Raw genomic sequence first — 144,179 nt, 5'->3', positions numbered from 1 at the left:
AATATCAAATGACCCCTTAGTCATTTGGAATATATAGTTAAAATATATTGCATTTTACAAAACCTATTCATTTATTTTAGAAAAAACTTTATTATTGTTAATATAGAAAAAATAAATCTAACTAACAAAAATCAAGTTTGATTTTTTTTTTCATGTGTATTTTGGGTTGGTTTTAACAAAAAAAAATCCATTTTTTTATCAAAATTAAACTTCAAACACCAATTGCAATATAAAAACATTGAAAATAAATAAGAGTTTTTACTTTTTAGTTAAGCTTTCCCATGAAAAAACTACTATATCTATCACAGATTTTTCATTTTTGATAATTTCTTTCGTTTGAGAAGTCTCGTGATTCGTGAAAAAAAAAACATATACTCGATTATGGTGGCTAGGTGACAAAGCAAGTGGTATTCTGGAAATTAATCCTGCAAACAAGGGGTAAATTTTATAGGACGAACAACATGCCACATGGGGCATTCCGAAGGAAAAACAGAAAATATCCAAGAATGCACGTGACCAACGGAATGATAGAAAGTAGGAAACCCCCACACGCGTTTCAGACGCAAATGATATATGTTTTATACTATTATTTTTCGGAAAACAATTATCTATTTACAAAATGAATTTTGTAGAATTTCCTGTTTCGACAAAATTAATTTTTAAATCGTCTTCATTAAACTTCTTCGTAGATAATTTATGAATTTTATTTACAAATTATATCATCCTTTTGTGCAAAATAATACTTTTGCTAAAAGACGAAATTCAGACGATATAATTCATAAACAAATTTTACAAAATAAATAATTTTTATATTCGTTGAAAAGATATCCACTTTCATTTTTGTGATTTAGCTCTAGAAAATAGAGCTTGGTCAGCCATGTTCCCTACATATCCTACCGTTATTCCCATGATTCCCCGTTGCACCTATTCTTTGCAACCATTGGTTCACATCTATCTTGGGTATGGTCACTGCATTCCAATCGTTGTATCTTTAATCTCTGCCTCAAGGTTCATTAGTTTCATTTATTAGGGTGTCCGTTTATTTATCTTATCTTAGGGTATTGGATTTTTGAAAAGTTTCGGCTCGGAATTATTAGAAGAATTCTTTACGGAAGAAAAACAAGTTGTGTGTGTGTGTATATATATATATATATATATATATATATATATATATATATATATATATTTATATATATAGGGTTAGGTTATATTGTTTCCAATAATTATTGTGTGCCAGAATGCACAGATCTGGACCATCGGATGAATACAATCAACAATCATGATCTGAAGGTCTATGATATTACAATAGGGTAGCATGTATCATATACCGTTTTATTAATAATATTTTCAATTTCAGTTGCATCTTTTTAACGTGTGTAATTTTTTACGAACTTTATAGACAACGTTTGTAATACTTTCTTAATTTTTTTATTATTTTCTTTTTTAATGTTTTTTAAAATTAGTTTTTTTTAGAATAAAACTATTAGCTTCTTTTACATTTTTTTAAGTTTTATTTTTAAAAAAAGTTTTATATTTTTGTTTTTTTACATGTTCTTTTTATTATTATTTCAATGTTTTAAAACTAGAATTATTAAATTTCGGTGTTGAGAACTATTTTTAGTTTATAAAATTAGTTTATTTAAATTTCAGTTTACTGCAACAATCTGCAGATGTTAAAAAACAAACATGCTTTTTATTATAGGCTGCAGCCGTTTGTTCCACCTCTTCTGCTACAGAGGATTGCAGAGGTGGTCTGCAGACTTAATGAATTTTCGATTCGAAAAAACAAACAGCACCTAATTCTCCTAATTTTAAAAAATATGAATTTTTTAATTAATTCAATTTCAATTTTTACCGAGTTTATTCTATCAGAATATTTTTTGTTAGAATGATACTCTTTCAGAATTTTATTATAACAGAATATTACTGAAGAAAAACAAAATTCATGAATAAGATGTTCAAATAACAAACATTCTAATATATTCTTATACATCCGAACTTAAATACAAATTCATACATATTCTTACAGACTAAAAGTCTTATACATTTTAATATAGTTATAAAAATTCTAAAAGAATATAAGCAAAAATGAATAACATTCTTAAAAAAAATAACAACATTCCGTTAGAATACTATCGTGTGCCATGTTTTCTTCTTGAATTCTTGAATTATGAAAGAATATTGCTGTTTTTGGATGTTGAATCTTGAAATTCTGAAAGAATATTGTTGTTTTTCTTCTTGAATTCTTGAATTCTGAAAGAATATTGCTGTTTATGGATGTTGAATCCTGAAATTCTGAAAGAATATTGTTGTTTTTCTTCATTCTTTAAGAACGACGTATCACATATCTGAATCATGAATATTTGAAAGAAACACATGTTCCTGCTTACATCACCACAAAAAATACACACCAACTTTTAGTTTTTGTTTTCTTCTTATTATCTACAAAACTCAGAAGTTTTTAGTTTTTTTATATAATTTTACTCAATTCAAATGGTTTATAAAAACAAAACAACTAAAGCCAGTATAGTTCAAAGATTACAAAAAAAATTAGCTGAAATATCTGATACAAGCATTTTTAACAAAACATTTGGCGGGCAAAATCAGATGAAAAGAATGACTTCAGATTAAGGAATTGTCAAATAACACCAACCCTATATTTTTATAAATCTTAATTTCCTAATTATTAACTACCAGTTAGGATAGTTCATAAATTGCCACAATAGATTAAATATCAATTTGAAGAATAAAATTAAACTCTATAAACAAAGAGGTAAAACAACAATTAACAAATTTCATGTACGACAACAATAAGTAAATTCCAACTATTAACAATATTTAAGATTTTCATTATCTCTGACATTCTATGGTATTTATATGTTATCTAATTTTATTATGAATGAAAATAAATAATTAAATAAATAAAAAACTAGAAGAACTCAATGGAGTATTATAATTTTAGAAAACTAGCAATGAGCATGTATCATATGTATGAAAACCTACGAGCCTACAAAGAATCAAATAATTTTAAAATAGTAGAAAAACTCAAAGGAAATATTACAGTTTGATTACATTGGTTGAGTCTTCTTTGGCGGCTATGAACATGGAATTGTAATAGGTTCATCAACGGTGTTGTATTTATGTATGTGGTACAGCAGTTATCAGTGAAACAAGATATTGTAGCCATGTAATTAAAAATCGATCGAAAACCTTTTGCCGCCAACGTTCATCGTGATTACATCAACAAATCAAATAATTTTGTAGAAGAGGGGGATGTGAACCTTTAGAATCTTGATGATTGATTGTAGAAGAAGAAGCAGAAGCTGTGGATTAGAAACAATGATGAGTTAGATTTAGAGCTAGGGTTAAGTAGTTGGTCAAAGAGATTTTTAAGGTAATTCCCATTAATTAAGGAATTTTATTTTAATTATCATTCTAAAGTTACATAATTACCCTTATTCAATTTTTTAATTATTTAATTATTCCTCAATTCCTATTGGTGCATTCAGTCACACAATAGTTGTCAAAAACATTTGAACCCAGCTATATATATATATATATATATATATATATATATATATATATATATATATATATATATATGGAAAATGACATAAAAGCCCTTAAGTTTTCACAAAAATGTCGGTTTTACCCTTGGATGTGTTTTATGTCCAGTAAAACCTGAAGTTTTGTTTAATTTGTTCATTTTTACCCTTGTAGTCGGATATGATCTTCAAAGTCACCGGATCCGGCAAAAAAGGAACGAAGTTACCGGTTCCATCGACAAACGAATGCAGCTTCGACGACAAGAGGAATGAGGGAAGCTCCATCGTTGTTCTTCGTTTTCTTTTTTAATAAATATTTAATCTATAAATAAAAAACAATGAAGAAAATAAATGGTAAATAAATAGATAAGGGCATAACGGTCTTTCTAGGTTAAACAGGGACCAAGCGTGTAACAAAACAATATTTTAGGGACCGTCCGAGTTAAAAAAAAACGTTTAGGGACCAAACGTGCAGATTACCCCAAACCATAGGGACCATTCCAGTAATTTACCCTTAAAAATAATTATTTTTTATTTCGACAAAATCACAATGTAAATCTGTGCAAGTTCACATTGGAATCTGAATTGACATTGCGAATCCGAGCAATATATAATTTATTTTTTAGCATTCGCATCGTGAAGTTAAGAATTTAGATATTTTTACTTTTTGTTTTTCACTAAAAAATAAACTCTAAAACGTGAAAAATTAATAGTTCATTGGTTTCTTGTTAAACTTTATATATATATATATATATATATATATATATATATATATATATATATATATATATATATATAACTTTTATTTTATTTACAATTATGCATATTATATATAAAACATCCGTTTAAACTATATCAAAAGATTTTAGGATAAGAGAGTTTCAACGAATATATATATATATATATATATATATATATATATATATATATATATATATATATATATATATATATATATATTACCAACTTTTATTTTATTTACAACGAAGTGTTGTGTACGCAACACTACTTATGCACATTATATATAAAACATCTGTTTCAAACTATATCAACAGATTTTAGGATGAGAGAGTTTCAACGAAGTATTATTAATATTATATTACCTACATCATGTCGTCATTAAAGGTAGCTACGGTAACTTTTGATAGCTTTGACGAAGGCATGTCATTCGTTATACCTTTAAATTTTGTAGTGAAAACAAATATACTATTTAAATCTTAAAAGTTAGACCTTATACCCATATAAAATAATAATGAAATTTATTAAGAATTCCGGAAAACAATAAACATAACAATGTGATTTACAAAGGTAAAAGAATTTATTTATAGGATAATGATTTTAAAGGGTAACGAACTTTAACTTTTGTTCATATTTAATCATTGAATTTATTTCGTGTTTGATTTATCTCTGATTTATTAGAAATAGTTTATATTTTATTCTTATCTTTAGTTGTAATCGGTTTTAAGGATAAAATGTGAATAATTTCTAATAAATTAGGGATAAATCAATCATGAAGAGAAATTATGATACCAAATATAAATAAAATTACAAATTCGTTATCCTTTAGTTTCAATCATTATCCCTTTAATTTATATCACAAATAAGTTTTTGCTCTATTTCTTAAACAATGTCAAGATGCTCACGACTTATAAAATTATATAAATCATACGTTTTTAAGTAATAAAGTTCTTATTTCAACTTATATTGATATAGTAAAAATAATTATCTCCTTTACATTTTCACAAAATCGATTGTTATTTGAAATCGTTCATATTTTATCCTTATGATCACTTGTGACTGTTTTTAAAGGTAAAATGTGAGTAATTTTTAATAATTAATTGATAAATCAAAATAAAAGAAAATTTAGTAACTAAATCTGATTAAATTAAAAATTCCTTATCTTTTAGTTTTAAGTAGGGGTGAGCAGCAGAACATGGTACCCGCTTTCGGAACCGGAACCGTCTCGGAACCGGTGGTTCCAGAATCGGAACCGTTTTCCGGTTTCGATTCCTAAAGTTATTTACTTTAAGACTTAAATAAGCATTGTATTTGAAATGAAGCAACAACTTAATGCATGTTAAGTGTAGATTAGATTAAAGAATGATAGATTAATAGAAATAAAACAAAAAAAAAAAAGATGTTGTACACATTATTATTTGTATATCTTGCAATCCCACATCGGTGGGTAGATACAAAGAGCATAAATATGTCGGGTTGTATAAAATAAGGATCTGTGAATCACTTTTAGTATGAGTTACCACATTTGTGTCGAGTAATACGGTAGATTATTGAGTTTTTTAAAAGGAAATAAAACACTTATTGTTTTGAATAACTAAAAAAAGTTTTATTGAAATCTAGTTTTTTTTATTAAAATATATTTTGAAAGTAGGTACCCAGAATTGGAATCGCCGGTTCCGGTTCCGACTCCAAAATATTAAGCACCGGTATAACCGATTCCAGTTTTGATTGCAACAAAATTAGACAATAATAACAACAACAACAATCAATGTAAGAGTAAATCTGAACATTTTTGAAAAACTTAAGGGTAAATCTGAACATTTTTGAAAATTCAAGGGCTTTACTGGCATTAGGTAACCGGTAGGTTACCTGAAAACCGACTACAAAGTAAAAATAAACAAATTAAACAAAACTTCTTCAGGCTTTACCGGACATAAAACATGTCCAATGGCAAAACCGACATTTTTGTGAAAACTTAAGGGCTATTATGTCATTTTCCCATATATATATATATATATATATATATATATATATATATATATATATATATATATTAAGTTTCGTATTCTATTATTTAAAAATTATTTTTAATTGTTGACTATATGTATCTGTTAACCGTAATATATAACTTACTATAATGTTTTTTAAGGCTTGAAATCTCATGATTTTGGACTTAGATCTCCGATCAGGGATTGCACCTCATCTTTGGCCCTTCTTCTTCGATGGGTACAAATGCGGACAGGGTTGGGGTTCAGTCATCCTTACTTTGTTCCTAATTGCGTGATCTATATTTTAATTTTCTGGAGGATCTTTCTTGTGGCTCGTCACTTCTGAATGATGGGTTTTACATTCCAATGTCTTTTGGGAACTCTCACTGGTCACCAGAGGATGGGTGGAATAAGGAACGACATTCTAAGGTAACGTTTAAACGTATCGGGTCTCAATATAATAGTGATAATCGAGATCATCATTGTAGGGATTATCATCATGTAAGTCCAGACATTTGATCATTTTATGTTATGAACTTCCTGGAATTTGTCTTACCTACTAATTTGTGGCGTATGTTTGCTCGTTTGGGGAAAGTTGTTGATGTATTTATTTATAATAAGAAGCCTCGGTTGGGAAACGATTTGGATTCTTTAGATTTTCGAGAATTTGTAATGTTGATAGCATGATTAAGAAACATTGTGACATTTGGTTTGGTTTTCACAAACTCTTTGCATCGGTCCCACGTTTTGTTAAAAAGGTTACTCTTATTCATAAGTTATCTTCCAATAGTGAAAAACATGATTCCCCCGTTCTTTCTTATGCTAGAGTGGTTAGAGGCCAAGATAAGAGGAGAACAAACATGTGACGTTGCTAGTGTTCTTAATTTTGGAGACTTTATTATTGAAGATAAAAAGCTTGCATTCTCAGCACAGGCTAAAGACTTTCCTACATTGCCCAATCTTGGAATGCTATGTCATGATGAGGGTTTTGATGATTTCCAAATTTAATATGTGAGTGGGTTTTCGGTGATGTTTAAATTCAATAACATGGAAGTGTGTACAAACTTCATGTCATGTGATGCGGTTAACCATTGGATCACAACACAATAGGCTTAGGATATGGATTTTGTTCCATCGGATCGTATTGTATTGGTTGATATTGAAGGTCTTCGTCTGCCAGCTTGGAGTAAATTGGATTTTAGAAAGATCATGGATAAATGGGGAAACATTGTGCATTTAAATGATAATATTGGTGAAGATGTATACAAAAAGATCTTGTTGATATTGGGGTCGGGTTGCGATTTGGTGGGGTATTGAGATTCCTAATCCTCTTACTATTCATAATTTGTTTATGTGGTCGGATTCCTACAGATTGACGTGCAATCAACTTAAGGCCTTATACGTTGTGGTGATGACGATGTTTTGGTGCATTTGGAATTTTAGAAATGCCGTTATTTTTGGGACGGTTATATCTAGGAAATATATTATTTTTTATGATGTGGTTGAGAGATCTTTCTTTTGAATTTTTAATATGTCTAGGAAATTGAGTTTCTTGGTTACAAAACCATTTTATTAAATCTATTTTGTTGTAACGTGTGTTTTCTAGTTTCTTACTAGTTTTTTAATAAAATTTTGTAGTTCCAAAAAAAAGTGTAATTTTAAACAAAATCTGAATTTTAATGATCATATGTACTCCCTCCGTCCCAAAATTATAGTTTATCTTTCCTTTTTGGTTTGTCTCAAAATAATAGTTCACTTCTAAAAATAAATAACATTTTTATCAAAATACCCCTCATTATTACTTAACCAATTAAACATTTTAATTGGACATTAAATGTATTTAATTTTATTATATAAAGTTAGTGGTAATTAATGTTTTTCTTAATATGTTAGTTTTTTTGTCTGTGAACAATAATATTAGGACGGGGGAGTATATAAAAACTATAGTTTGTTGATAATATATATAAAAAATTCAATGATATTTTTTTTTTATAGTTTTAATAGTTTGTTACATTTTACGATACATTTTCCCTATTTGTTGACAACGAAGAAATAAATATTAAAGTGAAGTTATGCAAAAGAATTAAAGAAACATTTAAATCGAAACTTGAAGACCATGTGTTGACTTTGACCAAAAGTGTAAAAGCAATTGAAAGCCTCCATAAAGCTCCGCATCGTACTCTTTGTTTTGTAGTTAGTACGTCGTATTCTGCTTTTTCTGTTTTATCTTTTTCTATTTTATATATAATATAAATATTTATTCATTCTTTTTAAACGATAATAGTTCTTCATTTTGAATTGTACATTTAATCTTTAAGCACTTGCGATTTATAAAGTTACGTTTACACCCATCATTTTGTTTTACACAGAAGTGAATAACTAAAATCTGGCACATCCATCTTTTCCCATGTTCCATTCACTTTGACTATATAATTAATTTCTTTTAAGAATGTTTGGTAAAGAGTCAATAATCAATAGACAGAAGGAGTACTTCCCTATCTAATCTCCCAATGATTGTTACCCTCCAACCAACCCACACCCTACCTTCACTTATTGCCCTTATCATCAACCATTTGTCCCTTTCTGTTCCATTATGGTGCACAAATACCCCTTTAAGCTCAGCTTGTTATACCCAAAGTACCAAATTGGATTGAAAGGTACTTGACATGTTTTGTTGAGTGACTTTTGATAATGAAGATAAAAATGAGTATTCATGTCTTTGGCAAGCAATTGAGAGATTATAAATGAGTTCACGTCCCATTTTGTTTTATCATTTTAGATTAGACACAAAACTAGTTTTTTTTTTTTGTGAGTTAGTTTCGATCATTGTTTAATGCATTTCAAGCATAGTTCAAGTTTGTTATGTACTAGTTAACAAACGAGACTTTTAAATGTTTCAAATATCCTTAGATCATGTTAGGATGAGATGGTCAGAATGACTAAAGGTGGTTGCATCTAGTTTAAAAGGCAATCATATGAAATAACCGACATAGATCAAGAAACTATCAAAACCTCCTTCTTATAGAAACGTAAAAGTTGCAATTATGGTGATTGAAAGGTATCGAGATCATGATATATTTCATAAAATAGTCGTAACAAAAACAAAAAGCAAATAAATTGACATAATTAATTAAACCAGACAACTGGATATTCATTAAATGATGCTAACATAGATGAGATGTTTTCTTAAATTGATTAAATTAGAGTTCTTTATCATTTAGATAAAACAAAATTTTACGAATAGACATTTTGGATCAGATTATATAGTTAACGGAATTATAATATTGATTTTGAATTTGTTTGGTGTACCAAATAGTCTAAAATGAATAACAATATATATATATATATATATATATATATATATATATATATATATATATATATATATATATATATATATATATATATATCATTAAAATTATTTGTTAATTTACTAAATTGTTTTTTAAATATATTAGAAAGTCATCCAATAAAATACATTAATGTTTATTTCATCATTAAAAAAATATATGTAAAATATTAAATTATAATATATTTATTTATTAATTTAATTCACAAATAACTAATTTATTTTTATTTCTTTTATAGAACCAACTAATATTCAAGTTATATGTTTTTTAAATGTTTCGACTCTTGAAAAAATAATTTTCAAATCAATGGAACCGAATTATAATTTTGTTGGTTTTTATCGAATTTGGATTTATTTTTGACTATTTATGTTTTCAAATTAAAATAAATTTAAATTCACTTAATCACATCAAATCAATGACAATCCATTCAAAAAATACCCAACGGTTACAGTTTACTTTGATCTACATCAAATCAATGACAATCCATTCAAAAAATACCCAACGGTTACAATTGACTTTGATATAGTGTAAATATAATATTCTAAAATTGTTATTTATAAAAGACTTCAAATTGCAAATCAACCATTATAGGGAAGCAACTCAAAGTGATGTGTTTACAAAGGTTTGTTTAAGTATCATTCTAAAAATTTTGACAAAGGTTTTTAGGCTAGATGGTGTGGTGTTAACGTGTCATTACCACATTTCATTTTATTTTTGGCACGCTTAAATACCATATTAGGAAAAATATATCATGAGAGAGAGAGAGAGAGGAGCATGGCTATTTTTTGCCGCGTTCATCAAACTGTGCGGTATAAACCATGGAGAATGAGTGTGGCTCATTATAGTAAAATATGTAGATATGCTCCACTTCATTTTCATCACACTCACTCCTTATGGTCTTAAAGAATCCGATAAAATTGGAGATCTAGATTTTATTTCTTGATAGATTTGGTAGTTAAATGAAGATAATTTAATTTTGTCATAATCCTTTAAATTTAATATTTGATAGATTTTATCATTTTTATACAATGATGTTTGGTAAAAAGAATTGGAATCGAAACAGAGAATGAAAATGGAAAGAAATAAAATTAAGATGAAAAAAAATTGATTCTTATGTTTGGTATTTAGAAATTACCATATAAATATGAGATTTTCTAATATGTGCCCTAAGGGCACATATAAGAAGTATTAATTAATCACAATTGTTACCATAATTAAATGTTAAACACATTAATTATAAGAAGTATTACCATAATTAAATATAAATTTCATTAATAATCTCAATAATTAATGCATTTCACATTTAATTATGGTAACAATTGTGATTAATTAATACTTCTTATATGTGCCCTTAGGGCACATATTAGAAAATCCCTATAAATATATAATAAAATCAATTCTTTGTTTGATTATACCTTATGGAATTGGATACACATTTTATTTTTTACAATTCGATCTTTATGAACCAACAATCTTTCGTTATAATGATTTTTGAGTTTTTATTTTTCATTGTCTAATTTTTTTTATCAGTTATTGTCTTTTTTTTAACTGATAGTACGCAAAGTTAAAAAAAAAGTATCTCATAGGTATATTTGAATTTGTAAATTACATAATGGTTTATTTGGGATATTTTTAAACTTATCAACGTGAATGTAATTTTCTTAGATGTGTTGTAAAAAAAAAGTTGATGTCAAAATATTAATCAACTAGCAAAATAATATATAAAAAAACTTACTCCATTTAAAAATGTTTGTCGAAAGTTTTTGAGTCACCGTCAAAGACCGGAGCTATGTCCCATTAGATTTCTTTTTAGTCTTTGAATTCCGATTATGTATAATTTTAGAAAGTAGAAGGCTGCAAACAAGCCGAGCCGAGCTCGAGCCTGATAAAGCTCGGGCTCGACTTGTTTAAATATTTATAGGCTTGAGCTTGAGCTCAGCTCGTTTCGAGCCTTGTGGTACAAAGCTCGAGATCGGCTCATTAAGAATTGTACGGGCTCAACTCGTAGACGGTATACTCTAATTTCCTAAAAAGATATTTATTAAATTATTATTTATTATAATATATAAAAATAAAAATAATTTTTTTATTATATATATGTAGGCTCTTTTAGGCTCGTGAGCCTAATCGAGCCAAGTAACAGAGGCTCGAGCTCGAGCTCGTTTAAGGCTGTGTTTGGCGTGCCATAGCTAGCTGAAAAGCTAGCTTATTTTTCGAGTTTTTTTATGTTGTCGTGTTTGGTAAGCTAAAAAGTAGCTGATAAACTAGCTTTTTGAAAAGCTACTTAGACTAGCTTTTTAGGAGTTTTTTTTTTAAATTTTCCAAATACATCCCTTAATTAATTATAGAAACACATATTCTTACATGTCCTTTTTTATGTAATTTTATATATTTCAGTTAGCTTTTCAGCTAGTTTTACCAAACGTTATTTTTTATCAGCTAGCTTTTCAGCTATCAGCTAGCTTTTTATTTAACAGCTAGCTTTTCAGCTAACAGCTAGCTTTTCAACTAGTCCGCCAAACATAACCTAATAAACAAGCCTAATATTAAGCTCGAGCTCAACTCGGGATCGCTTAAAATCGATCTCGAGTTGAACTTTTAACGATTCGATCTCGAGTAGCTCATAAGTAGCTTGACTCGTTTGCATCCTAATTACATTGATTTTGTTTCCATTTCTCTGCTTTTTTAATCAATTCTCCATAGTATGTAATTTTTGTTTTCTCATATTTTCTTGGTAATTTATAGAGAATTAAAACTATGGAAATAGAACAAAATCAATTCTATTTCTCCCGTCTTATTTCTCAGTGCCAAACATTTTACGGTTGGAAAGAATTCAACTTTATTTTATTAATTAAAAAACAAATATCCTCATTATATATTTAAAAATAAAATTGTTAATTTTAATTATTTTAAACAGACACTAAATATATAAATATAAATAAATATTTTAATTTTATAAATTCTTTGATATTTCTTATTAAGTTTATTCTATTCTCCGCCAAGCAATTTTTCACAATAGAGGAACAGGGAAATTGTCAGAAAAATCACAATATTTTCGGAAAAGTTTCACTTTAATCCCAAAAAAAATTGAACATAAAATTCTCGATTATTTCATTTTGGCTCAAATTAACAAAAAAAATATTTTTTAACATGAAATGACATATTTTCGTGTAAATCCAAATAATCGAGACTTTTCTGTTAGAAAAAAGATTTGGAACTAAAATGAAACTTTTTCGGAAATATTGAAACTTTTTTGACAATTTTCCAAGAGGAACATGTGTTTATATTTCAAACACACTTTACTTATATCTTCTTGGTCCCCTTAGGTAGGCCAATGTGTTCCCAAATCGGTCCTTCGATTGCTTCTATCTCAACATCCGGAACGTTTCTTCATTTGATATCTATGACATCCAAAATAAACTAATAAATAGATCTCGGTAGTATACATGAAAATTATAGTATTATTTATCTTCATATTTAAAACCCCCTCACCATTTACATAGTGTTCTAGACGAGAGAGGGGCATACATTTTCTTCCTCCTTGCATCACGTGTGCATCATGGTGATTGGTCCCACCATCTAACTCATGGGTTGAACTTTATGTGTTAGTGTTGCTGGAACTTTCTATTTTACAATTTGCATCGCCGACTTCGAGATTAGGATCACTATTAGGTTGTCCCGATCAATTATTAAATTCTTGTCTATCACCAAATTCTACTTTTCTTCTTTATCGACATTCATTCCCCAATCCAACCAGAGTTGTTCATCAAATATTGCGTTCACATACTTACCATAGTCTTTTCATTCAATGGATTATACATCGTATTTGCTTTAGACATTTCATTTATGTCAATATATATATGTGTATATGTATTTTATCATCAAGCTTGACCTCTTTTGGTGTAACATCCCAATGATGAGGTACTTCTAATTTTAAGCCATAATTGAATTATCTTGCAGTTTGATCCCTAAGTATAAAAGAGAATGCAAAAAGGGCCTTTAGTGGCATTTTGGTAAAATTAGACTTTGAGGAGTACGCTAAGTGTACGTGTGTACACTAAGCATACGTGTGTATGCTAAGCGTACTAAGGCGCGCCTTAGTACACTGGGCATACACCTCGTACGCAGGGCATACGTGATGATCATGCAAACCCTAATATTTAGGGTTTTGGCCCTATATAAATGTCATTATAACCATATGTCCCCTTCTTTCTTCAGTCACCCTCTGTGAGAACGACCCCCAAGCAAACCCTAACTGAAAAAGTGCCTTTTTGGAGCCATTGGAGTCTTTTGAGGAGTTCTTGAAGGTGAGAAGTGAAGTGTGAAGACCTTGGAGTTGGGAAGCACCTTTGGATATGATATTTCTACCTTGTTTGCAACCTCCAGGAGGTATAAAGTTTGCAACTATACCACTCCATCTTATAGATATACATTTTGTTCCTTTTAAGACACTTTTTGGTCCCAAAATGGTGATTCTTGAGCATGTCATGTTCTTGACCCATTAAGCCGTCCTTTCAGACCTTAAGAAGGGTATTGATTCATAAAAATGGGGTTTTGCTCTATGCATTCTTTAGAAGATCTTAATGTATTAAGAAGTTGAGTTAATCACTTAATGGACATGCAAGGTCATAAAGTTGGAAACTTTATGACTCTTGAGGGTGATTTAGCCTTGGATCTGAAAATCGGATGTAAGAGCTTAATGCATTAAGCTCTTAATGAAGTTTGGAGAGTTTGGGCGTATGTGACATCCCCAAATTCACGGCCGGAAAAGACCGGTTTCATTTATGCTTTTAAAATAGTTTCAGAGTAAATCCATTGATTTAAAAGAGTTGCAGAATTTGTTCCCAAAACAAAATACGATAAAATAAAGTTTATCAAAACATTTCATCAAGAGATGCATTTTCATTATATAACAATATTTGAGATGTCATGTTCCGATAAACAGACCAAAAGCACAAACAACAAAAGATAGACTATACAACAGTTACATATAACAACTGGTCTAATATCAAAAGATCTTGATAAGTCATCCAACTTATGCTCTCGTGTCACTACCTGTAATACAACAAAACTGAATGGGTCAGGCTTGGGAGCCTGGTGAGCATATAGGGTTTTCAACCCACAATAAATAATTATATTTAATTTCACCAACCAACAATAACCCGATTACCCATTCCCGTTATCCTCACTTTACGTCCCTAAAACAACATCTATTATAAGAGACCTAATCTAGGAATTTCATCGGGATGGACTTTACCACGAGGGGTTTCCTCAGCAATAAAAGTCCTAAGGCAACCATGAAGGGATAGAGTACACCGGTGAACACATCGTTCACAACACCTACAGGTTATGAACCTGATAGTGTTCCACATGACTGTCTAGAAAGAGTCTGTGGTCGTTATCCATACTCCGTTGAATAACTAGATCAACAACAACAACATCGAGGCCTCTCATCTGTTTATCACACATCAACTATCTACCCATGTTCTACCCAACATATTAGTAGATAAAAATATAATTTTTTATACATAGTTTAAAACCTGTATAGCATTCTCATTCAATACATATTCCAAACAACAGATGAGACACATACACATAACACGTATTTCATAGAGAATAAATCATATCTATGAGATAGAAGAAAGTGAATATACATTCACACATATAACAACAAAATATACACATAACACGTATTTCATATAAAATACTTCATAATTATGCGTTAGAAGAAAGTAACTACACACTCACTTGATCAGAAGATGATCGAACAACACTACGGCTTGTAGAAGTAGTATTCTTTGGTAGATCTGGAAGATCTTCACAAAAATTGGCTTCTCGCTGGCAGAGCTTCGGCTCGGGAATTGCACTTCTCGGGATCTTTGGGGCTTTGGGACTTGCTTCGGGGCTCGGGATTAATACCGGGGCTTCGAGATATTTCTTGCACGAAAAACGATGCAAAATGAGAGAGAGAGAGAGAAGAGAAAAGGAGCAAGAAGGTCGGTTGCCCTCGCACCCTTTATATAGGGCCTAAACCCTCGCATTACATTGGGTGTAATGCTCAACTACGCGGGGCATAGCTCGAAAAACGTCATCGCTTACGTATGCGATACACTCGAGTCCGAGGGGTTCATGCACCGGGGTATGCTGGGCGTACGCCAGTACGCTGGACGTACTTCGGATAAGATCAATGACTCATTCGGATATCTATCCGATTTAAAGATTAAATAAATAAATATTAATTATTTAAAAACTTCATAGATACATATATTATTCATACGAACTCCTTTTTCGACGTTCTTTATTTCCACGCGTAGGTGAGACTACGCTCTACAACTTTCGTTTAGACTCCGTCGGCTAATTTTGACTTTATTTTTATTATTTATTTTTAGTAAACCGGGACAGGAAAACTCCGTTATAAATTCATAACTTCTTCATCTGACGTCCATTTGCATCTTTCTTTGTATTGTTGTACTACTAATAACGAGATCTTCAATTCTCGTAGATTTCTTCGGCTAGAAATCACTCGTTCTCGTAATCGAACTTCAGGCTGCATACTACTAAGCTGAAACTTAGAAAAATCATAACTTCCTCATATGAAGTCAGATGTGTCCATATGGGCATTCTTTTTATGCATGCTCTCGGTTTAACGAACTCTACGACTTTCGTTTAGATCACTAAGGATAAGTATCGCTCTAACATAAATTCACTGTTTACGTCATTTAGCGTCGTGTCGGTTCTGTCGCGAAATTTCGACAGATCATAACTTCTTCGTTATAACTCGGATTCTGGCATTCTTTATATATTCGGAAACCTCGTTTCAACTACTACAACATTATCCATAGATATCGACTTTATCTTACATTTCATTTTGACGCTTATTTTCATACTTAATTCAATTAAGTCACACAGTTAATTACAAAACACATAATACTCAAATAATACACTTCTGTTATTTCAAAATGAGTTACAAAGGTTAATCTAGACTATCACATCATCATTAATGTCTGGCCCAGAAACGCGGACGTTATAGTGTACGTCCTGCGTAACTTGAGTACGCAACGCGTACGAGGTCAACTCTCCCGTCTGAAGTCAAGGATCGGGCACGCCCTGCGTATGCGTTCTGTGTCGACTCGGCTGAGTTGACTTAGATGGGTTAACTCGACTAGGTTAACTCAGTTGACTTATTGATTTTGACCAATTTGACTTTGACTTTAACTAAGAGGTATTTTGGGTAATTTGAATGGTATTTCATAAATTGGTCTTTTGGATGAATAGGTGACGATTAGAGCTGAGATTCAGAGTCGGTACCTCATCAGCTATTGTTCAGACTCTGAGGTGCGTCTTCCTCACTGTACTCATGAGTCTAAGGCACTAAGTTCGGCCCATTGGATACTATATGTTGATAGATGGTAGTATGTTATTGTGTTGTAGAGATCTGTGACATTGGTATCCTGGTATATATGATGGTAGCATGCGGTAGCAATCTGTAGATCTGTCTATTTGCCTATTGAATGACTATATGTTTATCTGTTATGTATATCTCGACATGTTATGTTGGTTGGGTTGAGGCGGTCCTGCTTTATGTTGAAGGCCAATATACCCTAGGTGGTCTAGATATATTGTAGGCCCTGCGAGGCGGTCCAGTGAGGCCGAAGGCCCAGAGAGCGGTCTGGATGGGTTATAGGCCTTGTGAGGCAGTCTAGTCATGTCGAAGGCTCTCAGAGCGAAATAGATAGGCTGTAGGCCTTGCGAGGCGGTCCAGTCAGGCTGAAGGCTCAGTTATGCATGTTTTGTTTGTTATGTTTATGTGGTGGTACTTTGGGGGAACTCACTAAACTATGGCTTACGGTTTTAGTTTATTGTTTTAGGTAATTCTAATGATCATGGGAAGGTGAAGGCGTGACTGTACACATCCTCTGTTTTATGTACTTAGGATCTAGGGATACTCTGATATTGAACAACACTTTGAAAACAATGATTTTGTAAAAATTCTATGATTTTGGGTTGTTTTAAAAAGTTTAAATTTGTTATGATTTTATGGATGTTACATTTGGTTTGGAATATTTGCATAACCTATACACCTAAGCACCTTAAATTACTACTCCCTCTGTCCCAAAATTATTGTCCACGTTTGAACTTTGAAGTCTTTCCATGTTAACTTTGACCATAAATAACTTTATTTGTGTTATATAATTTTTGATAAAACTTATAACAAAGAAAATACATTTAAAAAACAATATATTTATATGTCTTGCATAAAAAATTATATAACAAAAAATAAATTATTTCAGGTCAAAGTTGAACAAAAGACTTAAAAAGTTAAACGTGGACAATAATTTTGGGACGAAAGAAATATATAATTTATTTTAAAGACTAGAGGAAGTAGTATCATTTTTGTCATATTTTTATCTTGCCTCAACATCACATTAGCTTTGTCTAACTTTTTTTTAATACCATTTGAAGGAAATTGTTTGTCATGTCAAGTTTTTTTTTAGTTTAAACAATTTAATTTAAATAAAACTTAGAAATTCCATTAATTTAAGATAAAACTACATTAAATAAAATTAAAACATAATACTAAAAATAGCATATTGATAAAAAAAAAAAAGATAAAAATTTACATATTATATTTTTTTCTCGGTTTGACTTTCACTGCCAAAACCAACATTCGTTCCTCCGTAGTTTAGTGACTCACATGTTGAAAGTACAAGTTCCCAAGTAAATTTTGAGATTTTTATTCATCGTTCCCATCTCGTTGATCATGTTTTGTATATCATTAGAATTTGGCACGTCACTTTTACCCTTTCTTTTCGCTTTAGGTGGCAGAATCTCGGTTGGGTCGTCATTAATGTTGAGGTCGAACCTGATATAATCATCTGATGATGTGTGGGAGGATTTGGATTTTTAGTTTTTTTTAGAACACCCATATACTATTTTGATGTGTGGACATCATGACGATTTTTGAATTCCTTAAGAATGGTCCAACACTTGACAAATTTGAAACCTTTGGCATGTTCTTTATGGAATTTTTCAAGTGCCTTATTTAATATGGTTGTATCATTTTCACCAATATGTTCAAATTGTTAAACAAAGCATATTTCATAACAACTTTGTTCGCATTCCCCCACTTTTTGTGGAGTTGATCCTTTTCTTGACACTCTCCTTTCTTTATTTCCGATAATAACCGTTTTGCAAATTTTTGCAAATAAGTTGGCCCTTTTAGGTTGTTGTCAACCATTGGGCCTCCGAAACATCGACCCGTATCGAAACCACACTTTCTCTTCTGAAAATGTCTAAGATATATTCGAGGACTTCCCATTTGTCATCTCAAGATCGGGTTTAGATTGAGAGGAAAATTGTGTTTCTTGAATGCCTTCAAATGGGTCAAATTCATGTTGGGATTTTAATAGGAATTGAGAGTCTATTGAGATTGAAATTGGGTGGGATATGTCAGATAATATGGTCCCATAACTTCAGAATGGTAAAGTGGTGGTGAATAAGACCATCCGTTATATCCACCACATATCACATATGTGGTGGGTGCTACATCAACACCATATTCTCCTACCACTATCATCTACCACATATCACATATGTGGTGGGTGCTACATCAACACCACATTCTCCTATCACTATCATGGGATACCTACCACTAACACACCATTCTACCTCATTTTTTTAAAATTTAATTCAAAAATACATTAAAATCAGTTTTTTAATATTAGTTTTCCATTAAATTAAAGACCAAATTACATTAAATAAAAACTACATTAATTGAAATAAAAAAATAAATAAAACTAACAATAAAAATAAAAATTACATTACTTAAAATAAAAAAAACCATTAAAAAAAGTAAAAATTCCAACCATAAATAAAATAAACTACCCTATACGTCTACGTCGGACTCGAACCGACTCTTTCATCGTTTGGAAAAGTTCCAGGTCTTCGCCCTCGAGGTCGTCCGCTTTCATTTTCAAAATTTTCATATCGGTTTTTGTTTGGATCGTCGCTTGTGCCTTTTGAAATGATGTTAGTGCTTCGATCATTTTTTGCTCCATTAGAGTCATCACCTCGGCCTTCGTTTCTTGAAGTTGCACATATCGATCAAATTTATCGCCAAACATATCCATAACACTAGAATTCGAAGATATTGAAGCCGCTTTTTTTGCTTTAATTTCTTCCAACGGGCCGACGAAGAGGTTGGTCGTTTTCAAGATCTAGCGGATCGTCGTTGATGTTGATGTGTGTTCGGTCGTCCAATTGTTGGGAAGTTGCATCGGGATTTCTCGAACGCTTTGAACCGGAAGATTGCGAAGTTCCTTCCGTTTGCTCTTTCCATTTTGGGGCGTCTTTCAATTTTAGGAGGTTGTTGTAGAGTCCTCCAAACTCAGTGCATTTTAGTAACTCGCCATTTCGACGTAATTTGATCGGCGTTTTGAGTTTCACTTTCCATTAACTCGTAGAAAATGGCTCGACCTTTCTCCCAAAACTTCTATAAGGTTGACTATCTCCTATAATTGGATCTTCGGAAGCTGCCACCCATGCCTCCGCTAACTTTTCTTCTTCTTCTTTTTCCTTTTTTTCTTTTTTGGTTGAGGTGGTGGTGAAGGTTGCGTTTCCGCAACAAAATCCGGCAAAAGTGGTGGTTGTGAGCTTGGTGGTTGTGAAATTGGAGGTTGTTGTTGTTGTTGTTGTTGTGACGATTGTTGTTGGAGTTGTTATAGTTGTTGGAATTGTTGAAATTGTTGATATTGTTGTGAAATTTATTGTTGATGGAAAGATGGAAAAAGTTGATATTGTTGTTGGAAAAGTTGTGTTTGTTGGATAGGGAACCGGTTTGAAGTAGATTGATAAAACCGCCTTGAGGTGACTCCATAGTCAGGAATTAGCGAGGTGTTGTATCTAACGCAAAAACGTTATCGGGTTTGCGATTTCTGTAGTTTGGAGGGGTGTTTTGGTTGGGATCCATGGTTTTTGGTTGTGAAGATGTTGTATGTAAATTGTGTATAGAGATAGAAAAAAATGGTGTAAAAAATAAGGAGTAAAAGTGTTGTATTTATATAGATAAATAAATTGATAATTATTATTATTTTTTAACAAACTAGCCGTTCAACGGCCAGTGTAACATTCAAATCGAGTGCTTCAATCCAATTGGTCGTGCGATTCCATTGTCCTGAACACGAGCGAGAACGAACACGAGCCACCACGAAACAACGGGGTAGTGTGCACGCCCGTTGTTCGTGGCCAGCTCTACCATAAACATGTCTGTTGCATGTATACCGTATGACCTAAGTTAAGTGATCCATTTGGGCTATATAGAATTGTGAAGAGTTTTGGTTGTTTCGAGTAGGTTCCTTTTGGTTGTTTGGGGGTATTTGGAGTTTGAAGAAGATAATTTGGAAGAACAATAGAATTGAATGTAGTAAAAAAAATGTGTGGTTATTTGAAAGAAGAGTGGAATTGAGAGCGGTAAAAATGATGTTAGTGGCTTTATTTTATATTGGATAAAAAAAATTGGCAAAGACGATATGGTAATTTTTAAATAATATATTTTTTAGGCTTTTTCAAGTATTATATTAAATTATGTCCAGTCTTGTTCAATTTTATTTTATCTTAGTTAGGGTAAGGCATAATCATCTTTAACATTTACATATACGTTTAAGTGTATTTATTTCATTGCTAGTGATTTTTTTGGTTGCACCATGAGTCCATTTAAAAATCGTTTATATAAGGGATAATGACTTGAAAGGGTAACGAACTTTCGACTTTTGTCACATTTAGTCACTAAACTTTTTTTCGTTATCTATTTGCCATTGAACTATTGAAATTGTTCACATTTTACCCTTATGACCGGCATAAGGGTAAAATGTGAACAGTTTCAATAGTTCAATGGCAAATAGATAACGAAAAAAAGTTTAGTGACTAAATATGAACAAAATCGAAAGTTGTGTCCCTCTAAAAAGTTCAATGACTAAATGTGAACAAACTTTCTCTTGTATTATGTTTTAGCAAATTATTTATTTTTGTTAAATTGTAGCAACATTTGTTGATGAAGAAATCTATGAAAAAAAAAACAGAACCCTGAAAATATATTTTAAAAAAAAAACAAAAAACCAATGGTTTGACATTTTCCAAAATAAAAAATCAAAATTTCCAATCTGATTTTGGTTTTATAAAAAAATGAACCATTCTCACTGATGTGAATTATGACCATTAGTTTGACATGCAGAATTTGTGACATCCCATGAATATGTAGTTACAACATCATCTGAACTCGTAATTCATAGTAAGGGGTTAGAGTATCATCGCATGAATACGTAGTTATAACATCGCCTGAACTCGTAATTCATCACCTACAGGTTATGGCCCTGCTGGTGTTTCCACTGGGTTGTCTAGAATAGTCCATGGTCGCCATCTATACTCTGGTAGATGACTACATCGCCACATTGTCGGTTAGGGTTATGGTATCTCCTTTCATCCTACATCACATATTCATCATCATCGATTTACCTAATTATCATCACCTTTCTATCATCACCTATCTCTCATCATTTTATTTCATCACACACCAACTATTTCATCTACCCATGTTTCATCCGCAACATATTTGTAGATATAAAATAAATATACCGTTTAAATCTTTTAAAACATGCATAAAATCGTTCATCCAGCATAGACAGCAAGTATTCAAATAATATGCACACATAGTACGTAATTTATATAAAATACTTCATATCTATGTGTAAGATGAAAATAACTATATATACCATAAAAATCCCATAAATGCTTCCTAACTTCGAACCCCAAGGTTTATTCTACTAAGCTTCATATTCTTGGTTCTCTGGACCTAGAAGGGTCCAGATCTATCACACCAAAAAGCTCAAGATAGCTCTTCCTTTCACTCTACACACTCAAGCTCGCTAGGGTTCTCACTTATGGGAAATATAGTCGCAATTGAAGGCCATAAGTGCCTTTAAATATGGCTCGGGCCCAAAGATTTAGGGTTTCTGCCAACAACGCGGACTTGTCGAGTCCATTCATTAATCCGCGTCATCAGTCGCGACCTTACTCGACGAGTTAAGGCGTCAACTCGTCGAGTCTCTCTTCTTAACTCAAAAGAAAAATACTTAAATTATGATACCTGGAAATCCGGATGTTACATTTTGTTTTTTTATTTCATAGAATTCTTCATCAACAAATGTTGCTACAATTAAACAAAAATAATTAATTTGCTAAAACATAATACAATAGGAAGTTTGTTCACATTTAGTCATTGAACTTTTTAGAGGGAAACGAACTTTCGATTTTGTTCACATTTAGTCACTAAACTTTTTTTCGTTATCTATTTGCCATTAAACTATTGAAACTGTTCACATTTTACCCTTATGACCGGTAACAGCCAGTCATAAGGGTAAAATATGAACAGTTTCAATAGTTCAATGGCAAATAGATAACGAAAAAAAATTTAGTGACTAAATGTGACAAAAGTCGAAAGTTCGTTACCCTTTCAAGTCATTATCCCTTTATATAATTATATTTAACATTAGGTTATAACCCGAGAAAATAAGGATCGATAAATTTAAAATTATTATATAGATAAAAAATAATAAATGTCAAAAAAACAATTCAATTGGTTGTTAATTAAAATTAATTATGAATTAATTTGTTAACTAAATAAATATAATAGTTTACAATATATTTCGTAAATATTATTAGGATAGGATTTTGTATTTTAAAATTTTGAGTATTTAGCATTTTATAGGGTATTAAGATAAGTACACATTGGTTACGTAATAAATAAATATATTAAAATAAAATATCGATGCAACCCTACTGAGGACTAGGATAGCCTTAAGGTATTGGCCCATTTAAAAAGACGTTGGCCCAATTTTGAGGATTAGGCCATTAAGGTAAAATTAAAACAAACAAACAGCGTTACTTAAGTTCGGTAAATAAACATTAAAATATTTATTACTTTTTTATAATTTGATATCGATTAATATATATATATATATATATATATATATAGAGAGAGAGAGAGAGAGAGAGAGAAAAGTATTTTGAAGAACCAAAAGATTTACGAGAACTTGAAAACTCATAATCAATCAACATTTTTCAAAATAAAAAACATCAATCTTCTCTAAAAAGTACGTCCAAGTCATATTTAGACTAAAAAAAATCAACAATTTTTTTTTTGGTATTTTTTTGAAATGTTGATTTATGCACAATCAATAATCATACGAACTGCTTGATGAGCACAATCAACAGTCCATATAACTGTTAATTATGCATACATGCAATTTTTTAAAATGAACAAAAAAATTGTCAAATCTTCTTTTAAGTCTAGATATGGGCTGTAACATCCTAAAAATCACAATAAAATTTTCATTTTTCGATTTAGGTAAAAATATCATTGTTTTAACCAAAACCCAAGTCATAAGAACCAAATATCCGAGTATAATAGCCCAAAAGTTAGAGTATCATAAAATCTCCAAAACATATCACTGAAAGATGTGTACAATCATGTCTCCGCCTTGCCCTAGACCTTTGAAATACCTGAAACCATAACAATCAACGTGTAAACCAAAGCTTAGTGAGTTCCTCCAAAATACTCCACGCAACAGAACATATAAAGTCATGCATGTTGGGTCCAATTAATCATCGAACTGGAATACCCTGGTATGTTGTCTTACGCACATACCAATAAAGCCTCAACCCGAACCGCACTATGTCGACATATGCAACAGATAAAACATATAATAGCAACAGATAATCATACAGATCTTAACAGATCACTACAACATAGCAACATCATTAACCATGATACATAACCTACTGGGCTGACATTGGTGTCTTCGACCCACAAGTATAGTGAGGAAAACTCACATGAAATGAAACCTTGAAATATTGAGACATGCTTCCCTTTATGCACTGTTTGCTCCCGTGAATCCACTAATCACCAAAAACATGAAAAATCTTAATCAGCAGTCCAAAACCCCCAAGTTTGACACAAAGTCAAACTTGGAAAAAAAGTTAACAGTTAACGGAAGTCAAAGAAATTCAAGGTCCAAGGTAGGCTGAGTACACCCAGCGTACTCCTAAGTACGCCCAACGTACTCAAGCTGGTTCCAACATTTCTATTAAGCACTTTTCCCTTAAGACCTTTCGTCCAGAGCTCAGATCTAGATCCAAATGACATTCTAAATCATAAAGTTTCCAACTTTATGACTTGCATGGCTAGAAAGGGGTCCAAAATCTAAAACCCTAACTTATCATAAGATTCTAAGCTTCATAACTCATGCATGAATGGAAGAACAAGTCCAAGAATGCATTTTTATAACTTAATACTCTCAAATAAAACTAGAAATGCACCTCACAAGCTTTAGAACAACTCATACTCAAATGGACCAACATGTGGGACAAAAATGACATAACATTAACATCTAAGCTCGATCTATCAATGGAGGCACAAAGGTACAAACTTTATACCTTCTAGAGATGAATGAGAGAGGAGATCTTCCAGATCTAAAGTTGTTTCAAGCTTCTAGACACTATCACCACCTTCTTCTTCCTTCAAAGACACCCAAAAACACACTTTTTGGCTCAAAATTCTCAAACTAGGGTTAGGGTTACATGGAGGACGTTGGGGGGAATGGAGTCTGAGAATGGAAAGGGTTTACGGATGTTAAGGTGCTTAAATAGGGCTCAAAACCACAAATTTAGGGTTTACACTCTAGTCTAGTACACCCTACGTAATTTTATTTATACCCAATGTAAATCATTAAATCTCGTTATGCCCTGCGTACGCTTATTTACGCCTCGCGTAATCCAAGGATCAAGAATTCCTACTACAACTTCAAACGACCATAACTTCTTCGCTTCAACTCCGATTTTGGCATTCTTTATATGCACAGAAAGGTACTAAAGATACCCACAATATTATCTAGTTATCTTGGACTAAAATCTTATCAAATTAAAATTCGTAATTCATGCAAGAAACCCAGTCTAAGAATTTTCCATTTCTACCCTTCAGCCCAATACACATATCAAGGGTTAGATCACACAACCATCATTATCACCATCCAAAAGGCCTAAACTCTACGTCCTTAAGCCCCAAAGCCTTCATACAATCGACTTTCAGGCCACGACATTGAATTAAGAAAGGACTAGAAACTGGGTGGTACAATTCTCCCTCATTTAAATTAGATTTCATCCTCGAAATTAGTCTTGGTTAAGATCTCTGAAGAAACGACATATCTTCTACAAGCTCTCTCTAACCATCTTGACACCAAAGAATCTTAAAAGAAACTTGATAGGCCACTCAGAAACCCACAGTTGTCAACCAACAACCCAAAAAATGCTAAACCACAAAATTTTCCTTCTCTTCCTAACTGCATGACCCCACTTCTAGAGAAAGCTACTCCAACTAGGGACTCGCATAAATACAACTACAAACCAAATCCGACAACATACTCCTCGAGATGGAAACCAATCAGTCCAAACTTTAGAAACTATAACCTAGGGTCGATGATCATCCAACCCAGTTCCCTGTATAGGAACACCAACCAACCATGTAGATAAGACACTCAAAACATCCTATTCGTGAATTCCCCAAATTCCAAATTTCAGACATTGTGCCTGAAAACCTTATATATACACTTGGCTTCCCGACATGTCATCACTGACAGGCTACTGTCAAGAGTATAATGATAGTCAATCCAAGAATTCTTACATAGCATCCACTTTCCTTATTAGCTCAGGTGTATCCCCGCCTGACAAAACACTTGAGACATTTATGACGAACTTCATGACTCGAGATTTCAGAACTGATACCCAATATGCCAATATGATTAACGATCTTGAGACCTAAGTGTCTCAACTAAATGATTATTGGGTCCCGCCTACATGAAACATACAACCACTGGTTCACGATACAACATGACACCTTCTAACCATTAAAAGATAGGCTTACGGTACCCACTGATCTCGCCGTCCTTCCATCATTAGCCTGAAAACTCACGACCAAAACCACAGGGGCCTAAAGATACTTAAACATCAATCCATCGCCTGGTTGGAACTCAAATCAACATCCATATCAATGTTAACCAAACACAACACGACCATACCCTTTTACCACGCATGATTCCTTTCACATCACAGACTACTATTAATGTAAAATAAGATGAAAACATGGTTGCACACGACCATAAAATGGGGTAGGCGGCTGCACTCTTATCATCAAAGGTTATAACCAAAATAAGGACCATACATACAATTCGAACCCAGTGCTCCATTGGAATCTTGTCCAACCCTCACGACAATATCTAATGAACTTACTATAATACACACCATTAAGAGAACCCATAACCAACCCTTGATCTATTGCATTCATATTTCCGCACAACCTTACCCAAAAGGGGATGTACCAATAGATCTAACGAGATGACGAACTTCAATCATTAATAAAAACATCCTCATGAACGACTGAAAACAAGATCCCATTCCTTGATTAAGACTAAACAGATCCCATCAATACGTAACTAGCTCACAAAACTTTTTAAAGTTATCCAGAAGTGTTGCTAAAACCCTGGTCAGATCCATCCAATTACCAACCCTGTCGGCACTACATGCCAAAATTAGATTCTACACAAATCTAAATTCATGTTTGAAAAATTAAACAACACTTCCACAACATTTAGACTTCCAATAACCAAGGACATCTTCCAATCTCGAGCTGAACTTGATGATAGGTTGATGCATCCATTGAACTTCAACTGATATAACTCGAAACTTCCGAAGAATCTCCGCTATTGATGATGAACGAAATGACCAATGATCGAGGATGCATTGACAACCAATCCAATGATCCAATACACTATGGAACCAAAACCCACGTGGAGCTAAACATACCCAACTCTGAAACTGATTTACCGATCAACAACAGCCTAGCCGAGATTGTAGATAGAAATCTAAACAACGAGCTGAAAAATCCCTCAACAACCGGTAATTAACCTGAGCGACTCCTAATCTATTCATCAACATCCCTAAAAGGAACCACTAGCTTCAATGAGTTATTTAACCAACAACTTCCTGCCGCGAGATGACTTGTGCATTTCCAAAGCACATACATTTTATAACAACCTTCTCTACACCCCCGACTTGACCCAATCTTGAACCAAAGTCTTGCATGCCTGAATCGTAGATCTCTATGAACCATTCTAATGACACCATAGGCTCGAACGGATCGATGATCCCTCAAGCAGAATACATAGTTCTCCCCTGCTTAGGGTTCGAACTACCACTAACTTGAATTGCAACCAAACCAAATTTCAAACCGACTCAACCAGGTACATATTATCCCTGACTCTTGGAATATATAACACAACGAATGATGATCTCCCAGATAAAGACTAACCAAACTCAAAGAGATTCCAAATCTCAGATGGAGACCTCATAAACTTCCTGTTATAACCACCTTTAATATCCAGAATCTCATGCAAATGCACAAGTAGTAATTATGATAGTAAATTCATAAAAGTGACTCTCTATCTAGAAAAAAATGGATTACCACTTACCTCGTCCACAAATTCCCAACCAAAAATTCATCGCGAGGATCATTCATATATAAGAGGCATCACTCTTATAATCTGATGCATCAGAGACAAAAAAAGTTGTCGTCCGGGATACTTTTCCCCTGATCACTGAAACCATCAACTAGCAAATGACCTGCCTATATCCAAAGAAACCAGACCCTTGACCTCATCTCAACGCAACCATACCATAAGAATCTTTTGGTACATTACCACCTTGCCATACTACCGCCAAAAACGACAACCATCTAGCCCTATGTTAGGTTTATATGCTAACTCTGCAAGTCACATGGTTGCTCTCTCTATCCTCTGAACACGGAAAACTAGAATAACATAACTCCCACCATAGGTAGTGACATTCTACTCCATCTACCAATCACTCAGTCTCCGACTGCAATCCTCAAGCCGATGATAACCATCGCTTCTTTCCTAAGCCTCGTAACTCAACTTGCACTACCTCGAGCAAGGCCTTTGAGATCTCAAAATCAACTAACTCACTTGGGTTTGTACCATTCAAACCCAAATTGACATGGCCACTAAGGACCAGAAAATCACCAGACTCATCCTTATCCTGAACAACCATAACCAAAAGATTAACAGATACAAAAACTTTTCCACGAATCATAGTATCAACCATGCTATCTACCCTCAACCAGTTCTTTAGAATCCTTGTGACTTCCCTCAAGTCGAGTATGGATCATGTGCTTCCAGTAGTACGGTCTCAATACTATTTTCCACATCTATCCATAATTTCCTCAAGAATAATATTGAGTCCTCCAAGTCACCTACTCATAATAATATTCTCATTACCCACTAAACAGCATAGCACCCACACTAAATCACTTCCTAGGTTTTCCTAAGATCCCCAACTCACCCTGCCATCAGTTGTTGAAAACCTCCTATTACAGTCAGCTAAATACTTCTTGAATACAATTACATGCAACAAAACTTAAATAATCCTTCAACTAAAAGACCCAACCCTACAACAATTAGACTCAAACGACAGCTGTGCAATAGGTCCAAATCAATCATTCTCAAATTATTTAATCTTTGCAGTATGTAAATTAACATATCCATTTGATAATTAACTCACTTTAATGTGGGTCCTACAAAGCACAATGTAACGCCCGGGTTTCAGGGCTAAGCATTTTTGTCAATGTAATAGTCTACGTCAACTCTTGTAACTCTTTTTGAAGTAATAAAGATGAAATATTTGAGTATTATGTGAATTATGTGTGTTTATGTGTTTATTATTTAATTATAAATGTATAATTAATAAAAAATAATAATGAACGTCAAAATTAAAGTGTGAGATAATCCCGATATCTCTACATAAAGTTGTAGAATATGTCTCAAGGTTTCCGTGCATATAAGGAACGCCGAAATCCGAGTTATAACGAAGAAGTTATGACCCGTCGAAGTTTCGCGACAGAACCGGCACGATACCGAGAAGCGTAAATAGTGAATTTACGATAGAGCGGGATTTAACCTTAGCGCTCTAAACGAAAGTCGTAGAATATGTTAAACTAAGAACATCGATAAAAAGAACGCCCGAATCTGACTTCGTATGAGGAAGTTATGATTTTTCTAAGATTTAGCATAGCAGTGCACAACCCGAAATCTGAATTTTAGATCGGTCGATTTTTAGCCGACGGGATCTAAATGAAAGTTGTATTACTCTTAAATACCAACGCGTGGATATAAAGAACGTCCATAATAGAGCTTGTATGCGAAAGATATGGACGAAGCTTAGTCCCTACTTTTCGAGCGCGGCGAATTCGATACAGTTTTGTAAATCCGAGATAGAATGAGAATTAGCCAACGAGGTCTAAATGAGAGTTGAAGATCTCATTAATAGGAACTCAACGGTAAAAAGACAGACAAAAACGGAACTCGTATGCGAAAGTTATGGACGAAGCTTAGTCTCTACTTTTCGAGCGCGGCGAATTCGATACAGTTTTGTAAATCCGAGATAGAATGAGAATTAGCTAACGAGGTCTAAATGAAAGTTGAAGATCTCATTAATAGGAACTCAACGGTAAAAAGACAGACAAAAACGGAGCTCGTATGCAAAAGTTACGGATGAAGCTTAGAGACTACTTTACTATAAAACTCCTATAAATACAAGGGTGAACTCCTCATATTTTCTTCACACCATAAGCCTCTCTTTCTCTCTCTAACTTCTCTCTAGCCTCCCTAAACCCCTCCCAAGTCTAGGGAACCTCCCTATCACGAGAAGAAAGCCCCGGAGCGCCCGACGGCTCCGAGAAGAAAAGCTTTCGGCTCGGAAACGCTGCTTCAGCGAAGCCCAGTTTTTAATAAAAACCCATTGTAAGTGAGTTACGCCTATACTATATTTAATATAGCTTTTATTTAATTATAGTAACATTATTAGGACCTTAAAATAATTATTTGGGCTATTATTATGAGTTATATTGAGTGTTATTTAACGCTTATATAATAGTAATAATAGCTAGACTATTAATTAGTCGCGATTAACGTTAAAACTAAACTCTAGTGGTATTAATACAAAGTTTTGGTCAAGGAAAAATTGTTTTAAGAAGTAACGAAGAGCTGTCCGAGTGCAGAGTCACCACCTTACCAAGTGAGTGCATAGTTACTTTCAGCTTATACATAGATATGAAATATTTTATATAAATTACGTGCTATGTGTGCATATTACCTGAATACTTGCTATCTATGCTAGATGAACATTTTTATACATGTTTTCAAAGATTTAAACTGTATATTTATTTTATATCTATGAAAATGTTGGGGTAAAACATGGGTAGATGTATTAGTTGCTGTGTGATAAAATGAAATAATGAGAGGCCTCGTTATAGATGTTATTGATGATCTAGTCATCTAGCGGAGTATAGATGACGACCACGGACTATTCTAGACAGTCCAGTGGAACACTAGCAGGCTCGCAACCTGTAGGTGTTTATTCGAACTGTGTGTTTATTTGAACTGTGTGCTCATCAGATGTACTCCATCCCCCACATGGTTGCCTTAAGGACATTTATTGTTGAGGAATCCCCTTAGCAGTAGTGTCCGTCCCGATGATAATCCTTAGGATAGGTCCCTTATGATAGATGCTTAGGTACATAATGTGAGGATAACGGGAACGGGTAATCGGGTTTGTTTAATTTAATGAAGGTAATAAACTTATGTATTGTGGGTTGAAAACCCTATGTGCTCACCAGGCTCCCAAGCCTGACCCACTCAGTTTTATGTATTACAGGTAGTGGCGCTTGAGCATAGATATGATGTTGGACGAGGGACTACGGATATAGGCCTGTAGATATGAAATAATGTAGTAAGGCTTACATTGTACTGTTTATGCTTTTGATCTGTACGAACATGACATCCCAAGTCTTTTAATGAAATACATTTCTATGGAAATGCTTTTGATAAATCTTTATCATATTTTGTTTTGGGACAAATTCCACAACACTTTCATTTAAAATGTTACTCTGATTTTTAAACAAAGCATAAACAAACCGGTCTTTTCTGGCCGTGATTTTGGAGATGTCACACACAAAGCAAGCAACATTTGTGTAGTGAAATCAACTGGAACTAAGACACCATAGAAAAAATCAGGCAAATCCCTACACGTAATTCCGGACCACTAGGCCCAAGCATTAAGGATGTACATACAACCTATGTCTACTATCTCAAGAGTGACTAATCATTCCTCATGTTGGCCTGCTATAAACCGTACTCACTCATGGAACTTCCACCAACCCTGCAGCCACTCGTGCATGTTAATCATACATAACGCTAGATTCTATAGACAGAAAAATACTTGATTCTAGCCTAAGCCCAAAACCAGACAACGAACATGAAATAAGGCTAAATCTAACATTTCCAGACTATAAAATCTTAGTTATGTACAAACTATGATGCATGTACTAAACAAGTACAATAATGATGTCAATTCCACCTAACATACAAGAAGTTCTCCTAGACTATCAGGCATCATACATCAGACAGTTCTATCATGTAATTCTTGAAGATCCCTAACCTATTACTAGCATGTAATTCTATCATAATCATCATAAGCAAATAACAGTGTGGGTATCTTGGGCATACTTTCCTACTCCGGCTGATCATACACATCTCATCTTTCTTTGGTTACCCTTGAAAACCTTTTTTTTTTTTGAAAACTTTTAACAAGCACGAGAAATCTCGTGCCTCTAGATGCTTTTACCAAAACCCTAGAAATAGAAGACTTGAAAGGATAGAGGAGGGAGGAGGTAATTTTTGGCTATCTTCTCTTGAGAAGAAGAGATCGAATTATAACCCCAATGGTTTATATAGGCGAGTAAGGAGTCTAGGATAAGATAGGTTTCCTTAGATAACCCTTAACCCTTTTCTTTCTCCCTAAGGCTTCTAAGAATCCCTAGGAACCTCCAAAATCGTCCCCCTCATGTGGGAAGGTTTTGGAATCCTTTAATGCACAACTTTTGAACATTATCACATTTAATCCCTATACTTTTAATTAATCGAATTAATTCCAATTAATTTTTGATTAATTATTAATTAAATAATACTATTTCTAATTAATATATTATTCTCATAAATATTAATAAATTATTTATTGCTATTTATTAATCTTATAATAAACCAATAAATCAATCTCTCTCTCTCTAAAAAATCATTATGTTAATTGCTAGGTTTGAGGGCAACCCAAAATGACTCTACATTTAATTCAAGTATATATCAATTTAGTTATTGGCTTAGACACCTAATTCAACAAATCCAACGTATTCATCGTAACAATGAAACATTTACATGTTGCTATGGAAGAGGTAGTTTTGAGGGGTATTTTTCCCGGTGCTTAAATTGTTGAGTCCCATCAAACTTTGTATCATCCGATATTTTCATATGATGCTATTTTTCTGGGCGAATGGTCACAAAATTTCTATACTATTACTGGAATCCTTTTTGCGTTTAACTTATATCAGCCCAGACAACAGTTAATTTAACATAGAGTATTTTAGTGGGGGTTGAAATTCCTTTTGATGAAGTTTTGACTATGGCTTCTATTATGGGTTGGGGAGGTGAGAAATTTTGTTTACTCATATTGATCTTTCAATTTGAAGTGATATATCATGGGTTGATGGATGGATTAGTGTCATTGATAGATTAAAAAATATATATATATATATATATATATATATATATATATATAATTGGAATGTGAAAATTTTATCACTAGAGGCAGAGTGTATAACACTTATAAAGTTGATCTTAGAAAGCTTGTAAGTTTATTTTATGTCACTTTTTATATTCAACTCCTCAATTTCTTGAGTCTTTGCATTGCAATTCACTTTTTGGGGGATGGGTGACATAGGCGAAAGAAAAATAGCTTAGATAAAATAGACTAGTCCTGCCTGCAAAAGAAGAAGGATTATTGGGAATAAGTAGCTTATTCGCACTCAAGTTGTGATGCGCTAGCAAAATAGAGGTGACGATTCTTAAATGCACCAATAGTCTTTTGTTTTGTCCATTTCGAATTTCATGGGAAAGATGGGTGCCATGGTTATGAGTAAGAAGATGCAACTTGTAGGTGCTTGGAGTAACATGATCGGTGCTTTAAAAGTCTTCAATCCAAACAAATATAAGTATGGATGATTATTTACATAAAGAGGCTAGGAAATGAAATTTTAACCATTTTTTGGATAGATAAATGGTGTAATGAATAGTCTTTCAACATACAGACTCAAATGATATTTGAGCTAGAGCGGGATAAAAGTTGTTTGGTTAATTCTTGTTTTAATCAAGGAAATAGGCTTTGGTCGGCGTAACATAAACCGAGGGATGGATTCATGCCTCTTATTTCTTCAAGTTTCAAGCTTTTTTGGCGGATTTCTCTTCTTCGACTATAGATCTTACATGAGAGTGGACTCTTTATGGTTCAGGAATTTTTCATTGGTGGCTATTTGACATTAACATTTCGGTCACAAAATGTACTCACTTGTTAAACTAATCTTAATCCTATAAAAGTTGATGTCCTTGGGTGGCGTATTAGCCTTAACCATCTCCATATGAAAGAAATCTAGATGCAAGAGGAGTAGATGTTGATTCCATTATTTGTCCTCTTTGTGATGAGGAGGTGGAAAATTAATAAGCTACTTGTCTCTTTTATTTGGAGACAGATCGGTAAGTGGTGGAATGTTTTGTTTTCAAGTTTTTATTGGCAAAGAAATGGTTATCACGGGTAGACTCTAAAGGTGATCGAAAGAGCATTTTCAATGAGGCCATTCTTACGAATTTATGGTTGATTAGACGTTTCGAAAATGTTTGAGTGTTTTTACCCTAAAAGCGAGAAATGATACCTTTTTTGATAAGTGTTTCTCATTCTTATTTTGATATCATAATAGATGTCAAAAAGAAAGATTACATGGTTAGATGAGATAAAAAATCCAACATTGGTTATTTGATTTTATATTTTTGTAATTTTTATTTGTCTTTTACTATTTTTTTTATTAAATTTATCATTATAAATCATAGTTTTCATGTCATCCACATTAGGTGTAACATCCCAAAAATCAAGACCAAAAATTTTATTAATAATCCATAATTATCAAAACCCTTTCAACCAAAACACAAGTGATTGTATCAAATCAGAGTATCTTTTCAAAACTCATGTTCATTATATCAGAGTAAAACATTACAGGCTGAAACATCTTGGTGTGTGCGATGCAGTCATCCCGAGCTCTTCCCTCTGCTACCGGAAGTACCTGAAACCAAAACTGAAAACCGTAATCACGAAGCTTAGTGAGTTCCCCAACCTACCACATACCATACACATAACCACGTACTGGGCTCTCGCCCCTACCTCGGGACTTGACCGACATCGGACTTGCTCCGGCATCAGGCCCCGCCTAGCATTGAACCCCGCTCGGTATACAAATTTGTTTCTCATGAGGCCCCGCCTATAACTAGGCCCCGCCCGCTATACATATACAAACAATATCATATAATCGTGCTAACACATAAAGAATCATACACAATACAATATGTTCTAGTCCTTAGGCCTCACCTGTCTTGGGCCCTGCCCATACTCTGCTAAAGAGATATGGAACCCCGTCCAATATTAGCTAGTGATGAGATACGGCCCCTCGCCCATACTCACCTTCTTACCAGGCACATACAAGTATCACACAGACAACTAGTATAACTAAACATGCATAACCTTCCTTGGGTACCACCCGACATCGAACCGTACTCCGGAATCATACATATAACCTTCCTCTGGCTTGCCCTGATATCGGACCGAAGTCCGAAAATATACAAATAGACACATGCATGAATCATAGAGACATCAAGCGTACAAACATTCCTCGTGCTTTCCCCGACATCAGACCGAGGTCCGGAACATATAAACCTACATCGGGCATCGCCCGACATCGGACTCTAGTCCAGAACATACATCCTACATGCATGCATACAGGCCGACATTGGTGCCTTAGACCCGTTCACACAAAGGGAAACTCACCTCGTAAGGCTGAATGCAGACTCCCACCGATAAACCTCTGGCTGCTATCTGGTAGATCTCCGAACTGCTGATCTCTCGACTCCCCGAGCTATTATTACCCAAAATAACAATTAGTCCAAATCAATAATCCTCCTTAGGGTAAAATGACCATTTTACCCCCTAATCCAACTTGGTCCATATTTAAGGCCTAAAACCATAATATAAAAAGGCCCAACACTAGGTAGGCTTCCCAAGCCCACTAGTGGCCCACTAATGGCCTAATTTTCTAAATTAAGCCTAATCCCTCTAATGGGCCTTACCCTAAGCCCAAACATATTTTTGGCCCAAATTATTTGACTTCTGATGGACCATTAAGGGCCAAAGAACAAAAGTCCAATTTATGGCCCAATCCGAGGCCCAAAACATACAAAGCCCATATCTGATGAATATACGCGGGGCGTACTCTTCTGTACGCTAAGCGTACTGGCTGAATGGTGTGTACGTTGTGCGTACCTGCATGTACGCCTAACGTACTTCTCTGTTAAGTCACTTTTCCCATTAAGTGCTTAATACTCTATTCCACTGGCTATAAACATAAATCTAGGTCCTCTTCAACGTCTTAATTAATAAAGTCACTGACTTGGTGACTTTACATGACCCTAATAAGCCCAAACTACAAAATGGCATTCTATTCTCATAAAAATGATCTTAACTCATGCATTTACTCAATAAGACATCCAAGATGGAAACTTTCCGCCTTAGGGACTTATTTAGCACTGAGAGTGACAACTCTAAGCCTAGGAGTCGGATTTGAACCATAAAGCTCTATTCTTGGGACCAAAAAGACTCCAAAACCATACAACACTAGATCTAAGCATACTTGAGGAAAGTTCAAGGCTTTATACCTCAAGGTGTTTTGAAATGGAACCACAATCTCGGATCTACTGCTTCTCCCTTGATTCGCCACCTTGCTATGCTCTTCACTTGCTTGGAAAATGGCTTCACAACACCAAAATGATCTCTAATGGCCTCTAAAACTCCAAAAACACTCAAGGGATGATTAGGGTTTCGTGGTGGCTGTCTAAGGATGAGAGGGAGGCTGATATCAAGCGCATTATGTTCTTTATATAGTGACAAACCCTCAAATTTAGGGTTTAGGGACTCTGAATGTACGCAGGGCGTACGCCTCTCCGCACCCGCTTCCATATATCTTATACGTTGGGCGTAGCCCCCGGACACGTGCATGCCTTCCTTTCATGCGTGGGACTTACTTGCCAAACAATTCCACTAGGCACCAATATTGCCAATAACTTCAAAGTGCTATAACTTCTTCGTTCATAGTCCGTTTCCGACGAACTTTATATCCACGAAAAGGTGACGAGAAGCCCTACGCTTCTAACAACCCCTTATTTCCTAAAAACTTCCCGAACAAGAACCTAAATCCTCAAAAGACTGAGATGCCGCATTGCGAGTATGCCCTTGGCCTCCGAAGCCACAATCAAGCGCTTGGGTCTCGCATACCCTAATACCCACATCCGAAACGGGCCAAATCCTTCCTTTCCCAAGGCCCTAACCGTATGACAACTGATGATTGGGCCGTATCCCCAAGCAGCGAAGCACTTTCAGAACCAGGTGTTACATTAGGGATGAGAAGTTAGTATCAAATCATGATCTTATACTAGTACCAAATTTAAACACAAGAGACGACACTACTCTAAAATCATGAAATTCAGGATTGATATCGTCGGTATCCATGCTATGACAAAAATCAATTTTTTTTTCAAGGAATATTCGGAGATGGCCAAGAACGTAATGCCGTGACCCACATCCCCATCGTGATAATACCATCTACTACCCTTTTTTCCATCTCAATTGTCATTTTCATGCCTTTTACTTTGTGATAAATGGATTTATGCTTTTGTTAATTTTTATATCACGAAATCGACATCTACTAAATAATTTTATTTATATGAAGGAGATAAACGTTGATTCAGAACACCATCCAATTATCTTTTATATAACTAGTGTGTTAGACGTAATTTGTGGTACATAATGCTTTGGTTGATCCGAATATTTTTATCTACTTATTTATATAAATAATAATCATCTTTAATAAATGAAGGTTTTTTTTGCCACATGTCATCTTCTCATTCATTTTGACACTTGTCATTTTGTGAGAATATTAAAAATTTTATTTTCCACTTGTCATTTTTTAGGGATTTCCAATTTCTTAAAATAAAATTCCATAAATTTGTAATGGGTTCTATAAGGAAATAAAATCATCCTATTAATTTGGTAATAAATTCTCATAAATATTTCAAATGATTTAGTTTCTTTTGTAAATTTTCAGAAGATTACATTATGCTATGTAACATAAAGTATTACATTATAAAATATTTCATATTTATGTATTGGTATTAAAATTTTATTTTTAATAAACCCGTGTAATACACCGGTCTTACACCTAGTTATTGTACTATACATAAGTTTATAAAATATATTGTTTTAACAAGGAAAAAGATAAATCAGACTAATTTTATTCATCATTTTCAAAAATTTAATTAAAAAATTAGCAATTTGTACAAAGTAGTTATGATCCGAAAACCTAAAAATGACTCCGTTTTGAATTTTGATACGCAAAAATGTGTTGCCTTTGATTAAAAAAAAAGAAAAAAAAAGAAAGAAACACGCAGATAGCCATGTGCAAAAATTAGGGGTGAGCAAAACCGAACCTGGAAACCGAAAAACCGACAAAAACGAAACCGAAAAACCGAAACCGTAATAGAAACCGATGTTTTGGGTTTGATTTTTTTTTTAAAAACCGAAATATTGGGTCGGTTTCGGTTTTATAAAATACAAAAACCGAGAAAAACCGACCCAAACCGAATTTTATGAAATATATATATTCTGCGATTTATATATGTATATATTTATTTTCGTTGGCTTCTAAGCAAAAAAAACAAACTTGGTGTAGTGGTTAAGGCGCTGCAACGTTCTTTCTACTTGTCCCAAGTTTGAAACTTATTGCCTACATTTCGTTTGTTTTACTTATTTTGGCTGTCCTTTAAAAACTATCCCACATCGTCCAGGTGTTCAAACTAACCTCCGTATCATCTCCTATATAAAACATGTTGATTCTAACTTCATTCCCACATCACCCCTTGTAACAAAAATCGATCATCCTTACTTCTATAAAAGGATTGTCATCTTTCAAAGAATTACTTGAGATTTCTATTGGGTTTGGGTTTAAACCCAAAACCGAACCGAAAAGAACCAAAAAACCGAGAAACCGAACCCGTCGGTTAGGTTCTAAATTTTTGAAAACCGATAAGTCGGTTTTGGGTTCGGTTTTAGGTCAAACCGACCCATGCTCAGCCCTAGCAAAAATCCAGATTTATCTGCAAACTTTTATTTTTAGAAAATCATCATTTTTGAAGTTCTTTTTTTGTTAGAAGGCTCAGACAATTTCCAAAGCACAAAAAACTTAATATCAATCATCCATTTTGATATTTCCGTAGGTTAAACACTTAAAATTAGGGATGAACAAAGGAAGCGATCCGGCTGGAACCGAAACCGGTCCGGGAACCGAACTTGGTAGAAATAGAAACCAAACCGGACCGTCGGTTCTACCGGTTTCTGGTTCCTACCTGTTCTTTCCATGTCTTTAATGTTGAAACTGGTCCTTGAAAAATAACAACATACGATTCTGGTTTTTGCCGGTTCTATCGGTTCCGGTTCCAAAAATCCATAAGAATATCGTCCTAGTCCCGGCCTGACCGGTTCCGGTATTGGTTCCGACCAGTTCTCCGGTCAATATGCTCATCCTACTTAAACTACAACATTTTTTATTGTGTAAATGATTTTTGAAAATTTCTAACACATAATGACACAAAGAAAGTTAAGTGTATATATATATATATATATATATATATATATATACAGAGAGAGAGAGAGAGAGAGAGAGAGATGATCAAATAAAAAATAAAATTTTGGCAGGAAGATAAGAAGTTCTTTTTTCTCATAAGTAAGATGATTCACAAGAAAAAAATTCAAAAATAACGTTTTTATTATTCATTTTTATGTAAATTATGAAAAAATTCACTTTCATGACAATTTTAATGAATAACAACAAAATCATTGTATAAATGAATCATCGAGATGTTTTTTTGGGATTTTTTTTTTGTGAATCATGTTATTTTTTATTTATCTAGTGATTCATTTGTTTTAATTCGCCAAAAAAAATATATGTAGAAAAAAAAAACTCTTTACCTTCCTATGAAATATATATATATATATATATATATATATATATATATATATATATATATATATATTTACTATATTATTAAGGATATTGCCCATTTCTTGAAAATTAAGAGGGACAACATATATTACCTCATGTACAATAATATTAAGCATATCTTTATTATTATATAAAATATTTTTGACATTTATTTAAGAGGCATCATATCTACTACATTATGTACCATCGATTTATGCTTACCAATTAATATATCATTTTACATTTACGTTTCACAAATTAATTGACACTAACATTGAATTTAGAAATTAAATCAATAAATTAAACAATAATTTCTATTTTCCTCTTCTTATCCCTCAAACAAATATCAAAAACCCTAATCATAAGCGCTGACATCGCAACTCATCAGCTCAAGTCACCGTCCTCACCACCATCGCCAGTGAACCACCACCCGCTCTCCAACCTTGCACCACAACCATTTCTGATTGTCGTCTCCACGAACTGTGCGCTCTCACAGATCTTTTTCCGGCAATGCCAACCCAATATGATCCATGAATCTCACTTTCTCTACCTTAACTTGCTCTCCATCCCCGCTACCACTCATCGACTTTTAAGAGATGACCTGACGCATTTGCTAAAGTGAATTGCATTTCTTTGAACATTAATGATGTAATGTGGTTGTCATGCTGCTCTATTCATACCTGTTCGAAATAACAAATTGGTACTTGAAATTTATACAGGTGGTGATTGATTCTCAAGACTTAAAAGCTAAGCATGTGATTTACCAACATGTGATTGCTAAGAATCAAAAGGATCACAAGTTTGATGTTTTTTATAGGTTTGCGTGAAAATTTTGCTTTCATTTTATCGTATGAAGCAACTAATTTGGCCTATCATGTCGGTACGTTGTAGATTATTGTCTAAAATGACCAATTTATCCTCTATTTTGTTGCTGGAGTGACTGGTTTGCCCTTTGTTTTCACCTTTCAGGTTTAGAACCAAAATAAAAGCATCTGGATAGTTAAGGTTTCTCTTCTTTTGTGTTCCCTGTTCCAGTTAATGTTTGTTTTTCATGGTGAGAAATTTCTTTTTTATTTTTATTTATGCCTTTGTGTTTGTTGTCTTACGAATTCGTACACTAACCAAACACTTTTACCCCTCTATATGTTCTATAAAAGACTGCAAGGAATGTATGTGTGGACGAAAGTAGAAATGGACTAGGCACTTGAGCTCATTGACTTTGACAAATTTGATTTCTTTCTAACAAGGTATGTTTCATATTTCTTTGTGTTTTTTTTGGCATTTAAACTTTTTTGCATTGATTTTTGGCTTAATAAATCATTTTCCTGTTAATTTCTAACACTCTATAACTTACATTTTTATTTTATATATTCCATGATGATTTAATTCTATATATTTTTATTTAGGAAGCGTTGAGTGGGTTGATGTTGGTCTATTTTCCCTTTCTAATGAGTGGTTGCTTTTGGCTAATATCTTACCGGTAATAGATTTACATTGCCATGTGAGTATGATTGTAACTGACACAAGGATAGGTTGCAGTTCACACTGATGGGCAGAAGAAAGGTTGTCAAAACTCAAAAGTTCTTGACAACAAGTTGTAAGAAGGTAGTTGGCATTCCTGATCCTAAAATAGTTTTCAGCGTAATGACTTTTGGGTTTGTTTCTTATAGTCTTTTACCTTTTCGTATCAGTCATGGAGGATTGGAGGTTGCTTCTCACTAATATTTCCTTTCTTTAATATTCAGGTAATCTTTTAAATTTGTTTTTACATAATATATGTGTAAGGTTTTCCTATACTCAATAACACTTTGCATGTATAGGGATTGTGTCGGGATGATCTTCAGTTATCACCAAGCTGCAAGAATATCAGTGTTGAAAGCAGTTGGTTTAAAGTACATTGTTGTAGTAGAAAGTATTGAAAGTAGGATCCTAAACAATATTACAAGTGTAGGTCCTGAAGATTTTTATGCACTTGCTTTTGTAGTGTGCCTGGGGTGGCTTATTGAAAATGAGATCTTGGAACGTACCAATAGGTACATTTTGGAAGTACATATCTACAATGTTGGCTAAAAGTTTTGTGAATTCAAGGGCGGTTTAGTCAATTCATTGTCTTGTGTTGTACTTGTACAAACCAGAGGCAGAGCCAATATTGACTAATGTTGATTGAGATTATGAAAGCAACTTATTGTATGGTGTGTGGTAGTTTGGGGGAGCTCACTAAGCTTTGTGCTTACATTTTCACTTTTGATTTCAGGTACTTCCACAAGCAAGGGGAAGGGCTCGGATTGATGGCATGACACACACCACAGTTGCAGTTTATTCCTGGGAGTTTTATTTAGATATTTCGATATGATATTAACTTCAGATTTGAATTGAAAATTTTACTATGGCATTTTGAGACATACGATTCATGGTTTTATTATCAAATAGTCGACATTGCGATTTTTAGTAATATTAAAACAAAAATTTTTGGGTCGTATTTTTGGGATGTTTCAAGTTGGTATCAGAGCTTTGGTTTGAAGGATTTGGGCACGTTTTCGAGTCTGTCTGAACTCAAACTGAGGAAATGATATAAGATTTTCAAGAGAGAAACGTTTTCGAAAAGAATTTTTGAAAAACAACTTAGAAAGAAAAAGAGTTTTTTTAAAAAGAGAAAAGGGTGTGGTGCATGCGATCAGCCGAGCTCAAGTAAGTACTCCGAAATTACCCATACAAGTTTATGTTATGATTTTCAGTTTCAGTTTCAGTAGAACATCATGCTAGAATAGGAATAAGGATCTAGGGATGATGCCTTATGTGCCTGCTATATATGTGTTTCATTTTTATGATAATTGCATGCTAGTATTGAGTAGACAGTAGTAGGATATCATGTTTAGGTTATGTCTGATAGTATGAGCTTAACATTGTATGCTAGTACAGTTTCTTAATATGAGGATAGAATTGCTTGAGTAGTTTCCTATGTCTGAATGTTGCTTGCTTTGTGCTTTGTGGGACTCCAAGTGATGGGAGTTAGCCATTAGGTGAATACGACAAGTCACATGTAATCAGAGTTGAATAATCTTAGAGTATTGGATTTGACCCTATTATGCAACTCTCGTTTGAGTCTAACCGTTGTAGGGATGAGTCCCTTACTCGAAGGATTATCCGAGCCTCGCTACATGGGATGGTATTCAGGTGATGGCTAATTGGCATTACAAGGAGACTTGCAGCAGCTGAGGAATGGTTTGGGTAGAGTCAGAGATTTCCCTAGTGCAAGCCGAGGATGAGAGTAGCAGAGATCAGTAGTAGTAGTAGAAGGGACTTGGTGGAGTCGAGGCAGTTCTTGAGGAAAGTACGGATAGATGTGGAAGGCAGTATGGGCCCGTATTACTGAAAGCAGAGGATCCGTACTCGATTCAAGAGGGGTCAAGACAAAACCAGGGAACTTGTAGAGTGTGTATAGATCCCTCAGAAGTGATGAGTATTCTGATAGTTAATGTGATCTGTTTTCAGCATGGTGACATTGCGCGAGATACCAGTTGGTAGTCCAGGTGCCGGGGAGGGATCTGGCTCGAGCTCTGGAGTCGGGCAGCTTGACGATCAGATGAGAGATTTTATTTCCGCAGAAATTATGTGCAACATTATTGATCACACTCCTGTGATATTCGGTTCAGCCAGGGAGGCCATCGTGGAGCTTTTGGACAATCGACTTAAGGCCTTTAGGGTCGGGAGAGTTTCAGGACAGTTTGGGGCTCGTCTAGAGCCGGATTCTTATGGATCCTAGGGATCTATCAGGGGGGATCTCATTTTTAGCACTTGCCATCAGGGGTCGGAAGTGGGTGGTACACCTTACCTCCAGGAGAGTTCCCTGCAGGATTGGATTGCTGCGAAGGTTTCACGGGCCCTCCGCGAGGAGATCCCCCGACACCATCGGACGTGTCAGTGATAGAGTGATCGATGGGACAGAAAGGCGGACCTCGGCTATCCGGATAGTGGGTGAAATGGTCAGGGTGACCCGGGAGCAGGAGATGGGTTCTGATAGTCAGTTGAGAAAGAGGAAGCGAGTTTTCAGTCTGGCTCAGCAAGCTGGACAGTTAGACGCTACCATGGATAGTGCCAAGGACCCGAGGAGTTGGGATGGTTGCTCAAGGAAGGAAGGGACACGGGGTGATGTGCGCAGTAGGTCCAAGTGTGGCAGATGCGGGTGGAAGGGTCACAAACGTCAAGAATGCACAGTAGAAGTAGAGTTATGCCATCGTTGTCATCAGCCTGGCCATGTTAGGGCGAACTGTCTAGTTCAGCAGTTGGGACAACCTCGGTGTCATAGTAGGCTTCGAAAGACAAGGGGATTCGAGGGTTCTTTAGAGCAGGTTACGAGTATATATATATATATATATATATATATCCACACACACACACACACACACATATATATATATATATATATATATATATATATATTTCTCTGTCAGCTTATGTTATGGTGTTATTGTTAGGGTTCTGCATTGATGTTAGTAGGTGCATATATTGGAGTACTATATTATCTGCTTGTGATTGAGTTATATGCCATCTGCATACCTTGGATTTTAGAATGGTAGTTGGAGGACGTCCCCTATAGAACAAGTTACTTTGGATGCAGTAACTGTAGCATGTATGTGTAAGACTCGGAAGTGTCTCACTACTTTCGAGAAGGTGTCATTCGAGTATAGACCAGTTATAACCCCAACAGTGGTAAGCTGGAGTTTCTAGCGGAGTAGCTAGAGGACGATAGGGTTGTGGTTCAAAGACATTTCCCCCTTAAGCGTAGGTTCTCAGGATGCAGTCAAAGAGGCAAATGCAATCGGGGATTTAAAGGTTCTCCGTTAGTTGGCAAGATTGATTCAAGTCTAGTAAAGGGTTAGTTGAAGCGCCAACAGAGGTAAACGTGGTTGATAGCAGATCGAATCGTTAGATGATAGGAAGGATTGGAAATCCTTTTGAACTATGAGTTGTAAAGGAATTAGCCAGATCGAAGTGGGGGAGAACCCTTCAAGTATTCGGGGCGGTAGTATGATAAAATTAGAAAGGGTTAGTAATCTTTGAGAATGAAGGGAAAGCAGTCCGAGGGGTCGTGTGACTATATTCCTTAGCCACTCTTCTTATTTACCAACAACTGCTAACACAACATACTCAGATTCCATTGTCGAGTTTGTAATGCAAGATTGCTTCTTGGAAGCCCAAGAAATGGCACCTCCCCCAAGCAAGAATACCCAACCAGAAGTTGAGGAATGGTCCTCCATGTTGGTAATCCGAATGACCTTCTAAAACCGAAGGACTCCCCAAGTAAATCAAACCATAATTCATGGTTTACTTGAGATACTTAAACACTCTATTCACTGCTTGCAAATGTTGAGCACTAGGATTGCTAGTGTACCTGCTCAACTTACCCACAGCAAACGCAATATCAGGTCTGGTACTTGTCATGGCATACATTAAGCTACCAATAGCCTTAGAGTATTCCAACTGTGAAATAGGAATACCATTATTTGGCATTCATTTCGCACTTGGGTCCATAAGAGTACTCACAGGAGAACAATCGGTAAAATTAAATCGCTTGAGAATTTGCTCAATATAATGAATTTGAGTCATTACCAATCCTTTGTTCATCCTCTTAATTCTTATTCCAAGAATTACATCAGCCTCTCCTAAATCTTTCATGGAAAACTTGGATGAAAACAATTTCTTTGTTTCATCCACTTGATTTTGGTCGGTGCCAAAAATCAACATGTCATCTACATATAAGCAAATGATCACTCCAACTCTAGTAGCATCATCAAATCTACTATAAACACATTTGTCACATTGGTTTGTTTTGAAACCAAAAGAAAAAATCACCTCATCAAATTTTTGATGCCATTGTTTAGGCGCTTGTTTCAGCCCATACAAAGATTTGACAAGTTTACAAACCATATGCTCTTTACCAGACATAATGAAACCTTCTGGTTGTTTCATGTAAACTTCCTCATCAAGATCACCATTTAAAAAGGCTGTTTTCACATCCATTTGGTGAATAACCAGATTGTGGATACTTGCCAAGGCAACCAACAATCTAATAGTAGAAATACGTGCAACTGGAGCATACGTATCAAAATAGTCAATACCGGATTTTTGTCTAAAACCTTGAATGACTAACCGGACATTAAATTTTTCAATGGTCCCATTAACATTCATTTTCTTTTTGAAAATCCATTTGCAACCAAGAGTTTTAGAACCGGAGGCAAGTCAGACAACACCCATGTATTGTTCTCAAGAATTGATGACATTTCATCATCAATTTCTTCCTTCCAAAAGGCACTATCACGAGACTCCATGGCCTCTTGATAAGTCTTAGGATCATCTTCAATACTATAGCAATAAGAGTATTCAAGATTAATTTCATCCCTTGAACCTTCCACCAAGTACAGTTGGAAGTCGGATCCGAAATTCTTAGGAATTTGGCCTCTTTTTCTTCTACGAATATCTTGTGGTTCTTGAACGACACCACCATCTTGACTTTCTGAATTTTTCTCTTTATTAGCATCAAAAGTCAGATCCTTAGGACTTTGAATTGATGAAAACCTCATCTCATCAAAAATTGCGTCCCGCGATTCGATAATAGTGTTAATTGAAACCGAATCATTAGGTTTTATTACATAAAACCTATATGCATTGGGAATGTTCAGCATATCCAATGAATATGCAATCAATTCCACATTCCCCCAAATTTTTCTTTCTGGGCTCGGTAAGTTTTACAACTGCCCGACATCCCCAAACCTGAAAATAACTTAAATTCGGCTTTTTCTTGAACCAAAGTTCATATGGGACTGTTTTGTTCCTTTTATTTGGAACCATATTTAACAAATAGCAGGCCGTTAACATGTCCTCTCCCCAAAATCCTTCACTCAATCCCGAGTAAGACAACATCGAGTTTACCATTTCCTTTAAAACTCGATTTTTGCGTTCAACAATGCCATTCTGTTGAGGCGTGTAAGGTGCCGTGGTCTCATGAATGATACCCACTGATTGGAAGTATATGGGATCCATATATTCACCTCCCCTATCAGTCCTGAGACATTTAACCAAAATGCCCAATTTCAATTCCACCTCGGTTTTGTATATTTTGAATTTTTCTAAGGCCTCATCCTTAGAGTGCAACAAATACACATAGCAAAACTGAGTGCAGTCATCAATAAAGGTAACTACATACTTTTTATTCCCTAAAGAAGGAGTGGAATGAAAATCACACAGGTCACTGTGTACAAGCTCCAAAACAGTTGAATTTCTAGTGACACTAGGAAAGGGCTGTTTTGTCACTTTTGTAAGCATGCATGTTTTACATTTATCATATGTCATATCAAAGGCTAGAATTAATCCATGTTTTGACATCTCATGCATCCTTCTAAAGTTGACATTACCTAATCTTACATGCCAAAGCATAGATTTATCAACATTAGAAGCAGAAGATACAAATGCAGAATTCTGAACAGGTAATAATTTGTCAACAATATTCAAACGAAACATTCTATTATTTAAATATCCAAAACCAACAAACATTCCACCCTTAGACAAAACAAACTTATCCGACTCAATAACTTGTTTAAAACCATCAGAATTCAAACAACTAGAGCTAACAAGATTCTTGCGAATCTTGGGAACAAACAAAACATCAAATAACCTAATTGTCATTCCAGAAGTAAATTCAAGACACACGACACCTAAACCACAAATAGGAATAAAAGAATCGTCTCCCATTTTCAGCACCGAGCCATCTTCAAGCGGAGTTAATGTTTCAAACATCCGTTCATCCTTGCATACATGGTTTGTTGCTCCGGAGTCGATCCACCAAGCAACATCATCATCCTGCACATAGAATGATTCAGGGATAAATGAAACATAATAAACATAATTCTGATTAGAATTATCAAGGTTAGTAAAAAACTGACCTCCTTTAACTTGGGCCGAAGACCCATTCACTTTCCCATTGGCTCCACTGTTTCCAGCACAATTGTTGCCCAAATTCACACGACAATCATGCTTGGAATGCCCAACTTGATTGCACCTCCAACAAACCAGATCCTTTCTCTTTTTGTTGGAGTTGCTTGGGACATGTTCCTGCTTGCATTTGCCATGTCCTTTGTGGTTCTGGTTCCTTGTTTTGTTTTCAACTATATGAACCGAGGGCTATTCAGGTTCAACTTTTCCTTTGGGTTTTTCAGATTTGTCACTTTCCATCGCACAAAGAGATTCTTCAATACGAATGTGACTAGCAAGTTGAACCAATGACAGTTCCTCCTTTTGATGTTTCAAGTTATGTTTGAAGTCTTTCCAGGACGGAGGCAGTTTGTCAATGATAGTGGACACAACTATGGATTCATCCATATTCATTTTGTGTAGTATAAACTGTCCATATATGCCAAGGAGTTCATTGTACTGTTCAGTGACAGACCTTGAATCTTCCATGTTATAATTATTAAAGTCACTAACTAGAAACTTCTTGCTAGAAGCATCCTCAGTAATTTATTTCAGTTCAAGGGTATCTCACAACTCCTTGGCACACAAGGCTTCACTATGGATATCAAATAAAGCATCAGACATACCGTTCAGAATGTGACCTTTTCAGATGTAGTCATCATTGTCCCACTTCTGTCTCTTTCTTGTCTCTTCAATTGTCTCAACAACACCTTCCGCAGGCTCTGCTGGTCTTGGAGTAGTCAGCACATATGCTGCTTTCAGAGTGGTGAACTTGAAGTGCATCTTTTTCTTCTAGCGCCTGAAATCGATGCCTTCAAACTTCTCCAACTTGGCAAACTTAGTGGTCATCTCGCGGATTGAGTCACCCATCTCCAGAAACAGAAAATATCAGTTCGATTGTTGGGAATATTAGGGTTTGCGGTGGAGATCTAGATACCAGCTTGGATCGTGATGTCACTTTCCGAACTGATATTTCTACCCTATGCCCGGGTTACAAGAAATTCAGCCTAGGATAATCCAAGCGGACACTTACGTTTCTAGGCACAGAAAATGTAAGCTATTATACTAAAGGGTTCTATGAATGTGTGATGAAAAAACGAGAGCTAAAGAACGTAACCCCCTTCCGAAAAGAAGAGTTGTTTATATACTAAACACGATTAGGGTTTCATTAGGGTTGGGTCGTCATTAGTTGCATTGGAAGCCAGTAATATTAATCCGGATTAGGGTTACTAAAACTAGCGGGACCCCAGCCAGGGGCTCTGCCCCTTGGACCCCGCTAAGGGCGCTGCCCCTAGACCCCGCCAAAGGGGTGCTGCCCCTTTGGAAACCCCGGACCCCGGCTATTCATTGAACCGACTTCTGACTTGATCTTATACATGCGTGCACTCCGCACAACCCCGTACATGTATTAGAGTACAAATCATGAAGCCCCTTCGCTCACATGTTAGTTCCAGTTACTTAAAATGACATGGTGACACTAAAATCACCAACACAAACCAGAGGCAGAGCCAATGTTGACTGAGATTATGAAAACAACGTATTGAATGCATCATGGTTTCTTACTTTCTTCTATATATTTGGTGGATCTTATTGGGCACTTTTAGACTATGTTATATTATGATGTTAGTTTTTTTATTAAATATCAATAACAGTGTATTATTTAAAATCCGAGTTAAGTGTATTGATGATGTGTTTGCTATGCCTATTTTTGTGGTCGATTGTTCTTTGAGTTCTTTGGGATAAAATAAAAGGATATTATATTTTCAAAGCAAAATGATTTTTTTGCCTTTAATGCCTATCTCACTAAGTAAATGGTAAAAGCAAAGGCAGTTAAAACGTCCAATTTGGACCATGGTAGAATCAAGACAAAAATACAATGGTATAATTATTGTTAAATAACTTAGAATACGTGACTCTTGTAAGATATTTGTGGTTTAAGTTGAGGTGGAACACGTTAGTGGTTAAAATTAAGATATGTTGATGGTGATTTAAAGATTGTCATTCCATTCCAACATAATTGTATAATTATGAAGGATTTTAACAAGAATTAAATAGATTACTGATGTTCTAAACCATAATCATCGAAATGATACTATTCGCTGAAAAAAAAAACAATACACACTGCATTCGTAAAATGTTCGCAACATTGAAAATTAACAACATATTTATCTTTTTATCCCAAAACAACGTGCCAATAAAAAACTACTTGTCGAAAAAGAATCGGCCAAAAAGCTAAAATAAACTATCTGACACGAGAAGGAAAACTGATCGCCGCAAGAAAACTATTTACCAAGGAACTATCTGGCATCGCCGCATCGTGCGGGTACATTACTAGTTTCCTTTAAGAGACAACATTAGGTCTAGTAATGCTAAATTCAACTTTAAAGAAACTCAAAACACAAAGAACAACATTAGATCTAATTACTTCATAAGGCTATGCATGGATTGACTTGATGTTTATACATCAAATCAAATATTTGGATATGTAATGGTTAAGTATATTAAATTTACAATTAACTTTTGAAACTCAATTATATTTTTTTACAACTCATCATTATCATCAATCTCATATAACACCTTAATTCTTTTTAAGTAATAACTTGTAAAAATAAGGAAATTTCTGATAAAGTCTCAATATTTTAGGTTAGTTTGTGTTTAATTTTAGCTTTTGTTTTTTTAACAGAAAACTTCTGATTATTTTATATTTTGTCTAGATTAAAGAAAAAAATCCTTATTTTTTTAACAGAAAATGACATTATTGTATAAATTAGATAATCGGAACTTTTATGTTCAAAAAACAAATATTATTATTAAACTGTAAACTGACCTAAAATAATGAAAATTTTATCGAAAATTTCCCTAAAAGTAATTTCTTTCGTAAATAAAATGTACTTTCAAAATCCATTAACAAAAAGTAATATTTTTACCAAAACTTAAACACAAGCTTTATTTATCAAAACACAAAAACATCAGTGAATGTTTTAAAATTTAACAAAACCAACATTTTCTCATCATTCATCCATTTTATGATCCCTGAGCAATCAAACCGAGTCTTCACTCTTTGTATTGCTTGTTGAACCTGAAAATGGTTAATAACAACGAGTAAGTAAAACACTTAGTGTGACATTCCAGATTTACGGCTATTTAAAAACTTTTTTATGCTTATTTTAAATCAAAGCGTTCTTTATAAATGCAGAATTTGGTCCTTTAAAAGTATTCAGAAGAAAATATTTTTATTGATTATGAAAAGTTTGGAGTGTCATAACTGATACAAAACATAAACATAAACAGACATCACATAAATATTCTTGCAGCCTACGAATTCCTTAAATCTCTCAGCAGATAATTATCTATCAATACCTTCATATCGTTACTTGTGATACAAAGAAACTAAGTGGTTCAAGTTGGGAAACTTGGTGAGTACATAGGGATTTCAATCCCACAATGTTATAATATATATATATATATATATATATATATTGTAAGACTAATTGTTACCAAACAATATATAGATGTGTTTACGACTTAGGTATCTATAAACTCTCATGCCTAAACATACTCATCCCAATCGATCCTCACAGATCCTAGTCTACGATTATCAAGAAGGATTATCCCGCCTGATGAATCATTTAGAATAATCAAGTTTTTGTCATCTGAAAGATGACCAAACATACTTTTATAGTTGCCTTAATTGAACCCACCATTCCTGGTCTTCCAAAAGAATAAAAGATTATGTAAATATACCAATACATTTGTCTGATCAGGATCCACTATTTCTTGTAGTCCAAAAGATTATGTAAGCATACTAATACAGTTTTCTGATCAGGACCCACCACTTCTGGTCATCCAAAAGATTATACAAACATACCAATACAGTTGTTTAATCATGACCCACCATTTCTAGTCATCCAAAAAGGAATACGATTTGTACTCTGGTACGTGTTTCGTACCATCAACATCTAAAAGTGTCAAGGAACATAACTCTACTCTCTTTTCCTAGCTACGTATGCATATCTCGAATGAGACTACTCGATATTAAACTTAATTGAACTAGGTATCTATAATAAGTTTATCTTTATTAACGAGCATAACTAATACGAACTATGTTTAAATAACACTATCCTAATTTAGTGTATATATTTAGCACATGGTATTTAGGTATTAATATACTTTTATTTTTCTCTTTAATAATACTTTTATTATTGTTATCTTGTGATAATATATATATATATATATATATATATATATATATATATATATATATATATATATATATATATATATATCCTTTAACATATATAGAACCATATATGGTTCCCATATAGTATATATCCTCAAATACATTTCTAACACATAAATCATGCAATAAGCATACATCTCACATATACTTTCTAACAAATATTTAATACTTAGATTAATACTTGTATTAAAATCATGTTCATGAAAAAGACTATGCACTCACTTAATAAAAATGTATGCCTCAGAATTTGGGAAGAATTTCGCCTTGGTGCTTTATTTTTTCCTTTGACGTGATCTAGGTTCACATTACTAAGTCTTAATCTTATATTCATGGCGACTACTGATAGTCTAGATTTCTCACTAATCTCAAAGTCTACATCAAGATCTATCAAGTAAGGAACAACAGGTAGGATCATATCATAGGTAGGGTCTATTTGGTATACAGAGTATACTGTTTGGAAATCTCACTTTAAACAACTCACTAAATTAAGCCTAGAAATCATCCCCATATATAGATTAATTAGTATAATGACTTGAATTACTAATAAATCTTATTTATATGTTCATAAGAACGACTTACGACTATAAATATAAGTTACACTAAGATGAGGTTGAGTGTAAATTAACTTACAGAGATTTTCTAGACCAATGTCCGGAAATTGTACTGGCAGAACTCTAGACTACTAGCTACTAGATGTCGGGCATTCAAGGACCTCAGGGCTTTGCCATATAATTAAAATTAAGGGACAATTAGGTTAGAATCGAAGGAAATCGAGAGAGAGAGAGAGAGAGAGAGAGAGAGAGAGAGAGAGAAGGAGAGAGAACAATAGGAGGTGTGAAAATGAAAGGAGCAAACGGGGGTATTTATAACCTTATTTTCAGATGTGCTCGTCGTGCAAGACATGGTGCGCACCTCACCATGTTGCTGTCGGCCCTCCCAGAAGCTGAAACGAGTTTTATTTTGCATGGTGTGACGTGGCCCTTCTAGAAACATGTGCGTCGTACGCTTTTTGTGTGGGGTGCATCTCGTGAAACTTCAAAAATTCATAACCACTTCATACGAGCTCCATTTTTTATGTTCCTTATATCCACACGTAGCTATCGACGATATCTACAACTTTCATTTAGACTCCATCTACTAATTCTCATTTTATTTTTAAAATTATATTTTTAACAGGCTTAGACTGTTAAAGTCCGTTAAAAATTATAACTCTCTCATATGATGTTTGTTCTGAACTATCTTTATATCATCGGACTCTGTATCATGAGATCATCAATTCTTGTTTAGATTGTTTCGGCTAACGATCAATCATCTAAAATTCGATTTCTTTATTCGCACTACTGCACTGAAACTTCGAAAAATCCTAACTTTCTCTCACAAAGTCGGATTTGGAAGTTCTCTATATGTAGACTTTCGGTTTTACGACTACTACAACTTTCATTTAGATCTCTTAGGCTAAAGAGTAATTTATAAAAAAATCATTTTTTTACGATACGTTTTAATCGCGAAACTTTGAAGAAGTATAACTTCTTCATACGAAGTCGAATTCCAACGTTGTTTATATGTACGAAATCCTTGTCACATATACTATAATTTTGATTAAGATTATTTATCATACATAATTTTCTATCAAAAAATCATTTTTAACGCTTATTATATTTTAATCGACTAATCCAAATTTGAAGGTGTTACAATTAGTTATCTCACAGCCTAAACATCCAATCATACGATATATAAGCACACATCTCACAAATATCCTCAAGGAGGTCTTATAACGCTCGAAGGTATCCGAGTTACATAACATCACAACCACATTCACTTATTCACATATAAAGCATGTAAAGGAGTGAAAACTTACATGTCACTGTGATAGGCATGGAAATGAATCAAATCAAGCTAGCGAACTCCTAAAAGTATCAACCTACACAATCACAACTATTTCACACACTTAATCCATCTAAACCATTTTTATCCCATATAAAAATTTTTAACATTTGTTTTTTTTAAGTTCACTGCATAACAATAGTAGTAAAGTTCCCACTTTTACCAATCGATAGATATAAAGCACACTTTCAAATGATTTTTTCTATAATTCACTATAATGTTTACAAAATAACATATGAAAGTTGTCAACTCTGAACCTGTAGAAAATGCACTTTCATCATACTTAGAGCCAAATTCACGCTTAATGCCCATTAGTGAAAGAAACTAGACTCCATTTCGTAACTTTTCTCATTTGTTTCATCTTAAAATGATCTTCTTAAAATTGTTTGTGATTTTTACAAAATTAATTCTCGTAGCAGCTTAACCAATTTACTTGATATTATTCCATTCTAATCCCTTACACTTTAATATGCAACATTTAAGGATTTCTTATGATCACATTATTATTATGAAATCAAAGGTAAGGGTTATAACACATTATATTGATTTTCTAGCAAATTATCAATATTAAAATAAAAACACGAAAACAGGACGCTACATCCCATCACTACTAATAACCACATTAAGATCCAAGAGAATATTAACCGATACACGTGAAATTAGAAACTTATGAAGAAGATCTAAGCAGTATTTTCTTTGAGTCAAACACAAACTATTATTGTATTAGTTACCTCAATTCTTAAGAAAAACTTCAACCTTCCTAAATCTTTAATTAAAAATTTTGATTTAAAAAATCTTTTTCTTTTGTCACCTCAAATAAATCATTTCAGTTAGAGCAATATCATTAACATACACTAATAAAATAGTAATTGAATACTTTTTTTTAACTATAACAGATAAATAATAGTAATTTACACATTGTTTGAAACCAAACTCAAATAAAAGAAGAACATAGTTGTAACACTTGTATTCTCATGTATGTTCACTTTTGGGCCAAAATATAAAAATATTGCATTTTTGGCCTTTACGCGCGTAACACCCGATTCAGGTATTAATCGGTTTTGGTCCTTAAAATTGAGATTTCTTTCTTTTTGGCCCTTATAATGTAAGACTTGGGATTGGAGAGACTAGTTTTGCTAAAATCCAGAAGTTGGGGTGGAGCCCATTACGCTGGGCGTTCCTTTGTGAACGTTGAGCATAATGTCGTGACATGCAAACCCTATTTCATAGGGTTTGGACCCTATTTATTTAACATTATAACCCAAGATTCTCTCATTTTCTCAGCCCCCACTTCCTTAAAGTTCCATTTCAAAACCCTAAATCATCCCAAGAGATTTTTAGCTCATTGTGTGTGTTTTGGTGGGTGTTTGGAGCATATTCAAGGAAGAGAAGCTTGGTGCAAGGCCATTGATCAAGAAGGAGCTTGTGGATCCTGATTTCCCGCCTCATTTTCAGTTTGTGTGAGGTATAAATCTCTGACCTTGTTCATTGAATGCATAGATCTAGGTTTATGTGAGTTTTGCTCTCTTTTGGTCCCATTAATGAGATCTAGTGGTTTGATACCACTCTAGAAGTTATGAGTTGCCTATCTTGATGTTTCTGAGGTTTAATGTCCATAAAGTTGACATCTTTAGGGTTGAGGACCCATGCATGAGCTTATCTCCATTTGGTGATAATAGGATGCTAAATCTTGAGGTTGGGTCTTTGTGGAGCATGCAAAGTCACCAAGTCAGTGACTTTATGGGTTTAGACATTTCCCAAGGGTTAGATTTGTAATTTAGACTTCTGGTCTTAAGCATTGAGTACTTAAAGTTGATTTTGGCTTAAGAGACACGTACGTCGGGCGTAAGTTCTCGTACGCTGAGCGTACGTGTGTGTTTCCCCGATCCATCCAAGCAACCCGGTACGCGGGGCGTACCAGGAGAACGCCCAACATAGTGTTGGGCAGTGGACTTTCCATTCGGGCCATCTTTTGGACTTTGGGTTTTTGGGCTTTGGTTGGGTTTTTTGTTATTGGGCTTATGATAGACTAAGGATTATCTTAGATTCTTGGAGTCCTTTTTGGGCTTACCCCGTTGGGCCTAGGAGTGTGTTGTTGGGCCTTATTGGGCCCAATGGCATGGGCCCTTAGTGGGCTTGATTAGTTGGGCCATTGTTGCACCTAGTGGTTGGGTTTATCCATGGATATTAATTAAGTATGGTTTTGGTTTGGTTGACTCAGTTCGAGGAGTCGGGTCGCAACAGCAGTGAGTGTAGGATCTTTTATCTATCGATTGAGGTAAGTTTCCTCATTGGGTTTAGCGGGTCTAAGGCACCAATGGTGGCCCTGGTTATTTATGTTAGGATGCTAAGAGTCTGCGTGACCCTTGCATTTGTTATGTGCTGCTATGTATATTGGGTGGGCTCGATGCCGAGTGAGGCCTAATGACTGAATCGTATACGATTGTTTTATGATCATTGTATCTGCTAGCATGATTATATATATATATATATATATATATATATATATATATATATATATATATATATTGTATGTGTATAGTAGACGGGGCGCGGTGTCAGGTGGGGCCTAAGAATAACAAATTTGTATACCGAGCGGGGCTCAATGTCGGGTGGGGACCGAAGCCGAGTGGGACTCGATACCGGGCGGGGGCCCAGTATATGAGTTATTATGTATGGTATGGGGTAGTTTGGGGAGCTCACTAAGCTTCGTGCTTACGATTTTCAATTTATGTTTTAGTTACTTCTGGTTTTAGCAGAAAGAGCTCGGGATGATTGCAGGGCACACCATACGATTCTGCATTTTGTGATTTACTCTGTTAATGATAATGTAATGATAGAATTTGATTACCTTGGTTTTATAATAATGATATGGTTTACTGTTTCATCAATTTAAAAATGAAAATTTTAGGATCTTATTTTTGGGTCGTTACAACGCGGGTCATAATCCATGAGTACGCCTAGCATAACTCTTTAAAGGGATGCGGGATTGTTTTTCATACACCGGGCATACTTAGGTGGTAGTCAGGGTGTACTCAAGCAAGTCCCAAACCATAATTTTTAGGGTTTGGACAATATTTAAACACCTTAAGACCCTCAAGGCCTCTTCATAACCATCCTCCACTCTCCTTTTTCCAGTCATTCGAAACCCTAGCCACCTGGTCAGGTCCTTAAGCTCTTAGAGTGTTACTTTTTGTGTTGTTGTGCATATTGAAGAAGAATGAGTCCATTGGTGAGGTGTTGGGAAGCTTGGAACTTGTGGATCCATACTTGGTTTTTCATCTAGCATCTTCTGGAGGTATAAAGCTATAAACTTTATGGCTCATTAGTTTAGATCTAGATTTGGGTTATGTTTTGTCATGTTTAGTACCATGGATTTGGATCTTGTAAGTAGGAGTTATTCCAGAACCTTTGAGCATCATTTTCTAGCCATTTATGAGATTATTTAGTCATAAAAATCGGATCTTGAAGGTTATAGTCCAACCATGCATGAGTTGTTGGTCCTTTAGTGAAGTTATAAACCTAGGGTTTAGTTTTAGGCCCTATTAAGCAATGCAAAAGCTTAAAGTTTCCTACTTTATCAATTAAGACCTTCCCAAGAGTTAGACCTGTGAATTGGACGTTTGGTCTTTAAGCATTAAGAGCTTATTGATGAGTTTTTGGCACATGGGAGTACATCAGGTGTACCTTCTTAGTATATACGTAAGGTGTAATGGGTTCAACCCAAGTTCTCCTTTTGTTGAAGCCCAATACGCAGGGTGTAATGGGGTAGTACACATGGCGTACTCACCAGAAGGCCATTTGGGCTATTTTTGGGCCTTAGGTCATTATAGGTTTTGGGCCATGATAAGATAGGTCAAGTAGGGTAAGGGTAAACTGGTAAAGTGGTATTTTACCCTTAGCATAATAGAATATGATTTGGACCAATGATTAAGGGTTATTACCCTAATTATTAATTAGGGTTGATTTTGAATATGTTCAGTGTGAGGATCCGTGGTAGTAGCAGCTCGAGTGTGTAATTTGTTTATCATCAGATTAAGGTGAGTCTCCTCACTATACTTATGGGTCAAAGGCACCAATGTTGGCCCATTGGATTATGCTTGTAGGATGATAGTTGTCTTTGTGATACTTGTTGATATACATGTATGTGCTTGTTATCTTTGTGACTCTTGCTAGTATGATTGTATGCTTAGAAGTAGGGCATGAAATAGACTCGTACTACTTGAAAGATATCGAAGGAATCGGAAGGGACTCATAGAGTCGAAAGGGACTCATGGAGTCAAAAGGGAATCAGAGAGTCAGAAGGGACTCAGGGATGAAATAGACCCGTTACAGCTTTAGGATGATATGTATGTAAGATATGTATGTATGGTGTGTGGTATTTTAGGAAACTCACTAAGGTTTGTGCTTACAGTTTACGTTTACATGTTTTTCAAGTTCTTCTGGTTCAAATGGGAAGGGCCTGATATGAATGCATCACATCCACCAATACTTAGCATTTTATGATTTTGGGATTATACTCTAATAATTATTTTTCCACATTGACATGCTTTTGATGGTTTGAAATGAATGAATGATGGTTTTGGTTGACTTAAAAACAAAAAAAATTTACTTAGTATTTTTGGGATGTTATAATAGTTTTGCATTCCATTTTATCTAGGCCTTTGTAATCCTGTATAAGAACTTTAACAACTTGTAAACCCTATTATCACCTTTTTCCATGTAACAACCTTGAGACAGAGTCATAAAGACTTCCTCATCAAGGTATCCATATAGGAAAAACATTTATCTCCGAATGAAGTAAACTCCAAGTATTCTTAACAGTTCAGGTTTAAACAACTCTAATAGTTACTATTTTTGCAACATTAGAGAAAGTTTCCTCATAGTCGGTTCTTCGTCTATGATTATAGATATTAGCTACTAGTTTAACTTTGTATCTCTCAACCTCACAATTGGATTTATATTAAATTTATATCCCCAACGACAATTGATAGGTTTTTGTTGGAAGGAATGTTAATAATTTCCTACATTTTATGCAGATGAAGGGCTTATATCTCCTCATTCATGACACTAATCTAGTTCATAACAGGTGAAACCTTATAACAATTATGAGGTTATATAAATTTATTTAGGTTAGAAACACATCATAAGCTCTCTACATTTAGAGAGAGTAATTAACATATTTCTCAATTCAATATTTTTGTTTTCCTTAATGATAAAGTCAGTGAATTTCATAGTTAACTTTGACTATGTTTTAGACAATCACATTCACTACAAACTAAGTATCGAATGGTTCATTAAGTAAGAAAGTAATAAACATAAACATACTATTTCCCTCAATTAGGTGAAGAGAACTAGGAGAATCCTCCTAGGCTAAGGTACATGTACCTTGACATCTTGGTTCTTAATTAAGAAACGGTACCATCTAAGGGAGGAACTCCACTAATACCATTAGTATAGATATCTACAAATGATCTTCCTAAACCTACTATCTCATCTAAAAAATAGAATGAAGATCATCATCATAGGGAAAAGAACGTCCAAAATTTGGCTCACTAAATAATTCAAAAACTCATTGTTTACCGTCAACCTATGATTGTCTTTATCAAAGAGTTTATATTAAATGGAAAGACAATTTCATAGAGCTTTACTTACTTGGAAAAGAAAATATAACAACTATAAAGACTTAAAAGTTTATGACATTTTTTATCATTTGAATAACCAATCAGAACAAACTTTTCAAACCTTTCAAAAAAACGTTATTGGAATTGCTAAACTTTGTGGCAATACACAAACTAAACATCCTAAGATTATCAAGCTTAGGTGAAAACTTTTAAGTTATTTCAAAAGGAAATAACCTATTCAAAACAGAAGAGGGAAGTATGTTATTAAAATAGTAAAATAGCTTCTTTAGTATTTAAGAGTCAAAGTTACCAAAAACAATAAAGATCTAAATACATTTAAAAGATATGTTTGTTTTCTCAATTATGTTAGGGAGCGTGAACATTAGAGGTTCAATGGGAAATTTCTTTATTTAAAAAAGAAAAGACCTAATTTGATTGTTAGACTGGAAGGTGTACTTACCTTTCACCATTCACTTTTGTATTACATCAACTTTTTTCATTCATCAAAAGTCAGGAAATGATCATATTTTACTATCTTTTTTTTAAATAAATTATATATATATATATATATATATATATATATATATAATACTCGTTTTGTAGTTAATTAAAACCATAAACTTTGATATATTTTTTATAATTTTTCAATATATATATATATATATATATATATATATATATATATATATATAAAATTAAATTATATATTAAAGGCTAAAAACAATAAAGAAAATACAAAAAATAGAGCTGAATAATCGCATGAGGAGAAAGCGGGTGGGGTATCCTTCCATCACCCTTTCCCCGAACTACCTAAACCGCTGTCCCGATATTGTGCGTTGGGATGCGAATCCCTTCCCTGCTCCGCTCCCACCAGCCTTAATAAACTCAATCACATTATGATACCTCGTTGTTTTAACATTTACATTAAAATGTTTATTAAAAGAAACCATTAGCAAACCTCATCTTTTGACTTAATTAAGTAAACTGATAAACCCAAGTAGTAAAATCATCTACGATACTTAGGAAGAGCCTAATTTGAAAGAGACATTCTGATTTCTAATAACATATATTTTTTTACCATAGATTATTTTTATAGCAAAATATTTTAAAATTAATAATTGCTTTGGTTGCAACACAAATAAGGTAAAATTTAGAACTCTAGCTAAAAGACACAAAGTTAATAAATAAAAAGGATCTTGAAATTGTTTGAAGTCTATTAGTTTGGTGGGAGTTGGCTTGACAACCCACTCGGTAACCTCAGTGAACATCGGATCGAGGACTCGGCATGTCGAGCTTAACTCGGTAACTCGATAAAATTGTGTCGACGAGAGGGTGAAAGTTTGAATGGTTTGTGGATGTTGGCAATTGAATGAATGGTTAATATGACCGTTTTTTTTTTCAAAAAAAATCAATATAAAAATATACCAACTTTTTACCCTATATAAGTATCATTACATATCATACTTTATCCTACTTCAGCTTCTTCAATTTTACACTCAAACAACATATTTTTGTGAAAAAATGACTTCTCATTCCAACCAAAATCTCAAAAAAAAAAAAAATACCAAAAGAAACACCCAAAACACAAACATCTCACTTTCTTCACCAAATTTCATTCAAAATCAAAGCGATTGGCCTATTTATTTACCTCCAAATTTACACTTTGGTAGTGTTTACTACCTATTTCAAGCCCAAAACAACCTCAATACCAAAACCAACCACAATAGCAAAATCAACCTCAATTCCAAAACCAACATCAATTTCAAAGACAACTTCAATTTCAAACCAACCACAAATGAACTTCTCGTCCCAAATGGAAAATGACTTCAACCCATTTGACGATTTTCCCGACTCCCTAATTAATTTCCAAACTCAAGGGGAACTCGAAGTCGTCCCCAAACTGGAATCGTAGCCGGAAGAGAATCAACCACATCCCAAAAAAAAGTGGAAGGGCGAATCTAAAGCAATGGACACCGACCGAAGAAAAGGTGTTAGCTCGTGCATGGGTGGATGTTTCTGAACATCCGGTGGTCGGAAACAACCAAGATTGTCCAACTTTTTTCCGAAAAATTACATAGTGTTTTCTCACGGAGATGAATCTTGGAGATTACCGAAAAAGACCATATTTATTTGAAGTGCAGAAATGTTAACAAAGTAGTGACGACGTTTAATAAGGTGTTTTTGAATGTCAAATGACAATGACAAAATGGTGCAAACGAAAAACTATTTTGCAAAAAGCTCTTGAAGTGTACTAGAATCGGAAATGGCTCAATTTCAAATTTCCACATGTTTGGAATATTGTGAAATTGTCAAAAAAAATAAAAATTGCAATACATCGACGCTTCTGAATCTTTTACGGGTGGTTCTTCTAAAAGAACAAAAACATCTGAAACGATGCATAGTCAATCATCCGATGTGCATGTTGGGATTAACCTCAATGAAGATGAGCATTTTGAGGTTCCAATAGCCACTTGTCACATAGGAAGAGACTAAGCAAAGCGAAATGGAAAGTGGAAACAACTAGTTCGGGTGACATCAAACAACTAACATCAAAAACAGACAATTTGAACTCATCCTTGGATCATGAAACATCCCAAAAATACGACCCAAAATTTTTTGTTTTAATATTACTAAAAATCGCAACGTCAACTATTTGATAATAAAACCATGAATCGTATGTCTCAAAATGCCATAGTAAATGTATCAATTCAACACTGAAGTTAATATCATATCGAAATATCTAAATAAAAGTCCCAGGAATAAACTGCGTGGTGTGTGTCATGTCATCAATCCGAGCCCTTCCCCTTGCTTGCGGAAGTACCTGAAATCAAAACTGAAACTGTAAGCACAAAGCTTAGTGAGCTCCCCCAAACTACCACATAAAATACAATAACATATAAAGCACATACTGGGACTTGCCCACTGTATCTGACCAAAGTCCAGACTAACCGGGGCCTTGCCCCCTGCATCGGACCGAAGTCCGGAAACTGCATTGGGCCGAAGCCCGGACTAACTAGGGCCTTGCCCCTGCATCGGACCGAAGTCCAGCTAACTGCATCGGACCGAAGTCCGGACTAACTGGGGCCTTGCCCCCTGCATCAGAACGAAGTCTGGCTAACTGCACTGGACCGAAGTCCGGACTAACTAGGGCCTTGCCCTTGCATCGGACCAAAGTCCGGCTAACTGCATCGGACCGAAGTCCGGACTAACTGGCTGAACATGGCATAGCATAATCATAACTACTAGCATAAACACATATACTGCATACTGCATCGGACCGAAGTCCGGAACATATAACACAAAAACATGCTTGAATCACAAAGATATCAAGCACACTTAACTACTGCATCGGACCGAAGTCCGAAAACTACTGCTAACTAGACGGGTCGTCATTGTGGCCGTAGACCCGTTCCTACTGGAAGGAAAACTCACCTGAACTGCTAAACTCGACGGATAACCCTCCGGCTGCTAACCGACAACTCTCCGAAATGCTGCTCCTCTAGCAACACTTAGACTAAACTGTCTTCCCGGGGTCAATTAAGTCAACTTTGGTCAAAGTCTTGGTCAAAGTCAACCTTCCTGATTGACCCTACTCGCCGAGTTAACCCGTCGACTCTTCGAGTTCTTATACTCAGAAAACTCCCATAACACGACTCAACTTGCCGAGTCGCCCTAGGACTCGTCGAGTTGAATGATCTCTGAATTCCGTCTTGACCAACTCATTGAGTCGACAACCGCCGAAGCTTAACCAAAAGAGGTTGGGGGTTCTACGACCTGAATCGCCGAGTCCAAGAACAGACTCGCCGAGTCGAATGCAATCTTCAACAGACTCGACGAGTTGTTCTTCCAACTCGTCGAGTCCATGCACATGTTCATACAACTCGCCGAGTACACCCATGTGACTCGCCGAGTCTCTCCAGTTCTCAATCTATTCAGAGGCTTTTTGAGCCATGCAGGGGCTCCAAACTATAGATCCACCCCTCTACAATCTAACCCTCACATAAAGTTGCAAACTTTATGTGAAACCAAAGAGATATAGACCCAAAACACACTATGGATAGGGTTAAGGACTAAGGGGCTTCACCAACAACTCTTAAACAGATACTTTATGACATTATAGACCATCACAAGCCTAGATCTGAACTCCAAACCTGAAATAGATCTCAAACAAGTTAAAGAATTACCAAAACAACCACCAAGAATGAACCAAAAAGGAAATAGCTCAAGATAAGGGCTCCTTACCTCAAAGATGTGCCCAAAACTGATGTAGATCCCAGATCTGTACAAGCCCCTTGAAGCTAGCTTCCAATTTCTCAAGCTCCTTCCACCAATTTCCTCTTCCAAGCCCCAATCTCCTTAATAATGAAGCCTCACATGAATTTAGGGTTTTTCTAGAACTCTCTGGGGGATTAGGAGGCTGTGAGAGGGACATAAAGTCCTTTAAATAGGGTGCAAACCCTAAGATTAGGGTTTTATCATTCCAGCACCAACTCGTCGAGTCCATCTTCCGACTCGGCGAGTTGGTCACTTAATTCGCGATCTAAACCCGCTCCGACTCGGCGAGTAAGTATACCTACTCGTCGAGTCCCTTCTTCAATTTACACTTTAACCCCGTAATTCAGACTTCTGAAATTTGGGATGTTACAGATCAATACTAGGCAATCACACAAGAGAAAGAAAAAACTTGTGCCATGGACGAGAAAGGGAAATGACGATAAAAGCCAAAGAAGAGCTTGCGAAAAAATATAACATCGAGGTTTCGTTATTTTACTTTCACGGTTTCATTATTTAAATTTCTAGGTTTGCAATTTGAAATTCTATGTTTTTTTATGTGTTGTATTTTTTAAAGTTTAATAAAATTTAAGATTTAAAAGAAAAATAATATGTTTGAAATGTTTATTGTCTATATTAATTATTTTTAGAAAAAAAATAGCATCACAAGTGTGGCAATCCACGCCATGTAAATGACAAATTTTGGCTAAAATACAGTAAAGCAGACGTGGCGCCTACGTGGACTGTGGCACGTATGAAACCACTCCCACAAGCCTTACATTGTGCGACAAAAAAAGTCAAGATCATTAATTTTTTATATTGGGAAAAAATTAAATCGGATTAATTTTATTTACTATTTTTTGAAAATTAATTAAATATTTAAAATTTGATCAAAATATTCTTAGTTTTGTAGATTTTATTTATGAAAATCTCGATCATCATAAAAACTGCAACTGTAAGTATCCCTGTCTTGATGATTTCCGCAAACAATTATCTATAAAAATATATGTAATCTGTCGAAATATAGGTCCAATTTGGAAAAATCCAAAAAAATTGCAAAATCTCTCACTCACTTACTCTCTCTCACTCACTCTCTCTCTCTCTCTCTATATATATATATATATATATATATATATATATATATATACAGAGAGAGAGAGAGAGAGAGAGGTTCAAATATTTGTCACATCTATTGTGTGATAGAATGCACTAATAGTAATTTTGTATTAATTATATGTATATTAAATGTTATCCATACTTATCTCATTTTTATGGAAACTAATTAAATTCGTCATTGATGTCAATAATAATATTCTTTCGGAATGAATTCATATCTAGAAGAATGAGAGTGTATTTCAGCTGAATGAGAGTGTATTCTAGTAGAATACACTCTCGTTCTTCATATTCCATGCATCTTTATTGTATTTTAAGTGAGTTCGTCCCAAAACAAAATACGAATTCATATATAAAACCTTATATGTGAATTCATTCTAAATGATTGTTATTACTGACATTAATGACGGATTTAATTAGTTTCATAAAAAAAGAATTATAATTATAGATATCATTTAATATACATATAATTATGGAAATCATTTAATATCTATATTTATTTAATTAAATAATTATTTAATTTACAAAATTCTTATTGGTGCATTCTAGCACACAATAAATGTAAGAAACAAAATAATCTAGCCCTTTATATATATATATATATATATATATATATATATATATATATATATATATATATATATAGACACACACACATACTAATTGTGACACCCATGTATTAAATGAGTTATTTAAAAAAAAAGTTAAATATAAATGTCAAAATATTTGAGAATTTGAATTTGAAAGAAAATAAGAAAAATAAGGAATTATTATAATGGAAATGTTTTTTATCTTTTAAATTTAAACAAATAATTTAAATAAAGAAAAGAATTTGATGAGTTTTAATTTTAGTAATTTTAAAATTAAAAGGTAAGTTTATTAATGAAATTAATATTCATTTATTTCTATATTTATTGCAATTATTACATTAAAATATTATGTGGAATTTAATAAAATATAAAAAACTCAAAAAATGATATATGGAAAAAAGTTAATTCAAAATAACCACAAAATGATATTTGAGAAATTGAATGAGAGTGTGACAAGTGGCAAAAAAAAATCATTTATTAGAGATGATATATATATATATATATATATATATATATACACATACATACTAGTAATGTACCCGCGCGATGTGGCGACGCCTTCAGTAAATAGTTTTCTTGCGGCGATCAATTTTCCTTCTTGTGTCAGATAGTTTATTTTAGTTTTTTGGCCGATTCTTTTTCGGCAAGTAGTTTTTTATTGGTATGTTGTTTCGGGATAAAAAGATAAATATGTTGTTAATTTTCAATGTTGCGAGCATTTTACGAATGCAGTGTGAATTGTTTTTTTTTTTCAACGAATAGTATCATTTCGATGATTATGGTTTAGAACATGGGTAATTTATTTAATTCTTGTTAAAATCCTTCATAATTATACCATTATGTTGGAATGGAATGACAATCTTTAAATCACCATCAACATATCTTAATTTTAACCACTAACGTGTTCCACCTCAACTTAAACCACAAATATCTTACAAGAGTCACGTATTCTAAGTTATTTAACAATAATTATACCATTGTATTTTTGTCTTGATTCTACCATGGTCCAAATTGGAGGTTTTAACTGTCTTTGCTTTTACCAGTTACTTAGTGAGATAGGCATTAGAGGCAAAAAAAATCATTTTGCTTTGAAAATATAATATTCCTTTTATTTCATCCCAAAGAACTCAAAGAACAATCGACCACAAAAATAGGCATAGCAAACACATCATCAATACACTTAACTCGGATTTTAAATAATACACTGTTATTGATATTTAATAAAAAAAAAACTAACATCATAATATAACATATTCTAAAAGAGCCCAATAAGATCCACCAAATATATAGAAGAAAGTAAGAAACCATGATGCATTCAATAAGTTGCTTTCATAATCTCAATCAACATTAGTCAACATTGGCTCTGCCTCTGGTTTGTACAAGTACAACACAAGACAATGAATTGACTAAACTGCCCTTGAATTCACAAAACTTTTAGCCAACATTGTAGATATGTACTTCCAAAATGTACCTATTGGTATGTTCCATGATCTCATTTTCAATAAGCCACCCCAAGCACACTACAAAAGCAAGTGCATAAAAATATTCAGGACCTACACTTGTAATATTTTTTAGGATCCTACTTTCAATACTTTCTACTACAACAATGTACTTTAAACCAACTACTTTTTGATTTTTTCTATTTTTGCAAGTATTTAAAATCAGTTCCTGTGTATTTGTCTTTTGTACCTTTCAACACTGATATTCTTGCAGCTTGGTGATAACTGAAGATCATCCCGACACAATCCCTATACATGCAAAGTGTTATTGAGTACAGGAAAACCTTACACATATATTATGTAAAAACAAATTTAAATAATTACCCGAATATTAAAGAAAGGAAATATTAGTGAGAAGCAACCTCCAATCCTCCATGACTATTACGAAAAGGTAAAAGACTATAAGCAACAAACCCAACAGTCATTACGCTGAAAACTATTTTAGGATCAGAAATGTCAACTACCTTCTTACAACTTGTTGTCAAGAACTTTTGAGTTTTGACAACCTTTCTTCTGCCCATCAGTGTGAACTGCAACCTATCCTTGTGTCAGTTACAATCATACTCACATGACAATGTAAATCTATTACCGGTAAGATATTAGCCAAAAGCAATCACTCATTAGAAAGGGAAAATATACCAACATCAACCCACTCAACGCTTCCTAAATAAACATATATATAATTAAATCATCATGGAATATAAAATAAAAACGTAAGTTATAGAGTGTTAGAAATTAATAGGAAAATGATTTATAAAGCCAAAAATCAATGCCGGAAAAAAAACACAAAGAAATACGAAACATACCTTGTTAGAAAGAAATCAAATTTGTCGAAATCAATGAGCTCACGTGCCTAATCCATTTCTACTTTGGTCCACACATACATTCCTTGCAGTCTTTTATTGAACATATAGAGGGGTAAAAGTGTTTGGTTAGTGTACGAATTCGTAAGACAACAAACACAAAGGCATAAATAAAAATAAAAAAGAAATTTCTCACCATGAAAAACAAACATTAACTGGAACAGGGCACACAAAAGAAGAGAAACCTTAACTATCCAGATGCTTTTATTTTGGTTCTAAACCTGAAAGGTTAAAACAAATGGCAAACTAGTCACTCCAGCAACAAAATAGAGGATAATTTGGTCATTTTAGACAATAATCTACAACGTACCGACATGATAGGCCAAATTAGTTGCTTCAGATGATAAAATGAAAGCAAAATTTTCACCCAGACCTATAAAAAACATCATACTTGTGATCCTTTTGATTCTTAGCAATCACATGTTGGTGAATCACATGCTTAGCTTTTAAGTCTTGAGAATCAATCACCAGCTGTATAAATTTCAAGTACCAATTTGTTATTTCGAACAGGTATGAATGGAGCACCATGACAACCACATTACATCATTAATATTCAAAGAAATGCAATTCACTTTAGCAAATGCGTCAGGTCATCCCTTAAAAGTCAATGAGTGGTGGCGGGGATGGAGAGCAAGTTAGGGTAGAGAGACTGAGAGTCATGGATCATATTGGGTTGGCATTGCCGGAAAAAGGTCTGTGAGAGCGCACAGTTCGTGGAGACGACAATCAGAAATGGCGGTGGTGCAAGGTTGGAGAGCGGGTGGTGGTTCACTGGCGATGATGATGAGGACGGTGACTTGAGCTGATGAGTTGCGATGTCGGCGCTTATGATTAGGGTTTTTGATATTTGTTTGAGGGATACAGAAGAGAAAAATAGAAATTATTGTTTAATTTATTGATTTAATTTCTAAAGTCAATGTTAGTGTCAATTAATTTGTGAAACTTAAATGTAAAATGATCTATTAATTGGTAAGCATAAATTGATGGTACATAATGTAGTAGATATGATACCTCTTAAATAAATGTCAAAAATATTTTATATAATAATAAAGATATGCTTAATATTATTGTACATGAGGTAATATATGTTGTAGCTCTTAATTTTCACGAAGCGGACAAATCTTTAATAATAAAGATAAAGATAAAGATATAATGATAAGACAAAGTGTGTAACATCTTGTAGGTATGTTAGTAGGTATTGTATCTATTTAGGAAATTTTCATTAGAAAGGCAAGAAACATGATATTCTTTCAAGGTATTCAAATGAATATAAATATAGAGCACTTGCCACAGTACCTTGTAAGGTATGTGGATTTTGAATTTTTTGTTTAATTTGGGTATAAAATAATTAACTTTTATTAAGAATTTGTAATAATGACTTTGTTTTGCTATTAAGTTAACTTTAAATTTTGTTTTCCCTGAAAAACTATGCATTTTGAAGTTGATGTATATTTTGTGCGTGAAAAGTATCAAAAGATATTTAACATTGAGTGCATGTTGACTTTTTTTTTGTTTGTTTGTTTGTAAGTTCTATTTCATAAAGAGTTTAAGTTTTTCACATAACTCAAAGTATCACATGATTCACATCCTAGTCATTACTCTAAAATGAATTTCATGACAAGTTTTAATATACAACGGTTAAATCAAATATTAACTTAAAGTATATTGTTACTTCAAGTAATTAATCTTTCATTTTAAAATGGTCGAATGATCACATACACAAATGAATATAAATAAATAATCATATTATATGCATAATGTTGTTATGGTAACTAAAATTTCTGTTTAATCATGCATTAAACTTCATTAAAACATTTTTAATTACAAAAGTTTTATGAACTAATGGCAGTATCGTAATACATTGCAAAACAGTGGCTATTGGCCATGGGGAAACGCGCACAACGCACAAGCATGTCGTATATTCCCTAAATGGCATTTGCGTAATAAAAGCAAAAACAATGGGCATTCTATAAAGGGAACACATGTTCTAACACTTCACTCGATCTTCTAAACGAATACAGACAAAGCTGCAGTTAGTGGCACGATCGTTAATATATTGAATAACAAGGGTGGTAATTAAAAGGAAAACGCCCACAAGCACTTAACGTGTGGCAGAATCGTAATAAATCACATAAACGAAAGGTAATCAAGTAATGTATTTGGGGAAAAATGAGGAAAACAGATTTGCAGTTAACGGTAAAACAGGCGCTTTTCTTCCATATCATCTATCAAATTTCTATCCTTCTGAAGAAAATAAAATTGAGATCCATTATCCCTCTTCAACCCCACAATCAACCCTCATTAGGTTTGTTTTTTATTCAATCTCTTCTTGATTTTGATCAATTTTGGTTTAATGGGTGTTTCGCAATTTGAGGTTTTGGGATACACGAAATGGGGACGATGAAATTAATGGTGTTAACGAATACATGCATCATAATTCATAATTGATTTCAAGTAAAATGTTATTTCGTTTGATTATTGTGTTTTGATCATTGGTTTTGTTTGTTGGAACGCAACATTAGGGCTTTTCGGTTGAAGGGGCACAAATTAACTTAATTCAAGTTCTGGTGTCCGTTGATGATAAGAAGGTACAAACGTTTTAATCTTTCAAGCTTGTTTTCGAAAAATTCATCTAAAATTTTGCTCATTTTGATGGCTTTCTTTATCTAACTACGCAATTTTGTTTGAGATGCGCGAAATGGAAGTAAACACGAAAAAATGCAACTTTTTTGGTCAAAGTTTGGTTGTGAGATTGCAGGTTCTCAATTTCATGTTTGGTCGTTGATGTGTGAAAATTTTGGGGCAATGCTCAAATTTCGTTGAATTCCTGCTCTTGTTCTTGAATAACCACACGAATTGCATACAGAAATGTATAATCTTAGCTTATTCGTGCTCAATCGAACGTATGTTATAGAAATCGAGCATATTTTAGGAAAAATTGTGCGGAATTTCGTTTATTACGGTTAACAGAAAACTAATTGCAGACATGGAAAGAAACAAGAAACCATTAACGCGTGTTGTTTGAATCGATTCATCAGGTTTGACCTGCAACTTATCGTTTAAAATGGGGCAACGGAACATGGTGTACACCGGTCCAATGATCGACAATGAAATTGAACATGCCCACCTTCATCCCGAGCCTTGTGCAATTCCTTATAATCAAATAACAACTTTTCCTCTTCCCAACGATCATCATCTACCAGTTCCACCACCAGGAATCACGTTCATGGCAGCTCCACCACCAGGTGCCAGAGTGATTCCGATTCCTGTTCCAGTTCCTGTCCCCGGTCTTCATAATCAATTAACATTCCCCAGTAATCACGGATTCCATGGTCCATTCAAAGGAAAGATCACCGAAGTCTTCCCTGTTAACTTTCAATACTTTTACCCTTCACCTACCTCCAATCCCTTCATGGTTCCAGATTACAATCTTACCCCTGTCATCATGCCACCTGGACACCAGCACCACCGTGGTCCAATCACCCATGGGGTGGTTCCTGGCCCTTGGTTAGACCAGCCCTTTTGTAGCAATCCCCCCGGAATCCCTTTTATTCCAGGTATTATTTATTAATTTTATAAATTATAAATTATAAAATTCATAATATCTTCCTTTTATGGTTTAGATTAATTTTTATTTTAAAATTCAGGATATGCAAATAGAGCTCCGGTGACATTTGTCCATCCTCCGGTTCCATCTCATCAACAACCGCCACCTATGCCGCCACTTCGCGCCACCATGGACTTCCATCCTCTTCAAAACGGGGTAGAATTTGTTCCAAGATTCGTGGGTCCCGCACCACAATTTGGTGTTAGGGTATTCCCGCCACATCAGCTCGAGTCAACTTCAAGACCACGTGGCTTTCCACATTTAAGAGTTCTTCCTGAAGATGTATTATTATTATTATTTATTACTCTCTTCATAATCAAATCATGCAAAAAAATAAAATTCCTTCTATTAATTTATGTGTTTTTTTTTTTATTAATAGGGTGTTGCGATGCTTGATATTTCTAATTATGGACGTAGAGTTGATCATCATAGAGATATGCGTATGGATATCGATCATATGTCTTATGAGGTACACAAAGATTGGTTTCTTTTTTAGTCAAATTACAAAAATGACCTTTTGTGTATATGCAGGAGCTTCTTGCATTAGGTGAGCAGATTGGGAATGCTGGATCGGGGTTATCAGAGGATTTTATTTCAGGTTATTTGAAAACAAGGGTATTTATGTCTTCTAAGTTGGAAGTTGTTTCATCTCCTGATCAAGAACTTAGTTTCTGCACAATTTGTCAGGTAAGGGCAAATTCGTAAAAAGTTAGGGAAAGTCTCATTTCTTGATTTTCTTTAGTAACTCGTCTTTATTCATTAAGTCTAAAGAAAAACTCTTATTTAGCTTATGGGTTGAAGGGTATGTTTGGTTGCATGGAATGGAATCAGTCATTCCATTCCTTCCTTGATTCCATCATACTAATTGAACATATGATTTGTGTATCACAGATGGAATACAATGATCAAGAAAGAATCGGAATGCTGGATTGCAGCCATGGATACCATGTGGACTGCATCAAGAAATGGTTAACCGTTAAAAACACATGCCCGGTTTGCAAATGCACAGGGCTGACTGCACAAGGAAACCGTGAAAACTCCTAGGCATGTTTATTTTATTTTATTTTTCTTATTAAAAGAAAATGAAAATTATGGTAAATATCAAAAGTTAAGTAGACTGGTGATGTTTATGTTATATAAACTACAAATAGGGAATTAGACCTATTCGGTTGCTTTTGTTGTTGTTTTATGAGATGCGACTGTTTTTTTTTTTTTTAAGAAAAAGAAAAAGAAAACCGTTTTGTAAGCTCTCGAAACCTTTCTGTACATACATTCTTTTTGTGTTGTATGGTGTATAAAACTCCGGGTTTTGGAATGTTAATATTAAGGTTGAACTTCATTGATTATATATATGGGATATGGGATTCTTGAATTTATTGTATGGTGTATAAAACTCCGGGTTTTCTTTATTAATAATAATGTCAGATTTTGAAGTACTATCTTGGAAAGAATCTTTACTTGGAAAGCATAAGATATTGGTGGATTTTATTCGGGTTTTCTGGCTCTATGGTTAAGTTATGAGTTCATAAGCTTTCATGACTTTTATGAAGATGAAAAGGTCAAATGGTTTATGGTTGTATCAAGTGACTCTGATTATTTGAGTGATTAGATAACACTTTTCCAACTAGTTTTCTAGGTCTTAGGTTATTGGGTACAAATTTAAACTTTTCAAACAAACATTTCATGCTTCTGTTCTCATAAGCATCCTACAAAACAATTGAAAAATAGAATTTTCTTTGTTGTCGTATCCATCAGAAGATGATATGTTTTTTTGTCATATTCGTTGAAAATGTAGGCATCATTTTCGATCAAGAAGCAAAAAGTTTGGATGACATAAGGACTATGGTTGTAATAAATAGATATTGTGCAGATGTACATGATTACTTGTACAACTATACGTCATTCAAACGAAGATTCTATTTGAGTAGACAATTATTCCTATGTATAGCTAACGATTTGGAAGATATTAATGAATTCATTAAATTGAAATGAGACGCTAAAGTTTATTGGGCATACAAAAGTGTGAGGTTGTAGTTAGGCTTTTGGCATGCGGTATCACTACAATGCAACAAATGAATATTGGAAGATGTATGGGAGAACAACACATGAATGTTTGTATTTGTTTTTTGAATATGTTATTGAGATTTATGGAAAAATATACATTTGCGGAACCTTACAAGAAGTGGTGTTGAACAATTCTCTACGACTCATAAACCAATACATTTTTTCCAAAGAATGTTTGAAAACATTGATTGTACACACTAGGCGTGAGAAAACTGTCCAAATATATGGAGAGGTCAATCGAAAAGAGATGATCATGCCCAACGATAATACTAAAAGTAGTGGCGTCAAAAGATCTTTGGTTTCGACATGCATATTTTGGTGTTATCGGGTCCAACAATGACATAAATGTTCTTAATTAGTCATCAATATTCAAAGATATTATAACATGCAAAGCTCATGAATTTTAATTTGCAGTGAATGGAAATCACTATAGGTATGTATATTACCTTGCTGATGAGATATATCGTGGTTACGCAACATGTATATGAAAAACAAAAATTGTTCACGGTACACAAGAATCAACAATAAAGGACTTGGAATCGGATTTTGGAGCACTTAAAAAAATAACATATTGTGAAACAAATGGCATGAGCATGGGATCCAAACAAAACATGCAAGACGTATATTTGTATCATCTTACATAATATGGTAATAGGAGAAAGGAGTTTTGACTTTTTTGACCATCAAATAATCAAAATGATTCTATTTAACCACTGATCAGATCATGCTAAATTGATTCCAAAGTCTCATTTTTGGCTTGATTTGCCCATTGCGATCTATTGTAGCCGGTTACTTGGTTCCCTTACCTAATCAATTATTCAGTTGAGTAATATCTAGTCGTTTTAGTATCATTTATTATTGATTTTTATAGCATTAGTATATTTGCATAAAGAATTTATACATATGTATATATATGTCAATTTGTTAATATACATATTTATCCATATGTGAATACATGTGTATAAATATGTGTGTGTTCATGTGCACATGTACATAAGTTGACATGCATATATTGTGAGTGTTCTTGCATTAATCATGTTTTTAATGTTCATGTATTAGATTTGAAGAATATATGATGATCTAGACATGAAGAATTGAAGACATTTTGAAATTTTGTAACATTTTTTTTACGTTTTTATATTTAATCTTGTATCGACTAATGTAATTGTTTTATTGTGTTTATATATTATTAAATAAAATGTGTTTTTTATGATCTACTTACAAATGTTATAGAATTTGGAACTACGTTGCCTTTTTTTTTTTTTTTTTTTTTTTTTTTTTTTTTTAAATTACAGTTTTTAGATAATTCACTACTTTTAAAAAAATCGAAAAAATATGTGATTTTTATAAAATTTGAAAATTATGATTTTTATAAAAAATCCAAAATTTTGATTTATTATATTAATTTTTATGTGTTGTTTATTATTTACGAGAGTTATTTAAAAGCTATATTGTAACAACGTAAATTTTCAAAACAATTTTTCCATTTCAAAATATAATAAAAAATTCATATGTAATATAAAAATCCATGTATCAACATCATCTCGATAAACAAATCCCAAGATCTCAATGTAAATAAAACTCCATCTGTGTGTCCGGTCATGCCGGCGCCTTCCCGTGATCCTCATTGTTACCTGAAACACATGACACACAACACAGTAATCATAAATGTTTAGTGAGTTCCCCGAAATACCACATACAACACATACGCCACTCGAGGCTATAGTACGACTCTCTGGTTGATGTGTCTCAGTAGGACCCTCCAGTTCCGTAGCTCGTTGGACCCTTTGGTCCGGTCATAGCTCGTTGGACCCTTCGGTCCGGTCAATATCGTTGGACCCTCCGGTCCGGTCTATACAACACATAACATACATATATCACAATGCACATAATCTCATACATACACATAGCACACAACCCTCCGGTCTACACATAGATACCACTTTAGGTAATGTATAGTGAGAAGACTTACCTTGGGTAACTCGGATAATCTCGCACATGAATATACTGATCTAGCCCCCGCCTAATCACATAAACAATATCCTCAAATAAATAATGGCTCTCAAAGGCTAGATTAAATCCCTTTCTACAATCCCACAAAAGGGTAAAAGACCATTTTACCCCTCCTTGACCCAAAAGTCCAAATGTTGACTAAAACCCTAAAAGTCAACGAAAGTCAACAGGGGGCAGTACGCGGCGCGTACCAGCTCTTGTACGCGGGGCGTACTCCGGCGATCCAGAATCGGGGTCTCAAACCCACGCTGCGCGTACTGAGATTTACGCCCAACGTAAGTCTCAGTTTCATGCTCTTATGGATTTTTGGTCTTAAACAGTTAAGACATAAACTCAAACTCCAGATTTGACTTTTCTAAGGTCACTTAATCCATAAAGTTGAAACCTTTAAGCCTTTGCATGGCTGTAAAGGTCACCAATCACTCTAAACACATTTCCTTTTTCCACATTAAGCCAATATCTCATGCATGACTTAATATTCATGTTTAAGATTGGATTTTTATGAACCTTCAACTCCTAATACACTGGAATAGGGCAGTTCTAAGCATATGGAGACCATTTGCTCATAAAGTCTCCACCTTGGGACCAAAAGCACTAAAAATTGGTCCATGAAGCACAAATAAAAAATGACAAGGAAAGCTTTGAGCTTTTTATCTCTAAAAGAAGCTCCACCCTCTGTAGAACTCGGATCTACTCTTGTCCACCAACTTCTAGCTCCTATAATGGCCTCCTCTTCTCCTTCACCACCTTGAAATGGCACTTTCAAGCTTAAGAACACACACACACAAGTTTATAACGGGTTTTTGCTCTCTTAGGGTTTCACTCACTAAAGTATGGTGGCTGTGGTAAGGGTCTTATCATTCCTTTTATAGTGCACAAGTCTCATTTAGGGTTTTGAGTCTGGGTCCGCTACGCCCAGCGTAGCTCAAGGTACGCCCAGCGTACTGGGTGGAGTCCAAGTCCATAACAGGCCCATGAGCACGCGCATCATACCTTATCAGTACGCCCAACGTACTCACTAGCAACACTTTCACTTTTAGGAGGGTTAAACTTGACAACTTTAGAAGAAGAAGGGTAAAAGAGATGCACCTGAATTTCGAAATGTTACATATATTTTTACAAATGATTTGATACATATAAAAAAAATACTTTCAAATAAAATTTGTTTTATTTAAAAGCAATATTTTCGCAAATGATTTGATGCATATAATAAAATACTTTCAAATAATATTTGTTTTAGATATTATTTGACTTCTGTGAATAAAGCAATATATTTAATTTTCATCTATTGTTTGGTTAGGGGGTGTATTTTTCAATTTATCTATCATTTTTTTATTGTTACATCATGGTTCATGTAATTTTTTCTCTAAGAGTCTTTTTATTTGTCACTGATAAGAAATAGTTAGCTTTCATTATTTTTTAATTTTTAATTAAATATATAAATTTATAAAATTATAAATTTATAAATAAAATAGTAAAATAAAAATTATTATTAACTCAATAATAAAAACTATATGTAATATTTTGTTTCGAATCGTTTAATAATCTGGGGTTGTGATCCAATGATCAATTATGATAAAGCTTTGGGCCTTGGGAAGAGAGATGTTTAGACCCATTTGGTTGTGGATAATGTAGGTTGTGGGTACCGAGAGTTCGGTTTGTGCTTTAGAGCCCATGGGTGTAATGGTAAAAATGATGGTTCGGGACTTTCATGAGTTAAGGATTTTAGTCCGATGTGTTTTAAATCAAAAGTAATTAGATAAGGTTGTAAATGTAACAGCCAAAAAACTTAGGTAAAAATTTCCATTTATTAACTAGAAATAACATCCATAATTGTTTCCCAAAATTCTATTACAATGTTCAAAAGATCAGAGTATGCAAAACAACTAGTGCAGAATACTGGAGAGAGTGCATGCCGCGCCATCAAGCCGGGTCCTTGCCCTTAGAGCTAGAAGTACCTAAAACACACAATAAATTATAAGCAAGTGCCTAGTGAGTTTTCTCAAAAAGTCAAAATAAAGAACCCATACAGCCACGTAAAAACCATGCAGTAGATAGACATACATGAATTGCCATGGACTCCCTCCATGGTCTTTACTTGGAATGCCATGAGCTCCCCTAATAGTCTGATAACCAAGTGCCATGGGCTCCCCCCATGGTCTTTACCTGGAATATCATGGGCTCCCCCATGGTCTTCACATAAAATAATCCATACCACTAGCATATAATTGCATATCAACTAATTATTACATATCAGATAATGGGCCGACATTGGTGCCTTCGACCCATGGGTATGATGAGAAGACTCACTTTAGCCTACTAAACACGATAGCTGCTGGACTACTAGTCCAAATCTCCAACTGAATAAATATACAATTTAATCTAATTAGATTTATGACACAAATTCGACTAAGGGTCCAACATCATATTCTTGGTCCATCATTTAAGCCCAAATATCTATCCTACAATAATGGGCCCAAGATCAAAGTCCAAACTATAATGGGCCACATGGCCCAATAAGGCCCAATCAAGACACCAAAAGCCCAAATCAATTCCCAAGGCCCAGTATCACTTAACGGTCCAGGGCCAAAGCTAAGTGAAATCCAAATGGCCCACAAAGTCCACCAAAGCCCATCTCACATAGCTGAGCGTACGCCCGACGTTTATCCGAAGTACGCTAAGCGTACCGGGTTCTTCAACTAAACACGCAGTATACATGTTGGTACGCCCAACGTACAAACGGAATAAGCACATCCTCCATAAGGGCTTAATGCATGAAGACCTTACGTTCCAAACTCAGATTCAAGTCATTTAAAGAGTCCTAAGGCATAAAGTTGGCAACTTTAAGATCTTTCCAAGGGTCTTAACTCATGCATGGATTCAAAATAACCATCAAGTCTGCATTTTTATGACATGAATAAGCTAAAGGACCTCAGATCTATCATTCCTAACCTTAGGAGTTGCTTAAACTCCCAAGAGATGATTTATGAACTCAAAAGAGGACTACATAGAAAACCCTAGCTCCACAAACAACAAGGATTAGCAAGGAGAAATCTTTATACCTCCACAAGCTTCCTAAGTTTCTCTATTTGCAAGATCCAAAAGTCTATCTCATATTCAAGCTTGCTTCCACTTCTTCCTTTTTGCTAACACAGCAAGAATGAGGTAATTGATGTACTCACAAGCTCAAGAAGAACATACAATCGATTTTAGGGTTTTAGAGACGTTTGGGGGTGATAGAGACTGGTTAGGGTAAGGTCCGAATGACTTAAGGGTGTTTAAATAGGTCACACGTCTAAAAATTAGGGTTTGACCATCTGCCACATACGCCCGCGTATGTGGTGCACCTTCGCGATCATTCTTCCCCAATATGCTAAGCGTACTCATAAGTATGCCCAACATACAAAAGGGACCAATTTGCAAAGAAATTACATTTGAAGGGAATAAATGGTAAATACCTGGTCTGTAGTGTTAAAACTCTCCCCCACTTTAACTAGACTTTGTCCTCGAATTCCGCTGTTGCAAACATATCTGGATAATGCTCTTGCATCTCATCCTCCGGTTCCCATCCATTCGGAGCCCTTCCGGTGTTGCCATTGCACCTTAACCAACTTCACCAGTTTGTTCTGAAGGGTTTTAGTTTTTCTATCCAATACTGCAATGGGCTTCTCCATATAGTTTAGGCTCCCGTGTACATGAATATCATCCAAGGAAATAACCGTAGTCTCATCAGATACACACTTCCACAACTGAGACACGTGGAAGGTGTTGTGAATCCGACCCAACTCATCGGGGAGATCCAACCGATAAGCGACCTTGCTCACATGAGAAGAAATCATAAATGGGCCAATTAATCGGGGTCCCAGATTGCCCCTTTTTCGAAAACGGATGATACCTTTCCAATCTGACATCTTAAGCAACACATAATATCCCACCTAAAACTCGAGGTCTGATAAGCGCCAATTTGTATAACTTTTCTGACGGCTCTGTGCAACCCGCAGTCTCTCACACACCTGCTAAATCAATTCAGTGGTCTTAAGAACCATCTTGGTTCTACCTATGACTTGATGCCCAACCTCCCCCCAACAAACTGGTGCCCTACACCTCCGTCCATACAACATATCAAACGGGGGTTGATCGCTACTAGCATGATAACTATTATTGTATGAGAACTCTGCTAGTGGAAGGTAAGTATCCCAACTCCCTCCAAAGTCTAATACACATGCCCGAAGCATATCCTCGAGCGTCTGGATCGTCCGCTCGCTCTATCCATCAGTCTGGAGTGATAAGCAGTGCTGAAAAGCAACTGTGTACCCAACTCCTCATGAAATTTCCTCCAGAATCGAAAGGTAAAATGAACATCACGGTTCAAGACCACAGATACCGGCACTCCGTGCCTAACCACCACCTCCCGCACATAGATATCTGCTAACTTCTCGGCGGAGATACTCTCGGAGATCGGAATAAAATGTGCACTCTTGGTTAACCTGTCCACGATAACCCATATGGAATCTACACCCTGCGCCGTCCTCGGTAGCTTCGTGATAAATTCCATGGTGATCTCCTCCCATTTCCACATGGGGATTGGTAACGGCTGAACCTTACCATGAGGCCTCTAATGCTCAGCTTTGACCTTCCTGCAGGTCAAACACCTCTCAACAAACCAAGCAACTTCCTGTTTCATGTAGGGCCACCATTAGCTTGATCTGAGGTCTAGATACATCTTCATGGCCCCTGGGTGGATAGAAAACTTGGACTTGTACGCCTCCTCCAAGATCATTTGCCTCACTCCCCCAATTGTCGGAACCCAAACTCTGCCACACTGAGTTAATAACCCCCGACTGTCTCGAACAAACAGTGGAATCTGCCCCCGAATCCGCTCAGTCTTCCAGTTATCCTTTTTCAGTCCCTCCACATGTACCCCTTTGGTCATATCCATTAAAGCTAAGTTGATTGTCATCCTCAAACAAACATCTCGGATCGGAGTACCCGCCGTTTTACGGCACAAAGCATCGGCCACCACATTGGCCTTTGATGTGTGCAAAACGAACTAGTTTTAATCCTACTAAATTAGACACAAAATAAACACATGAAAGGCAATGTACCTATCAATTAGTAATATAGTTCAAGCAAGTAGGGTATCAAACACAAGGAACGGTAAATAATTAAAATAAATGCTAATATTATCTAAATAAAGCAAGTAACAGAAATAGGGTTTTCTCTAGTTTTGCAAGACTAGAAACTTAAGTACTTAACTAATACTTAACTAAGCAACTAACAGCTAAGCAACCGAAAATCAACTAAATTCAATAATGGAAAAGACTTCTGTTTAGGTTTTGAATCATTTTTTCATATGGTTGATTTTATGACAAGTGCAATGGATTAATTAGCATTGGCTACTGATTAGTGTGATTAGGTTCACGTTCGCTATTACTAACCTTAGAAAACAAATCAATTTAAGCAGTGATCAGGTGATTAAACTAATAAATTTTATAGTTTATTATTTTGGGTTAAGTAAGACTTGTAGTAGCTAATCAAATTGCTAATTCAATTAACCTCTTGTTGATGGTTCGTCACACAAGCTCACACATTAATTTTCCTATTTTCTAGTTAACCCTAGTTTCACGTTCGCTATTCCTAGGCATATAACCATGTTTTCACACAAATCAGATGAGATTAGCAATTAAGAGATGTTCATGCAACTTAATATGCTCGTTAATTAACAAAAAATAGTTGTAATTAACACATAAGGTTGTTTAACAAGCTTAACAAAACAAAATCACCAAATTAAATTAATCCAATCATAAAATCAAACCATATTCATAAAGTCATCCATCCTAAACAGAAGTTATGAGTTTTTAGCTCATAATTAAAGCAGAAAACAACTAAAAAACGAAATCAATTGATACAAACATTGCTTAAACAAAAGATTAAGTAAAGAGTACACTTGAATTGCCTTGATCTCACGAATGATTAGACTTGATCTTTGAGTTCTAGGGCTCCAACATCAGCTTGAATCGTAAATAATCCTTCAAGGGTTCTAGAGAGAGCTCCCAAATTCGTGAATTAAAGCCCTTTATATAGTTTCTGAAAACAGGGGCTACTCGTCGAGTCCATATACCGACTCCGCGAGTCCACCACTTAAAATCCGTAATGATAAGGACTCTTATTTGTTCGCGAATCTTTGAGCCTACTCGGCGAGTAGGCACCCAACTCGCCGAGTTCTTTAGGGTTTTTCTTTCTTTTCTTTCTTTCTTCAATTCCCGAGCTTCCTATCGCTTTTTCTGCTTCCTTTTGCTTCCGAGCTCATCTTTTAGGCTACAAATACATTTTAAACATAGTTAAGTACCTTTTGTTCATAATTTGCGATAGAATAGCCAAAATTATTAAGATTTAACACAAAATGTATGACTAATTATGCACATATCAGCCTTCCCGGGATGGTACAAAATCTTGCAGTTGTAGTCTTTCACCACATCTAACCATCTCCTTTGTCGCATATTCAGATTCTGTTGATCCATCAGATACTTCAAATGTAACGTCCTAAAAATACAGGCCAAAAATTTCATTTTTAAATACGTCATTATAAAACCAACAGTGTAATAAAACATTTGTAACATCATGTCATGTCAAAACCAAAGTAGAAATAATAAAACATGTTATCATGAAACAATATCAGAGTGTAATCCTAAAGATCTCATGTGCGGAAAACCATAGTGTGATGCGTTGCGATCAAGCCGACTCCTTTCCTTTAAACACGAAGTACCTGAAACCAAAACTGCAAACCGTAAGCACGAAGCTTAGTGAGTTCCCCCATCATATCGCATACCATACAATCACATAACATACATATATTGTCAGGCATATCTGGGTGCCCGACCTACCCCTTCGGTCCTCTCGACCGGATACAGACTAGTCTATCTGGGAGCTGGCCTCCCCTTCGGTCCTCTCAATCGGATACTGACTAGCATATCTGGGTGCTGGTCTCCCCTTTGGTCCTCTCGACCGGATACTAACTAGCATGTTTGGGAGCTGGCCTCCCCTTCAGTCCTCTCGATCGGATACTGACTAGCATATCTTGGAGCTGGCCTCCCCTTCGGTCCTCTCGACCGGATACTGGGGACTATTTCACCCCCTACTACTACCACATAACACATATATCACAAAATCTATCTAGCATGGCTGGGCATGACCGCCCCTTCGGCCCCATCGACCGGTATTCTGGGGGACTATCTCCCCCTACTGTCACTAGCAAATAACATCATATCATACTAGCACAATAACATATCACAGGTAGTAGCAACCCTAGATGAATATCATAGAGACAAACATCTATCATACAATTCCTACTGTTGGGCCGACATTGTGGCCGTAGACCCACCGCTACTGGAAGGTAACTCACCTCACATTGCTAAAGTCCTGAAGACACAATCCCACACTTGCTGAAGTCCCGGAGACTCGACCCCAGCTACTGGCTGACAGATTCCCGAACTGTCAACACCAAAATAACACCCAATTAATAATTGGGTCCCAATACATAACCATAAGTACATTCTTTGGGTAATTACTACATTACCCCTAGCTTGGCTCATTAGGGTTCTTATTGGGTCCATTAGAGTCCATTAAGCTTCATTGGGCCCATTTGAGCTTCTTTGGGCCCATTAGGGTTTCAAGCACCCCAAACGAATCAACACCGCGAGGCAAAGCACACCGCCACCCGACACGGCAGCCGGTGGCGACAGGAGGCGGCAGCCACCACCCTAAGGTGGTGGTTTTCAATATACTTTAGCTAATTACAGTTTACAATGCCTTAACCAAGAATAAACACACACACACACACACACACTAACTACATCAACACACACCCATGGCGGATTATGGTGGCAGCCACCACCTCACGGTGGTGGCAGCGGCTTTTCCGACCAACAAGCTACACACAACACATGCTATAGAAAGAACAAACATCCATACACTTCTCTTGCTTGCAAAAAGGTCCAGCCATCCTCTTGGTGGCGGTTGGCGACGGCGGAAGTACAAAACCACGACAGTGGCGGAGGTGATAGCAACATCTTGCAATAACAGCCACCACCTCATGGTGGTGGCGGCGGTTCTTTTGATTTACAGCCGAGAAACACACACCCACACGAACTCAAGAACAGTTGCAGCAACGATTCACGGTGGTGGTGACGGGTTATCTTGCTTCCCAGGTGGCAGAACACCGGCGGAACGCCACTAAATGGCAACCAACGGCGGTTATGGCCTCAAACAGCTAGAAGGGGTAAAGGAGGTGAAAGATGGCCTCACCGCGAGCATTCCGATCGCACTCGACTTGTGTCTGCCGTTCACAATTCTGACTTCGTTCTTGGGGGGGGGGGTTCTTCGTCCGTTCGCGACTTAACCGGGGCACCAGAGGAGGTGACGATGTCGTTCAATGACAAGGCGGCGAGGCTATAACAGTTGCTTCTGATAGTCTTGCTCGATTAGAAATGGGAACGACGTGTGCGGCTGGAGATTTGACGAACGACAGAAGGGAGATCCGGAGATGGTGGCGCCGGTGAGGGTGGAGTAAAGGTGGGTGACGGCTGCATCCTTAGATAGGGTTAGGGTTTTGTGGCAACTGGCACATGCTAATGGTTTATACCCGTGCCCTTCAAATTTAATGCCATAATGTCAAGATCAGTCCCTCTCCATAAAATTCTTTCCATATCAAGTCTATAATTTACCCTTTTAACCCATCCATGCAAATCCTTTACAATTGAAGTCCGGATTTTACTACTAAAATAGCCCCTCCCCTACAAACTATTTTCAAAAGAAGTCCAAATAATTACCAAGTAATCGCTGCCCTCATAATTCTTTACGGAACCCATCCGAAACATACACTTTTAACCCTTGACTTCTCAAATCTTTACAATTAGTTCCTCGAAATTACACATTGCTTAATAATTATTGATTTTAGGGCTATATTTCGATCATTAATTTATTTATTTATGTAATAAATAAACAGGGTGTTACAACTCTCCCCCACTTAAATTAGATTTCGTCCTCGAAATCATTCCTTACCATTCCTTACTCGCCCAACCACTCTAGTAGCATGGTCACCAACCTGGGCATGCCCTAGCCTTCCCAGGGTAGCCATGACCAATCCTCGTACAACCCTAAAATCCACTGGTGAACGAATTCCTCGCAACCATATCTCGTCTATTCCGTCTGAAGTCAGCTGTCTTGAGATGATCTGAATCCCTAACAGACCACTCATACTGAACCATTATCGTTGAATCTAGTCTGTTTATCCCTCGACCAACTACTCAACTTTTAATAGCTCGAAGCTCCCATTATAAAACAGGTTCACATACCTAATTATCCTTGCAGATCACTTATTCTTGGTCAAGGCTCAGCTAATCCCGCTGGGAGTGACTTGTCACTCCCTAACAAACCAGCTATTCCGTGCGCATATGCAACTAAAACACACATACTATCACTGACCAAAGGTTGAAACTTCCTGAACACTTAACTACGTGAAGCAGTATACGCTGCTACATGGCTGCTTACCAAAAGCTATCGAGGCCTCCTGGGTTTCAATTCACTTGCCAATCCTCTAAAATATTAGGTTTCCACCCAGCTGCGGAGCCAAAGGACTCCCTACTTAGTCGCCTCACACGACTTCTGAACGAAATCCTTCTCTGGAACTAGTTGCCACTAGTTATCATGCCACTGTGACTCTACTACTTTCTGATCTAACCGATCGGGTCCATGCATAGAATCCTGACATATTCAAATTCAGGACTAAAAGTGATTGCTACCTAACTAATGGTAGTCTTACATTACAAACGACCTTAAGCAGTCCATTGCTCCCTTGATCTCATAACTGCAGTGGCGTTCCTACAGTCTTATCACTTGATCAACCAGATCTAATCACTCTGGGTAATACCGAAATCCACTATGTGGATTTCCATATCCTCACTGCTGCACCCGAACTGGTGGGTACTACTGTTCCTTCCGCGTTCTAACAACACGCTCATGCTACCTACCAACCTAGTGAATGCTACGGCTACACCCGCAGACTTACAACACTATAATACTATCTGAATGTTTGTGAATGCTACGGCTACCCCCGTAGTCTTACAACACTTTCCATACTATCTGACTACTAGTGAATGCTACGGCTACCCCCGTAGTCTTACAACACTTTCCATACTATCTGATTACTAGTGAATGCTACGGCTACCCCCGTAGTCTTACGACACTTTCCATACTATCTGACTACTAGTGAATGCTACGGTTAACCCCGTAGTCTTACAACACTTTCCATACTATTTGACTACTAGTGAATGCTACGGCTACCCCCGTAGTCTTACGATACTTTCCATACTATCTGACTACTAGTGAATGCTACGGCTACCCCCGTAGTCTTACAACACTTTCCATACCAGGTCGAACACGCACTCGTCCTATCACATCACTAAACTATGGTCCTAACCGGAACTCTAACCTGGTTCCCGAAACCTGCTATCACGTGATCCTACTGTATCAGTACCGTACCCATGCCCATGATCAAAGCGTCACAGTAAACCACAAAATCATCTACACCCTCTGGCAGGGTGAGAATCGGTGCCTCACACAACCGCTGTCTGAGAGCCTCGAAGGCTGCCTGTTGCCTAGGCCCCCAGCGAAAGGCCATGGACTTCTTGGTCAGTCGGGTCAAAGGACCCACAATCTCGGAGAAGTCCTGTAAAAATCTCCGGTAATAACCCGCTATACAAGGGGAATTCCGAATCTCAGATGGAGACCTCGGAATCTCCCACTGCATCACGGCCTCTACCTTGGCCGGATCGACTAGAATACCCTTCTGATTGACAAGGTGGCCAAGAGATTGCACCTTGCGCAACCAGAACTCACAGTTGGAGAACTTTATAAAAATTCTCTCCCCCACTTAGATTCGACTAATTCTTCACATTACATGAGAATTGAAGGATTCCCGATCCTTCTCGCTTTCTAATATCCCACTGATAACAACCTGTGGCTGCCATTGCTAGCGCTTAATCGCCGATTAAACATTGAGATCTCCCATCCTCGGAATCTCGATGAGTATTCTTGAAATCTGATCCAGTCTGACACCTCGATCCATCTAACATGCTGTCAATTGAAGACCTTAATCATCACTCTAGCTGACGAATCCTCATCCCACTCCCAATCTTGCAATACCACTGAACTCTAACCGAGCACAACCCATGCGAAAGTGAATTTCTCTTGAACATCCAATGTCCGAACACTTATACATCTAACACCCGCAACTGTCACTACCCTCTTCATGCTACCAGTCCTGTCCTAGCAACGGTAGTGCCTTGAACTCCAAAGTTCATTCATAGATAATTGCCGACCATACCTAAACCATGATAGAACCACTGAACACTGACTTCACTGGAGAACTACCGCTCTACTCCTGACCGAGTATCCTCTAAATATTACTCATGCATAGATCCCGACAAGGATTCGAAGTGATAACGGTACGCGCGGAACCCACTCTGCAAGATGCGTCCCTCTGTGGGTTCATCAAGGACCTTTCGGAATGCCTGATTGCATATATGATCCTTGATAACCCAAACGCTAGCAGAAAACGACCCGAGGTCTGACTTATCCAAACTCACTCACATTTCCAACGCGATACGTATCACCAACATCCATCTAGTAGCAATAGAAGATGACATACTCGCAACGTCTGGGGAAATACTGGTCACCTTCTGCAGACATGACAAACCCTGCCACACCTGTGGCTGCCTAAACCCTTGGATTGACAAACTCCCTCGTGTACTCTCTCGTACGCATTGTACTGACTCTGGCCCTGCTGGCCTTTCACTCGTGTACTCTCTCGTACGCGTTGTACTGACTCCGGCCCTGCTGGCCTTTCACCCGATGATTAGAAGTCATGGGCCTCTTCCCAGGACCCTCTACTATACGCACCTGGCACACACCTCTCTTTCCAGGGTGCTCCCTATTCGATCCTGCATCTACAACTCTTGGAAATCATATCCTTCAGGGTCTGACACCCTGTCACGCTCACTAGCTTGCTTGCCAATGGCTAATCTGCAACAACTGGAATATCTTCTGTCCCCAACCCGGGTCACAACTCGTCCCCAAAGATTCTCGGATTCTCCAACACTCTCACCGATTCGCGTATGGATCCTGTGCTTTCAGTAGTACGGGCCCAATACTACCTTCCACACTTATCCATACTTTCCTCAGCAATCCTCCCGGATCCTCCAAGTCACTTCCTCAACTGGTACACCCATATCTAACTGAGCCTCACTACTCAATGAAATATATCCTAGGCTTCCCTAGGTTCTTGAACTCACCCATCCCTCAGCTGCTGAAGGATTCCCAGTAATGTCAACTAGCTACCTCATGAATATAGCCACATGCAACAGAGATCAGATAATCCTTCAAGTAACAGACTCATCCCTATAACGGTTAGACTCAAATGAGAGATGCGCAATAGGGTCAAATCTATCACTCTGAGATTATCCAGCTTGTGCCACATGTGACTTAGCATATTCACTTAATAGCTAACTCACATTACTAAGAGTCCCACAAAGCACAAAGAAAGTAGCATTCAGACAATGGAAAATCTAACCATCATATTCCAATCAGATTATTCTATCCTCTAATCAGGAATTTGTACATGCAATTCAAAGGCTCATACAATCAGGCATAGCCTAAACAAGCTATCCTATCACTGACTGATCAGTACTAGCATGCAAGTCTACAAGCACATACAATAGGCATATAAGGCATCCTCCTAGATCCTTAGCCCTAATCTAGCATGCAATTCTCATAATCATATCAGATCATACCATAACATAACATGTATGGGTATCTTGGGGAAAACTTATTTGAGCTCGGCTGATTGCATGCATCACACACTTTGTTCTTCTCAAAGTTCCTTTCTCTTTTCTAATTCTTTTCAAACTCCTTTTATTAAAATGGTTTTACTTTTGAAAATTTTCATACCAAGCCTTTAGTTTGAGTTCAAACACACCCGAGAGTATATCCGAATCCCTCAAACCAAGGCTCTGATACCAACTTGTAACGTCCCAAAAATACAGGCCAAAAAATTCATTTTTAAATACGTCATTATAAAACCAACAGTGTAATAAAACATTTGTAACATCATGTCATGTCAAAACCAAAGTAGAAATAATCAAACATGTTATCATGAAACAATATCAGAGTGTAATCCCAAAGATCTCATGTGCGGAAAACCATAGTGTGATGCGCTGCGATCAAGCCGACTCCTTTCCTTTAAACACGAAGTACCTGAAACCAAAACTGAAAACCGTAAGCATGAAGCTTAGTAAGTTCCCCCATCATATCGCATACCATACAATCACATAACATACATATATTGTCAGGCATATCTGGGTGCCCGACCTACCCCTTCGGTCCTTTCAACCGGATACATACTAGTTTATCTGGGAGCTGGCCTCCCCTTCGGTCCTCTCGACCGGATACTGACTAGCATATCTGGGTGCTGGTCTCCCCTTCGGTCCTCTCGACCGGATACTGACTAGCATGTCTGGGAGCTGGCCTCCCCTTCGGTCCTCTCGACCGGATACTGACTAGCATATCTGGGAGCTAGCCTCCCCTTCGGTCCTCTCGACCGGATACTTGGGACTATTTCACCCCCTACTACTACCACATAACACATATATCACATAATCTATCTAGCATGGCTGGGCATGACCGCCCCTTCGGCCCTATCGACCGGTATTCTGGGAGACTATCTCCCCCTACTGTCACTAGCACATAACATCATATTATACTAGCACAAGAACATATCACAGGTAGTAGCAACCCTAGATGAATATCACAGAGGCAAACATCTATCATACAATTCCTGCTGGTGGGCCAGCATTGTGGCCGTAGACCCACCGCTACTGGAAGGTAACTCACCTCACACTGCTGAAGTCCCGAAGACACAATCCCACAATTGCTGAAGTCCCGCAGACTCGACCCCAGCTGTTGGCTGACAGATTCCCGAACTGTCAACACCAAAATAACACCCAATTAATAATTGGGTCCCAATACATAACCATAAGTACATTCTTTGTGTAATTACTACATTACCCCTAGCTTGGCTTATTCAAGCCCAAGGCCCAATCCATAGGCCCAAAGTCGACTAGGAATCAAAGCCCAACACATGGCCTAATTTTCCATATTGGGCTTTGGCCTATACATGGTCTCATTCTAAGGCCAAACATCATATAATCATTAAGGCCCAACTATGGCCCAATTTTCCAAATTGGGACCAATCCCCTTACATGGGCCTTACCATAGGCCCATTAAATTATTCTAGTTCATTGGCTTGACTTTGGATGGCCCATTAATTACCCAACCCTCAAGACCCAAAAGAAAGGCCCAATAACTTAAACCCTAGTTGGATAATCTTCTCTTAAAGGAATCCATATCCTTACCATAGATAACCTTGGACGATTTTGAGCTATCCTTAGCTCTAGAATTCGTCCAATCCTTATTTGTTAAGGATTTACAGTCTAAAGTTTAACTATCAAACAATTGACAGTTTATACCCTCTTATTTAATTAATCTCTTTAAGTCACCAAATTAATTCTAATTAATTCTATGACTTATATTAATCAAATAACAATATTATTATTCTTTATATTATTCTCATAATATATTAATAATATTTATTCTCTCTTAATAAATCATCCTATCAAGTTGCTATGGTGAAGGCAACCCAAAAGGACCATGCACAACCGGGTCAAATACTTGCCTAATATAGTTGCAGCCTTAGACACTATTCCAACACTTCTAACCAATAGAAGAAAGATGGAGGAGGTGAAAGAAGTAGTACTTAATGAAATTTGCTCAGCTGCCATGTTAAACAAAATACCAAAGAAGAAGGGTGACCCGGGAAGCTTGACTTTGCCTTGCCAATTTGGTAACTTGGCTACCATTCATGCTTTGGCTGATCCGGGAGCAAGTGTGAACCTCATGCCATATTCATTCTTCAAGAAATTGGATCTCCCGGAACCGAGGCCAATTCATATGGCAATTCACTTAGCAAACAAAACAGTCACATTTCCAAGAGGAATATGTGAAGACTTATTGGTCAAGGTGGACAAGTTTTTGTTTCCCGCAGATTTTATAATTCTAGACATGGAAGCAGATCCTCAAGTCCTGATCATCCTTGGAAGACCTTTCCTCAACACGGCAAGTGCTATAGTGGACATGAGAGACTCAAAGCTTACCTTACAGGTGGGAGATGATTCAGTCACTTTCGGGGTTGATCAAGCTATGAAGCATGCGAGGAATAGTGATGATATGGCGTTCTCGATTGACATGTTTGATGAATTGATGGAGGAATGCGATAATGAAGATCCCAACAAGTCCACCAAAATTTGATGAAGAATTTGATGCTGAAAAAGACTTACTGGAAATCGAGAGGCTACTCGAAGAAGCTAAGTATGAAGAATTAGTGAAGAATTATGATAAAGCAACTCGCCGAGTAGAGTCGATCTACTCGCCAAGTCCATGTGAAGAAATAATTGAATTCATAAATTCTGCAGCACACTCGTCGAGTCCCTCACCTGTACTCGGCAAGTACAACATGCAGAACGTAGAAACAGAGCTCAAAACATTACCAGATCACTTGGAGTATGCTTTCCTTGAAGATGGTCATCAAAAGCCAGTTATAATAGCCTCTGACCTCTCCGAATCTAAAAAAGAAGAACTAGTTCCAGTCTTGAAGAAGCGAAAGCGGGCCGTAGCATGGAACATTACCGACATCAAGGGAATAAGTCCCTCTTATTGTTCTCACAAGATTAACCTAGAGGATGGAGCAAAGCCGGTTGTGCAGCACCAAAGAAGACTAAACCCAAACATGCAAGAAGTGGAAAAGAAGGAAGTATTCAAGCTTTTAGATGCGGGGATCATTTATTCTATTTCCGACAGTCCGTGGGTGAGTCCGGTCCAAGTGGTGCCCAAGAAAGGGGGAATGGCGGTCATAACCAACGAGAAGAACGAGCTTATTCCGACACGAACGGTAACCGGTTGGAGAGTGAGCATCGATTATCGACAGCTAAACGATGCCACTCGTAAAGACCGTTTTCCCTTACCGTTTATTGATCAAATGCTAGAAAGATTATCGGGCCATAGTTATTATTGTTTCTTAGATGGCTTTTCGGGTTATTTCCAAATACCCATAGACCCAATGGACCAAGAAAAGACGACTTTCACTTGCCCAAGTGGAACTTTTGCCTATCGTCGCTTGCCCTTTGGTTTATGCAATGCACCCGCGACATTTCAAAGGTGCATGACAGCCATATTCCACGACATGGTGGAAAGATTCATGGAAGTCTTTATGGATGATTTTTCTGTTTTTGGATCTTCCTTCCATGATTGTCTCACTAACCTTGATCTAATGCTTGCTAGGTGTGAAAAAAACGACTTAGTTCTTAATCGGGAGAAATGTCACTATATGGTCAAGGAGGGTATTTTTCTAGGCCACAAGGTTTGCAAATCGGGAATTGAAGTGGATCGGGCAAAGATTGACACAATTGCCAAATTACCCCCACCAACTAATGTGAAGGGCATTAGAAGCTTTCTAGGACACGCAGGTTTTTACCGGCGTTTTATAAAAGATTTTTCCAAAATAACTAGACGTCTAACACAATTGCTTTTAAAAGATGCCCCATTCAAATTTACTAAAGAGTGTTTAGAGGCGTTTGAATTCTTTAAAGAAAAATTGACTAATGCCCCGATCATTATTGCCCCGAATTGGGATGTACCATTTGAAATAATGTATGATGCTAGTGACTTGGCATTAGGAGCTGTCCTTGGTCAAAGGGTTGATAAGCACTTTCGACCCATTTATTATGCAAGTAAAACTTTAAATCCGGCCCAAGAGAATTACAGCACCACCGAAAAAGAATTATTAGTCGTGGTGTATGCCTTTGTTAAATTCCGCCCTTATTTAGTTTTATTTAAAACAACTGTTTTTACTGACCACTCTGCTATCAAGTATTTGTTTGCCAAGCAGGATGCCAAGCCAGGATTGATACGTTGGGTTCTACTTCTTCAAGAGTTTGACATCGAGATACGTGATAAAAAGGGAATGGAGAATGTAGCAACCGACCACTTATCAAGGCTAGAAAACCCGCAATTGAAAGAAGATAAAGTTGGAGATGACTTCCCGGACGAGTACATTTTGGTGACCACGGGAGAAGAGCCATGGTTCGCGGACATAGCTAATTACTTAGCTAGCAAATACATCCCAAAAGATCTTACTCACCAACAAAAGAAGAAATTCTTTTCAGAAATAAAATATTACTTTTGGGATGAGCCTTATCTTTTCCGAAGTTGCGCGGATGGAATCATACAAAGATGTGTGTTCAGGAATGAAAGCTGACAAATCTTGGAGCATTGTCATAGCGGGCCCACCGGTGGACATCATGGAGCACACTAAACTGCTAAGAAGATCTTTGACATTGGGTTTTATTGGCCCACAATTTTTAAAGATGCAGCCCAATATGTCAAAGAATATGATACATGCCAAAGAGCGGGAAACATTTTATCCCGAAGCGAGATGCCACAACATAGTATTCAAGTGTGCAAAGTATTTAATGTATGGGGGATCGATTTCATGGGACCATTTCCCATGTCAAAAGGCAACAAATATATATTGGTGGCGGTGGATTATGTATCCAAATGGGCGGAGGCACAAGCTTTACCAACTAATGATGCTCGGGTGGTGGTGCAATTTTTGAAGAAGTTATTTTCAAGATTTGGAGTTCCTAAAGCTCTTATAAGTGACCGAGGTACTCACTTTGCCAGTGATCAACTAGAAAAGGTGTTAAGGAAATATGGGGTAACTCATAAATTCTCTACATCTTACCATCCACAAACTAGTGGGCAAACCGAAGTGACAAATAGAGCCTTGAAGAGAATCTTGGAGAGATTGGTTGGGAGCAATCGGAAAGAGTGGTCGGAAAAGCTAGATGATGCACTTTGGGCCTTCCGAACAGCTTTCAAAACACCTATTGGTACTACACCATATAGGCTAATTTATGGAAAGTAATGTCATTTACCGGTGGAAATCAAGCATAAAGCTTTTTGGGCTTTAAAAATGTGCAACTTCAACATAGCGGAGCTTAAGAACAATAGGTTGATGCAAATGAATGCTCTTGAGGAGCTTAGAAATGAGGCTTATACTAGCTCTTTAATTTATAAAGAGAAAACCAAGAGTTGGCATGACAAGAGGATCAAGGGTAATAAAGAGTTTTATGAAGGGCAAAAGGTGTTGCTTTTTAATTCAAGACTAAAACTTTTTCCGGGCAAACTCAAGTCAAGATGGGATGGTCCTTTTCTAGTGAAGAAGGTGTTTCCACATGGAGCTATAGAGTTAGTATCAAAAGATGGCACCCCTTTCAAGGTTAATGGACATAGAGTGAAAAGATACGAAGAAGGAATCCCAAGAAATGAAGACATAGAAGAAGGGCTGTTGCTAGACGGAATGGCAGAAACGTAGAACGAAAGGAGTCCAACTAATGACTCCTTAAAAAGAAGAGCTTCCGGGAGGCAACCCGAGTTTAGAGTTTGCACTTCTTTTCCCTTTGTTTTCTTTTTAATTTCTTAGGATCTGTTTTATCTTCATTCTTCTTCTGAAATTATGTTTAAAATGATTGCTTGAGGGCAAGCAAGGCTCAAAGTGTGGGGTGGTGGTTTCAAAATTATAAATTACGTTTTTTTTTCAAACTTCAAGCTTTACTCACCGAGTATATACGTCCTACTCGGTGAGTACTTATTCGAATTCCCTGATAATCGCAAATACACGTTTCTACTCGGCGAGTATATGTTTATACTCGGCGAGTAGAACATTTACACGGATTTTTTTACAATCTGTAAATTAGGGTTTCTTTTTCATTTATTCACTTTCACCAAACCACTCATACTCGCCGGGCACTTCTACTCTCAAGCCATTTCGCCAGTTTTCTTTCTTTCTTCGTTGAATCTCCATCTATCAAGCGAAAAGGTATGATTTTTACTCTCAATACTCGTTAAAGATTGAAACTTTATCGATTCTTAGTCCTTATTTTGCCAAAACTCGGATCTGGGGGTTTTCTCTAATTCTAGGGTTTTGATTTTACTATGAATTAGGAGGCTTTAGTCAAAATTTCATATGGATTAGTGTTTAATGGACTTAGTATAGCAAACCCCTCTGCAAAATTACATGTTTCAAGTGAGCTAATATGGTCTGATTGGAATCTGCTCCCGATGTTCTTCCTACTCGCCGAGTAGTTCATGAACTCGGCGAGTAGGAGCCTTGACATATCTGTTTTGTTCAGTTTTAATTATTGGGTGTTGTTTGTTTGTGCTTTCTTAATGTTATTTTTCAGGAACCATGTCCAGAAGAGGGAAAACTTCACGGGGGGGGGGGGGGGGGGTAGAGCCAAGGAGAGATTCCATGGCTTTCTTTTCGCCAAATAACTTCTAAATCCTCACAGGCCCGTGCTAAGAACAGAGTGGAAGCTCTAAAGCAGAAGGAGATCCACCTCCCTAATGCAATAAATTGGGATTGGTTGGGGAAGATTGGGTTGGAGGAAGAATTGGCGCCTTACTTGGTAAAAGCTTGCGATGTGGGGGATTCCACCATCATTTGTGATGGATGGTTACAATTATTCAAAATCCAAGAGCCGGTCTTCGCGGAGTTATGTTGGGAATTTTCACTACCATCTCATTCCGTGGTGGTAGTGAATATTATATTTCCAATGTTATTTCGTTTTCACTTGGTGGGGAGCTGCGACAATGCAGCATGGCGGAGCTTGCATGGAGAATTGGCATTTATGATCAAAATGCCATGTTGAATGAAGATTTTGAAACCTTCTTGGAGCAATGCAACAAAGATCTCCCTGAAGAAGTTGTTGCTTCCACCTGGTGGAATACCATTGCAAACCGGGTATACATTCCATCTTCCGCGCAGGAAGGCCACATCCGCTCACCAATTCATCGTCTCATTCACTGCCTCATTGCTAGCATAATCAATATGAGGAAGGACGATGACAAGGTTCCGACCCTTGATATTTTCTACCTATGGAGCATCATTACTCCCGATGTCTTTTGCAACCTTCCCTACTGCTTAGCCAAATATCTCGCGGATGGGGCTGCCAAAGAAAAGGTGACCTCCAAAATTAATGGAGGAATGTTCGTAACGAGGCTCATAAGATCATTTGGGATCTTGGATTTACAAGAGGCGAGGGCCCTAACCGTCATTTCTCCTCCTCCGTTCAACACTACACTATATTGAAGGGCGAGAATTGTGGAAAAATTTGGAGATTCTTATGCAATTTCACATGCAGACGAGGCGGTTGTTTCGGAGGAGCCAGGACGACGGGTGAGGCAAAGGAGTGAGCGGGCCGGAGAAGACCCACCGGTTATTCAGGTGGAGGATGAGAATGACGGGTGGAACCAAGTTGAATATCGAAGATACTTGGATGACATCGGGCGAGGTGTTAACTACAACAATGCGTCAATCGAGTATCTTTTCCAGCAAATGAACATTGCCCCAAGACCCGGGCCCGGTTATCCCTATATCATGAATTGGGATGAAAGGATGCATAGAAACAATGAAGAAATAGGTAGTGGTGCTGGAGGAGCGAACATGGATGAGGAAGATTAAAGATCGGTTGTTTTGTGTTTTTATTTGTTTTTATGGTGTTTGGTTTTGGATTATTGTTGAACTTGGATAATTATATTTTTAGGACTTTTATTTGGTTGCTTTCACTCGTGGTTGCATTTTTTCAGGATTAGAAGGTTAGGATGCATTTAGAAGTCTTAAGGGTCAAGTTTCAAGTGAGGAATGCTTAGATGAGAGTGCGAAGTGTTTTCCATTAAGGTTGAGTCCGTTAGAGTTGGGAGTGATAAAGTGCATTATTACTGAAGTAATTAGAAGAAGAGTCACTGAATTATCCCAATTCAGCACCTCAGTCAAGAGTAAACGAGCAGGACATTTTCTTTTCAACCCAACGCCTACTCGCCAAGTTGCAGTGATGTCGTGTAAATACCCATGTACTCGCCGAGTAAGCTAGATGCACTCGGCGAGTAGGCGCTGAGTTGAAAAGAAAATGTCCTGCTCGTTTACTCTTGACTGTGGTGCTGAATTGGGATAATTTAGTGACTCTTCTTCAAATTACTTCAGTAATAGTGCACTTTATCACTCCCAACTCTAATGGACTCAACCTTAATGGAAAACACTTCGCACTCTCATCTAATCATTCCTCACTTGAACCTGGACCCTTAAGACTTCTAAATGCATCCTAACCTTCTAATCCTGAAAAAAAATGCAACCACGAGTGAAAGCAACCAAATAAAAGTCCTAAAAATATAATTATCCAAGTTCAACAATAATCCAAAACCAAACACCATAAAAACAAATAAAAACTCAAAACAATCGATCTTTAATCTTCCTCATCCATGTTCGCTCCTCCAGCACCACTACCTTCTTCTTCATTGTTTCTACGCATTCTTTCATCCCAATTCATGATATAGGGATAACCGGGCCCGGGTCTTGGGGCGATGTTCATTTGCTGCAAAAGATACTCGATTGACGCATTGTTTTAGTTACCACCTCGCCCAATATCATCCAAGTATCTTCGATATTCAACTTGGTTCCACCCGTCATTCTCATCCTCCACCGAAATAACCGGTGGGTCTTCTCGGGCCCGCTCACTCCTTTGCCTCACCCGTCGTCCCGGCTCCTCCAGAACAGCCGCCTCGTCTACATGTGGAATTGCATAAGAATCTCCAATTTTTTCCACAATTCTCGCCCTCCGATATAGTGTAGTGTTGAACGGAGGAGGAGAAATGACGGTTTGGGCCCTCGCCTCTTGTAAATCCAAGATCCCAAATGATCTTGCGAGCCTCGTTACGAACATTCCTCCATTAATTTTGGAGGTCACCTTTTCTTTGACAGCCCCATCCGCGAGATATTTGGCTAAGCAGTAGGGAAGGTTGCAAAAGACATCGGGAGTAATGATGCTCCATAGGTAGAAAATATCAAGGGTCAGGACCTTGTCATCGTCCTTCCTCATATTGATTGTGCTGGCAATGAGGCGGTGAATGAGACGATGAATTGGTGAGCGGATGTGGCCTGCCTGCACGGAAGATGGAATGTATACCCGGTTGGCAATGGTATTCCACCAGGTGGAAGCAACAACTTCTTCAGGGAGATCTTTGTGGCATTGCTCCAAGAAGGTTTCAAAATCTTCATTCAACATGGAATTTTGATCATAAATGCCAATTCTCCATGCAAGCTTCGCCATGCTGCATTGTCGCAGCTCCCCACCAAGTGAAAAGGAAATAAAATTGGAATTATAATATTCACTACCACCCCGAAATGAGATGGTAGCGAAAAATTCCCAACATAACTCCGCGAAGACCGGCTCTTGGATCTTGAATAATTGTAACCATCCATCACAAATGACGATGGAATCCCCCACATCGCAAGCTTTTACCAAATAAGGCGCCAATTCTTCCTCCAGCCCAATCTTCCCCTACCAATCCCAGTTTATTGCATTAGGGAGGTGGATCTCCTTCTACTTTAGAGCATTCACTCTGTTCTTAGCACGGCCCTGTGATGATTTAGAAGTTATTTGGCGAAAAGAAAGTCGCGGAATATCTCCTTGGCTCCCCCCCCCCCCCCCCCGGCGTGAAGTTTTCCCTCTTCTGGACATGGTTCCTGAAAAATAACATTAAGAAAGCACAAACAAACAACACCCAACAATTAAAACTGAACAAAACAGATATGTCAAGGCTCCTACTCGCCGAGTTCATGAACTAATCGGCGAGTAGGAAGAACATCGGGACCAGATTCCAATCGAACCATATTAGCTCACTTGAAACATCTAATTTTGCAGAGGGGTTTGCTGTACTAAGTCCATTAAACACTAATCCATATGAAATTTTGACTAAAGCCTCCTAATTCATAGTAAAATCAAAGCCCTGGAATTGGAGAAAACCCCTAAATCCGAGTTTTGGCAAAATAAGGACTAAGAATCGATAAAGTTTCAGTCTTTAACGAGTATTGAAATCATACCTTTTCGCTTGATAAATGGAGATTCAACGAAGAAAGAAAGAAAACTGGCGAAATGGCTTGAGAGTAGAAGTGCCCGGCGAGTATGAGTGGTTTGGTGAAAGTGAATAAATGAAAAAGAAACCCTAATTTACAGATTGTAAAAAAAACGTGTAAATGTTCTACTCGTCGAGTATAAACATATACTCGCCGAGTAGAAACATGTATTCGCGATTATCCGGGAATTCGAATAATTACTCACCAAGTAGGACGTATATACTCGGCGAGTAAAGCTTGCAGTTTGAAAAAAAAACGTAATTTATAATTTTGAAACCACCACCCCACACTTTGAGCCTTGCTTGCCCTCAAGCAATCATTTTAAACATAATTTTAGAAGAAGAATGAAAATAAAACAGATCCTAAGAAATTAAAAAGAAAACAAAGGGAAAAGAAGTGCAAACTCTAAACTCGGGTTGCCTCCCGGAAGCTCTTCTTTTTAAGGAGTCATTAGCTGGACTCCTTCCGTTCTACGTTTCTGCCATTCCCTCTAGCAACAGCCCTTCTTCTATGTCTTCATTTCTCGGGATTCATTCTTCGTATCTTTTCACTCTATGTCCATTAACCTTGAAAGGGGTGCCATCTTTTGATACTAGCTCTATAGCTCCATGTGGAAACACCTTCTTCACTAGAAAAGGACCATCCCATCTTGACTTGAGTTTGCCCAGAAAAAGTTTTAGTCTTGAATTAAAAAGCAACACCTTTTGCCCTTCATAAAACTCTTTATTACCCTTGATCCTCTTGTCATGCCAACTCTTGGTTTTCTCTTTATAAATTAAAGAGCTAGTATAAGCCTCATTTCTAAGCTCCTCAAGAGCATTCATTTGCATCAACCTATTGTTCTTAAGCTCCGCTATGTTGAAGTTGCACATTTTTAAAGCCCAAAAAGCTTTATGCTCGATTTCCACCGGTAAATGACATTGCTTTCCATAAGCTAGCCTATATGATGTAGTACCAATAGGTGTTTTGAAAGCTGTTCGGAATGCCCAAAGTGCATCATCTAGCTTGTCCGACCACTCTTTCCGATTGCTCCCCACCGATCTCTCCAAGATTCTCTTCAAGGGTCTATTTGTCACTTCGGTTTGCCCACTAGTTTGTGGATGGTAAGATGTAGAGAATTTATGAGTTACCCCATATTTCCTTAACACCTTTTCTAGTTGATCATTGGAAAAGTGAGTGCCTCGGTCACTTATAAGAGCTATGGGAACTCCAAAACTTGAAAATAACTTCTTCAAAAATCACACCACCACCGGAGCATCATTAGTTGGTAAATCTTGTGCCTCCGCCCATTTGGATACATAATCCACCACCACCAATATATATTTGTTGCCTTTTGATATGGGAAATTGTAATGTCCCAACATTCGTACCAAAAATGTTCTTTAAATAATTACCAAAACCATATTCATGAAAAACATATCACAAGTCATAACATGAATTCAAAGTATCATTTCCAAACATATGTTCATTATCAGAGTAAAACATCCCAGGCTGACTAATCTATGGTGTGTGTCATGCGATCACCCCGAGCTCTTCCCTCCGCTACCGGAAGTACCTGAAACCAAAACTGAAAACCGTAAGCACGAAGCTTAGTGAGTTCCCCAACCTACCACATACCCTACATAAACACATACAACATATCCTGGGCCACGCTCGCTACTTCGGGTTTCGTCCGCTACCTCGGGCCTCGCCCACTATAATGTCCTCGCCGCTCCAGGCCCCGGCTGGCTTCAAGCCCCGCTTGGATACATATCTGTTTCGCATAGGCCTCGCCTGTCACTGGGCCTCGCCCGCTAACATATACTAATGAACCATGTCCTAAGGCCTCGCCTATCTTGGGCCTCACCCTTGTCCTGCTACTGATGAGTCATGTAACCCCATCCACACTCCTACTGATAGTGAGATACGGGCCCAACCCACACTCACCCTTGCCCTAACTTGGGCCTCACCCTTGTTCTGCTGCTAATGAGATGTGGAACACCGTCCACACCCTGCTATTGGTGAGATACGGGACCTCGCCCACACTCACCTCCCTACCAGGCACATACATGTATCACACAGACAACAAGTATAAACTATCATATAAACCATTCCTTAGGCACCCGCCCGCTATCATTGGACCTTGGTGCTGAATATCATTCTAGCATACTGCACCTAGGGCTAACCCCCAGGTCTTCCTACTCATAACTACATGGTCCGACATTGTGGCCGTAGACCCATTCACACAAAGGGAAACTCATCTCGTACTGTTGAACTTGCTGGTAACCCCTCTGGATGCTGACCGACAATTCCCTGAACCGCTGCTCCACTAGCTCCTCGAGCTACCAATATCAAAACATATATCACTTAGCTTAACTGTTCTCCAAAAGTCAACTAAGTCAACTATGGTCAAATTCAACCTTCCAGGTCAACCCTACCCGCCGAGTTCATTAGCTCAGAATCCTTTCATTTGCGACTCGACTCGCCGAGTCAGCCCCTGACTCGTTGAGTTTACCGATTTCTGAGTCCTGACCTGTCCAACTCAATGAGTCCCCACTCAAATCACTGATCCGAGTCTTTAACTCGAAGGGTTTGGGGTTTCGCGACTTGACTCGTCGAGTCCAAGACAATCTTCAACAGACCCGCCGAGTTGTTCTTCCAACTCGTCGAGTTCCTGCCTATCTTCAACCAACTCGCTGAATCCACCCATGTGACTCGCTGAGTCGCTTCAGTTCTTAATCCATACAGTGGCGTTTCGAGCCATGTTGGGGCTCCAAACTGTAGATCCACTCTTACCAAGTCTATTCCTCACGTAAAGTTGCAAACTTTACGTGAAACCAAAGAGATATGAGCTTAAAACACTTTCGGGCTAGGGCTTGGGGCAAAGATGCTTTACCAACACACCAAAAACTGATACTTTATGTGTCTCTTGGCCAAGACACACCTAGGGCTGAAGGGATCCATCTTGAGGACGTCCAAATCCCGAAATGCATCATACTTGGTCCAAAATCTCATAAAGAGGGACATGAAGAGATCTAACAAATAACAAGACAAGGAAGGAACTTGGTTACCAAAATGAGCAGCATAAGAGATGAATCTTCTGGATCCACAACCTTCCTCTTGAACCCTCAACTCCTTCTTCTCCTTCTAGGCTTCAAGAACACTTAAATCCTTCAATATTGGCTCACACACTCAAAGAGAGCACTAGGGTTTCGTAGGATAACTTCTGGACAATGGGGGCTACAAATGAGGCTGATAGAAGGAGAATGAGATGTTTAAATAGTGTACAAAGTCCCGGATTTAGGGTTTCCCAATTTAGACCGGACTCGCTGAGTCCCCTTTTCCGACTCGCCGAGTCGGTTACTTAATCGATCCCCCGAATCCCGCTCCGACTCGTCGAGTTCCTCCTTGGACTCGACAAGTTGATCCTTTAACTTAGGGTTTTCCTTTCCTTTCTTGGTCTTTCTAATTATGGGTGTTACAACTTTCCCCCATTTAAACTAAACTTCATCCTCGAAGTTTCTCTATGGCCAATCGCCCTGCAATATGCTTTCAACACTCTGCTTGGTAGACCTAACATCCGCTAACTATCTCCGCTGGCCTTCAGCCCGGTCATTATGACTAAAATTACTCCTTGCGGATAATAATCTCGGGTCAAGCCTGACCTTGAACATTCTGGGAACACAACTTACTCGGCTGACAATCCTTCTAGTACTCCCTGAGTACTGAAACTGAACCTATAGGGGTTCACCCGACTTTCCTTGTGCGTTTTCTGGCCTTCCCAAGGCAACGTTCCATAACTAACTACTTCCTCTGCCACTGTGAAGATCCTATCCTTCACCAACTCTATTACCCCCGCTACTTCCAGTACAGGTCATTACCGCCAGTATCCACTGGACACTTCACACTACTATAACTTGGTGCTGAGCACCCCTCGATCAACTAACTGAGTTCCACCATAGCTGCTTACGAACACTGCCACTGACTGAAAATTTCTGCTGTCCCTTATCTGCTTTCCGGATGAACCGAGACCACCCTGGTCCCTACTGATCTATCAATATCTGGATTACCGGCTCCCACCGGTCGCTAGCTCCAACACAAACTTCTTGTCGCTCCCAGCGAATTCCGAGGAGACTTAGGCTACCTAATACCGCCCCCTCTACTCTGCCATTCTGGCGCTACAAGTCCTGGGATCCCAGATCCCCTAACTTGACCCTAAGGTCTTTACCAGGTCCCACCTGTGCTACTACAAGCTCACGGGCCTCGCCCACGGGTCTCACCCGAACCATACTACTGAGCAAAACTGCTCTCAGGTCTCACCTATACTGCTACTCTCATACGGGCCTCGCCCACAGGTCTCACCCAACTACATCCTGGAGCAGCCTATCCCAAAGTCTCACCTCTCTAGGGCTATACAGGCAAGCTCCCTACTATTCTCAACCACTACTCATTCTTGATTCCTACCCAGATCTTTAGGAGGTAAGGGCCTCACCCCAACTCCACTAACTAGGAGATACGAGCCTCCGCCCACACTCCGCTAACTAAGCTCCTAGGGAATGCTACGGCTTACCCGCAGTCTTACAAAACCTTCCACCACTGACCGCTAGTGAATGCTACGGCTGCCCCGTAGTCTTACAACACTTCCACCACTGACTGCTAATACGAAAGTATCCCATGCTATCAGTTCTCAAGGTCCTCATCTCGACTCACACGAGTCCTACAGGCGATCCTCCATCATGAAATTCCAACCAGATACTAACATCTCGATTATATGAACTAACTGTTGGGAAGTCTCTCAAACTCCCAACGCTGAACTCATCATCCCATCCATCGCTGTGCTACTTCTTTTCTTTCTCAGAGGTCGTGTACTCATCCTGGATCTGTGCGCTCTTACCATTGTACACTCGGCGGGTTGTCCCCCACTTTGATCCTGCTTATACCTCACTGCTCAATGCTTGAGAAGAATTCCCAACCTTCTCCGCTATACCGCAAACAATCTGCTGATGAACCAAGCTTGCCACAGCTAGGGATCTAACCAATTTGTTACCCGATAACACCTTCCTGAATCCAACGGGACACTACTGAGTCCCACATAAGCATGCTATAGATACTGCATTCTAGGTGACTCACTCCAATAAGGCACAACCCCTAACTACCATTATACTAACCCAGGCATGCAGATGGCATATAACTAAAACACAAGCAAGCCACACAATTATGAAATACTTACATCCATAACGATGCTGAACCATAACAATATAATCATGAACAAAAGAAAATTTACAGAGAAGTGAAAGACACACACCTGCAACGTCCGGCGCTACCCACGCCTCCATGGTAGTCATCTGAAAAGCCCTGCCTCTACCGCAGGTGCCTCTGCTCGGCCCTGACGGCCGTCTGTGATCCTCAAAGTTGCAGGGGCGGGTGCTATCACCCGTCCCGCCAAAAACAAACTGGGGCACTGGGCCTTCTTGTGGCCCTGCTGATTGCAGTGGAAACATATCAAGTCTGATCCCTGTGTGGTGGTGGCAGTACAATCCCTGCTAAGAAGACCAGTCCGGCCGCACTTGAAGCAGCCCGAATCTCCACCACTACTACTCCTACACGCACCCTCGTGCATCCTGCCGCACCTCCCGCATCGGCTGCGGCTCTGGTAATCCCTCGATCTCGAATCCAACCCCTTGGGCCTTTTTCCCGAACTCGTGACTACCTGAACCTCTTCCGGCTTCCTCTTCCGGATCTGCTCCAAATCAATCTCCCTCTCTCTAGCTCGTGCGATCATATCCTCCAACGTTTTGCAGTTGGACCTGCTCACAAACTACCTGATGTCATCCCTCAACATCTCGTGGTATCGGGCCTTCTTCATCTCCTCATCCGCAACATACTGTGGTACAAGAAGAGCTGTGACATCCCCATTTTCACGGCCAGAAAAGACCGATTTTGTTTATGCTTTATAAAAATCAGAGTACCTCTTTTAATAAAAATGTTGCGGAATTTGTTCCTAGTAAAACATGATAAGTACGTTATCGAAGCGTTTCCGAAGAAAAGTATTTTTATTCATATTAAAAAATTTGGGATGTCATTGTCAATACAGAAACATAAGCATAAACAGAACTTACATTCATTATCACTAGTGATCTACATCTCTTTTAAATCTCTCAGTGTAATGTGACTTCTATTCAACACCTGTGATATAAATAAACTGAGTGGGTCAGGTTGGGAAACCTGGTGAGTACATAGTTTTTCAACCCACAATAATATAATTATTATGTTTAAACAATTAAACAATCAACCCAATTAGCCATCCCCATTATCTTCATTATTCTTAAGGATCTACCCTAAGAATCAGCTATTCCTCATTCATTTATTCCTAAGGATCATCCTAAGGAAGCGGAACGAAGTCCATTGTTGCCATGGTTTATACAATGGGCACTAAGTCTACATAGTCGCCAGGGTTTAGGCACTAAGTCTGCATAGTCGCCAGAGTTTAGGCATCAAGTCTGTATGATCACCAAGGTTTAGGTATCAAGTCTGCATGATCACCAATGTTTAGGCATCAAGTCTGCATGATCACCAGGGTTTAGGCATCAAGTCTGCATGATCACCAAGGTTTAGAGTACACCTGGTGAACACATCGTTCACAACACCTACAGGTTGCGAGCCTGCTAGTGTTCCACTGGCCTGTCTAGAATAGTCTGTGGTTGTCATCCATACTCTGCTGAATGACGGGGCCATCGTTTGGGAAAAGGCTTCTCACATCGTCCACTTCTCACCCTCACCTCGTGGTCTATAACATCTCTCAACTCATCATCCAACTCATATTCCATCTATTACATCTACCCATGTTTTACCCCAACATTATTGTAGATATAAAATACACATACAGTTTAAATCATTTAAAACATGTATATAATCGTTCATTTAGCATAGACAGCAAGTACTTAGATAATATGCACACATAGCACATAATTTATATAAAATACTTCATATCTATGTGTAAGATGAATGTAACTATGCACTCTCTTCAAAGGTGGTGACTCAACACTCAGACAGTGCTTCGATACTCTCAAAACAATTTCCTTCGATAAAACCTAGTATCAACACCACTAGGGTTTAGTCTAACGATAACCGCGACAAATTAATAGTCTGACTATTATTATTATTATATAAGCGTTAAATAACACTCAATATAACTCATAATAATAGCCCAAATAATTATTTTAAGGACCTAATAACATTACTATAATTATTTGGAAGCTATATTAAAAATTGCGTAAGCGTAGCTCACTTACAGTGGATTTTAACGAAAACCGGGCTTTGCTCGGAGCAGCATTTCCGAAACCGAAAGACCCCTTTTTCTCGGGACTCCGGGAGCCTCGGGGCTTCCTTAGGGTGCTAGGGGATCACCTAGGCTTAGGGGAGGGTTAAAACCCTTAGAGAGAGAAAGAAACTAGAGAGATAATGAGAAATGGTGTGAAAAATGTGGAGACCCTCGCCCCCTTTTTATACCCTGCGAGGCCTCAGACTATGTTGGGCGTAATCCTTGGCTATGCGGGGCGTAACTTCGGATAGGGTCCAGCTGCGTCCAGCTGTCTCGCACTTTTGAAGAGGATAAGGACCGAGGGTACGCTAGCCGTACCGAACTCTGGCGCGGGGCGTAAGGCGAAGCGAGGCGACGTGGCGTGATCCGAAGGGCGCTCTACGATCGGCGATGGACGGCTGCGATAAGGTCACGTCATCCATCTTGCATCAAATTTTGCAATTTGCACACTCAACTTTAAAAATTTGTAACTTTCGCGTACGAGGTCCGTTTTTGACGTTCTTTATATCCACGCGAAGGTGGGAACGTACTCTACAATTTTCGTTTAGACTCCGTTGGCTAATTTTGACTCGATTTTAATTTTTATATTATTAACAGGTCGGGACAGGGTTGGTCCGTCAAATCCTCATAACTTCTTCATCCGACGTCCGTTTTCGCCCATCTTTTTCTCGTTACGCTACTCTTAACGAGATATTCGATTCTCGTTTAGGTCATGTTGGCTAAAAATCACTCGATCTAATATTTGAATTTCGGGTTGTACACCGCTAATCCGAAACTTCGAAAAATCATAACTTCTTCATACGAAGTCAGATTTGAGCGTTCTTTTTATCGATGTTATTAGTTTAACATACTATACGATTTTCGTTTATATCGCTAAGTCTAAAACTCACTCTATCGTAAATTCACTATTTACACTTCCCGGTGTTGTGCCGGTTCCGTCGCGAAACTTCGACGGGTCATAACATCTTCGTTATAACTCAGATTTCGGCGTTCTTTATATGTACAAACACCTTGTGACATATACTGCAACTTGGTTCAAATTATTTATTCTAAATAATCTTTTGTCGAAAAGTCGTTTTCGACACTTATTGCCTCTAACTTGACTAGCCCGGATCTACGGGCGTTACAAGAGCCCTCTCCATGAACTTGGCGGTGATCTCCGCCACAGTCTCAGTAGTCTACGTCAAATCCTAAAACTCCCGTTCTAGCTACTGCACCTCAATAATTAGCGAAAACACAGCCCTGAACCTGGCCGAGAAATCGCTCCATGTCATCGCGTCCAACGCGACATCATCACCATTGGCATGACCAACCTCCTCCCACCAATACCTCGCTCTGTCCTTCAGAAGACAGGAGGCGAGTCTGAACTTGTCCCCCTCGAGACATCGGCTCGTACGGAATGCGTTGGCTACATTGGCCAACCACCTGCTGCTAGCGATGGGGTCCCTAGCCCCATGATAATCAAGAGCTCCGCAGGCTCTGAACTCTCGAAATGTCATAGTACGCGCTCCCATCAAAGCCATTATATCGGTACGAAAGGCTCTCAGCCTCTCATCCAAGATCTCCAGTATACCCTCCTTGACCGTTCCAAAGATCACAGGAGTCTGATCTAGGATACTGTGCGTAACCTCAGCTGATATCAACTCTCTCATCTGCTCCTCGAGCTGCTCGATCCCTGAACCCGAGCCTGATCCCTCTTTGGTGCCTAATCCGCCCACTGGTCTCTCTCGCAATGTCACCATGCTGAAAACATATCGCAATACTATCAAAATACTCATCACTACTGAGGGATCATACACACACTACAAGTTCCCCGGTCTTGTCTCGGCCTTTCTTGAATCGAGTACGAATCCTCTGCTTTCAGTAGTACGGGCCCATACTACCTTCCACATCTATCCGTACTTTCCTCAAGAACTGCTTCGACTCCACCAGGTCCCTTTTCTACTACTACCGCTCCCAGCACTATCTCATCCTAGACTTACCCTAGGGAAACCTCTGACTCTAACCGAACCAGCCCTCAGCCGCTTAAGGCCTCCTTGTGATGCCAATTAGCCATCACCTGAATACCATCACATGTGACGACGCTCAAATAATGCTTCGAGTAAAAGACTCGTCCTTACAATGGTTGGACTCAGACAAGAGCTACGCAATAGGGCCAAATCCAGTACTCTGAGATTATTCAACCCCGATCACATGCGACGTGACGTATTCACCTAATGGCTAACTCCCATCACTCAAAATCCCACAATGCACAAAGCAAGCAATATTCAGACAAGGGAAAATATAACCATAACATACTCAAGCAATCATAATCTCATATCAAGAATCTGTACTAGCATGCAAAATAAGCTCATAAACTCAGGCATAACCTAAACATGCTATCCTACTACTGTCTAATCAACACTATCATGCAACTCAAAGCACATATAACAGGCACATAAGGCATCCTCCCTAGATCCTTAGTCCTAATCTAGCATGCTGTTCTACTAACTGATAATCATAACATAAACTTGTATGGGCATTTTGGGGTACTTACTTGAGCTCGGTTGATTGCATGCACCATACCCTTTTCTCTTATCAAAATTCTTTTCTTTCTGAATTATTTTCGCTTTTCTAAAACTGGTTCATTTCTAGAAACTCTTTTTACAAAACTGTCTTTTCATTTTGAAATTTTTTAAACCAATCCCTTAGTTTGAGTTCAGACACACCCGAGAGTATGTCTGAATCCCTCAAACCAAGGCTCTGATACCAACTTGTAACGTCCCAAAATTCGTACCAAAAATTTTCTTTAAATCATTACCAAAACCATATTCATGAAAAACATATCACAAGTCATAACATGAATTCAGAGTATCATTTCCAAACATATGTTCATTATCAGAGTAAAACATCCCAGGCTGACTAATCTATGGTGTGTGCCATGCGATCACCCCAAGCTCTTCCCTTTGCTACCGGAAGTACCTGAAACCAAAATTGAAAACCGTAAGCACGAAGCTTAGTGAGTTCCCCAACCTACCACATACCCTACATAAACACATACAACATATCCTGGGCCACGCCCGCTACTTTGGGCCTCGCCCACTACAACGGCCCCGCCGCTCCAAGCCCCGCCTGGCTTCGAGCCCCGCCCGGATACATATTTGTTTCACATAGGCCTCGCCTGTCACTGGGCCTCGTTCGCTAACATATACTAAGGGACCTTGTCCTCAGGCCTCACCTATCTTGGGCCTCGCCCTTTTCCTGCTACTGATGAGTCATGGAACCCCGTCCACACTCCTACTGATAGTGAGATACGGGCCCAGCCCACACTCACTCTTGCCCTAACTTGGGCCTCACCCTTGTTCTACTGCTAATGAGATGTGGAACACCGTCCACACCCTGCTATTGGTGAGATACGGGACCTCACCCACACTCACCTCCCTACCAGGCACATACATGTATCACACAGACAACAAGTATAAACTATCATATAAACCATTCCTTGGGCACCCGCCCGCTATCATTGGACCTTGGTCCTGAATATCATTCTAGCATACTGTGCCTAGGGCTAACCCCCGGGTCTTCCTACTCATAACTACATGGTCTGACATTGTGGCCGTAGACCCATTCACACAAAGGGAAACTCACCTCGTACTGCTGAACTTGCTGGTAACCCCTCAGGATGCTGACCAACAATTCCCTGAACCGCTGCTCCACTAGCTCCTCGAGCTACCAATATCAAAACATATATCACTTAGCTTAACTGTTCTCCAAAAGTCAACTAAGTCAACTTTGGTCAAATTCAACCTTCCAGGTCAACCCTACTCGCCGAGTCTGCCTACTGACTCGCCGAATTCATTAGCTCAGAGTCCTTTCATTCGCGACTCGACTCGCCGAGTCAGCCCTGACTCGTCGAGTCTACCGATTTCTGAGTCCTGACCTGTCCAACTCACTGAGTCCCCACTCAACTCACTGATCCGAGTCATTAACTAGAAGGGTTTGGGGTTTCGCGACTTGACTCGCTGAGTCCAAGAACAGACTCGTCAAGTCCAAGGCAATCTTCAACAGACTCGCCGAGTTGTTCTTCCAACTCGTCGAGTTCCTGCCTATCTTCAACCAACTCGCCGAGTCCACCCATGTAACTCGCCGAGTCGCTTCAGTTTTTAATCCATACAGTGGCGTTTCGAGCCACGCTGGGGCTCCAAACTGTAGATCCACTCTTCCCAAGTCTATTCCTCACGTAAAGTTGCATACTTTACGTGAAACCAAAAAGATATGAGCTTAAAACACTTTAGGGCTAGGGCTTTGGGCAAAGATGCTTTACCAACACACAAAAAACTGATACTTTATGGGTCTCTAGGCCAAGACACACCTAGGGCTGAAGGGATCCATCTTGAGGACGTCCAAATCCCGAAATGCATCATACTTGGTCCAAAATATCATAAAGAGGGACATGAAGATATCCAACAAATAACAAGACAAGGAAGGAACTTGGTTACCAAAATGAACAGAAAAAGAGATGAATCTTCTGGATCCACAACCTTCTTCTTGAACCCTCAACTCCTTCTTTTCCTTCTAGGCTTCAAGAACACTTAAATCCTTCAATATTGGCTCACACACTCAAAGAGAGCACTAGGGTTTCGTGGGATAACTTCTGGACAATGGGGGCTACAAATGAGGCTGATAGAAGGAGAATGAGATGTTTAAATAGTGCACAAAGTCTCATATTTAGGGTTTCCCAATTCAGACCGGACTCGCTGAGTCCCCTTTTCTTACTCGCCAAGTCGGTTACTTAATCGATCCCCCGAATCCCGCTCCGACTTGACGAGTTGACCCTTTAACTTAGGGTTTTCCTTTCCTTTCTTGGTCTTTCTGATTATGGGTGTTACAGAAATGGTCCCATGATATCGATCCCCCATACATCAAATACTTTGCACACTTGAATACTATGTTGTGGCATCTTGCTTCGGGATGCAATTTTTCCCGCTCTTTGGCATGCATCACATTCTTTGACATATTGGGCTGCATCTTTAAAAATTGTGGACCAATAAAACCCAATGTCAAAGATCTTCTTAGCAGTTTAGTGTGCTCCATGATGTCCACCGGTGGGCCTGCTATGACAATGCTCCAAGATTTTTCGGCTTTCATTCCCGAACACACATTTTCATATGATTCCATCCGCGCAACTTTGGAAAAGATAAGGCTCATCCCAAAAGTAATATTTTATATCTGAAAAGAATTTCTTCTTTTGTTTGTGAGTAAGATCTTTTGGGATGTACTTGCTAGCTAAGTAATTAGCTATGTCTGTGAACCATGGCTCTTCTCCCATGGTCACCATAATGTACTCGTGCGGTAAGTCATCTCCAACTTTATCTTCTTTCAATTGCGGGTTTTCTAGCCTTGATGAGTGGTCGGTTGCTACATTCTCCATTCCCTTTCTATCGCGTATCTCGATGTCAAACTCTTGAAGAAGTAGAACCCAATGTATCAATCTTGGCTTGGCATCCTGCTTGGCAAACAAATACTTGATAGTAGAGTGGTCAGTAAAAACAGTTGTTTTAGATAAAACTAAATAAGGGCGGAATTTATCAAAGGCATACACCACGGCTAATAATTCTTTTTCGGTGGTGGTGTAATTCTCTTGGGCCAGATTTAAAGTTTTACTTGCATAATAAATGGGTCGAAAGTGCTTATCAACCCTTTGACCAAGGACAACTCCTAATGCAAAGTCACTAGCATCATACATTATTTCAAATGGTAAATCCCAATTCGGGGCAATAATGATCGGGGCATTAGTCAATTTTTCTTTCAAGATTTCAAACGCCTCTAAACACTCTTTAGTAAAATTGAATGGTGCATCTTTTAAAAGAAACTATGTTAGAGGTCTAGTTATTTTGGAAAAATCTTATATAAAACGCCGGTAAAAACCCACGTGTCCGAGAAAGCTTCTAATGCCCTTTACATTAGTTGGTGGGGGTAATTAGGCAATTGTGTCAATCTTTGCCCGATCCACTTCAATTCCTGATTTGGAAACCTTGTGGCCTAGAACAATACCCTCCTTGACCATAAAGTGACATTTCTCCCAATTAAGAACTAAGTCGTTTTTTTCACACCTAGCAAGCATTAGATCAAGGTTAGTGAGACAATCATGGAAGGAAGATCCAAAAACAGAAAAATCATCCATAAAGACTTCCATGAATCTTTCCACCATGTCGTGGAATATGGCTGTCATGAACCTTTGAAATGTCGCGGGTGCATTGCATAACCCAAAGGGCATGCAACGATTGGCAAAAGTTCCACTTGGGCAAGTGAAAGTGGTATTTTCTTGGTCCATTGGGTCTATGGGCATTTGGAAATAACCCGAAAAGCCATCTAAGAAACAATAATAACTATGGCCCGATAATCTTTCTAGCATTTGATCAATAAACGGTGAGGGAAAACGGTCTTTACGAGTGGCATCGTTTAGCTTTTGATAATCAATGCATACTCTCCAACCGGTTACCGTTCGTGTCGGAATAAGCTCGTTCTTCTCGTTGGTTATGATCGTTATTCCTCCTTTCTTGGGCACCACTTGGACCAGACTCACCCACGGACTGTTGGAAATAAAATAAATGATCCCCACATCTAAAAGCTTGACTACTTCCTTCTTGACCACTTCTTGCATGTTTGGGTTTAGTCTTCTTTGGTGCTGCACAACCGGCTTTGATCCTTCTTCCAGGTTAATCTTGTGAGAACAATAAGAGGGACTTATTCCCTTGATGTTGCTAATGCTCCATGCTATGGCCCACTTTCGCTTCTTCAAGACTTGAACTAGCTCTTCTTTTTCATATTCGGAGAGGTCAGAGGCTCTTATAACTGGCTTTTGATGACCATCTTCAAGGAAATCATACTCCAAGTGATCTGGTAATGTTTTGATCTTTGTTTTTACGTTCTACATGTTGTACTCGCTGAGTACAGGTGAGGGACTCGACGAGTGTGTTACAGAATTTACGAATTCAATTGTTTCTTCACATGGACTTGGCGAGTAGATCGACTCTACTCGACGAGTTGCTTTATCATAATTCTTCACTAATTCTTCATACTTAGCTTCTTCCAGTAGCCTCTTGATTTCCAGTAAGTCTTTTTCAGCATCAAATTCTTCATCAAATTTGGTGGACTTGTTGGGATCTTCATTATCGCATTCCTCCATCAATTCATCAAACATGTCAATCGAGAACGCCATATCATCACTATTACTCGCATGCTTCATAGCTTGATCAACCCCGAAAGTGACTGAATCATCTCCCACCTGTAAGGTAAGCTTTGAGTCTCTCATGTCCACTATAGCACTTGCCGTGTTGAGGAAAGGTCTTCCAAAGATGATCGGGATTTGAGGATCTGCTTCCATGTATAGAATTATAAAATCAGCGGGAAACAAAAACTTGTCCACCTTGACCAATAAGTCTTCACATATTCCTCTTGGAAATGTGACTGTTTTGTTTGCTAAGTGAATTGCCATATGAATTGGCCTCGGTTCCGGGAGATCCAATTTCTTGAAGAATGAATATGGCATGAGGTTCACACTTGCTCCCGAATCAGCCAAAGCATGAATGGTAGCCAAGTTACCAAATTGGCAAGGCAAAGTCAAGCTTCCCGGGTCACCCTTCTTCTTTGGTAATTTGTTTAACATGGAAGCTGGGCAATTTTCATTAAGTACTACTTCTTTCACCTCCTCCATCTTTCTTTTATTGGTTAGAAGCTCCTTAAGGAATTTCGCATATTTTGGCATTTGCGTGACTGCTTCGATGAAGGGTATGTTGATTTGAAGAGCTTTAATATGGTCAAGAAACTTCCGGTACTCCTCTTCCTGCTTTTCTTTCTTAGCTCAGGCTGGATATGGCATTGGAGGCTGAAAGGACTTTTCAGGAATTTGATTTTTGGAGTTTGGCAGTGGACTCGTCGAGTCCATATTCTGGACTCGGCGAGTAGGGTCTGTACCATGCAACTTTTGATTTTGGTCTTCTTTTTTTGCGTCCTCCTTTTGCAATTCTTTGGGTGCTTCAGTCTGAATGGGAGCCAGAGGAGTAATTATCTTCCCATTTCTTGTTGTGACTATATTTATGTGCACGCCTCGTGGGTTGTTTTCGGTTTTACTAGGAAGTTCGCCCGGTGATCTTTGATTGATTTGTTGAGCAAGTTGCCCAAGCTGCGTTTCAATGTTATGGATAGTTGCTTGTTGGTTCCTAAGCATGGTTCTTGTTTCTTGGATTGCAGCATCATGATCATTATGTCTCTTTTCTGAAGCAGCTACAAATTTGGTAAGCATCTCTTCCAAACTTGGTTTTCTTTCTTGTGCCGGCTCCTCCTTTTGGTAAAAACCTCTTCCTCTTTACTTGTACTTCTCCTCCTTAGCCTTCTTGTACTCGTCATAAGGGAGCCACTCCTTCTCTGGTTTACGCCAATCTTCATCATATCGGTCCCCACTTGAGTAACATACTTACACCTTCTTATTGCCATTTTCATCCAAGTTGCAGTCTCTAGTAAGATGAGGCCCATTGCAGTTCTCACAACCCACCCGAATAACATGTATCGTTTGATCCATTTTGTCCATCCTCCTATCCATGGTTTTTAGCATAGCCATGACTGCTGACAAGTCTTCTGAAGCTGCATAGGCGGCCCCCCTTGTCACATAATTTCTTGGATTATGGTATTCTCTAGAATGCTTAGAGAATTCTTCAATTAGTTGCTTTATCACTGGAGTTGCCTTCTTCGTGAGTGGACCTTGTGAGTCAAGTAATTGCCTTGTGGTAACATTCAATCCATCATAGAAGATGAAGACCTCTTGTTGACTATTAAGGTCATGATGTGGGCAATTCCTTAGTAAACTCTTATACCTCTCCCAAGCTTCATAGAGTGATTCTCCAGGTTGTTGTTCAAAGTTGGCTATGGCTTTCTTTAACTTAGATATCTTGGAGGGTAGGTAGAATTGATCCATAAATTCTTCTTTTATCTTGGCCCATGTAGTGATGGATCCGGGGGGAAGTGACTTGAGCCAATCCTTTGCAGCACCCTTAAATGTAACCGGAAGCATGCGAAGTAGCTGAGTTTCACGAGGCACGTTTGGAACATTAAAATAATCAGCTACATCATTGACTTCATCCAAGTGTTTATAAGCATCTTTGTGGTCTTTTCCATAGAAGGGGATCTCCTTGAGTAGAGCAAGAATGTGACCATTTAGCTCAAAAGTGGCAGTTGCGAGAATTGTGGGATGCACAAGTCCCGGTCCAGTATCATCGCGTATCCTCTTCTTCCATTCCCCCATGGGGAATTCATCAATGTTAGCCATGAGAATAGCTAATTCGTTGTCGGAATCAGAATCGTGCCCGAATGTAGGTTCTTCTGCTTGCTCGGTTTCGTACTCGGTGTCTTCTTTGATCGGGTCTTCGTTTGCTAAAGAGGCGATGGATGCTCCTGATTTGCTGCTCTTCTTCTTCCCAAAAACCGTCTTCAAGTTAGACAAAGGCGACTTCTTAGGTGTCTTCGAGCTTTCCACGTCTTTGCCTTTGTTCTTTCTCAATGCGGATTCTGGGTCTTGAAATGGGGGCACTAGTGGAGTGCTGGATCCTCTGGTCATGAAAAGCCTGTAACAGAACGAGACAAACGCGTAAAAAGAACAAAAGACGAAACAGAATGAAAATGGAAACTAATTGCCAAACAGCAGGTTACTCGTCGAGTTGGCGCGAGTGCACTCGGTGAGTAGCCTGTCTAAAAAAATTGAAAACTAAATAAAAACTTCTAAAAACTAAAAAATTCTAAATCCTAACCTACTTACTGAATTGCTAAAAAAAATTAACTTTATGCACGAAAAACTCACACAAAGGGTCGATAAAATTAGGAATTAGATTTAATTTTTGAACCGTTCCCCGGCAACGGCGCCAAAAACTTGATGTGTGTAAAATGCACTGGTTTTAATCCTACTTTTAAATTATAAATTTAGCACACAAAGGCAGTGAACCTGTCTTTTAGTGGTATAGTTGGATAAGTAGAGTGTCGAACTTAGGGAACAGAAATTAAACTAATAACTAATTTTAACTAAACAAGTAATAAAAGTAAATGTTTTTCTCTAGTTTTACAAGACTAGAAACTTAAACACACCACCTAACAAGTGATTAACTAACAACTAAAAATTCACCAAATTTGATAAAGAGTTTCTATTTAGGTCCAACCAATTCACTCCTATGGTTATTTGTATAATAATATGATAAATTAATTGTTATTTGTTACCAACTATAGTGGTTAGATTCATGTTCACTAATACTAACCCTTAGACAATTAATCAATTCAAGCAGTGGCCAATTGTTTAAACTAATTAATTCCCTAGTTCAATTATTTGGATTAAATAAGATTTGTAATTGGTTAATCAAGTTGGTGTTTCAATTAACCTCTTGTTTGTTGGTTTCTCAAACAAGCTCACACATTAATTTACCCATTCTCTAATTAATCCTAGTTTCATGTTCATTATTCCTAGGCATATGATAAAGTGTTCACATAAACATATGTAGTTAACAACTAAGAGATGTTCATGCAGCTTAATTGTCTTCCAATTAACAGAAAATAGTTGTGGTTAATGCAGAAGGTTCTTTAACAAACTTAATTTAATAAAATCACCAATAAACAATCAATAAAAGTAATAATTAAACCATAGGAGTAATTTGGTTCTTCCTAAACAGAAACAATACGAATTTAGCTCATGATTACAGTGGAAACAAGCTCAAAAACGAAGTTAACTAGGCTAGACATGATTCAATCCTAAGATTAAGTGGAAAATATAACCTAATTCGCCTTGAGTCTTCAAAAGTTCAAAGGTTAGGGTTCTTCAAGTCTCCAAAGGGCTCTTCAATTGCAGGTGTAACTCCCCAAAAGCCAGAAAAAGTCCCCAATTCGGATTAAGATCCAATATTTATAGTTATCCCAAAACAGGGGCAACTCGGCAACTAGGTCGTGTACTCGCCGAGTAGACGTGTAAAATCCGTGTACGACAAGGATTCTTGACTTTTCTTCGGTTACACTCTCTAGAACATGTCGAGTTGCTTCGTGGACTCGCCGAGTTGATGTGGATGTCTTCTTTTTTTCTTCATTCTTTGGTCTCTAATTGCTTCTCCTTATTCCTTTTCACTTCCATGCATGTCTTATGGACTGAAAACACAATTTAAGCATTATTAAGTACCTTTTGTCCACATTATGCACATAATTAGCTAAAAATGAATAAAAATCTATACTAGACATATGGCTAATTATGTAAATATCAATACTTATAGTGAGAATTATAGTCCTTGTCCTACCTGTTTGGCTAACGACCCTCCACCAGTCAAGGAAGCGATGGGTGAGAGTGGACACCCATTAAGCTGCCATTTTATAGGCAACAACCTTATACCCCCCTTATAGACCGACTTTGTGAATGAGGCATACTAACGGTAAGACTAACTTGCTCTTAAACATATATATTATTAACTTATAATACTATAAAGTATAAGGGTTGAATTTTAACTTTTAAAACTTTAGGGTTTGGAATTAAAGTGCGTGTGAGACTTTACAAATTCCAAAACTTGTGGGCAAGTTTTGAAACTATTCAAAAACTTTTCATTTCTATAACTTATGAGTTTTAATGGTTTTAAAGAAAAGACTTTTGGAATTCCATAACTTGAGGAAGAGTTATGGAGCCTATTAATTAGCATATAGATCAAGAATTACACTAACAAACAATTTGCAAATAATTCCTATGATCTACAAAACTTATAAGTATGAACATTCATATTAACAATTTCAAGAATCACATGAACATATATAAAACTTGAAAATTTGATAATAACCATTGAAAATGGATTAGTATAATCATTACCACCCCAAAAACATGTTTTATAAGTCCAAAACAGTTTAGGGTAATGATTCTAGTCCATTTCTAGCAGCAAAACTCGAAAATCTGCACACAGGGCCTCCTATTCGCCAAGTGCAAGAGCCTACTCGACGAGTAGGATGAGTTTATGCTTGGATTCGTCGAGTCCCCCCATGGACTCGGCGAGTTCACTGTACAGTTAGCAAAATTTCGACTTTTTCAAGCAGTTTGCATCAAGTATAATGAAAACAAGCCTAGGCTCTGATATCACTAATGGGTTTTGAGCATTCTAACACTCCTATGGTGTACATGCAACTCTAGAAACCTTGGATCTATGTTTTCTCTATTATACATACAAATATAATTTTCCAAGGTTCTCATCCTAACTAACATACCATGGGGAACCTCTAATATAAAACTTAGTGGGATGACATACCTTTTTCTTGTGGTTGATTCATTGGAGCTTCAAGAGCCTAGCACCAATAATTTAGATGCCTCAAGTGGAATCACAAATCACCAAAACACATTAGAAAACTTGAGAGAATAGTAGTCACACTAGAAATCGGCCCACTCTTGTTCACTCACACACTAGTGCCAAAGACCTCTTTATATAGTATGGAGGATTAGGGTTACATTCATGTAAACCCTAATACCCATGACCTTTTATTTCCATAGGATTCATAGGTTAAAACTCCATGGGCTATCTATGTAAGTTTAACCCAACCTAAATGAACTTGGCCCATTATATATATATATATATATATATATATATATAAGACTCCATATTTAATTAGTTCCTTTTGATTACTAAATTAATTCTTCATCAATACTAATTAAATAATATGATTTCATATTAATATATTATAACTTATAATATATTAATAAACCATAGACATACTATTCTCAAAAGACTATCCATACAAATTGTTTCGGTGAAGTGCAACCCAAATGGACCATGCTACTCTCGGGTCGAGTACATTCTAATAATAGTTGTGGGCTTAGACATCTAACCCAACACCATTCTCTTTATTGGGCCATGGCCCAATGCTAATTCCATAACCTTGAAAGTCCTTATACAAGCCCATTATTGGCCAAATTTACCAAATTGGGCCCAACTCCCTAATTGAGCCTAATTCCAAGATCCATTATCAAAACTTGGCCCAAAACATAATATCCATAAAGTCCAGCATAAACAGGCCAAAACCTAAAGGCCCAATAGAGGACGTACGCGGGGCGTACTCGTCATGATGTTGACCACCATCGGGGTGGTTGACCCAGTACGCTGGGCGTACTGGATTTATGCTGGGCATATGCGGTGTTTCACCAAAACCCTAATAAGTGCTTAATGGCTTAAGCACTTAAGCCCAAACTCCAGATCCATCGACCAAATGTGCCATAGGACTACAAAGTCTTGAACTTTATCACTTTGGACGTCTAGAAAGTTCTTAAAACATGGTCTTAATCTATTAAGACCTTCTTACTTCATCCATGAGACAAATCTAGCTATTGGGACACCATTTTTTATCACTTAGGACCTCTTCTAAGGTCTGAAAGGACAACTCATTTCGTCCAAAACATAATCATGCACCATTTTGGAACTTTTGGGGCAAGAATGCTTCCATAAAGCTAAAATGACTAGATCTATCTCATACAAGTATAAAGTTCCAAGCTTTTTACCTTCTGGAGCTTCTAGGACACAAACCAACTTCATATCTACAAGCTTGATCTTATTCTCCAACTCCTTGATGCAACCCCTTCTTCTTAAAACACTCAAGAAACACTCAAAAAGCTCAATCACTCAAGGAAATGGCTAGGGTTTGGGGAAAACGACTCTAAGTAGTGGAGGTTGGGGTAAGGGAGGGTTTTGTGCTCATAAAGTTGCTTATTTAGCCCCCAAACCCTAAATATTAGGGTTTCCTTCTGCCATGAGTACGCCCAACGTACTAGAGCACGCCTAGTACGCTCAACGTACCCTTATTTACGCGCAAGGTACTCCTCCTGATCCCAAAATTGCAATTTAGCCCTTAGACTTGTCATAGCTTCACCCTTCCATCCCCAGGGACTATAAATGGCAAATCTTGGGATGTTACAGATTGATCGGTCGAGGTTGTAGCTAGCAACCGCAGATAGGGATGTCAACCCCATATAGATCTATACATACATATCTCGCTCCGAGGATTAACAGTTATAGTAGTGTGGGTATGCTAAGTGTTTAGAGTTAGATAATGAATAACATCTCATAATAAATCCCTTAACTAATGTATACAAACAACCCAACTTATTTTGTACATGGATAAGCACCTGGGATGTAAGGATTGAGAGTGAAAAGCCGTAAGTTATACGAGGACAAGTCTCTAGGAGAAATAATTTACGATGAATAGAGTTTATAAAAGTCGAGTATGTTTGTTAGTAAATACGTAAAAATGGTACAATACTCGATTAAATAAGTGGTAAGTCTCTATGTAGTGAACATAAGTACATGTATAAATTCTAAGTTATAATATTTGTAATATATATATATATATATATATATATATATATATATATATATATAGGTTCATGCGAAAACATAAATATTTTGCGAAAACAGATTTTATCTTATAAAAATCAAACACATTTACTTTAGAAATTAAATATATTATCAAGATAATAAGTTTACATGAGAAGATGTTATGGTAATATATATTTAAAGTTAGTTTTAACACATGTTTTTATTCACTTCCTTAACCACTTTTAATTTCAAGTTTTCATAATAAAAAAATAAAAAAAAACATGCTTTGCTAATATGAAACAATCTCATGTATCATCGGTTATCATCATATAGTTTAAAATTTGGATGAATTATTGTTCAAAGTATAAGGTTGAGGTGACAAAATCTCATAGATTTTCATTCTTTTCGCGTTTTCACAAATTATTTGCATTTTCGCATATATATATATATATATATGTATATATATATATATATATATATATATATATATATATATATATATATATAGACACACACACACACTAATTTTTTGTGGTTGTTTTACTTGATGGAAACTCACAGTTTCATCTGCATATGACATTTGCCAGTTGTTTGCTGCGCAAGGACATTATTTATCATAAATTTTAAACTGAGTCGTGAGTCGTGAATGAATCATATCTAAAAGTAAGGGTATAAACGAGCCAAGCTATTTGGGACCAACTAGTTAAAAGCTCAACTCGAGTTCGAACTTAGTTTTAGGCCCATTTTTTAAACAAGCTCGAGCCTGAGTTTCATCTGTCAATCTCGATTATGCTCCCGAGCTTAAACGAACAAATGCATATTTATATAATATAAGTTTTAATTTTAATTTTATATATTAACTTATAACTAATAATTAAATATTAAATATCTGATAAATGAGTTTATATTGAGCTTAAAAACACAAATGAAATTGATATTTGATTATTAGCTTTATTTAGGCATGCCTGACAAACAAGTGGAGCCCAAGCATTTTAAATCCACCATGAGCCTAGCTTGAGTTTGAACCCCATTAATTTTAAACTATTTAAGCATGGTGCATGGACCCCACCTGGGAGTGGGTCCCACTTCACTTATAACTAAACAAACCTCTAAAAATAGTTTTTTTTTTTCTTAAAACCCCTTCCTTGGTACTAACTTATACAGTAAATACCCCATTGACATTTTTTTTTGATCAAAAAAACCAAAAATATTTTAAACTTTTAGAATTTTCTTACTTTTATAATTTTTTTTATGCATTGTGGATCCGACTAGGTTTCGTTCATGGATATGCCACTGCTTACAAGCAAAACCTTTGCTGCAATGGGAGTGGATCTATACGGGCATGGGCGGAGCCATTAGGGGGGCTGCCGGATGCTTGGCCCCCCCTAATCTCTCAAGTAAAACATTAATTGTAGCATAGTGCATAAAGCCCCTGAATAGTTAGAAGCCCACATCGTCTATTACTAATTTTGTACTTAAGTAGTGCTCAACCCATCTAATTATTTCTTAAATTAAATTACTATACAAAAAAATAAAAGGTACGACAATTATGTCTAAAATTAAGTCTCACATTTATTAACTAACTAACTAGGTCATGCAAACATTTATTTTAACTGCCGGATTGCTTTGGTTTATTTATTTTAATTCATGTTTATAATTTACTATCTTAATCTTAAATCGATATATGATTTATATTTTATGAAACAAAGACAAACACAATTAAGATAACTAATGGATGAAAATCGATGCTTATAATCGTTTGAAAACATTTTTTTGAATGAAAATTGTTTAAAAAGTTTGAAGATTGATTATTGCAATGATCAATGTAGCCCATATCTACATGATTTTTTTCTTTATCAATTTTACAGATTAAATTATGTTATTCGGATATAAAAATATTTTAATATCTTATTACGATGTAAGCCCCTTATCCTAAAATCCTAGCTCCGCCCCTGTATACGGGTGAGAGTATAAATAGCTTCAAATGATCAAATAAGAATGTGACTGTTAATTTGGGGAAATAACGTTTGTAGCTCATCGAATTTTTAACTTTTGTAGCTACAATATTTTTATTTTTTATTTTTTATTTATTATTATTCTTTTTTATGGGGATATAAGGTGAGTTATGAACTCCTCTTTAATTCATTTTCACCTCTAACAACATAAACGCATGGCCACATGTACATTTTTTCAGCACAAGTCTGCAGTGACATAGCATTAAATCAGAGGCGCCCTACATTCGTTAAATTCATGACTATAAGAAATCAAAGCTAATGAACCTTGGATGGTTCTTAGTCCAGCTGTCGACCAATACCGATTGGATGTAGGCAATGTAATCATACCAAAAACATGAGTGCTCAAATCGAATGTTAATATACAACAAATGCATACGTCTTTTGGTTCTGTATCATAAACATCTATCACCCAATGCAACACTCCATTGAAAAACAAGGCATCATAATGGACGCTATGAATCTGATTTTCATGTTTAGGAGAAGCAATCTCACACCAAGTGCCACTCTTCACCGCATAAACAAATGAATGGTCTTTGACATATGATAGCCGAACAATTTTGTAATCATCACTGATTCGATCCAATCCAAACCCAATCCCTTGCAACAAAAAAGATTCACAATCAAATCTTCGCATAGATACTCCGACATCTGGATTTTTCCAACAAGATAAAAATCAGTTGCAATCAAAATTCTTCTCTGTTTGCATAATTTTATAAAAGGACTTATTGAGAACAAGCGTGCAACAAAAAGATAAAGTAGGGACGGTCTGAGTTAAAAAAAAAAAAAGTTGCTATGAATCAAACATGCAGATTATCCTAAACCACGGGGAGCATCCGTGTAATTTACCCCTAAAATGATAAAATCACTAAATCCATTTTTTATAATATATTTGATGCAAATTCGTTATTTATTGTGAAGTTGGATTTCATTAAAAAAAGATGCAAAGGGGCTTAAAAGTTGTATATTTTATGGGCTTTTATAAAAAAAATTATTTGTGTTTGTCCCGTACTTGAAAGTTAAAAGTTACTTAATGGTTGTTATGGTTATTGTTTCACATCCTATTAAGGTGAAAAGAAAACTTTGAAAACCAATTAATCCTATTAAGGGTAAAAGAAAACTTTGAAAACCAATTAATTTTGATATTGGTCTTGATAATGAAATATATTATTCGAAAAAAAATAAAGTAAAAGGTAGCCATTAAAAACTAATTAAGGTAACAATTTCTCCAATTTTCGTTTAATCACAAATTTTCTTGAGTTAACAATTATTGCTATACCTCTTGTGTGAAAGACCTTCAATCACTGTGGTAATGTGTTTTGCATAAGTTCACTGTGGTATTGTGTTTTGCATAAGTTCCTAGCATGCAAATTTTATGGGTATAAGAAAGGTAAATACGGAGTTATTATGAGTTGTATATTGTTGTTATTTGTAACAATGGAATTATGTTGCGAAAAAAACAATTAATTGTGCGTGTTATTTATTATAGTTTACTATTATTATTATTATTATTATTATTATTATTACATCTTACTTTGAAAATTGACGAATACAAAAAATAATACATTTTGCGTTGGAAAAAAAATGAATCATTGAATTGAAACTTATGTTTAGTAACATTTGTCAATATATTGCGTCTTATTTTTAATATAACATATTTCCTAAAGCAAAATAATCGTTGAATTGAGTCTAATCATTTTTTTCGAAAAGAAACAAGTTACCGAAATAAACTATTTACATCCGTCGCTTAGCGCGTGTAAATGGCTTGTACATTAATTGATTATTTATTATAGTTTACTATTATATATATATATATATATATATATATATATATATATATATATATATATTTGTGTGTGTGTGGGGACGATACATTGATTTTGAAGGGAGTGAATTGTTTTAATGAGAAACTAAAAAGTGATTTAATTTATAAAAAGGGATAAATACAAATTTATAAAATATTTAATTTCTAAAAATTGATTTAATAAACAAAATTAAATGAGCAGGTAGATTTTAAAGCACCAAACATATATGTGGGATAAAAGTATAATTTGAAGTATTGTCTATTACTCTATTTAACTAAATAGGCGTGAGTTATTTATTTATAATGCAAATTTATGAAAATTTGGGGATTAAATTTGTAATTTGAAAAAAAAAAGATTTAAGAAAAGAAACTGGAAGATTGGATGGATTGTAATGCATGAATGATAAATGAGAGTAGAATAGTATAATTTGGAGTATAAGTATATAAATAAAGTATATAAATAAGTAGAAACGTCATTTCAGAATGAAAAAAATGCTTGAAATGCATTGGATTTGAATCTGTGTCAACTACGAAACAATTAAGGGATTCAACCAACTAGACCAGGTGGTTTATATCTTTTAATTGAATATATATATATATATATATATATATATATATATATATATATATATATATATATATATATATATATATATATAATATTGCTTAAAATAGGGCCTTATTTTTTTCGCGGCCCAGTGCGACCACTCCTTGCACTGCCTGCGGCTTATTAGGTCACCTTATATGTGAGTGATACGATTCGAATTAATTTATTTTGTCATGTTTGCAATCAATACGAAACTATAAGAAAAATAATGAGAATCTTGAAGTAGACAATTTTAAATTATTATTAAAAAACCACTCATCGGAGAAGAGGGAGAAGATGGACGGTGGTCGATGATGAAGAAGAGGATTTTGGATGATTATTAACTACGCCCAACTAGGCCTGTCGAAAAAACCTGAAACTCGTTCTACCCACCCGACCCGTTCCGAATTCGGGTAGAATGGGTCGGGTAGAACGGGTAACGGGTATGAACATTCAGGTAATAGGTTAACCCGATAATAATATAGGTCGGGTTTTAGGTATGAATATTTATTTTCGGGTATACCCGAATACCTGAATTCGTTTTTTAAATAATACCAAATATACAATGCAGTCACGTACGCACACTTCAAATAAAACAAAACCCTTCGTTTCCTTCTTATGAACGATGACTCAACAGTCGACGCAAATTTGCAAAGGGAATACGACGTTGAAGCTGAATTACTGAACCGTCATCACAATTATAATGACATAACATATTATAATGATTTGTATTGTTATTATATATGTACTTGTTAATTATATGGAGTATTTTTCTACTCAATTCTTTATTAAACCAACCAACATGTAAAAAAAGTTATTAATAAGTGTCATTTAAGAAATTTTCGGGTATACCCGATAATTACCCGACCCGACCTCAAACCCGAATACCCGAAACCCGAAAACCCGAATGACAATATTGGTCGGGTATTGGGTATTATTTTCTTAAGGAAATACTCGTTCTACCCGAAAATTTTACCCTTTCGACACCCCTACGCCCAACCCGACCTCTATCTAGTCTCATGGCCGTATAACTCATTTCTAACCCTACTTGGACCGCTAAAATGAACAGTAGGCCGACCCTTATACATATATCGCATTTGGTGAAGTTAGAGTGTTAGACCACACCATCCAAAGTTCTTAATAACAAATATATCAAAACGTTGAATAATTTTCGTAAGGAGCATTCATAAATTAGAGAATACAACAACAATTTAGAGCAAACTTACTTATAACATCATAGTTTTAATTTATCTTTTCCGGTAATGATGTTTTCTGATGACTCCTCCACAGCGCCGCCTAAAGAAGTAGTTGTACAAATGAAGCTCGACATCATCGTGAAGGCGTGCGTAGGCAAACCAATGTTTACAATAATGTCCATTATACTTTGGAAATCTTTGCAGCGAAGAAGTTCGTAAGACAACTACAGAATAAAGATAAAGATGTTGAGAAGACATATCGTTATAAATAAAGGCAACAAAATTTTAGGAAGAATTTCGTATATGCTCTAAATAAAAATTAAAATATTATATTTGTCCCGTCTAAATATAAATATTATTTAGACAAAATTGCAAAAATGGTCCCTGTGGTATGCAATTTTTGGGGTTTTAGTCCAAACCATGACTTTTTTGGATTGGTGGTCCTTTTTAGGTAGTTTGCTTGTGATTTTGGTCCTTCAATAAATTGAAAAGACTAAATTGCCCTTATTATATTTATTTTCCACTTTTTTTTTCTATAAATATTTATATATAAAAAATAAAAATAGGGGGCCCTCTCTCTCTCTCTCTCTCTCTCTCTTGATCTTGCAGCTATAACAAAAGCAGCTTCATCAGGGGATTCAGCTTCATAAGTAACTCTCCCTGTTTCTTCATCAACATCAGGAATCGATGTGTGACAAATCGCAAGTAATCTAAAGAACTTCTGAATAACATCAGAACGTGGTTCAAGAAGCCAATAACCATTGACGATCCTTTCATCTTCAAAATTATACCCTTTTACAGATAACCCAGAATCATCGTCTTCATCATCATTATCGCCATCAAGAACTCTTCCATTAACAACCAATGGTGATCCTGTCTTTTTCGCCATAGCTCTTTCAACTTCTATAACACCACGTCCGTATGTTGTTCCTGCTATTGAACACTTGATGAACTCCATTGAATTGTAGATTAAAGTCCCGGTTTTGTCTGATAAAATCGTGTCGATTTGGCCGAGTTCTTCGGTGATATTTGAAGTTTGCGCGTGTGCGGGTTTATCAGCTTCTTCGTAGTACATATGAATGTCGCTGTTGATGAAAATCATCTGTAGAACTTTCACGATTTCTATTGAAACGTATAGAGAAATCGGGATTAAATATGTGTATAATAAAGCTGTGAGAAAATGGAAAATCGCTGCAGCTGGAGCGCGTTTTGGGTCCAAAAAGATCGCTGAATCGTCGGGTCTCAAATACCATCGTTTCATTCTGTCACCATCTAAATCGTTTTTTGTAACAATCCCGAAGTAAATCGAACCCAAAAAAGCGATTAGAAACAAGATGAAGTTGCCATCGGTGTTCCTCTCCTCGCGATTTCCCAGCCACCACCGGAGGTGCTTCGTATTTGTGTTCTTTTTCTTTCCCTTCCCAATCTGTTGAAAATGATGATCGATAAGGGGGATGGAGACTGTTGGTGGCGAATGATGGTGGCTTATGTGTTTATGAATCTTGATTGCATTTTCTACATGTAGGAATTGAGCATTTTTTATGGGAGAAATTAGGTTTTTTGGAAGGAGAGAATATGGTGAAAGGGGGAAGAAGATGAAGAACAAAGTCGTATGTGTTTTTGGTTGTAATCCAGAGAGAGAGAGAGAGAGAGAGAGAGAGAGAGAGAGAGAGAGAGAGAGAGAGAGAGAGAGAGAGAGAGAGAGAGAGAGAGAGAGAGAGGTGGGCCCCAAATTAGGTAATTATTTTATTTTTCATTTAAATTAAATAGAAAAAGAATAAAAATATATATCAGAAGGGCATAATAGTCTTTTCAGTTTACTGAGGGACCAAAAACGCAAAGAAAGTAGCTCAAAAGGACCACCAATCCAAAAAAATCGTGGTTTGGACTAAAACCCCAAAAATTTGCATACCACAGGGACTATTTTTGCAGTTTAGTCTATTATTTATATCCTTCATAAGCTTCCAAAATATCATATTTGCCCAAATGCTTTTTAGAAAGAAAAAAAAAATACATTTTAATCATTTTTTGTTATTTACAAACATTTTAATTATAAAATGACCATAATAACTTTGATTCAAAATTGCAAGAATATTTTGAATCCCCTCCGACAGACATGTATCCGGCATTGGCCCTAGGCATGTGTATATGTGCGCTCGTACACGACCAATCTCGTTTAGGGGCCAAAATTCTTTTACGTACATTAGTATTGGCGACGGATCAGTGATGGAATAGAGATTCTTGTTTTAATTTTATAACAATTATCGACTTATCATAATATTAACATTTTTATTATATAAAAAACATTTAGAGGTTAATTTTAATTTTTCACATAGGGTTTTAAAATCAACAGACCGACCTTCAATGTATCGAGCCCAAAAATCATATGAATTCAACAAATGATGAACATTAAGCAATCGAAGAAAGCAAAACTAAAATGATTTAATACAAACCCAAGAATCAATCATGTATTCATCTTTGTTCACATAAATTTCTTGCGTGTTTGTTCACATCAGTTTATTGTCGTCAGCGACAGCTTCTGTAACAATTGGCTATGTAGGAACTTGCTCCCAAAAGCAAGAAGGGAACGTTTTTCGACAATGTTATTAATGAGGTTTACGAAACTGTGGTCTTGTGGCTTTCAAAAAACCAAACTTTTTGGGAAGATATTGAAGAAAGGACATGGCCTTGGCCTTCACCAGGTACGTACATATAAATTACAAATGGCCAAAAGAGTAAAAAACTAAAAATGCTCATGAAATCACCTTACACCGGTCATAAAAAGATGGACCTAAGGAACTAACAAAAAATTGTACTGATCCTAAAATAGAGTCCGGAAATAAACCCGTATTTGTGAGAATATTTTATTTTATTTTATGTAACTGTTTTCCTTGATGGAAATTCACAGTTTTATCCGTATACGACGTTTGCTGTTAATGAGATACTTAGGATTGACTTGTTAAAAGTCCAACTCGAGATCAAATTAAAAGAGCCCGAGCTTAGTTTCAGGCTCATTTATTAAACGAGCTTGAGCCCGAGTTTCATTTGTCGAGCTCGATTAGGCTCGCTAGCCTAAACAAGCCAACACATATTTATATCATATAAGTTTTAATTTTAATTTTATATATTAATGCATAACTAATAATTAAATATTAAATAACAAATAATGATAAACAAGTTTTTTTTATCAAGTTTAAAAACACAAATGATATTTGACTATTAGTTAAGCCAAGCTTAGACGCATTTAGGCATGTCTTACAAACAAGTCGAACCCAAGCCGAGCTCGTGCATTTTAAATCCACCACGAGCCGAGCTCATGTAAAACTTGATGCTTTAAGAAGTTGAGGGTTTATTTTAGTCTATTCATAGTTGCGTGCCGAATTTGCTTGTTTCCGGGTTCTGAATTTTGCTGATATACGGAGTGGTTTAGATGCGCTCATAGCACAGATGCCTACTAGGTGCTAGACGAAATGCCAGATCATATGTGAAGTTCTAAATGCACTCACATGGAGAAAAATGTGCCTGATGCGCTGGATTTTACCAGTATATTCTGCTTGATGAGATCATCGATCATCAACAACTTTACCCTCAATAATATCTCTTTTATTGGCAAACAAGTATGCATACGTCTTTTGGTTCTGTATCAAAAACATCTATCACCCAATGCAACACTCCATTGAAAAACATGGAATCATAATGGACACTATGAATCTGATTTTCATGTTTAGGAGAAGCAATCTCACACCAAGTGCCACTCTTCACCGCATAAACAAATGAATGGTCTTTGACATATGATAGCCGAACAATTTTGTAATCCTCACTGATTGAATCGAATCCAAACCCAATCCCTTGCAACAAAAAAGATTCACATCTCCGAGGAAATTCAGGCATGATTAGTTTGCGCCTGATTGAAGGGTTCCATAGAGTCAAACCTTTTTCAGTCGGCATACAGAAAGTTCCATTACATGAAGCAATAGATCCACCATAAGGGAACGGAACTGTTGTTGTTATACCAATGTATCCACGTTTGGGACACAAACAAAATGGCAATTCCTCCTCTCCATGTAATGTATAAAAGATTTCTGGTTCTTCATTTTTGCCATTACTAGTTAGATGTCTGAAGTGGATTTTTTTGGGGGATCTAAGAGTGTGCATGCGTATAAAACCAGGGCTAGAAATATAACTATATAACGATTTAGAGAGTGATCTAAATCGAAGGAGGGATTTGGGTGGTAGTCTTGTAAATATTTCGACAATCAACTCTTCGCATAAATAATCCGACATCTGCATTTTTCCAACAAGATAAAATCAGTTGCAATCAAAATTCTTCTCTGTTTGCATAACTTTATAATTCTTGTGAATATTCATGTTTATTTAAAATGATGCAGCAGATTTCATCAACTAACTATGTCTATAAGGTAAAAAAAATCTTGAAGAAGACAATGTTGATTCCAATTCATTTTTTTGTTTTGGGACTACTTTTATCAGGTGTGTGGAGTTCAACTTCATAGTGTCTCTTTGAAATACTTTAATTGTTTAAATCATGTTGTAGAAGGCCATCCATCAAGTATGTACTTAGGTTTTAGTTTAAAACACAGTTTTATACAATTAATTTGAAGAAAATTCCAGATTTTAATTGAAGCGAGTTATAAAAGCCGTCACATTTCATTTCACTTTAATTTTATTTTTTGGGTTATTTATGTTTAGATCTGTTGTTGAGCATCAATCCAGGAAGTAGATAGTTACTTTCCGTACATGTTTCCTTGAAATATAAATAATACGGAGTAATACCAAAACGATAATAGGCAAATAATTCACCAAATGATTCTAAGGTCAATCTCTTTCTTTCTTGGTAGGTATTAAACTTGTTTATACAATTATCAAGCTTCACAAGACCATGGAAATCAGTAGTTTAGCAGTGTAATATATATTAGTCCATCAAAACCAAGTGTTTCTTCATGTTATTAACCAATGTCGTGACATATCTATATGTTATTGAGACAGGTATCCACCTATATATATTGATGAGGTGGCAGAAAAAAACTAGCAATGATGAATAATTCAGTTTGTCGATAAGGATGAATACATAAATTGATAGAAGAAGCTGTGGAAAGAAGTAGTTTGTATTTTAACCAAATCCTTATTACTCTCTTCACTTCATACCATGTTTCTTTTTGTGAATCTTGTTAGCTACAACATGTGTATTTTAGATGAAACGCAACATATATAGGTCTTAAGTTGCAAAAACAACTTTTTAGTGCCTAAAAAACACGGGAATGCGTATATACAAAAACATGACGTATCGCCGCAGCAAGAATGACTTAATATGAGATATTTTTTGACTTAATGCAGAAAGAGGAACTTAATGCTAATCTTCTTGTCAACTTTAACAACAATCCATATGTTGAAATTGTGAAAAATAACATTTTGTTGTATATTTTTTAGTAGTATATGTTGGTTAGGTTTGAAAAGGGACCATTTTTTGCCCTCACCCATGGGTCCGACCTTCCCATGTTCCTTTATTCTATGTCTTTATTATTGGTCCAATGTTCTTTGATTTCTAGTTTTGATCATATTAGCTTTCTTTGAAAGAAATGGTAACTTATTTTCTTTTTTATTTGGTTATTATATCATTATACTTTAATTTCTTTTTATTACGTTGCTGCACTTTTTTTCTTATTAAGTGTACATTAAGCTTCTTTTTTTTCTTTGTATTTATTTCCAATAACATTAGAAATAGCAATATATACTTTCTAACATGTAAATGCAAATTTTACATTCTATGGACCTGATGCAAAATTTCTACTATTAATTGCTTTTTATGCTAATATATATATATATATATATATATATATATATATATATATATATATATATATATATATATATATATATATATATATGTTTCTCTCTAAAACTCTACATTGTGTCAAAAAGGTATTGAGTATAAAGTATGTTGGTATTTCTTTACTTGATATAATCCAAAAAAATAAGTTAATTAATAAATAAAACAAATTACTTCCGACTAAGCGTGATACTATCCATTTAGTTTTCAGGTGCAAAACAAATTACGAACAAAAACTATGTTGTTATTCTGGGTGTTTATGGCCAAATGGTGTCAAATAAAACATATTGAATACAAATTACAATATTGATATTTCTCGACCTAAATTAAACCCCCAAAAAAAAAAATTACAGGTGTCATATTGTTGTCATAGAAAAAAAAAATCCACAGTAGTATGTCATATTCGAAATAAGTAGGATGTTATTTTCAACATTTGATAGAGTATAGTCAGTGTGATGTTATAACTAGAGTGAGCACTAACCGATAATTTACTATGAGATGATTGATTTGTTTTCATGTTTTGCATGCTTTCTACAGTATAAGGTAATAAGATGAGATGTGGAAAGTGGAAACAATAGTTGTTTGGACTTTGTGCCAAAAAAAAAAAGGTCATGGCTTTGTTTTTCACCGATCCACAAGAAATTCAAGTTTCAGCCTTGAAGAATTAAGCATAAATCAGAATTACGCATGTAAAAAGAAACATGATTTATCTTGTTTAATCCAAAGGCAGAGTTTCCCAAACATAAAACTTATATATCATTCAATTAAAGCAAAAGTTACCTCGAGTAGGAGAATTAAGAAACTGAAAACAGCAAATTCGGCCTTGGTGAGAAGTGAGAACTGGGATAAAGAGGAGAGGAGAGCGAAAATCTTGACAGAATCCGATCGATCGATTGATACTTTGATAGGCGTGATTCTGTGAAGAAAGAAGGGATTTTAATCATGAATTCGTGATTATCAGATTACACCGTTGGTAACGAAGGAATGCTCGTCTTTTCTGTTCTACACACCACCTATTTCTCTATCAGTTTTTCGATCACCACGTCATCCATCCCTTCATTTTTGTTTAATGCCCTTGGACTGCCAAAATCAACAATGGGCCGACTCTTACACATATGTTGATATATTGCATTATGTGAATACAACAAACATATCAAAACATTGAATTATTTATGGTTAAATGATGTTTTGGAAATGTATTTTTAATGTTTTAAACTATTTATTTTTAACAAAATGGTGTACCGATTTATGAAATATATTTTTTATGTTTTAAAATGTTTTTTATAAGATCTTTTACAATCAAGATTTTTGCAAAGTAAAATAGAATTCCATATAAAATTTTTATCTTGACAACCTTGGAATAGAGATAAAGATGATGAAATAACATTATTATAAACAAAGATTTTTGTTTTGAAATGTTTTTGGAAGGATTTTATGATCAAGATTTTGCAAGTAAAATACAATTCCATATAAAATTCTCATCTTAACAACCTTGGAAAAAAGATAAAGATGATGAAAAGCCATAATTATAAACAAAGGCAACAAAATTTCGTTACCTTTGGATCATTGATCATCAACAACTTTAGCCTCCATAAGATCTATTTTTATTGGCAAACTGGTGGGAAATTACATATTTGTTTCTTTGTTTTATATATATATATATATATATATATATATATATATATATATATATATATATATATATATATATATATATATATATATATATATATAAAAAGAATCTCTTTTGTATGAATGACAAAATCCAAAATGATAATTAAAATGCGTCGAAAATCAAAATGTAATTTTATTTTTTCTTCATAGTTCTTCCGTTTCACAAATAGTCTCCCTTATGTCTAACAAATGAAGGGTTTCGACACACTCATAAAAATTACGTAAACTTGAAGTAGCATTGAAGTTGACTACTCTTGATGCGCCCCATCTTGGGATTAAAAACATAGAGCCTTTGAAAATAAGTATTGAGCAACAAATCACCATTACCAGTCGGTTGTGGTTGCAATTGCAAAGCTTCTATAACATAAAGCTCATATGTATTCATTTTAAAAGCCACATACCACAAAGCATCTCTCCACACTTGAATCCAATTTTCATATAACTCCCGACAATGAGAAATTAAAGCTAAAGAACCTTGAATGGTTGTTAGTCCCATCACCAACCAACGCCAAGTGGGTGCATGCAATGGAATCATAGCAAACACATGAGTGCATGCTCAAATCAAATGTTAGTATATCAGACACGCTTTTGACTTTTGATTGTTGGATTCGGGTATGGAGAGATGCTTGTTATTAATAAATAATTAAACCTCACAATATTTTAATTGTCATCGTACAATGAGTGAGATGGCAAACGGGCAACAAGTTGCACCGCTAAGCCTTTTTGAATGGTAAAGCTAATTCTTTTAAAGACTACATCCGAAGATCTAAGGGATATAACATTAGTATGCATGATTCGTTGTACTCTTTTAAGAAGCTCTACCGCATCCGATGCGAGGAAACCAAACGTATCAAATGCAAATGGTATGAACACGTGTTGATTTTCCATGCACGATTTCTCATGCTTGGTGACTTTGCCTGTAGCTGCTTTTAAAGCAGCATGTCCTACCGTAAAACCCCTAGCCCTCAGGTCCACGAGAGGGGATACCCCTTGTAAGATCCACACATGCGTGTTTCCCTACAACCCATCTAAAACTAAAAATGTCAGCCGGTCTGAGGGTTGACCTCCCCTCTGTCGGGTCAGTCAAGAAATTAACAAGTGCCTCTTTCTTAGCAGAAACCCCGACATGCTTAAATATGTCAAATAAAACATCCCTAACCATATCGTGCCTGTATTTGAACCCCGAGAGTTCTTTACAGTAAACCGCATGCTCTCCAAAAGAGTCCAAACATGCCTTGCAACACACATGACATATCTCGTCAGTTGGGAATATGGGAATCATGAGTCGATATTTGAGAATAGTACGATACTCTACGAGAGACATGTGTTGGCCAAGCCCATACATAGGGATAGCCAGAAGAAAATCTTGATCATGTGGTGCACGTAAGCACTGGAAAACCGCTTTCTGCCGAGCCGTCATGTCGAGATGCACTTCCATATCTTGGACAATTTTACGAAAAGGGCACTCGCGAGTGTATTCTGAGATTTAGGGGGTGGTTTCTTTAGTAGTAAAATTTTTAAGGTCAAAATCTGGAAATTTGTTGCGAAGGGATGCCAAGGCACAATCATAATCAGAATCCATACCATGTATACCGCTATCCCGTAAGATGTGATCTTGCAATACCCAAGATTGCGCCCTTGAGGCAAAAAAAGCATAGGAGGTAGCCTCTACTGCCGAGTATAAACCCAAACCCCCAAACCTAATGGGTAAGGAAGCAATTCGCCATTGTATGTCACCAAAGAAAGGGCCACCACAAACCACAATGTCCTCAATTGCCCCGCGCAATCCATTGTCAAAGAATATTGCCGCCTCCTCCATGTGAACGGGTTGGCACGTCCTTAACCCAAAGAAAAGCTTAGAAATACCCATACAAGACCGAAGAAGAAGGAGCTCAATCTGGCGGTCAGACAATTGTGGAAGAAGGCACATCAAATTCACAGCGTTTTCGGCTCTCTTTATGGCTAAGCTGCGAATGAAACTAGCATCTCTACTAACAGCTCCGCCAAGAAGTTTCACCCCCAAAGGCGGCCTCCCAATCTCCGCCGGAAATATCCCCTCCCGTAGCTTCCTACTATCACACGAGGGCCAAAAGAGCTCAGTTTTCTTGATATTCAGCTGAAGGCCTAATTTTGGGCCAATCACCGTAATGATGTCCAATGCTTTGGCCACCTCCTCCGAATCTCCGATAAGTGTGCCATCATCCAAGTACCATGCATGGAGAAGAAGCTTGCAATTGTCTCTAATCTTATGCAAGAGCGGGTGCAACATAATGGCAAAGAGAAGTGGTCCCAAGGGGTCTCCTTGTTGAACCCCAGTAGAAGACCGAATATGTGTGTTGCCTAGATATAACCTTGCTGCTTGACCATATAGAAATTCTACCCACAAGGAAATAGAGAGACACCTCAATCTGACCTCATGAAGTAATGCAGATCTGTCAACAAGGTTAATGGCATTAGAGAAGTCAAAAGTAAGCATGGAGAGAGATTTGTCATCGTGGCGCTCACTCAATAACCTATTGGCGCTATGTAAAACAGCCTCAGCGCCACCCGACACCCAGACTCCGAAATGAAAATCATTGAGATATTTGGTCATTTCTTTATCAACCCCTTTCATGGCCAACTTGGAAACCAAATGTCTCCATATAGTACCTACTGCAATAGGTCATATTCCCTTGTCAGGTTTTAAGAGCGGCGTGAGAGGAGCAGAGGCAACAAATTCTGCCAAGCTCGAAGGGCATCTTCCCCTAGCCATAGATTAACCACAGAAGTAATAGCACGTAGGAGGTCTTTGGCTATAGTCGAACCTTCTCGACAAAGGGCATCTAAAATGTGTTGAGCTCTCAACCCGTCCCTCCCACACGAGGTACCTTTAGGGAATGATTTAATTCCCCCAAGGATATTGTCAACATCCACTACTAAGGGAGGTTCTGAAAATATGGTGTTGGGCATGGAAGGTGGAGGCTTGTATGGATGCTTATCCTCCAATGCCTTCATGGTATCACCCCCAAATGGAGCAACCCCTGAAGAACATAAAACTTTCACTGCTGCTGTAAAATGTCCATCGACAACCTTACGAAGACATTGTTTGACATTGGTGCTGCCCGGTGCTGTTTTACTCTTGTTTTTTATCTTGTTGCTCCAGTCTTGCATTGTCAACTAAGTTTTTAACTAGATTGACAATACCGTCTTCAGTCCCCCAAGTAGCTAAAGCGCTCAAGATATTACGATGTTTCAAAGACTTCCTGTTGCCAGGCCTACTTTTTTTGCCTATTCTTGGGCCTGAACACCTGAAGAGTACACCTAGGAAGAATTAACAAAGCAACTCACGCTTCAACGGATCCGGTATGAGCAACCATGTGACAACTTGAAATTTATTCTGTCGCTGTAACCCATTTCCGTTATATATATATATATATATATATATATATATATATATATATATATATATATATATATATATATATATATTGAAATTTCCGTTAACATTTGGGTTAGACAAATCAATTAATGTTCTATTTTAATTTATTTTATCAGAGTCGAAATGAAATAAATAAAAACACGTGAAACGCCCTCAAATTCATTTGGAAAAGTTTTTAGTTTACGACCATTTAATCGGGTACGACCATAAACTCCGTTTAACATCAGTATTGGGTGGATCCCCACCCGGCCACAAACTCAAACCCTATATAAGGGTTGAGTGGTCACCATTGAAGAATTTTTCCCACTCCTTAAGCTCTCTCTCTACTCTCTCTCTCTCTCTCTCTCTACAACTCGGGGTTGCAATCGAAAGACAACTCATTCAAGCTCCAAAATCGTAAGTAATCCTTCCTAGCTTGTTGTTTAACTTAGTATCCATGAAAATTCGTGATTAAATCATCCAAATACCTCAAAAATCATGTGTTTACGGTTGAGGAACACCCTCAAAACCGTAAACACCCATAAGTGGGTTTTGAAGCCCCAAAACCCCTCCAAAACCATTCTAGTGCTTAGCTATGACTTAGGGACTTACTTGAATAAGTTTAGAACCTCAAAAACATGTCATAAAAGGGGTAAACATGAGTTTAAGGCCCATTAACATTCATGGACTGTAAACACCTTTTCATGGTGTTAAATTGCCTTTAAACACCTCCAAAAGCTTGCGAAAGTGCCTAGAACCTTGTATCCCTTCATGTGATGCACCAAATCATGCAAAAATGAACCACACATGAGTTTACGGCCGTAAAACCATGTGTTTACGGAAGTAAACTCATCAAGTGTCCTTCATGAGCCGCAAACCCCATTTCCAAGGTCATTCTAAGTCCCGATCACTTCCTAAGCCTTTGATTCAACCCTAGAACTTTCCCTTGTGCAATTTAAGACCATAGACCACCCCACCCATGAGTTTACGGCTGTAAACTCACGGGGGATATGCTCTTTGGGCCATAAACACCCCAAGGGTTTACTCTTGATGAGTAAACTCCTTATCGAGGTCATACACTCCTTAGATGAAACCCGTATCTCTTCCAACACTCGGGATAAGGTGTTTTCGCGCCTCGGAGTGTATTATCTTACTTAATTAGTGGTTCATTGACTAATTAGATACAGTTGTGTATCACTTCATGTTAAATAGGACCCTCGCGTATGTTCAAGCCCTAAATTGACACCTAGAGTCCTACCCAGCACATCCACATCTGGTGAGTTCATACCCCTTAATTAACCTTTCAAATGTTTTTAAATGCTTTTATGGGGGGGGGGAGGGGATACAAGTTGAATCCAACAACTTATAGTATCAATCACATGTGATTTGTAGCTTACAATCATAAAGGATATGTATACTTTTAACCGTTTTGCCATCAAAACTGCTTCCAATGTTATCAAACTCATTTTCATGTAAATTTGTTATAAAAACTATTTTCAAACTCTTTTAAAACTTCTTATGTTTCTAAAATATATCCACACCAATATATTTATATAAGTAAGACTTGAAGGACTTAGGACTGATAGCTCGCCTTAATTCCTGTTCTTGTTTGATTGGGGTCTTAGGGTATATTGTTATCTGTCCAACTGTCGTTGAATTCTTAGTTATATATTGTATGTATTTGTGTTGGATATGAATATCTTCACTCGGTTCAATACTTTTGAGTATCCAAGAATGACTACAACATGCTAGTTAACTATAATAGGTATTGTTAAGGTTTACCACTCCTCACTACCATTACCATGATACTTACCACGGTTAGTAGTATTATGAGTCTCTACATGATTAAGTACTATACAAGAGGAATACTATATACTATACAAAAGAACATTAAATACATCATACCGAGAAGCACACTATATACTAATACAAGAAAACATACTAAAACAAAATGTGATACACTATTCCTTTATACGACATTTTATTGCGCCTTCACCGTGTAACCTTAGTCTCCTGGAGGGAGAGCGGGCTCTACGTGTATAGATCTATACAGGGCGGACACTCTCACATCCCGACTGCTAGGTACATTCCGAGCCGACTAGGACTAGGGATGATAACATGCTACCACACTACATATGACCTGGAGGTTCATGATACATTCGATCGCCTATCCGCATGGTTACATAAAGATTCACATTCGGATCCCTAAATTAACAAATTATGAATTAAAGGTAAAGTAGACTTCCCGAGGTGTATTAAATACATATCACTACCTAGAGTCTGCGGTTATTTACCATTCAGTCGTCAGTAACACTGCTGGAATAATACATTATTTTCCTATTTATTTTGTTCAAATGAAGTCCAAACTATATTTTTATAATTGAGAGTCAAATTGGGAAATCTTATACACACTCAAAGGATCAAACCTACAAATAACCAAGTCTTGGCAGAAGACTACTTTTATTTAGAAAATATAGGATTTTCTAGAGATTCAGACTATTTTCAAACTTGATAACAACTTTCATGTTACACAATTGTAAACACTTTTATACAAGAAATGACACTAAATTCTTATGAACTCACCAGCTTTATGCTGATACTCGTTTTCAAAATAACTTGTATTCTCAGATTGTCAGTAGACAGGTACAGATGCAGCTTTTGAGAAGATGGAGCACATACAAGACTCCTCTTTATTTTGATTATATTTTTTGGTGTCTAACAAACTATACAGAAGAGTTCTTGTATTACAACTACTATATTAATGCAATGGAAGTTGTTGCTTGTTTTTTAGTATTATGCATTCTTATGATACTGTACATGACGTCCTCCACCCCAGAACGTATTCCGCCGTTCTCGGTTTTGGGGTGTGACAGATTGGTATCAGAGCATTGTTTATAGTGAATCAAGTATATCAACCCATAAAAGATATATGAACTATAAACACTTCGGGACTAAAATACTCTGACCAAGAATATATACTTTTAAATACTAAAATATTTAACTAAGTGTGTGTGTGTATATATATATATATATATATATATATATATATATATATATATATACATCCATTAATACAAAGGATCGGTATCATACTAGAACAGAACAAAAGTATTAAGATTGTTGGACAGCACAATTGGGCTTAGAGACATATAGTCACATCTGGGCGGATGTAGCCTGATCAACTACATTTTCCTAGGAGTAACTAGCATATGCCTAAGAGTGATTGTGATGTTGCAACAAGTCTAAAAACTTACCCACACTACCACAAGAACGTTAGAAGAAGAATACTATAGGAGTATTCAACATTTTATTAACTACATATGTGAGAACTAAAAGGGTCGTTACTAGTAGGGCAATAGTTGTTAAGTGGATACACCACGATTACATGTGACTAAGGCGCTATAGACTTAGAATCTGTGACCTTTGCTTCATTTCCTGTTCTTGTTTGATTGTGGACTTAGAGTTAGAGTCACTTATTCGAAGGTCTATCCTACTTCAGTTATATGTAATTGGTATGCACTATGCAAGTATTGGGTCGGCTAATAACGATCAGCTTATAATTAATCTAGGTTAGTACGTCTATTAACCTTTCTTTCCCCATTCTCGCGTAGATAGCATGGCTGGCTTCCACCATCCTGGCGATCCGTACTATCCAAACCAAGGCATTGGAGGATGGCTTGAGGAAGAGTCCGAAGATGATCACCCGATCCCTTTGGATGATCACCGTACAGAAGGCTTTTCGGATAGCTCCGACTCCGAAACAGAAGTCAGCAACCTGCCCCCAGTAGCTCCAAACCCTAACCCCCGTCCATCATTTCAAGATCCCACTCCCATGTGGGCAATAACCTTGAACCGATGGAGCGATGAACAGGGTCAGCCTTTACCTTTCAACGGAGACCAAAGCTTCTACAACATAAGAGAGGGAGGTCTGGCGGACCAAGTCTTGCCCATCATGGTCCGTAGGATTGCCAGGAACGTCGAGCAAGGTCAAGCAGCCATTGACAGAGTTGTGGAGGTTGATGCCAACTCTAACCTTAACACTGCCTGTATCCGCCAGTTAGAAGAAGCTATAGATAGGACTAGGAGGACCAATGAAGCTTTGCAGCAACAACAAGCTGCATCCTGAGCCGAAGTCAGGGAACTTCGGGCGTGTCAGAGAGCACAGGAACGACATCTTCAAGAAGTTGTGCGCCAATTGGCTAATTTTGGGGTTCGCCCAAGGGATACCCGTCGCCAGTAGAAGATGTTCACTTATCTCCCTCTTTTGTTTAAGGAATAGCCTTTTCTTTTCTATGCTCGGTAGAGCACTTGTCTGTAAACATTCCTAACTTTGAAAGTACTTTACCTAGACTCCTAGACTGCCAACATTTTCCCTTATGGTTTGATGTAAGACCTACTATTAGGTCACTTTTCCCGAACTCATATTACATCATTAATACCAGTAATATTGGCAGTTACCTACTTCATGAGAAAGTTTATGCCTTCGTATTTTTTCCCTACTCTGTTGCTATGACTCTCTCTAATAATTGGACTATGTTGATTTAGTCCATGAAACGCTCTCATCATGTTTGCAATTGATTCTTACTATTGTCATCATCTCTATGAACTTTCAGTAAAAGATGCCTCCCTGCAAGCGCCCGAACAGAGGCAGACCTGCGGCTCAAACTCCACCTCCACCACCTCCTCCTCCGCAGTTCGATCCGGTGCTGTTTTAGACAGCTGTGACAGCAGCCATGGCCCAAATGAATTCTGGCGATGCAAGTGGAGCCGGAATAGGCACCAACTCCAGACATGGTGAAATCCACCCACGTGCACAGGGGTGTACCTATAAGGATTTCATGAACTGCAAACCGACATTTTTCAATGGGACCGGAGGGATCCTTGCTTTGTCCTAATTGATTGAAAGAACTGAAGTCGTCTTCGAAATGTGCTCATGCCTCGAGGAAAGCAAAATAAAGTTCACTGCTGCCACTTTCAGTGAAAGGGCCCTGACATGGTGGAATGGCCATGTCAATTCACTCTCTTTAGTAACAGCCAATGCCATGGGATGGGATACACTGAAGGACCTACTAAGAAGGGAGTACTGCCCTAGAGGTGAGGTTCAGAAACTCGAGGAGGAACTCTGGAACCTCAAGATGAAAGGGACAGACATACTGACTTATACGGCCAGGTTCTACGACGTGGTGGCTATGTGCCCTAACATGATCCTTTCTGAAAGCAAGAAAATTAAACGATATATTTGGGGTTTAGTGCCCCCATATCGAGGGAACGTTCTATCTTCACATCCTACAACCTTTGACAGCACCAAGGAATTGGCTTACAGGTTGATTGATCATGAAGTTCCTTCCACTCCATCAACAGCAACAACTGCCACTGCACCGACCAAGACATCTGACAACAAGAGGAAGTGGTGGGATCAAAAGAAGGGCAAGAAAACTCAATCCTCTTCCAGAAACCAACAAATTGTGTTTGTCCACACTGCCACTACTCCTGCTACCACTGTACCCACAAAATCCTATGTTGGAAACCTGCCCAAGTGCCCAAAGTGCCCCTTCCATCACAACGGCCCCTGCCGTGAAATGCGCTGCACTAATTGTGATCGGAAGGGCCATACCGCCCGGTTTTGCAGATCTCAACCCAAACCCATTTCTCAGGTCCCCGGGTCGGGAGTAAGCCAGGCCTGTTATGGCAGTGGCGAAGTAGGGCATTTCAAGAAAAACTGCCCAAAAGCTGGGAATGCGGGAGGAACAGGGAGACTACTTGCTATTGGCCATAATGAAGCAATAGCAGACCCCACAGTAGTCACGGGTACATTCCTTCTTGATAAATCTTATGCTTGTATCCTATTCGACAGTGGAGTAGAAAGAAGTTTCGTAAACCATAACGTTAGACAATTACTTAAGCAATCCCCACAACCACTAAAAGAAACATTCATCGTAGAAATGGCTAACGGAAAGACAGAGAGTTCTAACGAAATCTACATAGGTTGTACCCTCACGCTAGGTAATCATTCGTTTCCAATCGACCTTATACTAGTATCGATCAAGATTTTCGATGTCATTGTGGGCATGGACTCGTTGAGTCTCCATCGTGCTGATATCCTATGCTTCGACAAAGCCATTCACCTAAACCTACCGAATAACGAAACTCTGTTAATCTACGGAGACAAACCCAGTACGAGTCTTCGTATCATCTCGAGTATTCAAGCCCATAAGTACTTACGTAAAGAATATCGTGCGTTCCTTGCACACGTTGTCGACACAAGCCAGAAAGCGAAAGATCTAAAAGACTTCCCTGTAGTATGCGACTTCCCCGATGTTTTTCCAGAAGAGTTACCAGGTTTACCTCCGCAACGTCAGGTTGAGTTCAGGATCGACTTAATTCCAGGAGCTACCCCCGTAGCCAAGTCACCCTATCGTGTAGCACCTGCTGAGATGCAAGAGTTGTCCGGTCAACTTAACGAGCTGCTCAATAAGGGATTTATCAGACCAAGCTTCTCACCCTGGGGAGCGCCGGTCTTGTTCGTAAAGAAGAAAGACGGATCGTTCCGTATGTGCATCGATTATAGGGAGCTCAACAAACTCACGATCAAAAATCGCTACCCTCTTCCTCGTATAGACGACCTATTCGACCAACTGCAAGGGGCGAGTTACTTTTCCAAGATTGATCTAAGGTCCGAGTATCATCAATTACGAGTGCTCGAGGAGGATGTCCCGAAAACAGCTTTCCGAACTCGTTACGGACACTACGAGTTCGTAGTGATGCCCTTCGAACTGACCAACGCACCCGCGGTATTCATGGACTTAATGAATAGGGTGTGCCATCCTTACTTGGATCAGTTCTTCATCGTCTTCATTGATGACATACTTGTCTACTCTCGGAGTAAGGAGGAGCATAGCGATCATTTACGACGAGTTTTAGAAACCCTACGATCAGAGAAGTTATATGCGAAGTTCTCTAAGTGTGAATTCTGGATTCGAAGAGTCGAATTCTTAGGACACATGGTTAGCGAGGAAGGAATCCACGTGGACCCATCCAAGATTAAGGCTATTGAGAACTGGTCAGCACCGAAGACACCTACAGAAATTCGCCAATTTCTAGGCCTAGCTGGCTACTATCGCAGATTCATTCAGAACTTCTCTCGGATCGCAAAACCCCTTACAGCATT

At 36.8% G+C, this 144,179-nt stretch overlaps 3 protein-coding genes and 1 non-coding gene across 4 annotated transcripts; 3 read left to right on the top strand and 1 right to left on the bottom strand.

Annotated features, from left to right (window-relative positions):
• Positions 1–70,181: 70,181 nt before the first annotated feature.
• Positions 70,182–72,985, top strand: LOC145062905 (uncharacterized). The gene is made up of 7 exons (XM_079010498.1): positions 70,182–70,337; positions 70,555–70,620; positions 71,071–71,589; positions 71,680–71,921; positions 72,019–72,108; positions 72,171–72,326; positions 72,531–72,985. The coding sequence occupies exons 3-7, from the start codon at positions 71,097–71,099 to the stop codon at positions 72,681–72,683; spliced, it is 1,134 nt and encodes a 377-aa protein (XP_078866624.1). The 5' UTR covers positions 70,182–70,337; positions 70,555–70,620; positions 71,071–71,096; the 3' UTR covers positions 72,684–72,985.
• A 17,575-nt stretch (positions 72,986–90,560) lies between these two features.
• LOC145064634 (uncharacterized) lies at positions 90,561–91,136 on the top strand. The gene has a single exon (XM_079012046.1). It carries the CDS (start codon positions 90,561–90,563, stop codon positions 91,134–91,136), a length of 576 nt encoding a protein of 191 aa, XP_078868172.1.
• Positions 91,137–99,386: 8,250 nt separating this feature from the next.
• LOC145064633 (uncharacterized) lies at positions 99,387–99,991 on the bottom strand. Its single transcript, XM_079012045.1, has 2 exons — positions 99,987–99,991; positions 99,387–99,945 (listed from the first exon to the last, which is right to left on the bottom strand). The coding sequence occupies exons 1-2, from the start codon at positions 99,989–99,991 to the stop codon at positions 99,387–99,389; spliced, it is 564 nt and encodes a 187-aa protein (XP_078868171.1).
• A 14,977-nt stretch (positions 99,992–114,968) lies between these two features.
• Positions 114,969–115,075, top strand: LOC145065138 (small nucleolar RNA R71). Its single transcript, XR_013688288.1, has one exon. It is a non-coding gene; the product is annotated as a small nucleolar RNA R71 (small nucleolar RNA).
• Positions 115,076–144,179: the final 29,104 nt, after the last annotated feature.

The sequence above is a fragment of the Lactuca serriola genome, chromosome 7 (genome assembly GCF_051521515.1).
Source record: "Lactuca serriola cultivar US96UC23 chromosome 7, Lser_US96UC23_V15, whole genome shotgun sequence".
Classification (NCBI taxonomy): Eukaryota; Viridiplantae; Streptophyta; class Magnoliopsida; order Asterales; family Asteraceae; genus Lactuca; species Lactuca serriola.
The sequence above is the reverse complement of the archived record's forward strand: the minus strand, read 5'-3'. Positions and strand labels throughout refer to the sequence as shown.

Bases quoted from the DNA above. Each gene is read 5' to 3' on its own strand.
- LOC145062905 (XM_079010498.1), top strand. From the start codon at position 71,097: ATGGGGCAACGGAACATGGTGTACACCGGTCCAATGATCGACAATGAA. The intron at 71,590-71,679 runs GTATTATTTATT...TTTAAAATTCAG, and splicing joins CGGAATCCCTTTTATTCCAG to GATATGCAAATAGAGCTCCG. The intron at 72,109-72,170 runs GTACACAAAGAT...GTGTATATGCAG, and splicing joins TCGATCATATGTCTTATGAG to GAGCTTCTTGCATTAGGTGA.
- LOC145064634 (XM_079012046.1), top strand. From the start codon at position 90,561: ATGGAGGAGGTGAAAGAAGTAGTACTTAATGAAATTTGCTCAGCTGCC.